Genomic DNA, 139380 nt, shown 5'->3' on the forward strand with positions numbered 1-139380 from the left:
TTATTAGATGCTCTTTTGTAATCCTTGTATTTCCTGTAAACATAAAGGTGAGCAAGACAGATCTGCCCTGCCTAGAATTTTTTCTGGCAGCAGCAGCAATGTGTCTTAACTTTTGTAGTTAAGTTAAATTACACACTTTTTCTGGAAAGGTAAAATTAATACCCAGAATTAATTTTCTAGGGGAGTGAGTCTAATTCAAATTCAAGTAATAGTTTCAGCCAAAACAAAAATGTGGTGAAAATTGCTTGGAAAATCTAAAAATATTTGTGTTTGAACATTTAAAAACAAAATTCATGGCTTTCTTTTCATCAATTGCTTAACAACTGATCAGCCTCAGGAAAATAAACCTACAAAATATTTTGTAAGAAATCCCAGAATGAGATGCAATATTTCATTTCATTTTAAACTCAATGATTTGTGTTTGTTCCAAACTACATCTTTTCTTTGTGTCTAAAAAAAAAAAAATATCTGCTTATTTTCCAGCATTTCAATCCACTTTTTCCAGTGTTCAATTTCACTGCTGACTCAGAAAGGTCATTATTAACTGTGCCTGAACTCCTTACTCTACTGTTCACACAGGTAAATGTGCAGCAGCTATTTTACTCAATTAATATGTTTTTCCTCAAGTGATATATCATACAAAGTTTCTTCTATCCCTGCACTATGGTCTGACTCGTCAATAAAATCCCACCTGAGCTCCCATTTCATATACAAGATGCAATACTTCTGAGACACGGGAAGGAGTTCCACATAGAAAGTGTGCAAAGCTCTCTTTGAATGTCCTCCTAAGCCTTCCTTTCAATGGGCATCATCTAAGCCACTGGTTTCTCCCTCTGATATTGGGTGAGATGCTTACAGTTCCGCTACCTCCGTCTTGTGAAGGGTGTAACGTGGTTGTGCGTTGCTTGACTGATCGCCTGACAAATCTTATGTGTACGAAGCCAAACACAAGGTAATGAAATGCCTGAAGAAAACTGCACTGCACCGACTCGGTTCGTTCTCTTGGGTTTCACCAACCGTGCGGAGGTGGAGATATCTTTGTTTGGGCTCTTCCTACTCATCCACGCCACCACTTTGGAGGTGAACACTGGCCTCGTTGTGCTCGTTCAGCTCAATGCCTGCCTTCATATGCCCATGTACTATTTCTTAAGCAATTTATCTTTCTTAGACCTTAGCTGTTCATCTGCCATTGTTCCCAAGATGCTGGTGAATCTGTTAGCACAGCAGAAGACCATTTCTTTAATTGGCTATGCAACACAGATGTTTCTCCTTGCCTTTGCTGATGCGAAGTGCCTCATTTTGGCTGTGATGGTCTATGACCGCTACGTGGCCATATGTCATCCTCTTCTCGACACTGTTGCCGTGTCCCACAGGGTCTGCACCTCCATGGTAGCTGGGGCTTATCTCAGTGGGGGTCTGACCTTGCTGGTGCACACGTCTTTCATGTTCACATTGTTGTTCTGGGGCACCAACGTGATCAACCATTTCTTCTGTGACGTTCCCCCACTGATGGAGCTCTCCTGCTCCAATACACACATCGGTGAGGTCCTCCTCTTCACCCTCTGTGGCTTTACACAAACCAGCACCTTCCTGACCATCGTTCTCTCCTATGCCCGCATCCTCAGCACCATCCTCCGGATCCAGGTGGCAGATAGCAGGTACAAAGGCTTCTACACCTGCACCTCCCATCTGACGGCCGTCAGGTTATTCTACGGCTCCCTCTTCTTCACATATTTACAGCCCAGCTCCAGCTACTCACTGGACGTAAAGTGATCTCTGCATTTTATACTGTCGTCTTTCCCGTGCTGAACCCCCTGCTTTACAGCCTGAGGAACAAACTGGTGAAGGCTGCCCTAAGGAGAACAGAAGAGTGTTTTCTCAGTTATTTTCTTAGAAGTGAAAAAGCTATAATGTGTTTCTGGTGCAACACACAATAGAAATACCAGCAATGGGATCCACCTGAGCAAATGTAGGTGACTTGTTAGGAATATCTGCATCTGAACTAGCATTTGGTAGTCACTGGAAAAAAGTAGTCAACTTAGAAAGCGATTCACCTTATCATAAAATAGAAGCCCAGGTTGGATGGATCCCATCCCAGAAGGATCTCTTTCTCCTCACTGTCTATAAAGGGAGTCTATCCCAAATGCAGAAGAAAGTTCTGTTTTTGCAGCTTACAATTATTGAGAGAACTCTCAACCGAGATGTTTTAAAGAAAAGTCCAATTTTGACAGCTACTACATATGGGTGTGATTGCATGTATTAAATTTGGAAAACTAAAAGCTTTTGTACAGTGGAAAAGACTTCCCTTATCGGCAGTGTCGTGGTTTAACCCCAGTTGGCAACTAAGCACCACACAGCTGCTTGCTCACCTCCTACCCCCCCAACCCCGGTGGGATGGGGGAGAGAACCTGAAAAAAACAGCAACAACAGCAGCAAACAACAAAAAACCAAACCAAAACCCGTGGGTTGAGATAAAGACAGTTTAATAGGACAGCAAAGGAAGAGAAAATAATAATAATGATAAAAGAATATACAAAACAAGTGACGCACAATGCAATTGCTCACCACCTGCTGACCGATGCCCAGCCCGTCCCCGAGCAGCGATCGCTGCCCTCCAGCCAACTCCCCCCAGTTTCTATACTGGGCATGACGTCCTATGGTATGGAATAGCCCTTGGGCCAGTTTGGCTGTGCCCCCTCCCAGCTTCTTGTGCACCCGGCAGAGCATGGGAAGCTGAAAAGTCCTTGACCAGTGTAAGCACTGCTGAGCAACAACTAAAACATCAGCGTGTTATCAACATTATTCTCACCCTAAATCCAAAACACAGCGCTATACCAGCTACTAGGAAGAAAATTAACTCTGTCCCAGCCGAAACCAGGAGAGGCAGCCAGCTCTGCCGTACCCTCTGTAGAGAGAGGAATCTCATCTGCTCACAATATAGTTTATCGTATTTTTAGGACTGGACTTGTTCAAGTTTCACCAGGTGTCCTTCCTGCCTGTTCTGCTCCCACCAGACATCTTTCACGCTTGTTCTCATCCTGTGTTCTTACCTTGAAGATTTTACTACTTGCATATAATTTTCCATAATCTGTTTCTGCCTCTATACCACAAGCTCTTGTCTCCCTTCTCGCGGCATAATTACTTTTTTGTTTCTGCTTAACTGTGTTACGAAATGCTTGTTGATGGTTATGGTATCGGCAGTGTCACAGTGTTACAAAAGACATACACCGATATCAAGATACGCTTTTGTAGTACACTGTGTCTGGATTCAATATAAACAAATATAAATTCTATCCTGCTTAATATACTGGTACAGCATAGGTGCAGTGGGCCCCTGCTTTGGCTCCTGTCATTTCACCACTCAACCCTTTTTTTATTGGCTTTCCACTTGCTGGTGTCTGTAGGAGCCCTTCTAGTTGCCCTTGCCCGTTCCTCGGCACTCTAACCTGCAGCTAAACTACTGAGTTCCTAATCCCATCCTTTACAAGCCCAAGAAATGCTCCTGTGTTCCCTCTCGGCCCCTGGGAGCCTGCTCCTGCAGAGTGGTGGTGAAGGAGATGGGGAGTGGCAGCTGCCCCCCGGCCAGGCAGGCAAGGTAAAGAGGAGGGGCAGGACCCTCCAGGTGAAAGTGCAGTAGTCAACAGCTTGAAGTGCAAGCGGCAGCCAACTATGGGTGGCATCACTCAAGGAACAACACTGGGGCCCATCCTGTTCAGCATCAGCATCATCAGCTACCAACACAAGGGGCAGAAGGCACCTCGGCAAGTCTGCAGGTAATGGTAAACTGGAGGGGGAAGCGGTTCCTAGCCATGAAGGCAGGAGTAGTCTTCAGAGGCACCCTTGATGAGCTGGAGAAATGGGCCAAGAGGAACCTCCTGAAGTTCAGCAAACACCCTGTGCTGTCCCTGAGCCAGAATACCCCCCAAGCATCAAGACAAGTTGTGGACCCACTGGTTGGAGCAGCTCAGCCGAAAAGCATTGGGATGCTGGCAGGCAAGACTAGATGACTCCCTCAGACCCCTCCCAATCCCAGTGATTCTATGATACCTAATAACTGTATCTCCTGAAGACCAACTTGACTTGGCCCTGGGTTTCTTCATCTTCTTTCGCATGTCCCCACCAAAAAATACGTAATCGTGGCTTTTTGTAAACAGTGCAAATGGTCATTTCTTAGGTTAGCAACCGCAGCGGAAGAAAATTTAGTGTGTGTGTGCCTGTTAGGTACAAACGTCAGCAACAGAAAATTGAAGATGCAACTTAACCCTGCTGTGAAGTTGCAAGATACTGTTGTATTTGGTGCAGTTTCTGTTAAGAAGATATGCCAAGTGTCCTCCTCTTTACCTTCCTCCTATAGATTGTAAACATCTCTCTGTAACCTTCTCCCTTCCACCTTCTCCCCAGCTTTCACCTCCCTCTGTGTCAAGAGTCCAAGGTCCAATTCTAAGACGGCCCAACTGTGTAACCTTGGCTCAGGCTGCTGAGAAAACCGAGTTGTGGAAAGAGCTGTGAGATGGTGCGTAGGAAGCTCCTACAATCAGAGGCAGAGCTCGACTGTTCAGTCTGGAGTTGCTAGTAGCTCACAGGATCAAAAGGACAAATACCAGCACAGAAATTATTATAATCACAAAAGAGAATGAAAATAGAGAAATAGTCACAGAATCACAGCATCATTTAGGTTGGAAAAGACCCTTAAGATCATCGAGTCCAACCATAAACCTAACTGCCAAGTCCACCACTACACCGTGTCCCTAAGCGCTGCGTCTTTTCAATACCCCCAGGGATGGTGACTCAACCACTTCCCTGGGCAGCCTGTTCCAATGCTCGACAACCCTTTTGGTGAAGAAATTTTTCCTAATATCTAATCTAAACCTCCCCTAGTGCAACTTGAGGCCATTTCCTCTTGTCCTGTCGCTTGTTACTCGTTACTGCCACTTATCCATGTACCAGTGTCATCAGTGGCCTGGTGTTGGATGCGGCGAACGATGGCGGCTTGGCAACGGTGACTTTCTGCTCTGGGGAGGAGGCAGAGGCCGAGGCCTGCCTGGCCAGCGGAGACTCCTCTGTGTCCTACCAGAGGAGTGGCCACACAAATGTTTACCCTGGAGCTTGTTAAATTCTGGCTGTCGTTTGTTTCTATGCACTACTGACAAACATCACCCAGGCCCTGCCATGCACAGGCCGCATCCCCCTCGCTGGGCCCCTCAGCACAGGGCAGCCCAGGCCTGGCTGTCTGCGAGCCAGCTGCTGAGGCCCCCCTCACCCCAGAGCACTGGGAGATCCCAGCCCAGGGGCTGGCGGCTGCCTGGCCTGCCCCCGGCCCTCTTTCCCCGGCCTCAGGCAGAGGTCTGTGGGGCACCAGCACACCCACAAGCCGCATTCGCCTCGGCGGGGCTCCCCGCGCCACGGCCGCCCCCGCCCCGGCCTACACTTCCCAGCATGCCGCGCGCCGCCTCGCCACTTGGCGGCGCCGTGGAGACGTCATCACTCCCCGAAGTGAGGCCTGATCTCCGCGGCGACACAGGGAGGCCTGCGGCAGCACTGGGGGATGCCGGAAAATACCCTGCCGGCCCCCAAGTAGAGACCGCAGAGGGCTCCCCGCAGGCCCCGGAAGCGGCTCCGCTGAGAGCGGTAGTGGAGGGCCACGGCTCCGCGCTCGCGCCATGCTGTCAGGGACTGCATTTCCCATCATGCTCCGCGGCGCATCCGCCGCGCCTGCCCCCCACGAAGCCCCCTGATTGGCTCAGCGGGGCGCTCCTCCGCCGGCAGCGCCCCCTGCGGCGTGGGCGGCGGCAGCGCAGGCCGCGGCTCCCCCGGGTGGCGGCTCGGCGCAGGCGCGGGACCCCGCAGGCTCCAGCGGCCCGGCTCGGCCTCGCCGCGGCCCCCGCTCGCCTTCCCCTCGGCCCCGCAGCGCCGTGTAAGCTCCGTCCCGGGCTCCGGGCCTGGCCTGAGCTACCCCGCTGTTGCCTGGAGGAAGACCGGGCCGGGCCGGACGTGGTGGCTGGGCTGGTAACGGGGCCAGGTGCTGCAGGGGTGGGACAAGGCCCGGTGCGGTTCCCGCTTGCCTCGCCCGGCTGTCCTGGCCCCTCTCGCTCCTGGGCCTGTTGGGTGAGGAGGTGCCTGCAGGGTGGGTGCTGGCTTCTGGTTCACATGTCCCTGCTGCTCCTGGGGGTGAGTGGGACGAGCAGCAGGGCTGGAAGGAGGGGAAGGGCAGTTCAGTGCTGTCCCCAGCCTGCCTCTCTCGCTTGGGATCGTTTCCTTCCTCCCCTGAGGTGCACCCACACGGACACCAGAGGCCTAGAGCTTGTATGAGTACTTATGTGGCTGCCTGGTTCTGACAGCTGAGTGCTTAGTGACGGGCTTTGGCCTTGCTGGCTGGCAGGGTGCGCTTGCTGGCTGTAACGGCAAGTTGAGGTCGCGCTGAGCTAGGGGAGCTCTGGGTCACGGGCTGGCGTAGGCTTGAGAGCAGGGAGATGCCTGGATGTTACAGGCAGCCTTAGGCAGTCAGGTGAGGTGGAAGTGTCACTCAGATTGGTTCTGCTAAGGGAAAGAAGACTCGGATGAGTTATGACACAGTTGTACAGCTTGAGGAAGCAGAGCTAATGTATATGAAGACCAACAAAGTGGAAAGTACTTATAGGAAAATGAGCTTTCTTGCTTTACGATGACAGGATTAGGCAGGTGTGTTAGCTCTGCAAATGGTAACGATACTGGAAGGCACCACTGGCAGTTGGCAGCTTTCTGTTGTCCTTCCTCCCTCCCCCCAGTTCTATTAAATTTCCGTGTTTTGGGGGGAAGGGGTTGAAATGGGAGGAGGAGGGGTGCTGGGAGCCCTGACCAACTTCTCAGTGTGCTAGCTGTTGACTGTAATCCTGGTGCTGTAAGCAAGATGGGAACGTTAACAAAGTTTCTGAAATCTTCCTAGAGAGGGTTGTAAAGGACAGCGTTCTTCGCAAGACCACTGAACTCTGAAATGGAAGCTAAGTGCTGTAACCTTTCACGTATCCTCTGACGTGTGGTATAACGCAGGGACAACCCGCTAGTTTTCAAAGGTGAAAAAAGATGCTTTTTAAAATCTGGTCTTGGCAAATGAATAGTGCCTTTCTTAGTTTGGTTATTGCAGATGTCAGACAAAACATGTTGCCTGAAAATTAAATGCTATCTCATTCTCAAGAAGGAAAATGAATAAAGGTCATGTGCTGGTCAGGAAGAGATTGTGTCTGCTTCCCAATTCCTAGCCCTTAGGGTCTGATTGCTTTTGTAGGTGCTGTTGCTCAATCCCGGTACTCCCACCTAAGAGGAAAGCAGAAACTGAAACAAAAACCTGTCTGATTGTGGTTGGGGCTGATACGGGGAAAGGGGTAGAACTGTCTCCTACCAATTGTTTCTGGAAGAAGGCACTTCTGAAGGACTAAGGACAAGAAGAAGAAGTTTCCAGTTGATCTAAAGTAATGATGGTGTCACTTGCTCTTCCCGTTCCTCAGTCTCTCCATGCATTGGTGCTTCTTACACTGGATGTGGCTGTAGAAACAGATAGATTCTCAGTCCCCTTTCTTCTTCCTTTTCAGCCCCCTCAATTTCCAGCTTTTTTCCTAGTTTGTCAGCTTTGTTATTGTAGGCCTCTGTGCGGTTGTGTTACTGTGATGTGACTATGGGCCAGTTAGGTTGAAGTAGTTTAGGAAGTACTCCTTTCTCCTGTGCTGAGCCACTTCTGGATCGAGCTGCTTTTCTGGCCTTTAGTGTAGAGCAACAAGGTATTGAACCCTTCCCACCTGAGGAAGTTTGTGATGACACAGGGCCTTGCAGGCAGGACTAAGCTAACAATGCAAGGGAGAAGGGTTTTCAGTAGAAAACGCTGGAAATGGGTGTTCTTCTTTCCTTTACTAGGCTGGCAACTACGGTTCACCCTGTTCTTCTCGAAATGTTCACAAAATGTACAGGGAGGGAGGTAGACCCTAGTGACTCCGAAGTATATGAAAAGATGAAGAAAGCAGAGAGTAAACACAGGCTTTCCTTAACAAGTGAGCTTCTGGGCAAATAACGAAGGTAGAGAAATAGTGGAGATCTTTTGCAGGAACTCGTGCTGCCCTAATGCTACTCTGTGGCTCAACAGCAGGATCAGCAAATACCACTTGTCTACTGTTTAGACCAGTCGTAATTGCTGGCAGAGTATATATGGGCAGTTCTGGCTCATTTGGTATCTTAAATCCAAAATTGTTTTTTAACAGGGCAGTGAGACAGCCTTTTCCTTGTCTGCGGATCTGAACTGACTGATCAGAGGTGCGTAATAAGAGTGGGAGTTAAATAAGCACGAGGTCTGATGGTAAACCCGTTTGACCCTTGCTTCCAGAAGTGAGGCACTCGGGATAATGAGTGAGCAAGGGCTGGAGTGCATACTCCTTGCTGGGCAAGGACCTGGACTTGACACAGCATCTTCTCCAGGGAAGCTCTGCTGTAGGGAAGCTATAGGGGCAGGGAAGGAAGTAGGAATTGCCTATGTCAGGCAGTCTTCAGTGCTAGCTAAGCCTTGCTGTGGCTAGGGATGCAGTCACTTATGAATTCCAGTAAAAAGCTGGTAGCTTTTTTGCGTGGTCATGGTGAGCCAGTTCACACAGCTGAACTGGATTGACGAAGTTTCCTGGATTAAGTAACAATGCTGCAATTCTGGCTTATTTTTCTTCCCAATCAGAAATTATGTTTTGCATGGTGTCCTAAGTAACATCCGCATGGTTTAGCATCTGAGCCACTCCCTCCACCGTCCTGTTATTTTAGCTGATGTCAGCCTGTTGCTCAATCTGCACCTCCTGACTGGAGAAATGCTTTGTAAGAGGACTCATTACAGCCGTTTCCCTTTTGGGCCTGATTTAACATCTTCACTGCTTAGTGTCCTGGCATCTTGGACAAATCCTAGGTGTTCAGCCTTTGCCGTTTCAGCACGAGTCCCTACCTGAGGAATGGCTGTCTGTGAGCTGTCTCCTCGGTGTGTCTCACCTCCGTCTGCCCTGCAGCACTAAAGGTCCTAACCCTGCTACCACAGTGTGCTCCGTGCCTCGCTGCCATCGGAGCGTATCACAGGCCTGCGCTGACTGACCCCTGTGAGCAAGGCTGTGGTTGCCTCCTGTTTCGTTGTTGCTTTTTTTTCTTTCTTGGCTTACACACACACACACACACACAGGAAACTTTAATTTCATTTGTGGAGGTGTTCTGGTGGGATCATGACAGCCAGCAGAAATTCAGAGGGCTTGTCTAAAGAGGAAGTCACATGAACCAAATTAGGCACAGGATTTATAGCCCATGCAGTTTTGGGAACAAATGTCTTGGCCACAGCAGGTGTCAGGAAGCACCTCTGCTTTCAGGGAGGATGTGTACTAGCTCTCAAGGATCTGGCTGTGGCATATGAAGCCGTTCACTTCTGTCTCCCTCCCCTTCTGCTTCCCATTGCTACTGAGCATGGCCAGCACCCCTCATCCACCTCAGCATGAAGGCATAACCTGAACACTTGAGCTGGTATAGCAACCTGCTGTCCTCCCACCCTGCGTCCGATTCTGGAGCTTGTCAGATCCATCCATTGGTCCAGACAACCCTGGAAACTTGCCAAAATTGGTTCATTTTACCTCTTCTGTTTTCTGCTAGGTTCATGAGGTGAACTGGCCTGTAGAGGCCCCGATGAACACTGCAGCTAGTGCAGGGTAAGCAGGGTGGCTGGAGACAGGGAAAAGAGGCAAATAAGGTTGGTGTGGGTGTGTGAGGAATGCAGTCTCCCCTTTCTGACAGCCTCAAGCTGCGTGAATGTTTCAGGTGCACAGTGTAGCTTTACTCTGAGCCTACTGCTGTCCTGTGGGTTTTGTCCCTTTCACAATGGCTATTAGAAGCAACCAAGAGCATCAAACAAAAGGCAAGGAGTCCAGCCTGTGCTAAATAAGTGTGGAGCGGAAATCCTTTTTTTTTTTTTTTTGTCAGACTGGAAAGTTCCTGATTTGACTGGTTTCAGTCTTGGTCATCACTGTCTATTTAGATTTTGGGCAGTGTGGCCATGCATGACTGAGCAGGACTACTCATAACATAGAGCAACTGAGGGGAGGGACTGATTCCTTAGACCAGGCAGAGCATTCCTCCGGCTGTCTTAAACCTGAAATGAAGCTGGCTGCTATCCTAGAAAAGTCTGAGTGCCTTGCAGACTGCCATCATTTGCTACCACACGAGACTGATCATAACAGCTTTTAGTGGGGGTATCTTTCCAGCATGCTGACCAAAACCACAGGGCAACGTTAGCTGATGGCCACAGTTTAAGAGGCTAGTGGTCTGCCTGGGTTTAACGACTCTTCCTAGTCTGCTCAGCAGAGCATCTGCCAACACAGCTAGTGCTACGCTCTGAAATAGCCAGATGTGATTGTATATACGCCTTGCTATAGCAGCGCATACTCCTGTAGCTGCCCTTCCGTGTTATCTAGCTGACTGCACGGAGTGGGTGGCCTGTTCTCTAACTGTTTTAGTGGTTGCTGAAATGTTGCTATCTGTGGGCATGGTCCAACATCTGCTGAGCTGAAGACGACGACTTATACATGGTCCTCATATCCGATCCTATGTATTAATATCAAGGTCAGGTCTTGTCCCAGTAGAGCCTGCTGACTATTTTCCCATTTTATTTCTCTCCCTGTCCAGTTTCATTGTTGTTTTTTTTCCCCTACAAATGCTGTGGTGGACTAACTTTGAAAAGGTGAACCAGGTTCTAATGTCTTGGCTCTCCTTTTGCCCAGTTTGTTCAGCATGTGGGGCAGAAGCGGTTATGGCACAGGGAAAGCAGCAGTGAATCGCTTCCCCACCAGCTGCCTTCTGGCTTGTGGAAGGAGCTGCGTCCAGCTCATCCCGAGGTGACTTTGTGGGGGCAAATACTCCACGCTTCAACACTAGCTGGCTGCTCCACAGGGAGCACATGTAGGAGCAGATCCAACTTGAGCCCCTTGAACTGCTTTTAAATATTTTTACCCTGATGGCAAGGGGCTGGACATGGCTTAGGAGGAAATAACACCCAGCAGGAAAGGTGTGCGAGTGGGGATGCGTGTGGAGCCTGCAGAGTTGTGGCTACATCTCAGCTGCATAAACCGCATGGGTGTTTTCAGTGTCCCTTTACAGCATAGCAGGAACCAGCTTTTTCCACAGACTCTCAAAAAAGTCCTTCTGCTTTCTACTTGCCCTCATCAACTATGCCTCACCTCAATAGAGAAAATGCCTCCAGTTCTTCTAAGCCACTAAGACGATCTAATCTCTTTACTTCCTCTAAATAAGCCATGAAATGACTTCCTGGAGAGACCTACTCCACAACAGCAGTTTGGAGGTGCCCCCCCCCATCAGCATGTCCTGCCTGAGAGAGATCGTGACATAGGCCGCTGCTTGTTTTTGTGGTGGAGCTGGTGCTTTATCGGGCTGGTGCATGTTCTTTAAGCTGGTGTTTAACTGCCAGTTCCCTGTAAAAGCTTGTTTCTTCTCATCATGCTTGAAAGCATTTGTCCGCCTGCCCCTTTTTGGGTGGCTAAATATAAAAGCAACCACCACCTACTTTAGAAGGCTTAATGCTGTATAATGTCTGTTCAAACTTGATGCTACACAAACTGCCAAAATGGTATCTCAGGGATGAGCAGTAATTACAAATAATGCCTTTGCAGATGGATAGCCTGATTTATAGGCACAGTCATGGGATAGGGAAGGTTTTAAAGGCTGCTGTACTGCTGCCTTACTTCCCCCACCAGCCTCTGTCTCTCGGTGATCAAGCACAGTGCCACCACTTATTTCTGCTTGATAACCCTACAACGCTCTATGGCACCGTGCTGGGAGCATGTGGGCTCCCTATGTCGCACATGAGGCCAGGCGTAGTGCTGTTAGCATGCCAACTCCGGCGTGTGTGCCTCAGACACGCTGTTGTGCATCCTCACAGAATTAACTGATGGCCTCAGCTGATAGCCTGAGGGATAGAGGGGAGATAGGCGTCTGTTTAAAGTTTGTCTCTTTGACAGATTCCCAAATGAAACCTCATCTTCAAAAAAACACATTTCGCCTGTGTATCCTACTCAGAATAAAAGCTGCCCAATCATTCATGAAGGCTTGAATACTTACCAGTGTTTTGCAGGGGAATTCATGATAGGAAGGAGGTGATTTTTGGTCTCTTGAGAAATTTCCCTATAGTTGTCGACTTTTGCTGCGTGGTTCTATTTGCAAGCATGGTTTTTTCCCCGCTTTTCAGTATTTGAGGAAAAAGTTAAGTACAACAGAAAGAGGGAATGAGAATGATACCCACTCCCCACCTCCTTGTTTTTAAGACTTTGTAAATCTGAGGGAGGGGGGGAAAGGGAATCACACTACAAGAGGATGATGACAGTATTGCAAATGCTGTGGCTTGTGGCCTGTGGTGGAATGTCAACATTAAACTAATTGTGGCTTTTGCAACTTGGCAAATCTGTCTTGTGAAAGCTACAGTATGTCCACCCAGTGCATAGGCTGTCATTGGGGTCAGAGCTAGAGCTTTTCAGTCACAGGTAGAGGAGTCAATCTTGAAATTATGTTAAATGGGGCTGATACATGCTAGTAAATTCACCAAATTCTGCTTCTGGCCGTGCCGGGCAGACAGAATTATTGTATTCTTAACATTGTTCTTCCTCACGCTCTTGCCTCTAACCACATTTTTAGAGGCATGTCAAAGAAGAAAAATTAAATTAAAAAGGTATTCTGAACAAATTAGAGAATTGTAATCTCCTGGGGTATTTCATTCAGACTGACTGTGTGCAGAAATGTTCCAAGAGAGAGAAAAAAAACCTGTAACACAACTTGGAAAATGTTTGTCTGTCTAAAAATGGGTTTTATATTACTTGTCTACAAAATCCTGTAGTACAGACTATTACATATTATTTTGTCTTTGGGACTTTTTTCCTATAGCAGAACAGCTTAGTGTTCAGTTGTCTCCTAAGCAAATTTCCTAGAGTAACTTCAAATATCCTTTGTCTTTCTGTCTTAGGACTGTGTTTCCAGGAACTAGCAGTTCTGCATAGCCCAGTCATTTGCATTCTGTGCTGTAAGTACTCAGTGAAAACCTGTTGCCTAAAACCTGGGTTTCCCACATGTAGAAATTTGGGCACCTAAAAGAAATGACTGAAAAATTTACGTAACGTTTTGCCCAAGAAGCCAGAGGAGGAGTTTGCAGTTAATGGCCATTCCATTTTTAGGATACCTTACAGAACAAGTGGAACCCAGATGTTTTTAGTAAACGGCTTTCAAAAGTCACAGTTGAGATCAGTGTCAAGTTTCCAGACACATGATCAACCTTGGAGCCAAGTTTAGGGTTGCTTTTGTTTTTACATGAAGTCTGTCAGCTGAATTACACTGAAGTTTGTGGGCAGAATGGAAGTTTTCCGTAACAAATATTTGACTGGATGCACAGTTTATCTTATTTACAGGACTTTGAGCTTTGAAAAAAGGTTACTGTATTTTTATTGATGTAATATTTGGGGCATATTCAGCTCTCTTGCTCACAGGATTTGGAACAGTTGTTGCTTTTTAACTCAGAACTGTTATTATTCTAGCCATTAAACTAGCATGGGAAAAAAGCAAGCATTTTAAAGCTAGAGGGGAAGCATTTCTACAGATGATAAATGAAACCTTGTGTATTCCTGAACATTCTGGCTTGTCCAACTACAGTGAGCTCTGTGCTCACACTGAGGGAGCCCTCTCGTTGAAGGTCTAGCTGGATGCCTAAGTCACATGCTAAGTTTTTGCTCTGGGACTATATCAGCAAAAATCTGGCTTCTGTTTGTACAAGCTCAGAATTTACTTTGTGCAAATATTGTCCAATGTCTGTTTAAAAGTCATGTTTTCAGCCCACAGTAAGATCACTGCCATCATTTGGAAAGATCAGGCACAAGAAGGGCACAGGTAGAGTTGGTATGAATGATACTAAAGTGGGTGTAGGAGTCATGGAAACTTTCCCTTTTTTTAATAGCATACCCTAGGCCTTACCCTATGAAAGTCTTTGCCGGTGTCAAACGCTCTCGCTGCATGGTGCTACACGTGGCCCTGTCTGTGCGAACTTGCTGTAACGGTGTGTCATGCCCTCTTAACACCCCACTCCGGCCTCCCAAACTACCAGCTATTTACCCTTGGCCCAGGCTGGGACTCCCTCAGACAGACAGACAGCATACGTGTGCATACACGCACACATGATGTGTGCCACTCTGCTGAGATAACTCTGAGGTGTGTGCAAACGGAGTCTTGGTGGATTTTTCTGCATCTAGGTCCACCAGTTCTCTGACTGAATCATCTTCTGTATATATATGGAAACATCCATCAGAGAAGCTTGGATTATTTTTGCACACTTAAATTGTCCTCTCCAGCTGTCATGAGGAAGCTAAGCATTACTGTCCCTAAATTGGCTGATGTTCGGGTCTGTGCTCTGTGTATTATAGCTAAGCTGTAAACAAGAGAGCTTGCTCCATTGTTTCTGATGGGATCTTGTCCAAGGGAAAACAGAGATGGTCTTGAACAATTTGAAGCTTGTGTAGGCAGACAATACATTGACTTTTGCCTGTGGGCAGCATGAAGCATGCCTCTGCTTCAGACCAACGAAGCAGCTGCGAGCCAACATGAATTCAACGTAACACTGTGCATGCACTCTGCTGAGAGAATGGATGTCCCTGGGCAGCTGTGATGTTTGTGTGTAAAGAAGTAATTTGGATTACTGAAAGAAGTAATTTGGATTACCAGACTCTTTTTCCTGCATACACCAACATCTTCAATCTACTGGATTTGAATGAGAAAGGCCAGGATCTCCCCTCTAATTTGAATAGTTTAATGAATAACGGTGAGGCGTGCAATTAAGTATTAGCTACTGAAAATAATATGATAGTCACAGGCAAAAAGGTTAGGTGGAAACAGAGCACGAACAACAAACATAACGTAAAAGAAATGGTTTAGCGTTTTGTAGGTTCAAGGTTAATCGTTCTGGAATACTGAAACATCCTCTGCAATGAACTGCCCATATAGAGTGCCAAGTTACACACGAGTCTGTGCTTCAGGAGGACAACTCCTAACTTTTGGCAAGCCTCTTCACCCAAATGCTGGTGAAAATACAGTATGAAAACAGTAATGCAAGTCTGCCCGGCAGTTAAAAGTTGTTGTTTTTTTTTTTTTTTTTTTTACATAAGCATTTGTGTGGGAGGGGAGCATGAGATTTCAAATGTACCTGGCAGCCTGCTGAAGCGATAGGTATGACCCACGTTAACTTATAGATCTTAATTACTTCTGACGGTTAACCGACAGAAGCAACAGAAAACAGTAAACCAAAGGAAGCCATAGGCTGCCTGTTTCCTTCAGGTGTTCAGAGTGCCTCTAAAAGTGCCGTTGTGCTGACACAGGCCTTACGGCTGCCCTTTATGCACAGACAGACAGCTATGCAGTCACACGTGGGAAATCACACATTACCGGGAAGGTTCAAAGACCAAATAAAACTTTGTAGAAAGAACTGGTTAGAGGAAAATAAATTTAATCTCAGTTTGCAGGCTCAGTAACTTGTAATATTTCTGATGAATTTCATCATTAACATTGGCTTAGTAAAAGCCAAGATTTTGGGAGCCCGATGTTACGGGATGATCTCAGTTTAAGTAGGACGTTTCTAGCCCTCAAGATGCACTTATCTGCTTAAAATTTTAGAAACCAGAAAGTAAAAGAATCCAGTGTTTATCAGAAATAAATGACCGCACAAACTGAATGCCTGTGGTAGTACTAAAAGCAGCTGAAATAATAATCTCATTACCAGGAGACTCAGGTTTTTTCTGTTTGACCTTTCATTTCTGAATTACCTCTTTATCATTCAGCATTATGTTTGAACTGACTATAGGCTCCTATCCTAAACCTCACTATCAAGCAAATTGAACGTCTGAGGACAAGAAATGTTAGTTTCTCACCGGCTTTCTTCTGTATGGTGCCTTTAGTCATCACTGGTGCTAACATCCAGCATGCTTCCTTCCCCCGGTCATCAGCAAACAGCAAGAGCTGCAAGTGCCTGTTAATAACTTGGAGCAGCTTTGAAGAGCGATGCTACCGTCCAGCTGTGTTTGTTCATTCTTGCTTGGTTGGCTCATCAGACTAACCAAGGATTTGCACCTCTATTTAATTGTTTCTTGCCTTTCTTAGGAGCATTTTTGAAGCAGTATCCCAAGGAGGGCCTGGTCACTGAAAGGAGCAAGGCTGAAAACTCACCAGGTCTCGCCACTGAGTCACCAACTGTTTTACTGGGGTGGTAAGACGGAGCTGGCAGCTGCCATTGACACCCAGCCGAGCTTTTATACTGGTTTCCAGTCCCAATTACCACTTTAAGTGAAAGGAGAAAAAAAACCATCCATAATGCCATGAATTTCTTCCTTCCCAACACTGTATTAAGCAGTTTGAACGTTTGCTGTTAAGGTTTAAATGCTCTACGCTGTTTTTCGTCAGCGAACAAACGCATTTCTGCCTCAGTGCTCGCTGGGCCTTTGCCTGAGGGCTGCGCACGGGGCTGCAGCGAGGCCTGCTCCCTCCCCGTGGGGTCGGGAGCCCTGCGCCCTGGTAGAGAGAGACCCCCGGCCTCCAGGTTTAGGCTGGGACGGGGGTCGGTTAGACCTGGACGGGGGAGGTTTGACAGTTTCGGGGTGGGAGCATGGCGCTGGGGGAGGCAGGCCTCCCTCCCCACGCGGCCCTGACCGGCGGCCGCGCTCAAAGCCGCCGCCTCACAGTCGCTCTGAGGAAAGGGGGCGCGCGCGCGTAGGCCCCGCCCACACACACCTCGCGGGGGGGAGGGTGGTATCGGGGCACGCGCTCTCGGGGGAGGTGCTGAGTCACGCTGGGCTAGCAGAAGGGCGGCGGGAGGCCCCGCCCCTCAGCGCTCGCGCGGCGGCGGGGGGGGTGGGGCGGTGCGCGGTGACGCTTGCGGCACTATAAAAGGGGCGGCGCGGGGCGGCTGTTGGTTAGAGCGCGTCGGGGAGGCTGAGCGGAGCGGGTTCCTGCGTCAACAGTGCTTGGACGGAACCGGCCGCGCTCGGGCCCGCCGCCACCACCACCACCACTACTACTATTACTACCCCCGCCGTCGTACCCACCGACTCACCCCTTAAGGCAGCATCATGGCAGCGCCTCCTTCCCAGGTGCGCCAGAACTACCACCAGGACTGCGAAGCCGCCATCAACCGCCAGATCAACCTGGAGCTTTACGCTTCCTACGTGTACCTCAGCATGGTGAGCGGCCCGGTGGGGGGCGGAATGGAGGGGCCTGTGCGTGGGCTTGTCGGGTGTGGGGCCTGTATGTGGGGATAAAGGGATGGGAGGCGTGGGGCCTGCCGGTGGGGAAGGGGGGGGGCGCTTCGGGCCTACCCGGGAACGCCGGTGTTCAGGTAGGGGCGGGGGGGGTTAGGCCAGCCGCGGGGGGAGGCGGGCCCGCACAGTGTGGCCTCTCCCCTGAGAGGGGTCCGGGCCCGCCCTGTGTTTGGGCCTTGCCGGGGCGGGGGGAGAAGCGTCGCACCTTTTTGTGTGAGGCCTGTCGGAGGAAGGGGGAGGGAAGGTATGGGGGCGGTAGTGGTATGAGCTTGCAAGGGATGAAGGCGTAGCCGGGGCTGTGGGGCTGGCTGACCCCTCAGCGCTGCCCGCTCTCCGGTACGAGCTCTGGGCCGAGGACCAGCCTGGGCTCTCCGCGCACGGTGCTGGGCTGCCTGGCCGGCTGGCGGGGAGGGGGCGCGGGCAGGCGGCGCGGCGGGGGGTTCCCGAGGGCCGGGCGCTGCCTGCGGGCGCAGCCGCGCTCCTTCTCCCCCGCCTCAGGGGCGTTCTCGGCCTTCCCCGGGGGTGGGGCGGCCGCTTGTTTTCTGTAGGTGAGGCATTTATCTCGGTGGCGAACTCAAGTTACACGTTAACCGGTCTCTGCTCGTCGCCCTTGGCGGACTCGTTATCAGCACAGCTCAGCAGCTTCCAAGCGGCTCTGCCCTTGGGGCTGGGCTGGATAGCAGGAGTTGACTAACGAAGTGATTGGCACCTTTCCCACAGGCGTTCTTGTCTCTGAGGCAAGGTTTTTCGGTCATGGTTTTTGAAGTGAATTGGTAGGAATCCGTGGTTTCCTTGGCGCTGTGTTTACACGTCTCGCTTGGCATGAGACTCCCATTTTAGCCATAGATGAGATGAGTAACTTTGGTCCCAACAGCAGCTCTGACCTCTGTGCAGCAATCTCGGTGCTTTAGATGTGCAGGTAACTTGAGACTTTCTAGTGACACTGTAGTATGTTGTGGCATGTAGGTGTAGAACTTCACAGCTTGCTTCTGTGTTACTATGAAGGTCTGAACCTCAGCTACAAGCTAAATGTAATAATGTTGGTGGATGATAGTGGTACACAAGCACCAGTGTCTTGCCTTGAATCTCCAAGCTTCTGGTTTAAGAGCAGAAAATTCTGTAGTAGTTTGTCTGGTAAATAACTGGCAGTTGAGACAAAGCTTTCTATTGAATCCTGCCTAGTGGCTCTGACCAAAGAACAAACAAGCTGTGTGATGGGTTCTAACTGCTGTTACAGTTTTTTTTGGCTTTCAAAAAAGATGATCTTGTATTTGCTGTTGAATATGTATTTTAGTTACATTTATTTTTTGTGTTTTAAATGTGATACTAATATTTATTTTTTCCAAAAGTAGAAAGTGTACTTGTTAGTCTAATCCCTGATAAGCCTAGGGAAACATGGGAGCTTTATTGCAGAAGTACTAAAAGTTTTTGGCCACCCTTAACTGGTATTGCAAGTCAGAACCTTGACTTGTGATCACTGTAAACAAACTCAGGCAAGCAAATTGAGCAGGGAAGATTTCTCCTTCTTGAAAAAGGCTGTTCAAGTCTGCTGTGTTTAAGGCATTTGAATGGTGCTCAGAAGAACAGGTATCTCTGTGGGGTTTTTTGTACCTTCAGAACTGAACCACAAATACCATTTATTTGTGTCCCTGGTGTTCATGGTAGGGATACAGGCTAAAACTTAATCCTAGTCAGGAAAATCTAACTGGCTAATGAGGGAAGTTTTGCCACACTGCCTTGTTGTTGTCAGTGCTACTGTTAGCCTTAGCTTGGACTCTGGCCATCTTGAAGTAGGGCTGATAGGAGACATATCTGAAGCCACAGTACGGACTTGGCTTTGTACGGCTGCTGGAGCGAGGCTTGGGGTTTTGAGCATATGAATTCTTATTTTTCAGTCCTACTATTTTGACCGGGATGATGTGGCTCTGAAAAACTTTGCCAAGTACTTCCTGCATCAGTCCCACGAAGAGCGTGAGCATGCTGAGAAACTGATGAAGCTACAGAATCAGAGGGGCGGACGCATCTTCTTGCAGGACATCAAGGTGAGGAGTGGAGCTATGGGTGTCCTATCTAATGCAGAACTAGACTTGTGGTCTGCCTCCAGGGGTGGCAGGGAGGGGAGGAATTTCCCTGTGGGTCCTTTCCCAGAAGGAGCAGCAGCTGACAGTAGATCAGCATACCGCATTGCTGTGATCTGCGCATGGCACTCAGCCCAGAATCTAGAGGTGCCTAGTGATTTTATTATTTGTGCCGATTGACTAATAACAAGCATTTCCTGCATAAGAAGAGGATGCCTAGCCCTAGGCGCTTTGCTGTGGGGTGAGAATAACTAGAACACAACTGATTCATCTACCTTAAATTTACTGGCAAGAGCCTTCTCTGTTCTCTACGCTGTTTTGTAGAGAACTCTTGACTCGCTTGCTGTGGGAATATGAAATCCCAAGTTTCCAGTTGCTTCTCATGACTCGCTGCAAGATCTCATAGCACTGTTTTCTTGAAGTCACTTTAATTAAATTCTTTGGAACAGCAGAAAGTAAGCAACGTCATAGGGCCAGTTTAATGCAAGACAGCTCTTCATGGGGAAAGCAGCAAACAAAGTGATTGGGACTTGAGAATAATTCTTGTGCTTACTAGTAAATCTGAGTACTTGTAAACACCAGACTCTATTCTAGGCAGTTCTGAGCTGAAGACTAGACTTGCCTGTACTGGCATCTTAACTGCTTTATTTCTGAGAAGCCCATTACCTGCTAGCGTAGGCAGATATTTAAGCTATTAGGTTATGACGGGAGGAAGAAGACAGTAGCTCTGTTAGCTGTCTTGCCTACAATAGCTCAGAGAACATAACATGAGGAGAATCTAGGGAATGGGGACAGGTCTGGAACTTAGAGAACGCATTCAGTTCTGTTCAGAGCATGCACTATGTGTCCACCAAACTTTTGAAGATGCCTGAATGCCTGAACTTGGCCTAAACGGGCTTTGAGACTGATCTAAAATGACTTTGCTCCCTAATGGTCTGCGGGTGCTTACAGAAAATATGGTCGTGTGCTTTCCCCTTTTAGAAGCCAGATCGTGATGACTGGGAGAATGGTCTGACTGCAATGGAGTGTGCCCTGCACTTGGAGAAGAACGTGAACCAGTCGCTGTTAGAACTGCACAAATTGGCAACTGAAAAGAATGACCCACACGTAAGTAGATGCTGAAGTTGAGAATGTGGCTATGCAATGAGGGGGCTTGTATGTGTCTAATGTGGGTTTGGGGTTGAGCTATGTGTCCCTGCCATTCCTAAAGGTGAAAAAAGGGTGTGAACTAGTGGTGCAGCCTTTCCAAAGGGAAGGGCCCATGTGTCAGCCTGGGCCTTAGCTGTTTGGTAGGGTTATTGTCATCTTTTTCTGGGCAGACCAGTTGCAGTGTGTTAGGGTGGCTGAGGCCTGCCTTACAGAACAGTGGGTGCATTGCTTTGTTCAAACCCTTCCATTGCTCTTGGAAACAGAGAGCACTTGTGAACAGCATTTTGAAGAGAAGAAATAAATGTATTAAGCTCTATGGAGAAGGCTTGTTTCTGTGGGGGATGAGTTCTTACTTTAAACCCATGGATGCCTGTAAGGCTTTTTGTCGTAAAATTTTGGAGTCACTTCTTCGGAATGTTAAAAGCCATGACACTTCAGAACAGAGTGTCTGAAAACACAGGTTTCTTCACAGATGGAAGTTACTGGCAAGGCTGGATTGAGGCCTCTTAGTATCAGGAGGAGATTGATATGTCTGAATCAAAGTACTCTTGGGAGTGTCCTGCATGAGTTAGAGGGACTTTTTTAAAAGAAACAACATAGCTGGACCATTCTACAGGTGTAAATCTTCATGGTCATGAATTCAAGTGCTGTGCAGTGAGTGGGGGCTTCTAAATATGTTCAGAAACTTGCCTGTTGCTTCTTGTAGTGAGGAAGAAGGGGGACTTTGAGCTGACATTGTACTGCAGTTCTGGAGCAAGTGTGCCTAGATAAGTCTGCCTCACTTTGGCCTTGTTCTGGCATTGCTGAGGCAAAACTAAAGGCTTCTTCCCCTCCGGTGTCTTCTGCAGCTTTAAAATTGTCATTCTGCATCCTCTCCTTTCCCTAGAGAGGACTGGTAGAATTCCAGATGCTGCTTCAGCAGGATAGGCTGTGTTCAGGCCTATGTTTAAACTCTTTTGTCTCCCTTTCAGTTGTGTGACTTCATTGAGACTCACTACCTGGATGAACAGGTGAAATCCATCAAAGAGCTGGGTGACCATGTGACCAACCTGCGGAAGATGGGGGCACCAAAATATGGCATGGCAGAGTACCTCTTTGACAAGCACACCCTAGGGGACAGTGACAATGAGAGCTGAAGTCTTGCCAAGAGCCACCCTGTGGGTTTCAGTGGGACTCCTACTTTACTGTCCAGCTGTGCATGCATCTTCAGCTATCTAGATAAACAGTTCTCATACTCTGTACCAAATATCACCCCTCTTTTCTCTTGTGTTTTGTGTATTGCCCTCCATCCAATAAAGTGACTTGGTTCAAGTTGTCTTTTTCTGTTTCTCTCGGGAGCGAGAGGCCTGTGTACTTGTAGGATTGTGCTCCATAGTCTCTGTTGTGGCACTCATCTTAAGTTGGGCATGGATGCAGGAATATATTAGAGGGATCAGATTGTACGTAGCGCTTTTATAAAAATGACTTTTTTCCAATCCAGTGGGATCCACTGCAGGAATTGCTCAGTGACTAAAGCTGTGTTTTAAATGCCTTTGCCACTGAAGTTGTTGCTGGAATGGATGTGCGAGGAAAGGAAGGCTTGAGTATCTGGGCTTCCTGAATTGGTCCCTGTGAATTTAGATGAGGCAACTGAAGCGAGGTGGGGGTTAGTGCCTCAGTAGGCATCATGCCTGTCTAACAAATGGCACTACGCTTGTGCATGGAGAAAATGTACTGTGAATCAAGACTTCAGAGCTGCGTACTGTAATCAGGCTAGACTGAAAGAGCAGTGCTGCAGGAACTGCTTCAATGGCACTGTGTCAGGAGTTGCAGCGGGCAATGGTGACATCTGCCTAGGTCTAGAAGCTGTATTTGGAAGGCAGAGAGGGTAGGCAGCTGTTGTGAAGGTACTGGAAGGGATGTGGGAGGTAAACTAAATTTGTCATGTACCCCCTGTGATATGGGAGTTTTGCAGCTGTTTTTGAAGACAGAAGTAGGAAAACTTCTGTGGTTTCTCTAAATTCCTATTCTTGCATGGAAACTAAAATGAGGAAACAAAACGGATGGTCCTGGACTTCAGCCTTGCTTTTATTTTCTTGGGGAAGACAGTAAAAACTCACAGCTGTATGGTGTCTGCTGCCATCCAGATGACTTCTTCTCTGAGCACTGTCAAATCAGTGGCAGATGTGGTGTGGAACTTCAAAAGGAAGCAATGTGCTGGGCAAATACTGTTGACTGCAGCCACCTGTTCTAGTGGACACTTGCCCTGCCTTATTCTGTTACTTTTCCAGTACTGGAAAACACCAGCCAGACATGACTTTGTGAAGCACTATGGGTCAGCATCACAAATGATGTGACTTGCTTCAGTCCCTTACTTTCCCTGGAGTATCTTGTCAGTAGTTGCGCATCCTGCCTGAGACTTGTAATGGGTCTTGTGACAAATGTTAGCATAAAGCTCAAGTTCCGATTCTTGCTGTGATGAGGAGGGGGGAGGTATCCTTATTAACCACGTTCCCCCTTCTGTTTTGGGCTACACCTGCACTCTGGGTTCTTCAGGCTGGTATGTGCTGAGCTATTGCTCTGCTGTCAGGTATCTACAATACCTAACACTCAGTCTTATTTGTCCTTTTGCTACAAACATAGAGGGGTTTTTTGTTTGTTTTGTTATTGTTGCAACACTGAAGTTGTGCATGCTACTGTGCCTGAGGCTAGTAGCAGTGTGTCATTAGTGCTGGCTTTAGCCTAGGCTGGGCTCTAGCTGCCTGTTCCAGCAGTAGGTGGTTTGGCTGCACTGCCCTTCTGTTTGGGCGAGTGCCAGTGTGGCCAGGTGTAAAGATACTGCGATATCACTAATATGGCAGGTATCTCAACAGAACTGTGTGTCTCGTGGTCTCCTCTAGCTGTACTGATCTATCTGTTCTTCACATGTGCTTTCACTGGTCTCTATGATCACCTCCATCAGCCCCACATAGTCACCTTCGGCTAGAGAGATGCCAGAGTCATTGGGGGATGGGCTCTCTGCTCGTCTTGCCTCTTTTGTAGGGGGAGTATTAGTGCTTCCATTTCCAGTATCTCTCGTGGTCCTGGAAACTTCTGCTGAATGCTGGTCTGGAGCGCTGGCTGTATCTTCTAAACTTAGGCTGCGAGCATCAGGGCCCACGTTCCCCATGTGGGATCTCTCCAGCACTGGAGATGTTACAGGAGTGAATGAGAAGCAGAGGGAGGCACTGCCTCCGGGGGTCTTGTTACTGGGGGTGTGAAAGGCACTTGAATGTTCAGAATTGGGAGTGGCTGATGCTGTGTTCTCCAGGGTTAGCCGGGGTGGGTGGGAACCTTTCAAGCTCTTTAGACTCTTGAAGCTACCCTGCTTCTCGTGGTCTGGGGACTCTGCCAAGAAGGGGAATTCAGGGCTGTCTGATGCTGTGGACTGAGCTCCTGGACTTCCTGTGGTGGCAGCTTCTCTGCTTTTACTGTTAGAGTTGTTCTTCTCTTCTACTGTTACAACCAGCGAGTCAGGACCTTTGCTCCGATCTGTTGGCCAAATAAACGTTTCCTTTGCACCTGAGCCAAGGGAGCTCTGGCTTTTGTACATGTCGCTGACTCTGGAAGGTGAGGAGTTGACAATGACGTCCCTAAGAGAAGTTGAGCATGCAGCGATGCTGGAGAGTGCGGGAGGCTTCTTGCGGCCTTGGCGTCTAGAAGGGAAAATCATGGGGATAGAGCTGATGGGTGTCTGTGGAGCACTGTAGAAACCAGGTCTCTCATAAAATGGGGTTGACATGAAGGCATCAAACTCCCTTAGTTTTCCATCTTCGCTGTCCCAGTGCTCCTGTGAGCTGGAGTCTCCCCTTGGCTGATTGATGCTGCAAGGGCTTCCAGACTTGCCCATGTCTTGGTACGTATAATGGGAGAAGGGGGATGTGGGGTCTCCTCGCCTGCGCAGCAGGTTCATCCGGGAAGAGGACCGGGAGAAGCTTGGTGACTGGACGCCGAGGAGGCGGCCCAGGTGTCCCAGTAATGGTGTGGAGTGGTTTGCCTCCTCATTCTCTTTAATTTGCTCCAGGGGCTGGAACTCCATCTCTTCTTTCTGCATGCTGGGGAAAAGCAAAATGGGCTGTTACACAGCCACAAAAGGAGGTGGTTTCTGGTGGAGAGGCTGGCAGCACAGGGGATGCTGCTGCCAGTGGCAAGCCTCTGTCTTCCTGTATTGCCATTAGATATGTGTTAGGCCTTCCACAGTAGGGATGCTTATAGGAGAGGGGAGGGGGGCAAGAGGTCAGAGGCATCCTTTTCCATGGAGGATGTTGGCTGGCATCTTTGCATGAGCCTAAAAGTATCTTAGAGCAAGATTTCACAAACTATGGAGGAAGATATTACTGCTTGCTCTTACTCCTCAAGCATAATATCCTGCATGAGACCTGATCCAAGGTGTAAATGACTGTTCTGATATCCCGTGGCTGCACTCACCTGATATCAAAAGTTGAGCCAAGGAACGATGGGCGCTTATACTCAGCAGTGGCTGCGGTGTAGGGTGGCTGGGGATCAGGCTCATTCCAGTATAGGTCCTTCTCCAGAATGGGTAAATCCTGATGCATCTCATCCACTGCCATAAGGGAGACCTGTAGGGGACAGCAGAAATGTCATATGGAGTGAGCAGCATTATGTGTGCCTGTTATCGGTGGACAAAGGAATGCAGGGCAGGAGGAAACAATGTTAGCAAGGAAGCGAGGCAAGTGGCTGGGTTTGCTATGTGGTTTCCTGTCACTTGGGTTGCTCCTCACGCGGAGAGATTTGATTAACTGGAAGGAAAGTGATGCTGAAGGGGACACGAAAGCGCTACGCTCGCTAGGACTAAGGGCTCAGTGTTAGGAAGGGCCGAAGGTGGAGAGTTACTGCACGGAAGAAAGCAGAGGAAGCAGTTTTAGATACAGGCACAGGGTGGAAAAGCTCGGGAGAGGCAGGAATGATGTGTCATTCAAAGGTAGCAAGGGCGTGAAACGAACAGTCTGGATCCATCATGTGTGCCAGAGCGTGGACTAAAGCTGCAGTCGGTCTCTGTGTACAAAGATATGCCAAAAGCCCTGGCTTCCCTGGTGTGGGGGGTCTTCCTGGCACAGGTCTTGCCCCACATTCTTCCTGGAGCCTGGGCTGTCTCCTTGGCTGCTGAGGGGGAACACCGAGCTGGCCACCCTCACCCTTGTATTTGTTGGGAAGCCTTATGCTCTCCTCCTGCTCTCCTAGCCATCTCCTTCTGGAGATCCTGGGCCTCTTAACATGCAGCCACCGACACCTCAGGAAAGTGCAAGGGTAAGAGGGACTGCTTCTCTGCCCCATTGCAGGCATGGGAGGTGGGTGGCGGAGGTGTTGCAGGAGAACTTTGTGACTGCACTGATAGGGCTTGCTCAGCCCTCAGATGCAGTCCTGCCTCAGTGTTCCTCTGCAGGTCAGGCTCATCTGGAAGACCCTGCCTTCACTTTACCTGCAGGTTCCTGTCGATGAGCCAGTTGGTTTCAAAGTCGTCATCGTCCTCCCCAAAAGGGTTGATGAGTTGCTCGGCCACCTGCATGTGGAGAGCGCATAGCAAACGTCATCATGGTCATACCTGCCACTTTCCCTGCAGGGAGAAGGCCTGTGGGGCAGAGTCAAGAGTGATGTTCCTTGAATTCGGAGTAATGCTGTTCCTCCCAAAAAGGGGTGGGTTAAAAATGGAGACTTGCCAGTGGCTGGGAGACATTGGTACATACAGATAACTGCCCCTTGCTCACATAGCCCTCCTGCAACTCCAGACCACCACTGCAGGTAAAGTGTAGCCTACTGCCTCTCTTTTTCCCCAAACTAGTCAGGACCAAAGCTTAGGAAAGGTGGAGCTGATCTCCAGGGTGAGACACCCAGAAACTGAGGTCTTGGCAATACCCTCAGCCCCTGTTGGCTTCCCATGTGTCTGCCAGCACCTGGCATGTTGCCCATAGACCTAAGAACGCGGCTGGGTCCCTGGTGAGCACACACTGGGAAGAACCCTTGGCTGGGTCAGATTCTAGCTCCAGACGTATTTTCTTGGACTTACCTTTAACCAGCCAGCATAGAAGAAGAACTGCAAAAATGTGAAGACGGGCACAAAGAGATCTAGTTCATGGCCAGGGTATGCTTTTTCTGGATCCAGGAACTGCCGCCCGATTAGACAGGCCAGGAAGAAGCTATAAACAGCCATGGTCACCACCTGGGAAAGATGCCAGGGGACACATCAGAGGAGCTTGAGTTCCCAGCTTGCTTTCCCAGCTTGCTTTCCCAGCATCTCTCTTCAGTTCCACCCCACACAACTCCGAAGAGCGGCAAGCTGCTGCAGAGCTGCTGGCTCTGTAGCCGTTTGATGAAAGCCTTGGATTCAGTTATGACAGGCTTCTCCTCTGCTTTTTGTAGGAAGATGCATTTCCATTGCAGAAAGCTTTAAATATGCCATTTAGCTGTTACCTACACTGTATTTCATTCCGTGCTGTCCCTGGAATGATGTGTGTAGGCATCACAGAAAGATAGTGTCAGAAGAAAGCACATGACAGCCTGGATGGAAAGACCTTAAACAACTGCCACATGGCTGCATGGTTGTTCTGATGCTGAAGTAAGGGGTGCTGTGAGCTCTTTTCATTCTTGCTCTTGCCTCTCCTGAAAGCTGTCTCAAGCCCCTCGTGGCTCAGTCCATGCTGGCAGGCCACTGGGAGGGGAACCCTGGCAGTGCTGCCAGCTCTGAACTAGCTCCTTCCTTCCTGGTCCTCACACTGGGCCTTTTTTATATTTGCCTGCTTGTTTGTCTGGATTTCAGGCTACAATGAGCTTTGTGCTTTTCTCTGTAATCATGGGACTGGAAACTTCCCCTTTTCAAATTAAAAGCAGCTGAGAGTCTTGCGTGGTCTTTTGACGCAACAAGCAAGGGGGTTCAAAACAAACGCCCAGCATCACAAGACTAGCCACGCAGCTCCTTGCGGTGAACAGCGCAGGGCTGTTTCATGATGGGCAGGATACAGAGTGCCTGGAATGACAGACTTTGCATTATGGATGGGCACCTATAAAAAGTGGGTTGTGTACTGCAGAGGGGGCAAAGACATGCTATGATATTGCTGTTGCTCCTAGCGTGCAGGACACTGGTCTGTGTAGGAATATAGTTTCCCAATGTGTTCCCCATTAACCTGCACCACTGCGGGAATGGAAGCAGTTCCCGTTTCACGGTGGAGTGCATTAGTGTTATCTGAGCAGCTGGATTGTACGAGACAAAGGAGAAAGATGGTGCCGAAGTGTCTGCCTGGGTTTGCATGGAGAGAGCTATTAAACAGCTGAGTACGCGCACACAGCTCTCTCACACACGTGGCACGACTCCATCGGAGCTGCCCTGCCCGCTGGAGCAGCTTTGCTGGCAGACAGATCTCAGCTCTGCTGAGTAGGAAGAAACTGTTTCAGGGACATGCTCCCTGCAAGGCGGTGCAGGGATTGGATCCACATATCCCTGTGTTTTCTGTGTACTCATGTGGCACGCATCACGGTTAGTTATCCCTGGACAGCATCTGTTTCTGTAAAGGGGGCTGTGTCTGAGTTACGGAAGTAAAGCTGGGCTGGGTGTGTGCTGTTGAGCTACATATGTGAGAGCTGACACGCGTAGGTATGGATGAGGTGTCCAAGCGTATCTCGCGTCAGCACGGTCCGTGTGTGGGTCAGGTATGGGTGTAAATGGAGCTGCCCCTTGTCGCATGGGGCAGTGTGCACAGGCAGGCAGCGGAGCGGTAGATGTGGGGGATCCCTTCTCACCTGAGTGTAGACCAGGGGGATGCTGATCCAGTCGTACCCATAGAGTCGCCCGCACTGGCTGCGCAAGGTGTTGAGCTCCTGCGGCGGGGAAAAGGAATGGCCTGTCAGCGTAACTTTGCACCTCCTTGCTGGGCAAACCGAGCCTCTCCGGCCCCATTGCCGTTCATTGCTCCAGCCCATTCCCTCCTGCTCACACCTCCTCTGGAAGGGGGGGCTCAGCCAGGATTCCTGCTCAGCCTCAGGTGCCCAGCCTCACCCCAGCAGACCACCAGCAAGGTCTCACGCTTGCCCTGGAGGAACTGCTTGCTGCCTGGGTGTCTCCATCTGAGCCCAAGATCCCTTCCTAGCTCACTTCATAGCAGAGTTTATCTCCTCACAAAATGAGCAGCCAACAGTTTAGGCAAAGAATGTCTCAGGAGCATCCATTTCTCTCTCCTGACTATATCATGAGTCTAAATAAATAGCCCAGAGGGAGATCTCTCTCTCTGGGCAGATGAATCTCACTCCAGGCAACAAAAACAATGTGACTTTCTCTGCACATGAATACCAGGAAGGATGAGCTGCTCTGGACCTTTTTTCTCTGCAGCTGGGCAGGGATCGTTGCCAGGTCTTGCGTGTGGAGTGTGGCCTGCTTGCCAGTACTATCTAAGAGTTTTCAATAGTGAAGTTTTGTATGGGGACCTTGGTTGTTGGGGATGCTTTTGACCTCTCCTGGTCTCTTCCAGATACATGTTTCCTTGTGCTTCCTTGCCGCTTTCCATCTGTGTCCTAGAGACCTCCACTGGCCACTGTCGTTGGCTGCGCTGGAGTGTGTGAAGGTTGGACGAAGGCTCCAGCCTTCCTGCTGCATGGGTGTCTGCCACTGGTATGCCTAGATATGAGTCCCGTGGTTCCTTCCAGTCCCACATTTGAGAAAGATATCACATTCCCCTCGCCTCTACTGTATGTGACATTGCTACCATGTCAGCAGGCCAGGAAAAACTCTGTTCTGTCACAACCTGGAGAGTGGCAGTGGAGGCATTTCCCATCAAAGTGAATGTAATATCCTATCCCCAGAGACAGGCTTGGCTCATTGTCCTACCTCACCATTCCTGTTCCTTGCCTGACCTCTGGAAATCCCTGTAGTTCTGCCCAGAGGACTGGACGACGATCTCAAACAGTTGCCTATCGCCTCTGTCACTCACATTCAGGATGCCTTGGAGCAGGACGCTGTCCCGGATCCTCCCCTCGTTCCTGGCCTTCACAGCCAGATTGGAGAACCACACACATGGGATCCAAAACTTGTTGTGGGGGGAACTCAAGCTCTCAAACTTCTTGTGCTCTTCTGGTGTCATGAGGCCTAGGCGGAAAAGAGTAGATGGGAGAGGGATGGCCATAGAGGGCAGAAAGAAACTGATGTGGTCTGAAATGAAAACATCTAAATCTCAGGTGGTCACCTTAGCTCTCCTTAAAAATCACAGGAAAGACTCAGGCACTCAGCCTTTGGAAGACACATAGAAGGAGGGCAAGTCTTCTTGTTAAAACGTTGAGTTATAGAAGTGTGAGAGGCAGGCTTTATCTCATTTCACTTTGGATGTCTGCAGCATATCTGATCAGATCACAGCCAGCAGGGAGATAAAGTACTGCTGAGGGTGCAGTTGCCTTTGTTGAGAATGGGATAACTTGTGTCCTAGAAGTGCCTGTTTCTCTCTCTGGATTGCAAAGAGAACCCAGCTGACTAGGGCAGGTGCAGACATCTCCCTTTGGGCAGACTGGGAAATGTTGTACCTTGAGGAGCATTTTCAGGAAGGATTCAGGGAGCCCAGCGGTTAAAGTCAGGAGTCTGAGGCTCCAATTCCCACCTGCCCAATGGAAAACTGTCGCCCTGATGGAGGACAAACATACCACTTGGCAGGGGTCTGCTCATGCTCTGCTATAGATCCGTGCACAGGGTCATTTACTACAGAGAGTTTTTCTCTTCCCATGCACACTTTCAGTGCAGGGCAAGCAGCTCCGAGTGAAGTCGCTGCACCACAGTTACCCTAATCTGATCAGCCAGGGCTGCCCTGTGACCTGCAGCATATCTGCATTCACAAACTGGATCTCGACACTCTCCTTATGTAAAAAATTTGGGCAGAGACCCTGCATCTTTCAAACCAGCCTTCCAGCCACTAGCAGGAACAAGAATGCTGTGCAATAGGAAAACATAAACAGGTGATTATTTCAGAAGAGCAGAGCTAGGGCATGAGCAGATGCTTAGCACCCGCTGCAGACATCAGCTGAGCACATTGCAGCACTATCCCATCTCCAGCCTGGAGGTCACGTGGCCATTTCCAGGGCTCTTTGCCCCAAAAACAGCAGCAAGGTGCTGCTGTCTGCTTGGTGCCAGAGCTGTGCAGAAGGCGGTACTGGTACTGACCTGCCCTCACGACATGCTCCATGCTGGGGAAGCGCTTGTAGACAGCAGTGCTGACTGAGCGCAAGATCAGCACACTGCACAGGTTGCTGTAGCGCATGAGGGTGCGACGCAGGAGCCGCCCGTACTCGTCCTCGCCATCCACGTTGCAGGAGACCAAGTTCATGATGCGGTCAGGCCATGGGATGCTCTCATACTGAGCCCACCAGCGGGACACCACCAGAGCCACGTAGAAACCTAGAGGTGAGCTGAGCAAATTAGCCGTCCTAAAGGAGTAGGAGATGTAAATGCTCATGTGTAGGTAGGAAGGCTGGTACTGCTCATACAGGGATGGGTGCAGACATGCCTGGAGGGCAATTCAGATCTCCATGCTAAAGTTAGAATCTGGGTTTCGTGGTTCATTTGGTGCCTGCCCTCCTGGCAGAACCCAGAACACGCTAGTACATCTGGCCAGTGCAAGCTGTGCGCTGGGGGTGTACCTCACAGCTGCAACATGGAATGATGTATTCTGCTTGAGGAATTATACAAAGGCAGAGGGAGGGATCTGCTCAGCGAATCTTGCCTGCCTGCAGAGCTATATCAAACCAGGAAGAAGAAATGCTGTCCCTTTCCCCTCCCTGTGTGTTCCCAGACAGAGCTCCTTACCCAGCACGAAGGACACGGGGATTAGCTCAGCATAGCTGTTGCAGTAGAGCGCCAGCTTCTCAAACATCAGCCTTTGGCTCTCACTCAGGATCAGCCTAAAAGGGAGAATCAGAGGCATCAGTCTCAAAGAAGAGTCTGTGCCTTGTTGGGCTTGCTGGGATGGGAGTCTGGCAAGGGAAGCCAAGGATGGGTAGTCACGACACTGCCACGCCATGAGTCTGGGGATGATGTGAGTGAACAGGCCTCGCGAGCCTGGGACATCAGCCCACCTCTCCAGAATACCCTGCTGACCAGTCCAAAGGAGCCAGAAGCGGTCACTGACAGAGCGTGTGGTACATGATGCAGTCTGATGTCAGGGACCACCCCTATTTTTCTCACTCGGGAGAGTGCTGTGTGGTATCAAGGGTTTGCCACAGAGCTTGGATGTGCACTACAGTTCACTTAATATCCTGAAAAATGTCAGTCCAAGCTCTGCTCTTACGTGAATTCCTGCCTCTTTCTTAGAGCTGCTTTCCTACCTCCGTGCTGCATCTGTGATTGAACCGGCTAGGGGAGCTCCCTGTCTTTCCTCACCAAAACCAGACCAGCCACAGAGTACAGTTGCCTTATCAAAGATCTGTGGTCCCAGAGCTGACGTCTGCTCTCAAAAATGTACCCAAGGTATCGCCTGTTGTATAACAAGGGAAAGTCCTAAAGCTCCCCACTGTGGGACATCTCCAGTACTAGTTCAGCCTTGGTCTCCACTGATCTACACATTATTCTTCTGTAGGTAGTCATCAAATGCAACTCTTCATCCCAGGAAAGAGAAACTGTGTTACTTCCCAGGACAGAAAAATGAGATTTATCAGCTGCTAAGCCATATTGGAGCAGTGAGGAAGGACCTTTCCTTTCCTCCTGGGAACAGAGGCTGGTGAGTGTCTGGCCAGCTCCTCTTCGCCAGGATCACTGTCCCAGTCCTGTGTTACTCATTTGCTCTGCTCCAGGACAGGCTGAGAGTGAGGGGCTGTGTTAGTGTCGGGTGTAAGGATGCTTACCTGTAGACAAGACTGATGGTGAAGTAGAGAGAGATGAAAATAAGGAACTCGGAGTAGAGAAGTTTGTAGATACTTCCTTTCCATTGGAGCAGGAGCTGTGAGAAGGTGCCTAGGCGGGCGTCAGCCACACGGTTGGTGTACGTCACTGTCATCACAGATCCTAGTGGAGACACAAAATGAGCAGATGTTGAAGCTGCCAGCAAGCTTGCACAGAGGGAGGAGACAGGGACACCGCAAGTGTCCCAGGAAGCAAGCAAGACGGAAGGAAGAGAGAAAGAGAGAAAGAAACAATGAGTTGAGATCAAAAGACAGGTAAGATGAAGTCAGTGACAGAGACAACCAGGAGGAAATTTATGGTAGGCAATTAATTTGATGAGCTTGCCATCTTTTTCCTGTCTTTGAGCTGCATGTGAGCTGGTTACAATGATAGAGAATATACTTTCTGGTGGAGCCCTTGGTTTCTAGTGTTTGATTGTCAGCATTCAAGTGGGGCTGGTTGGTCGGAGTGGACAGAACCCACGTGCCACTCCCTCCCACAAAACAGTTGTTCAAGATTAATTCTCAGGGTCACAAACTCCAAAGTGGCTTACCCTCCTTTTTTTTTTTTTGTAGTATTTGCTTGAAATATGTTGTTTCTGTAAATCTGCTTGTCGGGAAGTGTCTTCCTGAAATACTGATAGCAAAAAAAAAAAAAAACCCAAAGGAAAGCAAAAACCCCAGAAAGGAGAGATTTCTTGGTACTGATCCAAATGAAGGTATCCTTGGAGATTTGACAGTTTTGGTAGCACTTGCCCAACAAGTATAGCTGTCTTTAAATTTGGGCTGAGGGCCATATCTGGACTATGCTGGTCGTAGTCTCGCAGGCAGAACAGCCCTCCCTGTTAGAGAACTGAGGGAATGGAGTTTGGCCAGGCTCACAGAGCACAAATTCCAGCAACTCCACCTCCCCTCTCCTTCAACCATACGTTGCACAATAAATCATGCTGGGTGAAAAAAGACATTCAGACTCATGAAAAGCTTCCCAATCATGCAGCATCCCCATTGCACTTCTTCTAGTCTAACCCTGGATAAATAATTCTTTATCATCAATTAATAATCAGACTCACATTCATATAAACCTGAATTTGTGGAAAAAAAAACACAACAGACCAGTGTAATCCATGCCAGGCAGATAGGTGAGTGATCCCTTGATTTATAGTTATCCAATGTGAAACTATTGGTATTTCTAAATCTTAACATGTTATCAGGATGTTATACTGACATTTCTATCTAACAGAGGCAATCATGTTAATAGTTATGGGGCCTTGGGCTCTTCCCTGAATGATGGAGACAAAGAAGCAGCACTTCAAGGGACAATTCAGACCTTACTGCTCTGTAGCAGCACTGAAGGCAGGTAAGTTTGTGTCCATGCTCCTCATTTAAGCATCTCAGTGAAAGAGCTACAGTTAGGTGGGGACAACTCAGGTCCCAGTGAGCTGGTGCTGTAAAGAAAAACAGCAAAGTCTGTTTTGTTGGCTACTTCAACCAAATAGCATCTTTGTCCTGGCTTTGGCTTTTCGGTGCTGCTCCTCCTTTGGGTTTCCCTGTCATAACTCTCCCAGAGTCCCTTCTCACAGGTCGTATCGGAGGAACAGAGCTGGCACCTGCCCTGCCAAGGGCTCCCCAGCTGCACAACTGCACCTTTCACTTGAGCCTCATGTACATTCATGCTGTTTCCATATGTATTTCTGGCCCATGCATAGGATTAGACGAGTGGTTTTTAACTGCCCACACACATGGATTATACAGATGAGAAATGTATGCAAACACCCATAAATTTGTTGGGAGCTGCTTACAGAAAGCTGGCTGTTTTCTCTATGCTTTGGGTCTTGAAAGTGCTCAGGGAGATTCTTCGTTGCGTAATTCAAATACAGATTCACTTTTTACCAAACATGGAAAACTTCGGCTCTTCTCCATGTAAATAATGGATGTCACCCACGTCTATGCAGTTCTGCTCCAGCATGGGACATGGGGCTTTTCCCAGTGCTTTTTCCTCCAGCCCTGAATGGTTAAGGCACTTCCCTGCCTGCCTGCCAGCCTGTGCGGGACTGCCCCGGGGTGTCACTCGGCAGCTGGCACACTCAAAGTACCGTTTGGGGTTGAGGTACGTGGTGGGAGGTGACTCACCGCAGCACCGGCACTGGCACACCAGAGTCGGTATGGGGAGGAAGAGCCATCCCCTGTGCGGTGCCCGCACAGCCCGCTCCCCAGGGAGCCGCTGCCTGCTGCTGCCTGCATCTGCCTGCCTGATCCGTCTGGACTAACCATTGCACCTGCAGGTCGACTGACACTAATCAGACTGTGGGAGTCCACAGCAACCAAGATCCCGCAACAGCAAGCCTGCGTTGGGTGCGTTTTACCCGCCGCGTGAGACGGCAAACAGCCATGAGCAGCTATCGCAAAGACGGAGAAGCAGCAGAGAGAGTGGATGGACAGAGTGAGAGGAGGTCACAGATAGGCAGGAAGATAGATCTTTGAAGGAATTGATCTGCTCTTGGGAGGACTAGATACTTACAGTCATGGGCTCCTGAGCTGCGCTGGAGGCTGTGGAGGTTTGGTCCCGCACGTGTCCTTGCTGGGTCCTTTGTGGCCCATGCCACGGCCCGCCTCCTTGTGCCCCCTTGGCTCATGGGGGGATTGAACCTGACAGACACGGTGTGTTAAGGAGCCTGAAACCCACTTGGGAGCTGCAGCCGGTCACTTGATGCCATAATCCTTCCTCATTACAAAAGAGACTCTGTTGTCTTTTGCCCTGTTCCCTTCTAATCTTCTGAGTAAGCCCTGCGTGTTTATAGAGGCGGCCGGAGGAGGGGGAGGCAGGGCTGGCTGCTCTGCAGCTGCTGCTGCTAACTCCTGGCACAGCCGTGGTGGCTGCCAGAAGAGAGGCATTTTTCCTCTAATTCTTTCCTGTTTGGTCCCTTTCTCTGTGGCACAATCTTACAGGAGCCCCAGGAGATTAAGTAGGGCTGGAATTTTCCACAAAGGCTATAAAATGTGTCACCTTGGGGCTGCACAGCCCTCTCTTCCCTGGGGAAGCTCCTAGCTCCTTAGGTCAGTGAAACACCTGGCCCATGCTTCTCTCTAACTCCTCACTGTCTCTGCTGTCCCTGGATGAAGTTGCCATCTCTTCCAGCTGTGGTTTGGATGCTGGGGACTTCCCTTCTGCCACTGGCTCCCCAAGACTCTTTCCATGTGTTCACTTTCTTTTCCGCTCGCTTCTCCAGCAGCACTTGGGGGCTGTCACTGCTCTTTCTTGCATGCCACCCTGGGAAAAACAGCTCCTTGCCTTTGTCCTCAAGCCTCCACCAAGCCAGAGAACTCCTTGCCTCTGTCTCTCCAGGGTCTTCAGTCCCTTTTCTGCTCCCAAGCTCTCCCTTACAATTGTGACCATCCTTCTCTTCCACCATCTCCTGCAATCTCCCCTGTCAAGTCTTTAAGACATTCCCCTTCCAAGAGCCTCTGAATCCGGATCCTTTCTTACCAAATTAGTCTTGCTGTGACGTGCAGCCTTCACTGTCAGCAGGCTCCTGGGCAGCAACCCCGTGCCCATAGGCACAGGACTTTGGATAGCCCACAGCTCTTCACGAGACCTCCGTCTTTCCATCCCCTTTCTGCTCACTCCTTTGGAAAGTTGTCTCTGTTGTCCAAGGTAGTAGCATCTGTCCCCTAGACACCAATATTTCCTCCAGTCAGCTTTTGCTGAGCTGCTACAACATTCAGTGTCCTGGAGACCTGGAGCTGCTCTGAGCCTTAAGCCAAGCCATGGCCCTGTCTCAGTACCTGGGCCCAACTTTGTAAGTGTGCTCTGACCCTCCTGGCCTCCATCATTTAGCCAGATGTGGGCCACTGTGGAGAGGGAACATAGGTCTGATCCCTGCAGGTAAGAGCAGCTGGAGACCCAGGCTCTGCACCGAGGCTCTGTGGGGTTGCCATGTGTGTTTTTTCACCGCTCTTTCCAAGCAATGAGACAGCAAAGTCTCCAGTGAAATTAAATTAAGAGCTAGTTCTTGTAATAACCATCTTTCTCTTGTGCTGGTCTATGTGCCTGTGTCTTTGACACTTGTTTAGCATCACCAGCGGGGATTAATTTGTTCAAACTGTAGGTCTCTCCTTTCTGTGTGGCTGAGCCTAGGCAAGGGGAGGACGTTGTGCCACTGCTTCTCTGAATCAGGTGCTGCCTGGCATCTGTATAATGTGAGGTTGCTGGCGCAGCCCTGGGAATTGCGGCCAAAGGTGAGGAGATGATGGTTTAAAGCATGGGACTCAGTGCCAGCATCTGAGGTTTTAATTCTGGTGTGGGCTGTAGTGTGTTGGATTACCTCTGGTCCTGATTCCTTTTCAACAAAAATGGAGGGAACAATCTTTGCTTCTTCTACCTGGCACCAAAACCATGGAGATCTCCTGACTTCTGCTAGTCTCTGGGTGGAAGCTGCTCTGTATTGGATCGCATGATAGCAGACATGGGCACACATCTGGTGGGACTAAGTTACCACATCTGGCCATGCGACTGGGAGGCTGCCACACTACGCGTTAGGAGAAGGTGTATAATTGCAGAGGGAAGGGATGGACCTGGAGCACTTGGCCTTACCAGGGTCCTTCCTGCATGAACACTCCGCATCCCTGGGTGTGCTGAAGCTCCCTGGCCCCAGAGCGCTCCAGCCAGGGATGACTTGCTCTGGGTAGGTGGGAGGGCCATGCAGAAGAGGAAAGGCAGCATGATGCTTCTGCAGTGTGAGATACAGACCTGGCAGGAGAAGCAGGGGCACGTGGAGGGCCACTGGGAGAGCCTCACATTCAAGGTGTGGAACTAGATAAGGGCTCTTATCAGCGGTCAGAGGCTAGTGAGTACGGGGTTGCCTCACTGGCCCAACGACGATGAGCAAACTCATCATACTGACTGAAGGAGCACGTAGCTTTGCGCCTACTGTCATGAGCAGCACCTGCCCGCTCAGGGGGAAAGAGAAGCGTCCACCAGGACCAAACCACCCCAGCTGTCCTCCCTTTCTGAAGCCTTGCCCTGGGCGAGCAGCGAGGCAGGGGTGCTGTTTCAGACCCTGATGTGGCTACCCCTGTGTGAGTGGCATCTGTCTGGGACAGGACCTGGGGTGCCCTGGTTTTGCCGAGGCTCCGGGACAGTCTTGTCCCTCAGAGGTGTACTTACTGTGTCATCTGCTCTGTTATGGGGCTGGGCTGGCTATGAGGTCCCTGAAACTTTGTTCCTAGGTTGCAGCTGCTCCCAAAGGGCCCTTTTATGGCCAGGATCACAGGGTTGGGACAGGGTTTCCAAGTGACTCAGGATCATGACAATGTCTCGAAACACCAAAGAGCTCCGTGAATGGGAGTAAGAGCTGGGACAGCAGAGGGGTGGACCCTCTCTGAAGGCAAAGTGGTCCACGCAAGGGCCCTGCTCCATGGTTTGGTCCTCCCCTTTGGGGAGGTGTCCAGAGAGAAGGAATTAGTGGATAGGCAGGCTGAGACAGTTCTTGAGGGTCTCAGTGCCTGAGCCCTCATCCTTGTACATGGCAGGGGGACAAAAATGGTTCGGGTGAGACATTTGCTGGAGCTGTTCAGGTGTCCCTGGGGACTAACACTAAACAGCAAAACCTCAAGTGTCCTGCTCTTTGTGGAGGGATGTGCTGGCATCTGGGGGACTCTGCTGCCCTCCTCTGAGAGCAGCTCAGCTGGCAGCTCGTGTGGTTCGGAGCTGCGGTTAGGACAGCATGAAATATTTGTGGAATTTAATATGAAAGTAAATAACTCAGGGACTACCAGCGTGGCAGCGCTACTTGGATCTCTTTTCACGTCCCCTGTGGCCTCAGTCCTTGCAGGCCCTGAGGAAGATGCCAGTTTGAAAGCCTGCCTGGCACAGAAGCAGAGGAGGACACAGGGAGGTGCTGACATCCATCTTCAGTCTCACAGCCCTGGAATCATTCTCATTTTCTCCATTTTACAGATGCAGAGATTGAGTTACTGTGATGGGAAGTGAATCCGCGCTTTGGGAACCCCAAAGGGCCACTCTCTGTACTGAGTTAGCTGGAACTGTCTGGGAAAGGCACGGTGCCCTCCTTGCTGTCTCCCAGAGAATAACAAATGCTTTTCTCAGAAGGACGCCGTGGGTCCCAAAGCTTGGTGAAATCCCTTTCCCTTCTCCGGTTTCAGTGCTGAGATAGACACAGAGGCAGCTGGTATTAGGAGTGTCTCCCAAACTGACATTCTTCCCTGGAATCTGATGTAATAAATAATAATTTAAAAAAAAGTGGAAAATATCTGAGGAGGTGCTGTTTTGCACAGACAGGATTTACGCTGAAGTTTGAGCTGGCCATGAATGTTCGAAGGGGATGCAGTGACCATCAGTGCTTTTGTGAGGACCCCCAGACTTCTTCCCCTTATGTTGTAGAATTCATCCCTAATTCTGCACCATCTTGGGGGGGGCCCTGAGAGCTGGGGGCACGCTAAGGGTGCTGCCTGCCCCCCCCACAGCACTCGACTCAGTGTGGTAGTTTCTTTCCTTGTGGACTATGTGCTGTTCTAACATAGGGAGGGGGTAACTTGCTGCTCTAATGGAAGAAGCCATGTCCCTGCCAGCTCTCCTGCTTTTTACAAGTGTCTTTGTATTTTTTTCCAGCTCTGTGGCAAATTAAGAGCCATCTGGTAGCACTAGGCTCCCTAATCCTGTGAGGCGGAGTTGGCATGTGTGTGTAAAGCAGCCATTTGGGATGGCATGGATGAAGCTGCAGGATGCCTGGCAATCCTGGACAAACAGCTCAGTACACGGACAGACTGACTGTACCTCATAGCCTTTTTTTGGCCATCACTCCCTCACACTTCTAGAGATGTCTTTGCCCAGGAGAGATCAGCAGTGTATGAGCATGACATCTCTCTATTGCTTTGAGGTTTCAGTGCCAAGCTCTGTATCTCCCTGCAAATCCGAGTGCCAATCTCTGTCTGACCCTCTGCATTTTATTTTTCAGGGGCCCGGAGGATGACAAATCTCTCCCTCTTCATCTGATATTGCATAGTTCAGTTTGTACAGACATAAAAAGGAGGGAAGAGTCCTTAGCAAGGTCCCCCTTTTCTTGCCTTAGCCACCATGATGGGGATTAAGTTCCAAAGGGAGGACCAAATGTGTTGGTCCTGGACGTGACTTCTAGGCACTGCCTGCTACCTCCTTGCAGACGTTGTGGGAAGGATGCAGGATTGAGAAGTTTCTAGTTGGATAAACAGTGACCAAATCAGCCAGCGGAAAGGAATACCTTCCTAAAAAGCTGAGGGACAGTCCTCCTTTTGCTCTGAGTTTCTCAGCTGCTCTTCTTCCTTTTCCATCAGGTGTCTCTTTCCCCTGGGTTCAGGCTGAACCCTTCCTTCAAAGGATGCTGCTGAGCATGAGGTTGCTCTCTGTCAGCTGTCTACAGCTGAGAACCAGCAGGAACAGCAGTGGCTTTGGTCGGTCTCTGCTCAGTGCCACGATGCGACTGCTCTTAGCAGCATCTGTCTGAGCAGTACAGCACTGCTGTCCCAGGCTAGCCGCCCCCACCGCCCCGGCTCTTCTGGCTCTCAGGAGCTGAGCATTACGCTTTTTCAGCCTTTTCTTTTCACCCTGTTGCCCTGGAACAGGGGCTGCACTTTGGTGGGTGATCAAGGCAGATCCCCTTCATGAAATCGGAGATCTTAGACCCAGAGATCGCAGAGGACCCTTGCTGAAGCCCCTACAGCCAGCTGAGCAAACATGCTGCACCACTGGCCGAGACAGGCGAGAGGGAGGGGAGTGAGTGGGTGGATGAAGCCTGGAGTTTTAGGCCATTTGTTTTCATTTTCATTTTCATGGCAATAGCATCCAGTCTGGGTTTGCTGGGGCAGGGGTGTAGTCCTTCTTTCCAAGCTGTAAGATAATCCCTGTTTCTCCTTCCATTCCCAGCCTGTGTCTGTTTTTTTCTTTTTTTTTTTAAAAATTGTATTAGGATCTGAATCTATGAGCAGAGAAGGCAACCCAGAGGAGGCTCGAGCCCGCTCCCATGACTGGGAAGCATCTATGCTGGGCAGGGTGTCCTAGCTGAGAGCTGCTTTTGCTTTGCAGGTCGATCTTGCACCTTGTTTGAACCAAACTCAGGATTTTGAGTCCTGCTCTTCATTCATGACCCATTCAGAGGAAGATGTGGGCACTCTGGGAGGGAATATGAAGGTAGCTGCATAGCCTGGGCTGAGAGGAGATCACTGGGGAATGGTGTGGAGGGGCCCCAGAAGTGACAGGAGTCTGCTTGGGGTGCTGGAGGAGGTGTTCAGGCTGGAGATGCAGCGCTGGGTCAGAGGATTGCCTCTGCAGGGGCCCGGTGGGGTGCCACAAGCGTATCCCTGCGTCCGAGAAACCCAGAGGAAGGATTGAGGAGGTCCTTTCCTTTGTGAAAGAGCTGTGGGGAGCGAGGGACCTGACTGGACCTGACTCTCAAGAAGACATAGAAAGCATTAGCAAGATGCTTCTTTGCCTGGAGGAGGTGGGAGGATGAGAAACATAAGATGAAGAGTCAGGGAGGTCAGTAGCTTGGCAAGGTGGATCTGCGGGAGGGATGCGAGAGGAGTGGGGGCGAGTGGGTACAAGTGAGGGAGCAGAGGCAGCGGAAGTGGGGAAGGTATGAGGGAAAACAAGGGTGACTAAAAATGCCTGTGGCAGTGGGGAGGTACCATGTCAGGGCCTTCACAACAGGTATGTGCCTTGCTGGGAGACTTGCAGGAGGCTGAGTGGATTTTATGACACTTCAATAACCAGCGGTCAGTGATTTCCATGAAATGTAAATGGGAAGTAATGTGGGAGAAGGCAAAGTACCTCCATGGTGTGAGACGAGGGTGCTGGGTTAGAGCTTCCAACTGCACTGAGACTTTAAGGTTGCCTGGTGGTTTGTTGGCTTCTCTTTAAACCAGAGGCGAGAGCTGTGTCTCACCAGCTGCTGGGTTGGACGCTTTTGGACACTTCACAACATGACCTGGGGGACAGCTAGCCTTGTGCAGAGGGCACGGAGAAGGCAGCAGCTTTTCCTGCCTCAAGGCAGCTTGCATGATAACCCTCAGCCTGGGAGTGATATGTGCTGAGTTTTGCTCTGCTGGGCCAGCCCATTCATCTGGTTATGGAGAAATCTCAGGGTCTGTCCAGGCTTCCTCAATAGCTCTGCCTGTCCTTTGGGGCTGGGAGTGAGGGGGAGCACAGGCCACTGTCACCTTGGGACAAGTTATTTTTGCAAGTGGCTGGGATTCAGCATCTCCAGCACACCCCCTCTTAATGCTTCCTGTCTGCACTATCAGTTCTCGTTCCTCCTGCCTTTGTTGGATCCTGGAAGCAGTTCTACCTTTCTACTCTGAGGACCCTCCGTCCCTGCCAGCCAGGCCTTGGGAGTTAATAATTACAAAGACTAATTACTTCTGGTCCTGCCTTGCAAAGCTGAAGATCTTTCCCCTCCTCCCAAAAGTTCCCTGAAGATAACAAAGGTTACAGCCATCGACACAAACCTCTCAGACACTTCGCTCCGAGACTTCGGAGCATGGGGTTGGCCTCTGTTGTCACCGTGGATCCTGGCCATGAGGCAGGGCAGGGCTGTAGATGACATGGACACCCAGGAGAAGCTGGGACAGGGAATTGCTCCCCGTGTAGTATCTACAGCGGCGCTCTGCAGTGGATACAAGGATCACCATGTCTAACTTGCCTGTCTTTGGCGTTGTGTCTGGCAGCGAGGCAGAGGATGGGGCAGCTGAGACCAGGGCGGGAGCTGCCCCTGTGTGCAAAGCCTTGGAGAGGAGACCACTGCCTGGAGGAAAGCCCAGGGCAACGGCAAGGTAAGGCGCAATGGGAAACGTGGGGGAAGGACTGATCTGGAAAACATACTCTGAGGGTGGCCTGTGAGGGCAGGGGCAGTTTTTTGTCCAACGGAGCCACTGTCACCAAAATTACAGTGCTGTCAATCCAGAGGTGGTTGTGGGATCCGCTGTGGGACTGGGGTAACAGCAGGAGTGTTTTGCCTTTTTTGTCCCAGCGGGCAGACGTGCCCCAGGGACAGGGACAATGGGCTGTGCATTCCCTGGAGCACTTTTTGGGGAGGTGGGAACCCCACAGTGCTGCGAGTGGCAGTTGTCTCTGTGCCTGTAGGTAATGCCCCAGTGAGAGGATGAACTCCCTAGAACCGTAGCTCCTCTTGATTTCAGTGGCGGGCTGTGGAGTGGATCGGTCATTTCCAAATGCCCCAGGAATCGCCTGGGGCTGACCCTTTTTGCCCCTCTGTGCTAGCAGAGCAGAGCAAGCGAGGAAAACGTTTTCAGGATGAATATGCCCTGGGCAAAGGGGCTCCTCTATGCACAGGTGGTGATGCAGGGGGGAGGAGAAGGGGTGGACAGAGAAGGGTGTGTTCCCACCGCTTTGCAGAGAGGGTGTAAATCAGTGCTGCCACATGACTGCTCTCATCTACTGGGAGAGCTGCCCTGCTCCCTCAGCCTCCTGGAGACAGCGAGTGCAAGGATGAGCTAGCTAAAAATTGGAGCCACAGCATCCAAAGTCCAAAGCTCAATAACAACGAGACTGACTTGCCTCATTCATGTCAGGCTATGGAAAGCTCCATGCTTTTCCCTGAATGTCGAGTTTAAAAACGCTGGTCCAGTCTCACTGGTGCCCACCACTAACAAGCACAGTCATTTCTCCCACTGGCCAGATTTCCCCCATCCTTTCACTTTTCTGTATAATACCACTTCCTCATGTCCCAGGCTTCCCACAGAGCTGTTTCAGCAGGAGCCCGAGGGCATGCTCCATGCCAGGGAGGGCTGGTGTGTTTAACAGGGAGCGTAAGGCTGGTACCAGTTGCTGGTACCAGTTTGAATCCCTGGCTGAGCACACGCCTTCTCCCACGTCCCCTCCAGCTGTGCAGGCTGTAAATCGTAGTGACATTTACTTGCGTACAACCGCATCCCCTGTACCAGCATCACGGCAGGGGTTGTCTCTCTGCAACCTCAACTTCGTAGGACAGCTTTTCGCTCACCCCAGCAGCGCGCATCTCGGGCATCGTGAGTCAGGAGCCCCAAATCAGGACGCTGGCAGCAATTCTGAGGGTTGCGTTTCTAATGCCTATGCCCTAGGCCTTTCACAGGGCTGGCGAACCCTTCCATGGAATCACAGGTCCTGTTTTTATCGCTGAGGGGTGAGACTGGTGTGATTGCCAGCTCGGGCGGCCGCAGCTCTGAGGAAAACACAAAGTACCGTGAGGCTGATAAGACCATTACACCTGCCGACGCGCTGAGGGGACGGGACGCCGGCCCCAGCTCAGCACCGCCCGCCGGAGCGGAGCCGGGGGTCCCCGGCCGCGCCGCGGCTACGGCCCCTTCCGTCAGCCTCCCAGCGCGGGGCTGCCGGAGAGGCCTGCTTCGCAAGGCCGCGAAGGGGCCGGGCTTGGCTCCACGCCCCGGGACACGGCAGTGGCAGGCGACACGCGTGGCAGTGCGTCCCTGCCTCCCTCCCGGCGCCGCCCGCCGCCCCCCGCCCCGCTCCCTCCCGGCCGGGACTCGGCGGGGCGGCAGGGCGCAGGCGCGCCCCCTGCCGCGCGAGCCGCGCCGGGATCACGTGGTGCCCCCGCCGTTCCCCCCCTCCCACCCGCGGGCGGCGGGAGCGCGTCCTTCAGGCGGGGCCGCAGCGCCGGGCACGGCTCCGGCTCCGGCTCCGGCTCCGGGCATGGGGACGGCGGCGGGTGCTCCTCTGCCTCCGCCGTGAGCAGCAGCAGCAGCAGCGGCGGCGGCGGCGTCAGCGGGACCCAGCATGCGGCGGGGGTAGGTCCGGGAGCCCGGCCCGGCGGGCTGGGAGGCTCTGGGCGGCGGGGCGGCCGTTGGCGGCGGGGCCGGGACGCGGGGCCTGTCCGGTGGCGGGGGGAGGCGGCCGGGCTCTGCCGGCCCGCGGCGTCTGGCGCCCGGACCTGCACCCCGAGCAGGCGGGGGTGGGAGCCGGCGGCTCCGCGGGGGCCGGGCCGCCCCCGAGCCTCGCCGCCTGCGGGTGCTGGGAGAAGGGCGTCCCGCCGGGAGAAGCCGGGCAGAGTTTCCCCTTGGACTTCCGTTGGGTTTGCTTGCTTTGTTGTTAACACCTTGCGTCCTTGGAGCTGAAAGCCTCAGGGCTCAGCCTGGTCTCAGGGCTCTGCAGGCGTGTGTTTGTGCAGGCAGCTGTATGGCAGTCAGGTAAGGAGAGAGGGTAGGAGACACCGTGTCCACCAGCGGCCCGCAGGCGACAGGACACAGTGGGCGATTGCTGTCTGCTGAGGCAAATAGAAGAAATACAAATTGCGTGGCACGCTCTAATAAAACGCTACCATATGCCTTGCCAAAGGGTTTTGAGAGGCACGTTACCGCGCGCCTGGTGGGGCGGTGAACGGGCTGTGGAGCGATGCCGGTTCGTGGTGGTGCAGTATGGCAGCCGTCTGGCTTCGGTCCTGATCGGGATGGAAAAGTCAGGTCTTCTTCGCAAGCCTGAGGGCAGGAGTTTAACCTGGAGACAGCCACAGGCTGTTGGTAGGGGAAATAACCCTGTCAGATCAGCACTGCAGGAAACATGTGGGGCCCGCTGGAAAAAGTGCAGATCCTGCACATTTTTTTGCTTTTTCTACAGAATCCAACTTTAGAAGGTTGTGGGGTGTTGGGATTTTTTTTTTTGTATACGTTTGCATTTTTTGTGTCAGCGTGGGACCTTTAGGATATGATACATTTTTCCTAGAAAGACAGCCACCAGTCAGACCAGCAATAGCAAGAGAGTGCGAGTGTACGTGGGGGTCCTTTGGTCTCTGGGGGGGGTGTATTTTAAAGGCCAAGCTGGACAGTGGAGTTTGGGGCTTGGCTGGTCAGAAGCCAGCACAGCCAAGGCTTTTGTGGGGATTCTGTTTGCACAGCGTGGAGAATGCGCTATTCCGTCATAGAAGATGGGATGATTTTTCAGGATAGGTTTTTAGGTTCCTTGGTGTGACGGAGTGTGGGTGGCACTGTTCCATTCCTCCGTGTCCTCCAGTTTTCTTCCATAGCATGTGGAAATACACTGGAATACCTGTCTCCCAAGACAAACAATTTTCATCAGAGAACTTGAGTCATAAAGAAACAATTTTTTTTTTTCTTCCTGTTATGTGTGGGTTAGATTGGCTTAGTAGTTTAGTGGACTGTTGAAATGTCCCTTTTCCTTAGTGCTTATTTTTTTTGCTAGCTGCTTGGTTTTGAATCTAGCTTTTCCTCTATGCTCTGTTTTTTTTTTTTTCCTTCTGATCACAGAAGCTGGAGGTGCTCGGACTGGCTGGGCCCCTTCTGGTGTGTTTCCTCTCTAATGCAGGTGAACCTGGAGACATGTGTTCTCTGCAACTTACCCTGTCTAATCTCAAAAGTCCACAGCAGAGAGGGATTCCACTATGCCACCTGAGAAATTGTTTCACTGTTGAACAGACCTCTCTGTTTGGCATGCTTCCCCTGCTTGCTCCGTGGCAAATCCATTGCAGAGACCCTCCCCTGATCTCTGGGATGAATTGGTCTCATTAAGTCCCCACCTTCCTGTAATGGATTTAATTCCTTCCTTTGGGTCGTTCTCTTGCTCAATCCCTCCCCTTCCTTAGTGTTTGGAGCCTTTGGAGACCTCCCTGTCCCATTAGTGATGTCATTGTTTAGGTAAGTGACCCGCGTTAGCTAATCTTGACCTTTCTAAACCATTTTATTTCTCCTGTGCAGTTCTGCCTTTCCTCTGATTGACCAAATGTGCCAGCAGAGCAGCCTAACGGGATGGAGCAGGCACTGCACGCTCTGGATACCATGCAGTTTGCGCTTGTGCACTCTCTTGCACCTCGGGCTGTACATACCTGCCCAGTCTGGGAGTTCCCGTTGGTTGTGGCTCACTCAGTGAGGCGTATCCCTCCATGTTTGTGCATATTGCTTTTTATCAAGCAGTCCCAGCATGCTGAATAGCTCAAGATGAATTATCTTTGCTTGGAGGCACTGTCTGTCCTTTTTCCTCTGGCCAAAACTAATTTTATTTTCTTGCCCTTTCCCCAAGGCACCCTTTTATGTTACTTTCCACACTTCCAAATTTAGTAGTATCACCAGGATGAGCCTCCTTTTCTAGATCTTTCCAGTGAATGTTCAGTAACATCAGGTGAAGTCAAAAGGATGCTAGTTAGTTTCTGTCCTTTCCTACCTTCTTAGCACTGCTGTGTGACCGTCTTTCTGGTGCTTTCACTTGTTCTTGCTCAACAGAGAGGTCAGCAAAATCTATGATACCGACTGCATATCCCTCTCCCCTGGTTCTGTAGTCAAAATGCTGTCCAGTTGGCATGGCATGGCAGCAGGGATGATCCTGTGCTCTTTGTCTGCCAAGGGTTCAGAGAGTTTTCCATGTGTGCTTTTCCATGTGCTTTCCTGTGGTACCTGAGCTGAATTAGCTGGTAGCTCTTTCCGTCTTTGGAAGATGACTGTGGACAGCTGTTGCTCACGGACAGCTTTGTGGGGGGCAGAAAGGGAGCGGTTTGAGTAGAAAAAAGGTGGTAGCACCACGCATGTCAGGCGGCATGGCTAGGATAAAAAAAGCCTGTCAGTAGTTGGGCCTCATGGTTTGACTGCCTTTTGTGTTTGGGTGAGATGAGGGAGAACAAGGCTCTTTTGAGCTGCACGTGGCTGAGGAGATAAGCCCAGTCTGTGCTCTGTCATGCAGTATGGGGCTGGAGTCAGAGCGAGGGCGAAGAGTGTGGCCTGTCTGGAAGACAGGAGGTAGGGCAAATTCAGGAGAGGAAAATACAGTGAGTGGGAAAAGGGAAGAAGAGAAAGTGACGCTAACCAAAAGAAGGTGATAGCTTCTCTGCGGGAGAAGGTAGTGGGCAAGAAGCAGTAGCCAGAAGGAGTGTGCGGGAGGAGGGATCGGTGCTGTGCATGGAAGAGGATAACACCACCCTTCAGCTAAGGCTTGTGACCCGGAGATAACTGGCAGCAGGTTAATCTGTAGTGCAGCGTGTGTGTCCTGCTTAGTGGCTGGACATGATAGAAAGCTTCCATGTGTGCAAGGCTTGATCGTGCTCCCGCTGACTTCAAACGGCAAGTCACCACGGGAGGACAGCTCAATGCATGAAGAAGGGATGATGCATGTGCTTTAGGCAACACTGATTGCAGTACCCTATCATGCAGACACTCAAGCCTACATTTTCCTCTTGCAAGATGCCAGCAGCTGCAAAGCCTGCTAAATTCATCGGCCTCTTCCAGGGTCTGCGTTAGTCCGTTCACAGTTGACAAAGTCCTAATGAGCACTGGGGAACAGTGTCCTGGGTGACTCTCCTGGTTTCCTCTCTTACATCTTTACTTGACAGCCATTGAAACTAAGGGATAGGGCTTCACCTCAGCTCAATGGGAATACAGTGTTTTAGACAGCTCTGTCTTTGGGCTTTGGTGGGAAACCAGTAGGTTAAAAATGGAGTTTTCCCCTCTGAAGCAGGGGTGAGGGGGAGAGGAAGGCTGGGTTTGCAGTGGAGGGGATTAGGGCCTGTATATTGCTAGGGAATGAGAGTGCTGTACTGTCTTTTTCTTGCTACTCCCCTTCAGTTGGGGAAGCAGTGTCTCTGAACTTAGGTTTACCGGAGTCCTGAACAAGCCAGCTGCAGTCTGTTTCTCTCTGAAAGCAGGCGAGAATGGGATTCCTGGAGCAGCTGTCTTTAGTTCTCCTGCTTTATCCTGAGTTAACAGTATCTGGGACATGCTGGTTGAGAAGGGCAAAACCAGGAGTTACTAATAGCTTTGCTTTGCCTACTAAGTTTTGTGTGTCCAGAATTAGCTAACTGAGGGAGCACTCACTGTTGAGTAACCAGCCCTTCTTAAAAGGAATGCAAGCTGGGCATCTCAAACTAGACTTGGTGTGTCTTAAAGATCCCAGGATAGGAGTGGAGATTTTCCCCAAAGTCTTTATTTTAGACCATCATCTCCTCCATCTTCCATCTGCTGGTCTGGAAGCAATCCATGCCAAAAGGGTGAAGCACTTCAATAGGGAGGCAGTGCCTGTATGCAGGGTGGTGCTGGTGGGCACAAAGCAGATCCTCTAAGTCAATCCTGCCCTCTTCATAACCATCACCCTCCCAGCCTCACTTCAGCGCCTGTGAGAGGCTGGAGGTGGATGTGTTGTGAGTGTTAGAGGAAGGCTGTGAATTGCCCCCATATAAAGTTTCATTGTGCTGGTATCCCACAGCCAGGCCAGTTTTGAGGAAGACAGCCAGAAGCAACCAGCTGTGGGACACTGGAAGCCACTAATGCCATCCAAAGGCAGCAAGGAGGAGCCAGAGACTGGATGCCAGGATGCTGGAGGTGTGGATGAGACCCAGTCCACTGAGCAGCTCGATGTGTCACGTCTACGCAGCTCTTCAGTGGAGATCCGTGAAAAGGGGTCTGAATTCCTGAAGGAAGAGCTGCATAAAGCACAAAAGGTAAGGCCCAGAGTTTGTGAGAACACCTGAGGATGGCGGCACAGATTTGAGCAGCGGGGTTTTTCCTAGAGGTGATGCTGAGGGGAGCAGGGTCTGAACGTGGCTGTGCCACAGTCTGGAGCAGGCAGAAGAGGAGAGAGATTGAGCTGAGGTGGCCATAAAGTGCTTTGGAGCAGGACATCAGTTGCTAGGTTGATCCAAAGCCTCCATGCCAACATCCAAATTAGTCCTGGAAACCTGCTGCAGAAAGCAGCTTGAGGCAGGCAATGCTTACTATGGAGCCTCCTTGCTAATGGCAAATGAGCAATTCCAGCCTGAAAAGCCTGCTACAACTTGTGGAGGGATGCCTTTGGTGAGACGGAACGTGGTATAGAGTTTAGCGACAGGAGTCTTGGGCTGGGGATCCATGCCGTGGTGGGGAGGAAAGGTTGTGATTGACAGGTGGGGGCCAGCAGGCATCAGCACCACTGGGGCCTGCTGTGAGCTCACGCGTCCCTCTCCATTTCCACAACAGGAGCTGAAGCTGAAGGACAAAGAATGTGAGAGATTGTCAAAAGTCAGAGAACAACTGGAGCAGGAACTAGAGGAGTTAACAGCTAGCCTATTTGAGGTACCACCCTCTTCCTTTTCCCATCATTTCTTAAGCTAAGCTTACATCCCACTGCTTTAAGACAGGCTTTCCCTGAACTTCCAGCCATCTCCTCCCACAGTTTCCTCCTTTCCCCTGTTGTTCTTTCCCACTTGGAGAATCAGTGCTGGGCAGTGCTGCAGGCAGAGCCTCAGAGCAGGGACTCGTACCTGCTCTTGGGGAGCATTTGCATGCATTTCTTTCCCCTTCTAGCAGCTGTGGGGTGGCCTAAAGAGCACAGTAGTTACGGGTCTGTACATCTGGTAGCAAAAACGGATGTGAGAATGCCTGTAGCTGGAGCTAAGCGTAGTTCCCTGTCCCTCTCCTGTGCCTGCTCTGTAGTCTGGACAGCAGCTGCTGTGTAATAGAGATGATTCCCTGGCTTGTGTCAGCCCTTGCTTGGGGCGGGAACAAGCTGGATGTCCTCATATACTCTGCTCCACTGAGTGTTCAGAAGGCCTGTTGGTTGTTTTTTTTGTAACATGATTCTTGCCAAGCTCTATCCTGGCAAAATCCCATTTACCAGCAGCTCTAATGTCTGGATCTGACTGGGCAGTGAGGAAAGCCAAAGCCTATCTGTTTCTACCTTTGAAACACAGGCTGGTGCTGAGCGTGAGGGCCAAGAGAGCATCTCCCTCCTGGAGATTTGGCTGCCTGGGCTCAGGGTGAACTTAGAGGTAATGTAGCTGAGGGCTGTCCCCTTCCTTTGGTGGCCTTGGACAGACTGCTTCCAGACAGCACTGCGGGGAGGCCCCAGCTGGGACTTACACCTTTCCCCTCTTCCTGTGGGAGATGCTTTTAAGCTAGCCTCTACCATTTGGCCCCCACCAGCTACAGCTCCTGCTGTGTTGCAGCCATGCCCAGAGCAGCGAGGGCTGGCCGCTCCGCAAGGGAAGTGGGAGTAAAGTGTAATGACGAGTCAGGCAAGAGCAGTGACCTCACCGGTGAGGAGCCAAGACGTGGAGCAGCAAGTCTGGATCAGAATCTGTGCCACAGACAGCAGTGAGGGTCAGAAAACAGTGTAGTGGTCAACCAGCAAGTCTGCAGTGACAACACAGGCCTGAGATCAAGTCAGGAAACCAAGCTAGTGAGTCTGAGTCAAGGTCAGAGTCGCAGAGGTGTTGGACTGGGTGCAGACACAGCTGCTGCACAGCTGTGATGTAGCACAGGTGGGTGCTAATGTTAAAGCCTCAGCTTTAAAGCAATTCCCAAGGGCAAGGAGGGCAGGCCCTTGCTTCTAGCTGTCTTCACAGCAGCCCATATCAGTGAAAGAGATGACCTTGGACTCAGCCAGCCAAACTCTTTGATTTAGCCAACTACACTCCTAGAAGGGCAATGCACTCCATGCTCTGGCACTGAGAGCCTTCTCTGGGAAATTCTGGGGGAAGGCTTTTCACAGCTGACAGAGTAAAACCCTTGGATGTGGCAGTGATATCTGTCCCCCTGCTTGCTTGCCCAGAGCATGCGATATGGCAGGGCTTTGGTCTGCCCTGGTGGCTTTATGACTTGGGGCTGCAACAGACAGACTAAAATTCTCTCTGGTCCAGGAAGCACACAAGATGGTGAGAGAAGCAAACACTAAACAGGCGGCGTCAGAGAAACAGCTGAGGGAGGCACGGGGGAAGGTGAGAACTGCACTCTCTGTGACTTGATATCAGTGCTAGGCTGGTGCCATGCCTGCCTAGCCTGCCATGGTGCTGTTTGTTGGCTGGAGGAGAGTAAAGTGCCTGCAGCTCGGTCTCTCTGAGATGCTGCATTTGCTCTGTTCCTTCTCCAGCAGACAGTGAGGGGGAAAAGGCATCCTTGCAATCTGCTGCTGGTCCAGCTCCCCTTTGAGAAATGGATGCCAGGGGAACCACAGAGAAGTGATATGCTGTTTAATTGCCACAGCTGTGGGGATGGATAGAGCAGGGGAGCTGTGGAGTTGGGATTTCCTGACAAGGCTGCATCACAGGGCTGCTCAACTGGTTCCTTCTTGAGGAAAGAGAAATCTCTTCTGGGTTATTGGGTCTAAAAAGAGCCTGGGGCAAAATGTACTCAGACTAAGGAGCAGAGGGATGGGTTCCCGAATAGCTGCTGTTTAGCCCTGTTTAAAATTCTGGGTGATGGTGGGAATTTGGGGGAACGGGGAGAAGGCTTCATGACTGGACTTGTAGCTGGTTCCCTGTGGCTGTAGTGTTTGGTGGGGTGCAGCAAGCTCGAGCTCAGCAGGTGCTGAAGGTGCTGTTGACCCTTGCCTTGTCTCTTCAGATCGACATGCTGCAGGCAGAGGTAACAGCTCTGAAGACGCTGGTGATCACATCCACACCTTCCTCTCCGAACCGGGAGCTGCACCCTCAGCTCCAGAGCCCTTCTAAAGCTGTCTTCAGGAAGGGCCATGGGCGAAACAAGAGCACCAGCAGCGCAATGTTCTCAGCTGCCAGCCAAAATGTGACTCCAGAGCCAGTCAGTCATGAGTGCAAAGAGGTGGGTGAGGACCGTTTGCTGCATCGGCCTTGGAGCCACTGCTGTCACTGTGCTCAGGGAGCTGTGCGGCTTCTGACTTGGGCTTCCTGGAGAGCTCTGTGGTTTCAGTGTTGGGAGAAGCTGTTTGTGCAGTAATGTGGCTTGTTCCCTAAATTTGTGCTGAGGCAGGCTCTGGAGAGTTTCCATTTGTGGAGATTTCCTCTTCTGGGAAGCACGTTGAAGGCTGCGTCAGGACAACTGCTAGAGGAAGCAGTTGAGGGATCCCTGGAGGGCATGGACAGATCCAGGAGTTACCAGTGCTGAGAGTGGGTATGTCAGGAGCTGCTGAGCAGAAGCCAGTTGTTTGCTGCGTCTTGGCAGTTGAGTCCACTGCTTGTTCTGGCGTGATTTGCTGTTGTTTCTTCTCTCTACCTAGTTTGGCTTGGACACTAGGACACGTCCATCAACTTGTAGTCTCTGTCACTTGTTCTATGTTCTTGGGCATGTCACTGTTCTTCCTCTTCTTTGCAGAGCATATATTTAATTATATTTAATTCCTTCCTCACTGGAAGGAACTGAGCAGAGAAGCGTACAAAGCATTTGTGAATATGTTTCAAACAAACCCTGTTTAATTCCCTTCGGTGATCCTTTGCTAGTCCCCTGCCTGCTGTGACCATGGGTGTAAGTAACACTTCTTCCTGCGTGCAGGACCTTTCTGTCTGGGAACTTTCCACTAGCCAGATGTGTACACAGCTGTCCTGGGGAGCAAAAAGGAGGCAGCTTATGGCACTTGGTCAGGAAGAATGAAAATGAGTGAGAATGTGGTGGGGGAATATGTCTCCCTAGTGATTTTTTGGGAGATGCAGCCTCTGTCATGAAGAATTGTTGAGGGAACACGAAGGCACCTGGTCTCTTGGCTTGTGTGAGAATGTATGCAGAAGGGCCACTTGTGAAATTAATACTCTCACCAAACAGGACTGTGCTGGCAACACTGGTAGTGCCTGCTTGTGGCAGTGGATTCAATGCATGTGCCTTGTCAGCTTCTGCGCAGTGCTCTTGTTGCTAGAGTTTGGATGAAATGCTTCAGGCGACATTGGCTATAGCCATTGTCCTGAGACAGCAATAGCAACGAGAGATGAAGATCTTTAACTCTGTTCTCAGGCAGAAAGGAGCAAAGGCTATGTTGGAAAGAAAGCCAAAGGATAAAATCCGTTCAGTAACTGTGAAGGCCTGATGCACTGGTTTCTCTTGGTCAAGCGGGAAACAGTCCAGATATGGTGGAAATTGGAGTCAAATGCAGTCAGCTAGAAGCTGCTTTAAGGGCCAGGAAGAAAAAGGTTTTAATCTTTTTTAAGGTCCTGTGACTTCTCCCAATGCTAACCATTCCTCCAGTCAGAAGAGAGGAGTGCCAAACTGAGAGCCCAGTTCGGTGAACCACTGACTACCCTGTAGAAGTTGCCCTCTGCCTACAGTAAGCAGAGACAGATTTTGCCTACTGGGTAGTTAATTTTGACGGTTTTGGCTCAGTCTCAGCAAAGCTCGTGTTGACGATCTTTAGAGAAATGCTAGCTCTTGTAAGTGACTTGCTTGTTAAAGAGTTGGACGTGTCATTTCTTTGTGTAGGTAACTTCCATGTGGTGTAGATAGCCTAGGGCTTAAAATCCCAGGGCTACAGCTTCCAAAGTGACTAATAATTTTATATATCAAGGGTGGGGTGTTTTTTTGTTAACTTGTTAATTTGTGTTTGTCAAATTCCTTGGTGGCCTATGTGAGAGGTGATAAAAGAGAACCTGGCGTTCAGAGAGTTGGTGCTCTATGGAAAAAATGTGCCCCATCTTAAATTGAGCCTAAAATGACAGAATTTCTGTTCCCTTTTTGCACCTCAAGCTGAAGTCAAAAGGTGTGACTTGTGGCCCTGTGATGTCTTGAGCAGCACGTTTAGTTCCCTGGAAGGGAGGACTTGAGCCTTTCTTTGTATCTTCTGTTTTGTCTCATGTTTTTTTACCTCCCTTTCTTGCTTGTCTCTCTAAACCTTTTCCTTCACTGTCTCTTCCTCTGCCCTCAAAGTCTGGGTTACCTGCTCTCCTCTCTCTGCTCCTTTGTATCATCCCTGGGAAGGCTATCCACATCACCTATGAACCAGGCTGGCAGGCCTTGGGGGCAGATGCTTCCTCATCCTTGCGGCAGGTAACCTTTCTGGACAGCATTGGGGAGGGGTGGGACCCATCTGCCTCTCTCGCTTCCAGCCTTTCAGTTCTAGCTTCCTTTTATGCTAACCTCCATTTTTTGTTTTGTTTTTGGTTTTTTTCCCAATTTGTTTTTCCATCTTGTGGCTCTGAAGCTGTCTCGTGGTACCAGGTGAGCAGTCTCCGTAGCATAGAGCGAGTGTGCTAGAACCCAGACCTTTTTCAGCTTCGTTCACTTATGTTCTTTGTGTTGCTCAGCAGGGTTTCTTTAGTTCTGTTTTTCCTTTCAGCAGCTTTAACAGGATTTGCTGGCCTTTTAAGGAGGTGCCCTGTCAGTCAGGGTGGTGGTTCCGCTAATGATCCATCTGGGGTCTAAATGTCAGGTCCCAGAGAGTCTCCAGGACTGAAGTAATTTCAGCCAGACAGGGATGGAGGGGGCAACCTTCCTGCTGGCTCAAGGGATGAGAGCAAGCTCTGTCCTGGGTCCCTTTCTGCTGAGCAGTTAATGCTTGTGGGCCCACCTGTAAAAGGCAATGAGCAGACATCAGAATGGGGACAGCTGTTCCTACTCTTTGAGGTCCCTTTGAGAGACCTCCTTTCCTACAATCAGCTCGCCTCTGCAAGCCTGTGTGACTGCCCAATGTTCCCATTACTTCTGTGACTCCCCAAACACCAGAGTTTTGGGCTTGGAGTGGTCTTTAAAGGGCTGGCATACCCTGTGAGCTCATAGGTGGGCTCACTGAATGTAGTCCTGCTGATGGCTGTTTATTAATAGCTTTTTTCCAATTCATCCTTGTCTGTAGCAATCCTTTCCTTACAGAAGGGTTCTACCTCCTGTGTCCTGGGTGCCATTGCCACTGTGCTTTGCCATTCAGCTGCTCTCGTCATTCCTGCCATGGGCTGAGTGGGCACTTGGTCTGTTCGGTGGTTGTGTGGTGGCTTTCCTGCAGCGGAGGTGCTGCCCTGTCCAGGAGGAAGATGGGATAGAGAGGTGTCTGCAGGTTTCTGGCAGAGTAAGCCCAGTATGGCTGTGTCAGTCTGGCACAGAACTGCTGATGGGTGGGAGATGAAAGATCCTTGGAGCAAGCCAGCTTCCTTCAGACACTTCTGTGATGTCTGAGCCTTCCTAGATGCCAAAGCAGGTGTTTCGTAGTTAGGTTACCTGCATAGTAACAGATAACTTCTGATACGGTATCTCTCCCTCCACCCACCTTCCCTTTTCCTGCTCCTCTTGGACACTTGCTGCAGGTCGACTCCATTTTATTTGCTGAGTTCCAGGCCTGGAAGGAATCTCCAACTTTGGATAAATCCTGCTCCTTCCTAGACAGAATTTATCGAGAAGATGTAGGACCTTGTCTGGACTTCACTAAGCAGGAGGTGAGTGCTGGAAAAGGAGGACAAAAACTGCGCAGTCTGGCAGCACCAAAGTTGCACCTTTTTGGAGGTGACATTTGCGCGTTCATATCTGAACTCATTTCTCTTTGCTGCAGCTGTCGGAGCTGGTGCGAGTGGCTGTGGAGCAGAATACACTCACCATTGAGCCGGTTGCTTCCCAGACACTGCCTGTGATTAAGGTGTCAGCAGAAGAGTGTGGTGGGCCAAAGTAAGGAACCATGCTTACGCTCTCTTATCTTCTCCTTGCTACTGGTCTTTTTGTACCATCTAGTGGAGTTTGGCCAGGCTTTGCTCAGTCAGTTGAGTTGAACAGTTCAAAGGGCTCAGCTCAGTGTTCTCATAGTCTATGACCAGTGGTAGTTCAGCTCAACTCTTTACGTGAGAAGGGGAATTAGTTCAGCTCAGCTGATGTGCTGTAGTTAACTGTTTTGGGGGTAACCTAGTGATGTGTTAGTGCCCTTGGCTTGGGAGAGGGTTGGGTCCGCCCCCCCCCCCCTTAAGGTAGCAACTTATTTAATGTTCTCTGAAGGTGTGTTTGTGCATAACCTAGGGTGAAAGGATTAAGTCAGAGCTGCATTATCTCATGTTCTTGTATCTTGTGAGGTTTGAACTCACCTTGCACTCCTGACCTTGCTGGTGCAGCAGGTGGGTTTGACCCTTGGTCAGAAGAGATATCCTCTTGCTGCATATCATCTTCTCCACCTGATGCTGTCACCTTGCCATCAGAACTGGGGCTATGGCTGCTCCAGAGCTTGTGTGACCATATCTGATGTGACAGACAACTTGAGATTGCCTCAAAGAAGAGGAGCAGTAGCAGGAGTGACATGATATTCCAGACGAAGATAGGGGATTTCATTCAGCTATTGAATTTAAGTTCAGTCAGGGCTCTTTCTCTTTGTTCTTCCCTCCCTTACCTTCAAGCAGAGCACCTTCTAAGTGAAGGTGTTCCCGTAACAGTAAATGCTGCTCACATGCAGGTTTTCTACCACTCTCTTCTGCGTTTTCTGTCATCTCTCAGCAAATTGTTCCATGAGTATGTGTCAGGCCTGTTCCAAGAACAATCCAGTCTGTGTTTATCCTTATTGGTTTCCTTTTGATTTTTTTTTTGTGTCTTCACAGTGGGTTCCGGTCACAAATTGTAACGTAAGTATTTGGTTTTTAGTCAGCGATCAAAGATCTCTAATCCATTAACAAGTTATTAACTTAGTGCAATTTAGCAGCTTTGAGGCTAGAGCTGAACTAAGCTAACTTTTTAACCCTGTTTAATTTCCACCCAGACAGGATGGTAAGGAATCTTGCTATTGGCAATGAAGGACCCAAAAGGAATTTCACAGAATCACAGAATCGTATAGGTTGGAAAAGACCTTTAAGATCATCAAGTCCGACCATAAACCTAACACTACCAAGCCCACCACTGCACCATGTCCCTACGCACCTCATCCAAACCCCCAGGTTTTAAATACCCCCAGGGATGGTGACTCAACCCCTTCCCTGGGCAGCCTGTTCCAATGCTGGACAACCCTTTCAGTGAAGTAAAATTTCCTAATATCCAGTCTAAACCTCCCCTGGCGCAACTTGAGGCCATTTCCTCTCATCCTATCACTTGTTACCTGGGAGAAGAGACTGCCCCCCACCTCTCTACAACAAAATTTGTTCCCCTTTGCTTCCCAGATACAAACCACTGATTTTTGTGGCAACTTCGGACATGCTGTGGACCAGAAAGGAGAAAGCTGGGGTCCCTGCCCAAGCTGGGACCTACCAGACCTACTTGTCTACCGTGCTCTACAGACCTCGTGCAACAGTTTGAGGAGTCTAGACAGGCAGGGACTGAGTTGTCTGCTATGTGACATTGCCAGACATGCCATCATGAATGTCAGTTGTCCTCAGCACCTCCTGGCCAGCATTTTGCTATATAGGCAAAGCGCCCTGGGGTGTGTAGAATGCTGAAGGGCAGGTGTCCAAATGCTGTGGCTTCGGTTACTTCTGGCTACAGTTGTGATAGCTGGGGCTACATCAAGTAGTATCAACCAAGCCAAGAGTGACCAGCAGGAGTCTTTTTTTTTTTTTTTTTTCCCAGTGCGCTGCAATGCTCAAATTTAGGACCTCTTAAAGGTATCTCATTTACAAGGGTATCGGTCATCCTGCACTTCGTGAGCATTTGATCCCCATAAGTTGTGTTAATATTTGGGAAATTATTTACTTTTCATTGCATCTGAACACTTACAGCCCATGTTTCCACTCTTAGCTAGTATTTGCCTTGATAGCAGTGGAAAGCAAGCACAGGGACATCCTCAGAAGCTCTCTGAAACATCTGCTCCTGTGTGTTGTCATCTTCCATGGCCCACAGAGCAATTTTTTGCAGCTGGGGAGTGATGCCCCTCTTCCCACCATGCCAGCACTAAGTGTCTGGGGAATGTGGTGATGACTATGCAGCAGAAAATTCTGCATTACTGCTTTAAGTGGTGATGAAGATGGCTGGTGCTGGGAACCATTCATCTTGCAAATAACAGAAGGAAATGGCAAGAAAATACAGGCATGCTGGAGGCTTGCTGACTATGTCTTTCAGTGGTCTCCCTGGGAGCTGAGCTGTCTTGAAAAGACTCTTTTCTTCACTCTGTCTGAAATCTCCTTACGATTGTGAAGCCAAGCTTCTTCCCTGTCTGCACAAGAAAGGGTTGGCTTGTTCTTAGGAACTGCAAGCCTTAACCAAAGCCCCCTGAAGTCAGTACGAAGTCACTCCATGTGGCTTCAACTAGAGTAGCTTCGAATCAGGCCCAAATTAATTAATAGGAGCCCAGCATATAAAGGCTGCAGTGTGGCTTGTTTTGAGTTCTCAGCATGAGCAAATTTTGCTCAAATGCTGGATTTACCTGTTTTGAGACCAGGTTTGGTCCCCAGTCAGCATGTTTGTATCTCATCAGGAAAGCTGATACACCTGAGCAGAACTTCTTCAGCAAAAGCCTTGCCTGGAACATGGAGGAGATGTACAGAGACCAGATGACATTTGTTATAATTTGCTCCAGCCTCACCTCGTTAATATTTTCTGTGGTTTTGTCTTGGGCTGTCTGCCAGGGAAAGGGTACAGCCTTGGTTTGCTTGGGCATGGAATAATTCATGGTTCCAGATATTTAGCCTAAGGTCTCCTAAACTTGCCACTTCCGGAATCTTTCAAGGAGCAAAAGCCTCATATCAGCCAAGGTTTTTTCTTCTTCATGCTGAACTGACACAGTGTCTGGCTTCTGAGCTCCCACTTCCATCTCTTGGGGATAGTCCTGAGGTTGTTGAATTGTTGTGCTCTGCTGTGCCACTAGATTGCTGAAGGCTGAAGTGTTTTTTCTTTGTCTGCAGGAAATGTGCTCTGAGTGGCCTCCCCAGGACCTGCAAGCACCGCATCATGCTGGGGGATTCTGGAAATTACTACTACATTTCACCATCCTGCAGGGCCAGGGTGAGTCTTCCACCTTCCCAGGGTGCTTCAACCCTCCAAAATTGTTCCAAGCCCTGAGATGGAGGAGTTCTTGGGTCAGCCCTCAAACTGAGAGACCCCTGTAGGGCTTGAGTTTGTTCCTGAAGTCGAGGTGGCTCTTGGTCGATGACTAGGGTGCAGGTCTCCAGCCCTGCCTCGTGCTCTGGTGCTCTGCCTTACGTTCCTTCAGGCAGCCTGCCTTCAGTGTGTTTGCTTTTCCATGGTTTGATTCAGTACAGGGCTTTGATTGTTTTGCTTTATTATTATATTTTAATTCTCCTTTGTAAAACACAGTAATTTTCTGCTCTTTAAATGCTGGCTCTTGTTACTGTTCCAGTACAGATCAGTGACTCAAATGGTTATGAGAACAAGCTGTCCTTTCTTTGGAGGGAAGGGAGAAGGTGAATGATTTGTTAATGTTGCTGTCGGAGCTTTGATTCAATGGAGCGTTTTAGAAGTTTATTCCTTCCTGAGTTCCACATCAGAAGAGCTAATCCTGCAACATGTGACTATTTCTGAGACAAAAAGTTGGTTTTGTGCATGGAGTTAAGTGACTAATTTTTGTCACTTGCACCAAAGTACTCTAATGCGTCATGAACACCCTTACCTCCCCGCACACACGCTTTCTGTGCAAACCTTTAACTCCAAAGATTTTCATTCAGTCGGGGAACAGTGCTCCTTAAAGTCCATTATGGACTTTGCTGCTACATTAAGTAGTGATTACTTATGTCTCAAATCTGCAGTAGATTGGAGTTCTTCCACAGTGTGTCTCATGGATAGTGTAATATCTTGGGATGGGATTGCAGATGCCCAGAATTTTGATGATTTTTTTTTTCTTTTAACCAGCTTTCTTCCTATCTCTTTCCATCTGGTGGTATGTGGTACTATTCCTCAGGTGCTGAACACTAAGAGCTCTCTTGCTGGGTGCTGTGCAAGCCTGTTGACAGGCAAAGCAGTTCTGTAGCTGACTTTTTTTTTTTCCCCTCCCTCAGATCACGGCGGTGTGCAACTTTTTCACATACATTCGCTATATCCAGCAGGGCTTGGTGAGGCAGGATGGTAAGAGGGGATAGTGGCTGGCTGCGGTGGGGATGTCTTCTGTGGGCCATTGGGAGGAATTAAGAGGTCCTATTCAGTGTGACAGGAGTGGGGCCAGCTTGGGGTACCCTGAACTCCCTGTGTCTTTGAGAAACAGTTAAACGACAAAAGAAAGGTATGAGCGGGAGGAATAGATGCACCTATTCCTTGCTCATCAGCTTGTTGGGAGCTTTGCCCTGGGGTGGAGCTGGGAAGGGGTGACCTGATGGGCCTGTCCTTCTGGACCCTCCAGCATGTCTGCTTCCCTCACTCTGGGGATGAGCCTGGCTGGGCTGCACTGAGAGCACAACATAACATGAGGTGGTGCCCAGCTGTGCCTTGCTTACTGATTTTTGGTGGTTTTTTTTCCTTCTCTTCCCCACACCCATTTTGCTTTGCAGTGGAGCTGATGTACTGGGAGGTCATGCGGCTCCGGAGGGAGATGTCTCTGGCCAAACTTGGGTTTTATCCCAATGACATGTAAGCAGAGACCTGAGCATGGAAGGAAGCTGCTCCTGTATGAACATATGGCTTGTCAAACGTAGTCTGCCAAACAGATGAATGCAGTGCCTCTCCTGCAGTGGGCCTTACTCTCTCCCCACCCTCCCTCTGCCTGAAGCTGATCAAGGAGCAAGAAGCACAAGTTCCACCTTCAGCTGTCCCACTTCTCCAACTGTGACTGGAATGCAGCTGCCAAGCTACCCCCTCGGAGCTGGGCTGGCCCTGGCTGCTCTGGGGTGGCCGTCTACAGACTGTCCTCTTCGGAGTCTCCTATATGCAGTGTATATCCATTTTTTTTAAACTTTTGTTTTTATATGCAGTCTGCTTTGGCATAGTCTGAGGCCAGCCCTGTACAAAGCAGGAGTCCTGGACCTTCTTTGTAAGCAAGTCTTTCAGGACAGATGCTGGCTGTCTGTCCATCTGTTCCACTCGTTCTTTGGGGTGGAGGGTGCTGTGTCCAGCCATACACTTAGGTCCTGCTGACCACTTACTCCCCTAACTGCCCTGTAAATGCCAGCAGCACACAATAATCTTACGGAGAGCCATGAACAGCCTGTTTCCAAGTACTTCCTTGCTCCTTTTAAAGGAGCCTGCAAGAGAAGCTTTCTGCCAACTGAGTCACAAAGAGGGATTTGTGTTTGTGCTTGCGATTTGGCACTGGGTAATCCAGGCTGGGGGAACAGCTGGAGCAGAGGCCAGAGCTGTGCACCTGGGGCGTTTGGCAGAAGAAGAAGAGCAGGGAAATTGCATAACTCACAGCTGGCCGCAGCTTGGCTGCGGTCTGTAGGATGTTTTCTCCTGGTCTAGAGAATCTGCTGCAGTTGTCACAGGCAGATGCGGACCTTGACGGGTGGTGCCCTGTGACAATACTTGGTGCAGAAGTCCCCCATGGTGCTCTTAGGTACGAACCTCACCCCCAGACAGATGCCTTTGAGCTGTTTCTGTTCTCAGGGTAGATTTGGGCAGTACTGGCCCTACTGTTTAGATAGAAACCATGGTCCCAGGCTGGGTTCTTTATGTCTCCAGAAGGAGCATGCCCAGGCTGGGTACAGTCTTAAGGCCCTGAGATTTCCTCCCCAGTGTTGTATCAGACCTAGAGATGCATATCCACTGGGAAACCCGGCTTCTTCTGGGCTGCCATCCCCAGTGAGGAGATTTGAGACATCTTTGTGTGCACAAGGGATGTGGCTGTGGTTCCTGTATGCCTCAAATGTGCTGGGAAGGATGTCCCTAAAGCTGTTGTAAAGCGGAGGTGCTCTACAGCCTGAGCTCAGGCCCAGGTTTGTCTGTACAGAACTGTGTTAAAGCCATGACAGTGTTTTGTAGCCAGCTTAGCCTTTTTTTCAGTGACTGTGGAATCGGCTCAGCCAGCACCCACCCGGGGGGTTTCGTCTCACGTGGCATTTCTGCGCTCTTGACTGGCATGTCAGCCTGTCCCTCTGCCATCATAACAACGCCCATCTTAGCAAGTTAGTCCCTGGAACTGGATCACCATCCTCAGCTCCATTTTCATCCTCTCCTGAGAGATGCTACAGTAGGAACTCTGTATCTTCAGTGGAAGAAAACTAACTGAGCTGCTGTGTTTTTGTCCAGGGGAGGGAGGAATAGACAGGGAAGGCAAAAGTTTTGGTTTGGAACCTAATACAAGGACAGCTTCACAGCAGATCTGAGAAAACCTTCCTGTAGAAGACCCCTATGAACACAAGCTTTCCCGTCACTCAGCACACTCAGTGTGCTGCTGAGTTGCTCCTCAGGGGACTCCTTTCCTTATAGCTACACTGGCGTATGATATTGTTTGCCAAGCTTTAGTAGCTACGTGAAACTTGAGTCGTCATCCCCAGAGCTGGGAGAACACATTCCTGACAATACATACTAGCTTTGAATCCACCTCCTTCCGCTCGGAAAGGGCTGACCTCCAAGTCCGAGTTAACACCCCAGTTCTGCTTTTGCTTCCCACAGCTGAGTGCCCCAACTCATGCTGCTCACCCTGGCTAGATGAGGGTGTACATCTGCTACTCTTCACCAACGGAATATGTTTCAAATGTGGAGTAAAAGCCTGGAAAATACATTTTTGGGTAAGAGTCTGGCTGGGTCTTGAGCTAGTGATAAACCTGCATCTCTTGGTGGTGTCTGCAGACTTACGGCAATTTGACATCAGCTTTTTCTAGAGGAGAAAATAGAAATGTCTTTTCCCAGCTGCAGATTTCAGCTCAGGTAAATTCTATCCCTGGCAGTTCCTCCTTGTATCTGTTCCCCCTGACCTTTGATCTCTACATGTCATCCTGTGCCATTAGCTGCTACATTGCACAGCAGACGTGGCTGCATTGCAGCACTGGGAATGAGATGATCTCTCTACGTAGGAGATGTTTTGGTTTGTGGGATCCCCCCCTCCCCCCCCCCCCAGGTGTCACTTTGTAAAGCACTTTGAGATGAAAGGAATTAGAGAAATGCATTGTATAAGGTCTTGCATTTAAAACAAAGCAGAGAGAACAATTTGTAAATGACTATGAAGTCACTCCGTTAACAGCGGGATGGTTGCACCCTGCTCTTTAATAAAGGAAAATAAACCTTTGCTATTAACCTCTTTAAAGGTCTGGTTGCAGTTCCAGGGTTGGGTTGGGTTGGGTTGGTTGGGGCACGTGTGCTTGGCAGCCAAGAGAAAAATTGAGTTTGGCTGGCATTATGCTCTCTGCTGCTCTTGCCACTGTGTGTCCTAAGGGACTGGGATTTTGATGCTTTTCTTCATCAGTCTGCCCCTCCCGTAGCTGGCTGCTCCCCGACTTCTCCAGGGGACTAAGTGACGGTGTTTTGGTAGCAGACAGAGTTTTATCACAGGTATTTCTTGTGACAAGGCAGGCCTGTGTGGTTCTTGCTGAGCAAGGCTGAGGTCTCTTCCAGCTCAGCTGTGGTCTGGTTCAGTTTACTGGCTTGAAGCATTGCGTGCGATATGCTGGCTGTCCCAAAGGCTGGTTAATTCAAGATGGTTCTTCCTTCTTATTTCCTTGCAGGGCTGAGCAGTCTCCTGCTTTTCCTGTCAGCAGGTAGAGGCAGAACTGTGGTGGGAACCTCTCAGAAGCTGCCATTACCAATGGTCCCTTAGTGGTGTAGAGTGAAAGTTTCTCTTCTCTGGGGACTTTTGGATCATGGACTCTTCTTTGGCAGGTCTTCCCTTGGCTGCACGGGGGCCTGGGGCTTTGGATGCAAAGGCAGGAGCTGGCAAGCATGAGCTGTAGCAGCACTGGGGACTGAACTTGCTCCTGCTGTTCAGGTAATTCACCCTGCTTTTAGCTGCAACTTGATTTGAAAAAGGCTGCTTTTTCTTATCAAAAGGTAGATCCAGCTCGTGCAGGCCCTTTCTCGCCCTTTATAGAAGGAGAAAGGGGGACCGTGGCTGCGTTCCCCTGGCCACAGCCCATGTGCAGCTCTCCATGCCGCAGCAGAGGCAAGCACAAGCGAGAGATGCCGGCTGGTGGTGGGTGCAGTGCGTGCCTGCCCTGCAGCAGCAGCAGCTCTCGGACTCCTCAGGTTGGGAGGTTGGGTTGCTCTGGCTTCACTAAAATCATTTGCTCTCCTCCTGTGTTTAGTCGTGGACATTAACATGGAAGATCTCCCGTCATCATCTCTTGGTGATGGCAGCGGAGGGAAAAAGCAAAACATCAAAGGCTTTTGGGAAATGAAACAGAGGTACAGCCAGAGCAGAAAACAGCATTAGACCTCATGGTAGTAGTGGTTCTGGGGCTGCTCTTTAAAAACTTGCATGAGGATGAGTAAGAGAAAGACTGGCCCCAGGGAACTTTGTCTCTGGGTGAGGCAGGGTGAGTGCGCAGTGCTGAGGTTCTCCCCAGCATGGGGCAATGAACCACTGAACCCCATGGGCTTCCTCTGGATTTCTGCTTGATGCAAGGGTGGTCAGGCCTTTGCCATTTTTCCAGTTTGCATGCAACCCTGAGACCCAGTCACTGGTGCTCGCTGTGACGGCGTGACAGAAACATCACCATGACCTTCGCCATGCTGTGTTTAAAGCCAGGAGCTGTGGTCCTGGGTCCTCCTCCCTCTCCAGAGTGCCTTGAGACACTCTTAGCCAGGCCCTTAAGTCTCCCTGTCATCCTTTTCCCTTTCTGGTGTAAATGTGGGCATTGCCTCCCTCTGATGGGATGAGCGGTCCCTCGCTGCTGCTCTCCCATTTCCCTGGCCTGTTCAGGTCAGTGAGGGTGTGTAAGATTTTCCCCGCCTGCATTCGCACTCGTTGGCATCTGACATTGCGGGAGGGAGAGAAGGGCGCTGGAGGCATCTCGGTTTCAACAAGTGCCCAGAGGAAGGGGCTGCCGCCTCTGGGATGTGGAGAACCCCAACAGATAGCAGCGATGCTTACCCAAAAGTCCTCTGCCTTTTTCTAAAATGTTGTTACCATTTTTCAAATGGTGTTACTATTTTATAGGACACGTCAACCGGGCGTGGAGAATGAAACCAAGTGCCTGTCGCAAGGCAGGAACAGAGCTGGTGGTGTCGTCCCGTCCTGCTTGTGCCCTCGCTGCCAGCGCTGGAGTAGAGCCGGGGTGTGAGCGGAGGGGAGCTGCCAGGAGAGCCAGAACAAATTCCCCTGGGTGGACGGGGGCTTCGGGGAGGAGATGGCAGGCAGCCACCAGGGCCAACAGCAGATAGATGGAGTAATTAGAAGGGCTGTCCTCCTGCCAGACTCAAAGCTGTGTCTGCATATCCCTTTCCTGGTGGGTCTGGCGTGGGCTGTTGTCTGTGCTCAGATGACTGTAAAGTTGCTTCGTGCTTTTCAGCTCCTCAGCTTTCCTTCGTTAAGCAGCTAAATTTTGAATTGAGAGCTGTCTCCAGAGTGGGATTTTTTTTTTTTAAGGATCCTACAGAGACTGTATTAAAAAGTAATACAAGAATCTTCGTTCTTTGCAAGGGAGGGAGTAGCCTCTCCTCTGGAGGTTTGGTCCTACCCTGTGCAGCATGGTCAGGCAGCCACAAGAGGGCACAGGCAGACCAGGCAGGGACTGTCCTCCTTTGCTGTCCACCCTGCGAGAATGGAGCATCTCCAGGGTCCTACCTCGCTTCTGCTCCTGCCTCCGTGAAGGCATCACACCTGGCTGGCCTGTCTTCTGCAGCCTCTTGGCAGGTGTATTTCTGCAGCCTTCCTCCCCTGCTGGCAATGGGAATTGGTGTTAGATGGGTGCCGCTCTCCTTAGGCAACTGGAGAGTAAGTCTGTGATGTGGAAAAGAAAGGAAGGATTTGGATTTCTTGAAGAGATTCTTGGTTAAGCCTGAGGAATTGCAAAGCAATGAGGATGGCCAGGTGAGAGACTGCGAATGTTTTGCTATGTCTGGGTCTTTAGGTGTAATGTCCTCACTAGAGTCAGTAGGGATTGCTGTTCAGAAGCTCTCCTGTGGCTTGGAGCTGAACCATGAGGTTGGCTCCTAAGCTTCCATGGTCTGAGAAGACATTAGCCCTGTCCCTTATCCCCATCTGCCCACCTCTTCCATTGGAGCTTTCCTGCTGTTTTCCCTCTCAGAAATAAACCATGGTCCAGTTGCCAGACCCTCTCCATGTTCTTTGAACAGAGTCTCCGGGTCCTCTTGCACATGCTACTGTATGAATAGCATTTCTCCTTGCACCCATTTGTCCCACGACGTAGGGCCTGCTAGCCTGTCCCGGGCAAAAAAAGAGCTTCAAAGGGATGGTAGTTCAAACATCTGCCTTCGTAGATGTGTTTGAGTTGCTTGAAGGACAATGAGCAAAACCATCGGAGAGGATTTTGATTTCCTTCCTCTCTCCTTCCTAAATCCTTTTTCCCTGCCATAAAGCATAAAGGTGGTTCTATAGCACGCCTGGAGTTCCGTGTCCATAAATAAGCCTTTGTGCAACTCCCCTTGCATTCTCATGCTCTGTAAGCAGAAAAGCGTCCGTGTGTGACCTTGATCTCTTCTTGAAGCTGATGAAGAAAAGGGCAAGTGGGAGTGGACTGCCTGTTCGCCCTGGAGATGCCCTGGTAACTGTAGGACCAGAGAAGGGTGTGCTGTGAAGGACGGTGGTCCTGTCGTCCCTGTAACAATTCATGCAGAGGGGCTTGGCCAACTTGAGTAATGATGTTTTGTAGTAGTACTATAGGTATATAGATGCACCAGGACAAATGTACACATAGCTTCATGGTATATCTGTTGTGCCGCCAGCATCTTCATCAGCAGCTTCTGATGTTTGTTAGTATTGTCAATAACCAAACTGGCAGGATGTGAGGCATTTTGGCATGGCACCAAAACACCAATAGTCTGGCAGTTACAGCAAAAGGGACCAGAGATCTCCCTGTGGTTTTGGGTTTTTTCCTACACCAGTTCTAGTGTAGATTATCCTGGGTGGTATCAGTTCAGCCATCTGTCTCGGAGCTTCACTTTCCCCATCTGTCAAACTGGGAGATGATTAGTTTCCACCATGAGGTGGATATTTAGGGCACACCTTTTAGGATGGCTTCTATCTAGAGCCCCAGTAGGAGTGATAAGGTGTGTATGTATGCTTGATATATTTGGTCTACTTGTATGCAGGGCTCTGAGCATTTGTGCCTGTATTCATGGCTGGGAGGGATAAGGGTCTGCAGGTCCAAAATGAGGCATCTTAACCTGGACTGCAAAGGAGCTTGGGTTTGGAACAGAACAGGGATATCTTGCATCTCTCATGGAGGTTAGCATTGTGCACAATGAGGTGCTTTTAGGTACTTAAATGTTAATACATGTTGAAGTGCAGAATCTAGCAGACTTCGAATGGCAAGGAGAGAGAAACCAGGATGAAGGACCTAGAGATGTGGTTGCTCATGGCAATTCCCTGGGTCTGCTGGTCCTGTCCTTTACCCTGCCTTCAAAGTTACCCAGGGTTTGCACAGGGCTGTAAATCAGGCTGTCTCTGCACAGTCGGTCAGGCTGTCCCCACATGCACAGAGATGTATGTTTCCAGGAACCAACAAATGAAAGGGGTTTTTTTGTTTGTTTGTTTTGCTTCAGGTGCAGACAAGAAGGGAGGAGGTAAGCCAATGGCATCAAAAAAGCCAGCTATTTCAAAGCTTTCGTGATGACTAGTAATCTTCTTTTATGATAAATGTATCAAACCAGTGAGGGTTACTGGAGAATAGACACCACTGTTATCAGCCGTGGGGAAATTCCAGTAATTTCAGAAATTCGGGAAGTGTGGCCCTGACAGGAAGAAGTCAATGTCCTGGCACAACTCTCAATGTGCATGTGGCACTGAGGGCTGGGGCTGGCCAGCTCTGCCAAGGCAACGAGTTCCTTATAGGAGCAGTCCCTGTGGTGCCACTTCTGCTGGAAGCCAAGAGGTCGGTTTTGCTATTTATCGTGTCAATATTTCCGTGTTTGTGCAAGGGTTATTGGGCTGACCTGAAAGGAGCTGCAAGGTTGACTGTAGCCAGCCTGTTAAGGCAGACGGACTTTGTGCTGGTTTATATAACATTTGCAGGGTTGTCAGAAGCCAGAACAGGCCCCCAGTGGGGTAATTCCTGTTTGCAAGAGATAAATTGGATAGCAAGATGCCTTCTAGCCCTGCTTGCTCTGTGGCTGTAATGATTTGAAATTTGTTCATCAGCAAAATAGAATCATAGAATCATTTAAGTTGGAAAAGACCCTTGAGATCATTGAGTCCAACCATAAACCTAACACTGCCACGTCCACCACTAAACCATGTCCCTAAGTGCTGTGTCTACACATCTTTTCAATACCTCCAGGGATGGGGACTCAACCACTGCCCTGGGCAGCCTGGTCCAGTGCTTGGTAACCAATGCTACGGTTGCATGCCTGTTGCTGGAGGGGCTAGGTCAAGCAGAAGGCTCAAGTGTGCCATTATCTATGTTGTGGTGAGGTCAAGCGGACAGGGCTCAGTGGACAGTGAGGTCCCTTCCAGAAGGGCTGATGTGTGCCATGGGGAACTGCAGTAAAGCAGCTGCAAAGCCTGTGCACCATGGAGCTTGACTAAGCAGCAAAGGATCTTCAGCATCCTCTTCGCAGCAGCTGTCCAAAGAGACCAGCTCCTCCCTACGTATCAAGTAATAGTATATTCTGCGGGTCCCTCCATCACAGGGGATCTGGGCACACTGTGGCAAGAAGGCATTGAGGTGAAGAACAGGGAAAGCTTTAAATAGTGTATTTAGTGGGCAGTGTCAGGAGGCAAGAGAGGGAACGTGAAAGGAGACAAAGTCAGAGAGAAGCAGCAAGACCGAGTGGCATATACCCTTGGAGGGGAACTCGTGCTGGATCACTGGTGGCAATGGGAGAATTCGCAGCTCGGTATGATTTCACTGGTGAGATGGCAGGTATGCAGTGCGCAATCTGAAGAAGAGAGAAGTGAAAGAACTCATTTGGTGGTGCATTAGAAAGGAAAGAGAATGTAGAGAAAATGAGACTAGGTCTAGTTGTGGGCTGGATGCGGAGGGAAGAAGGGCAGATCTGAGTTGACAGTGATGCCTTGGCTCAGGAGATGTGTTAGTGCCAGCTAGCACGATGGAGAGAGAGAGACAGCAGAGGAAGCTTGGGAAGGAAAAGGTAATTCTTAGCTTTCTTTTGGCCAGGTTGAACTTGAAATGAATCCCCTTGTAGGAGAAGATATCAGGCTGGGTGAGCTGAACAGGAGCAGCTGAGTCATTGGTACATGTCTGGTTACTTACAAGTAACTTCAGTGATGGGAAAGCGGTTCACAGCACTTTGTGCAGGAGTAGCAGTAAGCCTCAAAACAGCTCCCCATGGCACCGTCTCAGGGAGGGGAGCTGTGAAAAGGAAGCTGAAAGAGAAGTTGGAGATGGTTCCTAGAAACCTTTGCAGTGAAAGCTCTAGCACTCTTTCCTGTGCTACTTGGAGAGCTCTCAGTGATACTCACATGGGCACACAGAACCTCATCAGCTTTTTAACTCAATGTACAATACCAGAGACTTCGTTACTGTTTCCTATTTATGCTTCCAATTGAGTTCTGGAACTGCACGTTTTCCTCTGGCAGATGTAGACATGGTATTGGTTCACGGACAGTTCTTTGCCCTTAATTCCCCTGGCTCATTCTGCTAATTCTGCTCTGTTAATCACCTTAGAGTCAATTTAAGATGCCTCGTGCTAATGGACATGTACATCAGTCAGGGTTGAAAGACGCCTTTGCTCTTTCTCCATCAGAACTGCAGCTGGGGCTGGAAGAGGTGTCTTGTCCATTGCCTTTGAAGACCTTCCCCTTTGTCAGGCCACCCGCTGAATGCCAGCTGGCGAAAATGGTAAGGAATGAAGCACTAATCCAGCTTTCAGTCAAACTGCCTGCAGTGCAGTGCGCTTGACAAATAATGTTTCAGTGGGAATTGCAGCAGTGTCTAACGGTCCCATGAGTGGATGACAAGAGCACTTTTGGGCAGGTGAAGTGTTGGGACCACCCAAAAAGCCTGACAGCTCTGGCTTGCATTGAGACTAAAGACTCTTCTACACTAGGAACACTAACAGAGGGGATGTGAGGACCAAATCTTGTTCATCTAGCACTGGAATGATATGCATGTGCCAAGAGAAGACCTCAAGTTTAACCACCAGTTTAGGTTGGCTTTGCAGCTCCCCGTTCTTCTGACCAGACCATTGCATATCCGTGGGTTTAGTGACACTTCTGGTTTGCAAAGGGACTCCTGGTGTGACAACTAATTTAGACACATCAGACACTACAACAAGCTCTGTAAAATCCTCAGTGACTCTGAGAAGATTTGAGTTTCCCCGTGGCTCGTAGTCCTCCAGTTGTTTTGGCCTGGGCTGGTACTACTGGGTCCATGACTGAGTGATGGGATAAAACTTACCTCCTTTGCAGCAGATGGTTCTTTCATTTCACATGCAATGCAAATATCACAGGATATTTGCACAGAGGGAAGAAAACTCCGGAGTTAATTTAGTCCTACTCCCTGCTCGTAGCTGGGCTACATTTGCGTTAGGTCAGGCCGGTCAGTGCTTTATCCAACTGAGTTTTGAAAACCCAGAAGTAATTTTGCTGTTGTCAGCAGTAGTGTCACTAGCTTCTCTTCATTATGCTGATTTTAAAAGCCTGGCTTTACACATTCAAAATGCACAAACATCTTAAACCCTCTTACTGCAGCACGTGTGCTGCCACGCTGTGACTTGTCACTGTCTTAACAACACATCTGTGAAAGTCTTCCTGAAACTCGGGTGCATTTACAAAATATTTCAATAGAGACCTTGAAAATTGTCCCTTTCTGTTTAGAGGTGGTTACAGAGACATTGCGGAAAGGAAATTGCTTCTTAATCTCTATCCCCCGTTTTGTGTGTGATCCATTTGCGCATCCCAGAGCAGACTGATGCAACATCTCTTTGTTTTTTATTGATGGATTTTCAATTATGCAGACAGAAATGTTCATAGAGTCATAGAATGGTTTGGGTTGGAAGGGACCTTGAAATATCATCTAGTTCCTGACTTGCCCAAGGTGAGAGACGGAATCTCATGCTGCAACATTCAAGCCCAGACATTTTGTTATTAGGGAAATTGTTGATTTTTTGCAGGGATGTGAAAGGAGTCATGATGCTGGAATGCTGCAATGAACACTGTAGTTCTGAAGTCATCCTGATGATGCCTTGCCCTCTAGTGATGTTGGATTGCATTTCAGTTACATACCTTTACCAAATCAGATGTTTAATTTTAGCATTTTGTGAGCTTCAGCATGATCGGGAGACAAGAGTGAGCAAGGGATTGGAATTGGTATTGGCAGCAGCGCTTTCATTTATGTTCACACTTTCACACTTTATTTCCCTGCCGCCCCGGGTGATGGTGTAGAATAGGCTTTGCTGCTTAGGTCCATTTGGCGTCATGAGTACAGCCTAAAGGTCTGTTGACTTGCAAAGGGCGATAATTTCAACTCAGAATGATTTCTCTGGAGATGCTTATAGGACCAGGCAGAAGGAGGAACTGGCTCCAGCTGAGAAACCAACAGCATCTGCTGCAGATTTAGAAAACAAATTTTCAGGTTTTATCAGGCATCTATAAGCAAGGATTATTTTTTGTTTTAAATACAGTTTTTCTGGACTAATTCTAATGATAATATCATCGGTCTAATTACTCTGCTAAGCATGTTCTTCTTGTCTCAGCTGACACTTTTACATCTCCATGAGCAGTGACTCCCAAAATCGCTCACAGAGCTCTTCACCAGAGGTTCTTTCCTGATCCGGGATGTTGTTTGGCACAGAAGGGACCTAAAACAATTTCAGAAGCTCCTATATAGACTTCTGGTAGAAGGGCAGTAAAATGGCACAGACAAGGGCTGATATGAAACCCATGAAGAATCCCAGTGAAGTAGGCTGATTTGGGCTGGACCCAAAGACTGTCAGGTATTCTTTGAATTAGACCCATGCACGTGGGCTCCGGCTTTGTGCTGGTCACTACGAAAATAAGGGAAAAATCACAGAAGAGAAAATGCAGTATGGTTACTATGTTTTATATAAAACAGATCACTGCTTAATGAAACAAGGTGCAGATCTGAGTGCAAGCTAATTGAATTAAATGAATCAGACAAGTCAACCAGCCATACCCATTTCAGCTAGGATGTGTGCAATCACAAGCAATTACTGTGATTAATCTTCTCATTGTCATACACAAATTCAGCACCTGGCCAAGAAGTTGCATAGTTGTCTAACCGTGCTAAGAACGATGCTTCGGGCAAGGGTGGTGCTTCTATGTGAGGATCCTTCTCATTGACCTCTTTCCCACTCTTCTCCTGAGAGTCTTGGGTTTCTGCTGAGCTTCCCTTGGCTGCTTTGGCTTGACCCGGGTAGCCTGTGCTTGAGATGGAAACAGTTGTTCGGAGTGGGTGGTAGAGCTCTGTTACAAAAACCTAGGGTATTTAAGAACACGGTCATCCTTCACACCAGTGGAGCTCCTCATATTTGCAACCAAGCAACCTCCACAGGGGTTAGATAGCACCTTTATTTATAACACAGCTTGCTGACTTGTGTGGAGTCCCCAAGTATAGGTACAGCCTAAAAATAATGTCTTTGTCTCAGGATCAGCACTATGTGTAGTTGTAGCAGGATATTGTCATTCGTGTTAGCATCTTGAGTACTGGATACCCTTATCTTTTGGTAGCTCACAATTAACCCCAGGCTAAAAAAACTCCCTTTCCTCCAAACTGACTGGCTAATTCTGACCAAGAAATGCAACAGAAGTTATTGTAGCTCCTGTGAGTATTTCCCCAACAAAACTGGGCTTCTCACCAGACATCTGGAACTGGATACACATGCTGTCTAATTCCGCAGCAGGCTGATGGGCAGTTTGTCTCCCTGGGGTGCTAGGAAAGGCATTTCAATACAGAGCAAAGCTGTAAACCAGGACTTGTTCAGCGACTAGAGAAGGCTTTGAATCTAATACCTGATTGACAGGGAGTCCGTTCTCTCCCTTAGTCTAGAAAAAACATTGACTGAAGGTAAAAAATTGGAACATCTTAATTTTATGGTTCAATTTTATATATGTCAACACACAGCACTCATTACTGTGAAGTCAATTTATCATCAGTAATCCATAATCCACAACCCATAATCATCAGACTTGCACCAAGATATTTCAGGAAACAACTTCAACTTTCCATATACATCATGAGTTGGCCTGCATATCATAGAATAGGATCCCAGATAGGAGGATTTTTCTGCTTTTCATCTTGCTGGTCACGGCTGGGTGTTTGTGGTTTGTTTTTGCTGGAATGCATTTTAGTAGTTGTTTCCCTTGCCAACAGGCTTTCCGCCTCTGTTCCCATTTCCAGTAGTTAATTTTACTGTTCAGCGCCAGTATTTCTAACGCTGGTTCTTAGCAGAGGGCTGAATGTGCTTCTGTGAGGAGCTGGAGTGACTTTGTCAAAAAAAAAAAAGTCATTTCAAAAAATGCACTGTTTGATAATGTGCTGCTCACAGATAGATTTGTGTGTTTGTTAATGTAACTGATATGCTATAGTAATAATTGGACTGACACTTTGGTCATTTTGCATCATGTTTATAGGGAAGAGAGAAGTATATGGTAAATATATTGAAGCTGTTCTTCTGGATCTTGTGAACTTCTGGACTACTATCACTGTATTTTCCTATAAACCCACATCGAAATGGGTGTCTGCTACATGTCTTTATTCAGGATTATGGAAGACTGTTTTTAAATTAAACCTTTTGTATGACTCAGATTCTCAGCTTGAGTACACTGCTGTTGCTCAAAGAAACGAGGTGAATGTAGATAATTCATGGACCAGTCCATAATCCATGTAGAAAAGATTCCTTTGTAGAAAAGATAAATCATCTACGCTGCAACCTCGGAGACATATTTATGTTCAGACTCAGTAGATTTCTCAGTCTAAAATGGGAAATAAATGAGCTTATCCTGTAGCTCTTATTGGAGTAATTGTTTTCATGTTGTTTCTGGTCAGTCTTTAGGAAACAAAGTCCACACCTGGCCTAATTCTGTCAGCAAGTGAAACCTGAAAATAATAATTTCTGTACACAAATGAGACCTTTTCATAATTATCTCCTCCTCCCCATCTCATTCATCAGCAAGAGGCTGAGCAGCATCATAAACTCCATCCTCTTTGAAAGGCTTCTTACCACCTTTCTGAAAGGACGCTGTAATGACTTGTCTTCTCTTTTCTTCTCTGTCTAGTCAGAATTCTGCAAAATGCTCTTCGTGTGTCTTGCTTGATCTTCCTGGCTAAGCTCCTGGCGTAGACGGTGACTCCCTCCAGCTGAATCACTGGATTCCTGTGGTGGCTGGGGATAGTGGTGCTTCTAAAAACACAGACAGGAGAAAGTGATTTCAGATATTGTTAAACAACTGATGTGTCTGGGGATCATGGAGGATCTTAACGTCTTCCTGAAGAAGAGGAATGACATCTCGATTCAGACCTTAGTATGCTTGAATGGCGAAATTTCTGGGATGCTGGAAGCGTTGTGCACCGTGCTATGCAAAGCCAAATCGTGTTGTGTTGAATAGATCCCAGGATAGCGTTAGGGTTGCCGAGGGGGAGTGATTCATCTCCTGGCTTGCTTTTGAGTTCTGGTATTCTGTATTATTTCCTTAATACTATTTATAACATGGTTTTCAAACAAATGATGATTCTCTGTCTGGAAATGTGAAGGAAATATTTGCCTTACAAGAAGCTAGCAACTTCACCTATACCCTATTCTGTAGAAACTGCAGAACAGCCAGGAGACAGGGACAGTGTAAGTAGGATGCACTATGGAAATGTTTCTGTATTATATTTGAGGAACTCAGCCAGATTTTTCAAGCTGCCCAATGAAATATATGATAATGTGTTCTAACACCAGCACAAATGCTGAACTAAAAATTGAGTTTCTTCAGAGGCTGAACGTGCCATTGACTTTTCTGAACAGAATTTAAAAAACCTGTTGCAAGAAGGGAGCTATGTGACAACGTACTTTCTTGCACTACCTGGGGAAAAACTGTATGTATGAGCCCCATGAACGCCTTTCTTATCACATTGATGCCACATACTAGGTATGTTGTGAAACATTCCTGAGACATCTGGAATTGGGCCGTTGCAGAGTAAGTAAACCAGATTTTTTTTAAAGCAATGTTTCTCATGGATGAAGGGTTTTTTTCCAGGTCTTGCCAATCATAAATCTCTATTTTTTAGGCCATTAAGTAGCTTAAAATAGAGTTGGAACTGATGAGCTTGATGCCTGGCATGTGAGTATTTAACATAAGAATATTAGGCGCATTTTATGTTGATTTCATGTCTTAGATTCTTTACCGTCCATGTGCTAATTTCAAGGGCAGGAGGGAATTGAAAAGGCTTAATTTCAACTAGCCCATGGAAAATTTAGTCTGTCACAACTTACTGACACCTGAAGTCAGATAAATTTAAAAAAAAAAGACAACCCAGTCACTTGTACTACTGGGTTCACAGGGGCAGTATGTTCCCCAAGTTCCCAGCTGAGGGATGAGCTGAACTTTGGATAAGCTGAGCCTAAGCTTGTGGAAGATAAAACTTGGAAAACTGGCTAGCTTGCCGCATTTCAACTAATGCCTGTGGATTCCCAGCAGAGGTACAAGCCCTGTGTAAAAGCAGAGGGTCTTTAGGTATGGCTGAGATGTGGCTGGAGTGTAGGCATCTTAACCCAGAACGTGAACTCAGAACTATCAGGTCTACGCTCAGAGGTTCAAGCCACGTTGCCTTGGGATGCTCAGAGGTTCTGGGAAGAGTCGTACTCCTGGGGAAGAAAGCCAGGTGATACATCAGTTTGTAACAGTTTATTTTTGTGTAAGAGCTCCCTGTGTTTGTATTAGGGGAATGTGTTTATTCTAGGATCAGATAAATGGCCTAATAATGGGGCAAGGTAGGGTCATTTTCTGTTTTGAGTTCTGTGACTTCTCATAGAGTGCTTTCTGTGCAGAATGAGTTTACCTATGAAGCAATTAATGTGTACTCTGGAAAACTGTAGTATTGATTTAAGGTAACAGATAAGCATAGACTGGCCTTCCCCGACTATCGTTTTGTCACCTAACCTAGGACAGCCTATGCGCTTCCTAGTCACGGCCTCTGTCCATTGTTGTGTGCTCCTCTATCTGGCGATACGGTTCAAATGGGTTTATTTGCAAGAACTTCACGGTCCCACAGTTCTGTTAAAGCCTCGGGGCTGACCTAAAGCCCACTGAAGCATTGGATGAAGTTGTCGGTTAGAAAAGCTGCTGCAAGCTGCTTACCATACCTCTGGATGAGCCACGGATGGGCAGAAAATTGAGTTTTAGACAAACTGTAAGAAGCTTCTATGGAAGTTTTCATATCAGTTTTGTTCTCGGCTGCCTCCCCGAATGACCTGGAGACTGAGTTTGAATGGCCAGGCAAATCTTTTACAGGAAGATATCCTTTTCTTTGGTGCTTTTTCCCAAGATGAGGGTAAGCAGCACCATTGTTCCTGGGCTGTGTGAAGGCTGATAAAGAAATCTATCTATGCTATAAAAGTCAATGCTATAAAAGTAATTTCACTAATTGCACCCTGTGAAGTGGAAAAAGGACTTTCCACAATCACGAGCTAACAGCTCCAATATAAAAAAGCATAGCTAGGAAAAACATGGGAGGCCATAATCAGCAAGTCTGATCCCAAATCCTTTCCTAGAGTTGGCTTCCACAGCGTTCTTGTAGTTCTTGGTCTGGGATCAGATTTTGAACTGATAAGAGCAGCAATTACAAGACTAAAGCTGAAATTCAGAGTTGAATCACCCTTTACGCCAAATCCTACCCTGACCCTTTAAGAATTCTGAATTTGAACATATGTTCTTGATCTCAGAGCCTGACCTGGATGGTGACATTCCCGCCCTAGAAATGTCCTAGCTAGCTCAGTTGGCTTCTTCATGCTACCTGTTAGTGGGTTTGTATTGCAGAAGGTGCTCTGAGAGGAAACAGATTCTTTGAGCACTGAGGTGACTCTGGATGTGACTGGAAAAAAACACAGAAAGCATTTTTATGGTCAACAAATAGTTATGGTTTTATTGAGCAGTAGAATACACAAGAGAAAAATTGTTGGTTTTGAGTTACTGAATTTTTTTTTCTTTTAAGAGCGAAATAATCAGGAGCTGTCCTATAAGGAATGTGGTTTTGATGTTTTAACAGCTAGAAAACATTTGGAATGTTAGGAAGGCTTTCTTAGGAAAGCATCTACTAGAAGAGGCCATGGCTAGGACATGGCAGCTTGTTACAGAAAGAAAAGGATGTCTTTGTCCTAATGAAGACCTAAAATCCAGCCAGTGTGATCAGCCCCCGTAGCAAGGCGTGATGGTGCCTGGAGATATGTCCTGATGAGGCTCTGCTGGGGCTCTGAGCCTCCTAAGCCCTATTTCAGTAAGCAGCTGGGATCTTAGACTCCTCAAATCCATGCTTAAAGGAAAAAAATCTCAGTGCAAATCCCCTAATTCCCATTGTGCCTCTGCCTGGAAACATGGGGCTAGATTTCACGTTAGTTCACAAAGCTGGCAAAGACCCATGGCCTTCAGTGGCGTTAATTTTTGTTGCTGAAGGTCTAGGCTACAGCGTTAACCTGCTTTAGCCAGGGTGCAGGAGAAGCGTGTGCTTTGCAGGGGGCTGAAACGCACGATCGAAGGGCCCTGTGTGTGTTCCCCTGCACCGTCCCTGCTGTGGGAGCTGGAGGAGGGCGAGCTCAATGCGAGATCCAGCTCACCACGAGATGTCTAGTGAGGTTGCCAGCCTCCGCCATCTCCTCTGAGCCTCTGCTCTGCCCTTTCTTGCCTTGTGTCTCCAGCATAAGCTGTTGTCCAGGCAGATACTAGCCATGAATGGGAGAATATGGGACACCTGATTTCAAGTTGCCTTTTCTTCTCTCTCCACCCCCTTGGTATTTTTTCTCCCAGTCTGTCACACATCCCTCCTCAGCCGGTTCCCTTCCCACATTTCTCCCACCTCTGTACTTCTCCTCCCAAAACACATGCCCATCTCTCTCCTGCCCAGAGGCTTCTCTTGCCTTTGCTGCACTTGCTTCAGCTAATGCCTTTCTCTGCCAAGGCATTATGCCTGTCTTTGGCCATCCTGGTCCTCCAGCTTCTACTCCAGTCCCTGCTAACAAGTGACTGAAGAGAAGCAAAGCCAGTCCTTTCCCGCCTATTGTTTTATTATCTGCCCTGAAACAAACTCTGTGTTTCCAACTCGTGGCCTCTCTCCGTTGCCAAGTGCTCATGTAGCCAATGATGTGATTTAGCTGGGTTAAATAAACCCTGGCAGGCTCCCAGCATGTTTTACAGATTTTTTTGTGTGTGTTTGTGTCTCATTACAGTGCAACTGAATGACCTTTATGAAGAGAGAAAGTGTACAAGATTTCACCTCATTATTTTCAGAGAAACTAGTTAGTTACGGTCCTCAGAAAGCTGGGCAAAACTGTACTTAAATTTCTGTATTTGAAGCATTTTGATGGCTGATTGTAACCCGCAAAGGGACGCTCATCTGTGAGTGATTGCTGCATTTTGCCCAGGCTGGAGACAAAGCCAAGCAAGGTCACGTGAACTTTATGTCCACCTAAGTTTGCAGTTTTACTGAAACTTCTAGAACATCTCCTGTAAACCTGGTTACACTTTGGTGCTACTTATAATTATAACAAAGCAGATCGCTCCGGACTTCCAGGGCTCTTTGTCAGGGATCTGCTTGACCTGCTCCAGTTAAAGGATGGAGAACTTACACATCAAGGCACATATGAAACAGCTTGAATTCCAAGATAGAGGGCTGGGATTTTTGGGAGGAAGGGGAAGAAGCTGTATGAGCCAGAGAGGCTTTGCCTGAAAAAGTAACCAGCATCTTACATTTTTGCCAGACAAACTTTTTGCACATGTAAGTACAATGAATAAGAAAAATACACTGCTAGTTACAACGGGTTGGTGACCTGTTCTTTGCAGAACAGACCTTTTTCTCTTGCAACAGCAAGGACAATGCATGACACTTGGAAATCAGTTCTGACTGTAACATTGCACAGTTTTTATTTCTGGATTTGAGGAACTGAACATTTTTCATGAAAAGGTAATTTTTCAAGAGTCTGAAAGAAGCAAGTAGCTGGGGAAGAGTTAATATCAAGATCTCTCCTGTTCCCCCCTTTCTTCCCTTTGGTATCTTCTGCTAAGGTGTTGGGAAAAAAATTGCCCATTTGCCTAAGAGCTGGTCTGGTCTTCTGCAGATCGGTGCAGCATGGTTGCTCTCCTTCAGTGTTTCAAGTTCTTTCAGCCATCATCAGTAGCAGCTGCTGTCTCCTAGGCACTTTTAGGCCAGGCTGTTGTGTTGGCAGTACTTTGGGTTTTTAGCAGAAAAACAGTCCTTCCAGTAGACTGGTCAGTGGCAAGAAGGAAGCCAAGCTGCTAAAGCAGCACTATTTACCTAGGCTGAGCTACCAGTTTTCTGCAGTTTCTCTAGGTGTTGAAAAGCAAACAGTTTCCCAAGAAGAAAGGTAAGAGAGAGAAGAGGGGACAGTGCTAAGGAGGATAAGGCATCTGTATTGAGAAAACATTTGCTCTGGAAATAAGAGCAGGAGGGGTGAAAAAATATGAACTGTCAGAAAAATAAGCTGAATATTGAAAAGATTGCACTGCTGATGCTACTGTGTGCTTGTGGTCGTCCTTGCTGGAGCAGAGACAGTGAGATACATTCAAGGAGTCAGAAAGAGATGCACATATTAAGGCAGTCTTAACAATGTTAGCCACACTCCCGGGCTAGCCCACTACTACCTGTCTGGGAAATTACAGCATCCAGAAGGACATTATTGTTTACGCTATTAAAAATCAACTATAAAAATTGCTCAAAGTCTGTTCAAGCCTCAGACACCCCAGAGGCAGTAGCTTTTCATCCTGAACATTCCTAGTGCTATTCAGGTATTGCCAGCTTAGGGGTGGGCAAGAACACCAAAATGAGCCCTTTACAAACCTTAAGTATTAGTAGCTAGGTTAAGTTGCAGTCCTGCCTATAAGTTTCCCATCTGTAAGCAAAGAAATAATCTCATCTTATTCTCCAAAGAGGGGGGCGGGAATACGTTTGTTTTTTAAGTGGCTGGCCACAGTCCTGGAGTTCTTTGTTCACAAAGAACCTTGCTGATTTTGTAGGACTCTGTTAGCATTCAAGGATTTGATAGAGAGGATCCAGTTTGAGAGATGAGCAAAGTAATGAGGCATGCAAAGTCCTTGCCGAAGAACTAGAGTACCCCTATTGAGTGAGCAACGAGACAGCTGTTGGCACTGGAGACTGCTTTTGAAACCGTGGCCCTTTACCGTAAACCAAAGACGATGTCTCTTCTACTGTATTACAACTGAATCTGAAGCCCTTGATTTATTTGGGATCAGGTTGCCTGTTAGAGAAGCACCTGGAAGCTGTTCAACCATATCTCCTGATAAGCTATTCATGGATTTTGGTAATTAGGTGTTGGCCAGAAAAGAGTTTTAGACAACTGGTAAGAGGGTTCTACAGAAGGTTTCGTATCACCAGCACAGCCTGGTCAATTCTGCTTTCAGCTGCCTCCCTGAAGGACCTGGGCCAGGTCGAACGGTTGGGCAGCTCCTTCTTTTGCAGGGAGGACTCACTTTCTTTGCTGGTTGTTCCCAAGAGAAGGGCAAACAGTGCCATCGCTCCTGGCCTCTGGCAAGCAGAAAGAGGCTTGGTTTCTGCCAGGCATGTGCAGACAGGCAGAGCCATGCGTTTCTGCAGCACGCTGCCTAACTGCTCTGCCGAAAAGACCTTTTGTGGTTACACCGGAGCACTCACAAGCAATTAGTAAGTTTTGCTTATGTGACTTATTTTGGTCTTTTGTGTAAGTTACTGACAACCATAATGCTGTGCCAGATCTGTTGCTCGTTAAAGAGAAGATGGACCCTCTCCTAAAGGAGACATTTTGCTGTTTAAGCCCAAAGATCTTCTACGGACCCCTGGAAACAGGGGCTGGTTATAAAAATACGGCTATATTAACCCTGCTGAGAGGTGGTTAGACATTAGTTGTGCAGGGTCAGTATCACAGCTTTTACTAAAGTGATGCTATGATTAGAGAAAGAAAGAAGGGAGAGAAAGGAGGGAGTCCAAGACAGCCAGGCTCTGGGCAGGGCTGAAAGCCCCATCACGGTACGGCAGCTGGACCGCATTATTTTTTTCCTTGATAACAAAATGAAACTCTGTGCTGAGCTCCTCTTTTACACAAACATGGGAAAGAGGAAAGAGGCATAAGCTGACTGGGGTGTCCTTGGATTGTAAATACTCACTGAAGCCTGACAAGTCTTATGTGTCTGGGAATCAGGGGCTTGTGTGGTTTAGGCAGAACTAGAATGAATCTTGTAAAGAGAAGGTCAAGGTCGGATATTAATGCCTCTTTTTTTAAACACTCCTTCTCTCCATCCTCTCCCAGCCTTCTGTTTTGTGCAATACTGGCATTGCTTTTCATCCTCTGAAGCACATTTTAAATCTGTCTGGATTAAAGAGGTTGCCTGAGCCCGTACCAGTAGCAGTTCACAAGACAGGAAACTCGCCTCCAGCTGTGCACGTAGATATAGACTGAAATCTGAGAGTAAAAGACACACACGTGATTTCCCCCCCGCGCACCTCCCCATCCCTCCCTGTCACTCACACCTCCCCGTTAAGATTCATGTTCACTTATGGAGGTAAGCATCCAGCCATAGGTCTCCAGATTTCTTTAGGGACCTGTGGAAAGAAAATGAAGAGAAGTTTGTTTGGCATGTGAATCTTCCCTCTGTCGGTTTTTTCCTACAAAGAAGCATGTTACTGAATTTGAATATGAATCCTTAGGACACTGAATGTCTTTTCCCCAGTATAGCAGATACAGCAAGAAGAGCTACCTATTTTGTTCTTTAGACCCCCAAAGTGACCAGTGTGAGACTCCATGGGCAAGAACTTCACCTGATGCTCACTGTGTTATCTGTAATCCCTCTGGCCCTAAATAAACAGCAGAGCAGCCTTGCCTGGGCTCTCCACTTTGCACCTCTGAAGGAGTTTCCCCACATCCCCCCAGGAAAGTCCGCAGAATTCCCCATTTGCATAAGCTCCGTAAATATTGTGTGAGAGATCTGAGCTGGTTTGGGCCCAGAAGTCCTCTGACAAACAGAATGCAGTCTGGAGGCTGGAAATGTAGCTTTATATGGTTTACAGAAGATGATTCTTCTATTGGGAGGGCAAGTAATTGCTGAGATGGTTTCTGAGAACTTGTGTGGGGACGTGGGCTCTGTACGGTGGGATGCTGGCATCACCCCCCTCCGGGTCTCAGTGTTGCATGCATTTTCCTGGGCCAGTTGGATAAGAGAACCAAAGGAGGTTTTGAAACAGTTTTCAGCCCTTCTGCATGTTGGGGTCAATCTGCTTTAATTTGCATGTGCTTCGAATGGTTTGAGAGTGGAGATCCCTGGCCTGCAGAATACTTTCTCATGTTCCCTGTCATGAATTATTCTCCTTGGAGTAACTGAGACAGAAATGTTAACCTAGAGTCTGCCTGACAAGGACTATTAGACTAGGCTTCAACTACGTCTATAGGGAATAGCCCTTTGCTGCTGGCAGGACTCAAATGGGAAACAGCACGGGCAGTAACCTGACTCATTCCCCTTTGATTCATCTCAATTTGCAGCCTGAAGACATGCTGCCAGCTCCCGAAAGCAAGAATCATCAGCTGTCAGAATAGCATTTAAAAAGGTATTATAAAAAAGGTGCCTATCAGAGCAGGTTAGTACCCATCTAAAGCTAAGTATTTGGTACTTTGATAGCAGTACTCTGGTTGCAGAAGCTGCTCTGGGGGACAGTTGCTTCTTCCCCCATGGTGGAGTGAAGCAGCTTCCCATCTGTTGTGACCTGGCGTTAGTCCACTAAATCAGTGGAGCTGTGTCATTTCTGCTGTGGGTCAACGTTGCTGCAGGTGTTCCCTGGACTGCGATATGAAGATTATTAACCTAATGACACCAGATTACAACATATCGACATGGTGTTTCTGAAGGGTCTATAGTGTCCTGAATTCTCAGCACTAGAAAATATAGGCTGTTCATGTAACAATGAATTGCAAGCTGCAGATGGTACTAGAAGGACCTTACCCAACGATGTCTACGAATGCTTTTCCAAGAGGCTTCTCTTCATATTGGACTCCATACTTGGCACATAATGACTTCACCAAAGGTTTCACCTTCCAGAAGTTGTGCCGTGGCATTGTTGGAAACAGGCTTGAATAGAGAAAGAGAAAACAAACCTGAGAAAACTCTATGGAGACTAACCCCAAGGGACGGGCATCTCTGTCTGCCTCTCTTTGGGGCTAATTATGAATGCCTTCTCCTCAAGCTGTACAAGCAGACAAAAGAAAGAGAGGCACAGAGAGTTACCCATGCTTTACAGTCCTCTGTTTCAAGGAGGCTTGTGAAAACTGAACACATTGATTTCCCACCTCTGGAAGCTCATGGAACAGAGAAGCAGGTAAAGAAGAACTTGGGATCACCTTGCCCTGTGCTGTTCAATGGAGATTTCCTAAGCTGACTTCCAAACCAGTCAGCCTTACCCTAAATGCCGTCTCTTTTACATTTTGTGTTGTCACTGGCAATAGACTATCCATATGGCCCTGGTTTTAATGTCTTTCCTGGAACCTGGTACCCAGCAGTGTACACAGTCCCACACAGCTGTCCCATGCTATAAAACTCTGAAGTGCTTTTAGTCAGGGAGAGGAAATTTCTGAAATGGATACTCAAGTTCAAGTAGTTAGCTTAGGATATGAGTCCATAGCCATTGTAACTGGTAGATTCGTACCACTGACTCCTAATTAAATCCCAAATTAAAATTGTGAAAGATTAAGTATTTGGTAGCAAGAGAGAAAGATGCTGTGCCTGTTGTAGAAGCAGACTATGACCCCCAGTAGTCTGGGACCCTCTCTCCTTGGCATATGGTAGTGCTCCGAAGATCCTGCCCCATCCCACACATGTGCCTTTAGCAGACTTTCCCTCGCCTCAAGTCCAGTGTTGTGACAACCCCGTAATGGCCAAATGATTTGGTGCCCATACTCACTGGTGCTCGATTTGAAAATTCAGGTGCCCGGTGAACCAGTCATTGAAAAAGGACTGCTCGATATTGCAAGTGGCTGCCACCTGTGAAGGTAAGAAAGCAGCTGTGAAGATTAGTGAAGTCTCACCCTAAAATCAGAACGAAGCTCCTCTTGCCTGTGGCAGGGGCTGATATGTGTCTGACTGCATGACGGAGCCGTCGGAGTGCAGAAGACTGCCGTGCTGAGATAGCTGGGTGCAGCAAGGGGAGTTTTAATTCTCCTTCAGGGCTTACTGTCAACTGTTGTGCTGACCGTGCCTCCACGGGTTTGACCGGTGGTAAAGGGGACAATATAAGGAGGCAGTGTGTGGACATTTGGTGACGAGTCACATAGCAGTCCAAGTTTAGACTCCTAAATCTCAGCCTTTCCCATTGAAGATCAGATGGTTAACAACGGTACCAAGGTGGAAAACAGGGGAGGAAAAATGCATGAACACAGAAAGCCTGCTTTCCCCATCCCATCTAGTTATTGCCCAGTTTGCCTGAAGTGCAAGATCTGAATATTCTGGAAATATTTCTTAGCTACTCTTGCTATTCATGATTGTAAAATTAGGTAGTCTTAAAATCCTCTTACACTCTGAACTGGCTAAGCTGTGATTTCTACGTGGTAGCCGTAGGAGATACTCTCCTCATCCCCCCAAGATGCATCGTAAAACCACATCGGTGGCAAGAGGCTTATCTCCCTCTATCGTACACACATTTTCTCTCTCTCCCCCCCATCTCTGTCTCTCTTATAATCCCCCTCCCCAAATCTCTCACTCTCACAACCTCTCTCTGTTTACAAACTCCAGTTGCATAAAGCGCTTAAGCAAAAACTTAAGGTGAACATCTGAACACTCCCATCACTTCAGTGAATCTCTTCACATGCCTAATTTAAAACAAATGCTTAGGCGCTTTCCTGAATGTGCTTTTAGCGCTTTTATTTTTAATGCTTTAGTGTTTTTAGCACAAGGGAGAGAAATGGACTGTCAGACTTTGAAAGCTCACCTTCAAGGCCTCATTAACAACTGCAAATACTAATTATACTAATTAACACATGAGATGATTTCTTCTCTCAGCTCAGGTATACCAAACTCATATGCCCAGTGTCAAAGTTGCTCTCTTTATCCTCTAGGTCTGAATAGGACTTGGACCACTGTAAATAAGAAGTAACCTTTCAGCAGGGTGGATGTGTCTGACCAGGCATTAAAAAGATGTAGAAAGCAGCTGCTTTTCATTTCAGTCCTTATTGGTGAATTAGAAACTTTAGAAATATATTCAGCTCTCTCTTCAGCTTTGATTTTCATTGGGGCTCTTCTATTTACTCATATGTGTATGGCAAAATACACCACACAGGAAAGCCAAATCATGCTTCTTGAACCTGATACTCCCTCAAATCTGAAAGAACAAAATATAACCTTTTGATTCGCAAATTAATTACAGAAGTTTGGACTTCCCTGTCTTGACTCAGCGCTACTGGCTCTGGGGAGAACGTCTTTATGGGAGGGATCATGGGCAGAGACCGTACACTCGTACCTAGGGACAGAGGTAACCCATCTGCTCTTTGAGTAAATTTCTAATCCGTTTTGGGGTAAATCAGGAGTATTCTTTCCCCTCCCGGTTACCTGAGAGCTAAGCCAGTCTCTGTGCTTCTCACAATCTATTTCCATTGGAATGTGATTCATCTGGGTGACCCACACAAACCAGTGGCTCTCCAGAAACCTTCAAAAACAAACCAGCAAAAAAGCATGACAATTGATATTGCAGCTCAGGACTTGAGGTGAAGACAGTGGGGTTTACAGGGAGCAGAAGGAGACACGACGTGCAAAGAGAGTATTTCTCCGAGGTAGGGAAGTAAACACCTCTCTTTCTATGGAAACCAGAGAGAATCACTTCTGTGATGAATTTCCCTTCCCCTCTTTATACCTCTGGGGCTAAGGCAATTACGATTTAACACAAGGAGGACATCCTACTGGGCTATCCCTCTCCCTCTTCTGCAGAAGTGGATTGATCTCTCATGCTACTTTTGCCTTTCAGTAAATAAAGATGATCCAACTCCCTGAAAAAAAAGAAAGCCCCAATTTAGAAATTCTCAGAACTGTTTTCATCTTTCCCATTGCTTGCTGGATATGCATTAATTTCAAAATCCACCTGCCCATTGGCGTTAGCTTTCTGCGTGTCAAGCTTAGCACACTGGAGCTCCCAGCTTCTCTCTGCTCTCTCAGTACCTTTACCATAAGTCTCAACTCTGCACTGGCCTGGGTATTGCTTTCGAGCAGTTTGTTTATTGCTTACGGTATATAACAGCATTTTTAGTGCCTGTACAATAGTCTACAGACATGCACTTTCTTCTCTTCATTTACCCAAAGTAGTTTCTCTAGGCTGAGACTTAGATGTATGTTGACAAGGTAGCTGTCCAGAAGCATCCTTGTTCTAGTCTTTAGGCTTGTTTTCTGAAAGAGCAGATGATCTGAATTTGCAATTTTTCTTCTTGCACTTTTAGCTTAATCAAAATATAGAAGCTTTGGAAATAATAGGTCGGTTGTCATAAGTTTTTCAGCTTGATTTCAGACCGAAAAGGTTGGCTAGGCACTTAGACAAAGGTATGTCTTTTGAATCTCCTGTTTTCCTTAGGTCCAAAGTGTTTTGAAACTATGAAAACTTAAGTCATGAAGTTTGTTCTACATCTGTTGCCATTTCTTTTTACTCAAGAAATGAAATTTTTTTAGAAAATGTTTTTCACTGTGATGAAATGTTTTCCTTAAACTAATGCTGACTGTGGGATTAAATGCCACCCTTTGGTACTAGCCAGAAGAATTGCAGCTATTGCATGCGGGCTAGAAATTCACAAATTTCTATTGTGAATAGAAATTCCTGATAGAAAGCACAAATTCAGTGCTGCCATCTGGAATACTGTAGCCATTCAGTGTGTAAGCATCGCAAGCCCTGCCATGCCCAATTAATTTTGGCAGCTTATGCTTGTTGTTCGTGTTTTTAGGTCTCTCACTGAACTCTCCATGCATCAGTCAAACAGCAGTTGGCTGATTAATACTGTTCCTGTACTAAGAGCAGCACATCATGAAGCCTGGTAAGGATAAGGGGCCAGGAGACAAGTCAAAATGAAGAGACACAAGAAGCACTTCTCCATAGACTGAAGGAGGTGGCTTTGGAGGGGTCAGACTGGAGCGGAGGGGTAGGAACACTTTGATTTGTGGTGTGAAACAGCTTTCTGAGGTCCAAACCTCTGTGTAGAAGGAATGACGTGTGCGTGTAGTGTACAGGCCATGCATCTTCCACACTGGGAGAAGTGGTGAGCATTTCACTTGCAGGGGAAGCACGTACAGTGCTCAGGAGGGCTCATGGATTACCTTCCCAGTAAGCTGGGAAGAGGGTGGCCTGGGGCACTCCGGAAGGGTCCAGCCTTGACCAAAGCGGAAAAAAATTGCATAAATGTGTTGGGATTGGGCAGCGTGTGAGAACAGGGAACGAGAAAAGAAAGGAGAATCCTGGCTGGACCATCACAAGGGCAGGGGAAGATGCTGAGCACCAGAACCATCTCTGCTGAGGGGAGGTAGAACTGGGAGATGATAAGAGGTAAGTGAAGCAGTGGGAATACCCAAGATAACACACAGTGAGGTCAATGACTGCAGAGAACCTAAATAGGGAAGGCCTGTGGGGCACAGCAGAGCTGAGACTTGGTTTGTCTGGCACTGGAGGGAGGGGAGAGCAGCAGGGAGACCCTTTACCTCCTACCTGACAAAAGTGAGGAGAGACAGGGATCCCAGAACGCCATAGAATGGGATGTATGTGATGAAGTAGCGCATGTAGTAGCTGATGGCCCAGGCTAGGTCCTAGGGGAAGAGAGAAGACATTAGGCATCACTTTGCCTATCTCATATAACGTGTCCTTGCTCGTGATGTTAGGGGCGCTGGGTAATTAATACAGCCAAGCGCGATCCGTGCCCACAGGCCTCCCTCCCTACGCAAGTGTGATTTCTCACGAGCCAGCCGGACACCATATAGACTGAGGGAACGTTTCACTCACCGCCCAGAACCTGCGCCTGATCATGGTCGAGATGATTTGGATTTGGAAATACACAGGGATGAGCAGAGGCGGGAAGACTGCAAAGCAAAGGGAAATGTTTTTGCCATCAGAGGGGTGGAAAGGCGTGTGACGTGAGAGCGAGCCTGTGATTTAGGACTGTTTCTAGGGCAAGTCTGCCTAGCACTGGTGAGAGAGGTGAGGTGCTGGTGATGGGGAGTGGTTGCCTTTCTGTGAAGAAAGAAGGCTCTGCTTCACACCCCTTCATCTTGACTTATCAAAGAGCATTGACTGGCAACATGCATTTTTTCCATGGAGCCTCTCACACAGAAGTTATTTCCCAGTCTCAGGTGTTTGCCTTGCTTTACACGACCATGCTGGCAATGTTCAAGATGCTTGGGTATCATTGAGAGTATACTGAACTGATTTTGGGACCTGCACAGGGGATGGTGGTCCTGGGGAAGGGAAGGATGAGTTGAGATTTAAGGAGTTGCTCTGCTAACACAGTAGGGGCTGGAAAGGTCAACTGGCCTTCAGGGAAAAAGGAAGAGTGCAGGGGAGATACTCACTGAGGAAGAAGTACTCATGCTGGTGGTTGTAAGGCAGGTACTTCAGCTTCTTCTTGCCATACTGCAGGACACAGAGGAGAAAGCTCAGGCTTGGATTATGACACTCACATGTAAGAGAAGATTCTCTGCAATACTTTATTTATTGACTGGGGAGTTTTGACTCAATTCCCACACCAGTAAAGGTAAAAAGTGTTTTGGTATGGTTAAATATCTTGACTTTGTAATTGTGCTAGGTGTAAATTCCTTTTTGAAGTCTTCTGGCTTGATACTCAGATAATGTCTTTTTACTTGAGAGCCTGATGGCATTTTAATGCATTTCTCCACCTTCTGCCATGCCTGTGGCTGTGCTAAGAGCTGCTATCATCTTTTTGCTAGCTATCATGCTATCATCATTACCGATACAAAAGTGATAGGCATAAAGTCTGACCTTCGGTAAGTCACTACATGGGATGCCAGTGCAAGACAATGATCCTTGGGTAGTCTTCCATGCAAGACGTCCCAACCATTGATCCTTTCTGACTTCTGCAGCCATCAGCCCCCATGAACTCCTGCCATTAGCCAGGTCTTGTAAAAGCTTACTTTACCAACAGTGGGAAAACTAGCGTGGTCCTTAGCTGTTACTACAGGAAGTCACACAGACATGTTTAAATCTATAATGTCATGTCACTAGTTTGACATGTAAGTGATAGAAAATAGAGTGCTGTAATTGAGAGCTATTCTGCACCGATTCCTGTGTTACTGTGGTCCACCTACAAAGAGCAGATGCAGAGAAGTTTCTCCAAACACAGGTTCGGACCTTGGGTTGTTGCATTTTTGCAGGTGCCCATTTCTTTTCAGTGAAAAGAGGAGCCAAGAGCACATGGTCTCCTAACCTTATCTCCGTACTGAAATATCTGGAGCTACACAGAAGTGTCTTTTTTGAGCTCCAGGAGTGTCCACACAAGGAGCTAATGCATGGAGAATCTGGATTGCTGTGAGCCTGGCTTTTTGCTTCCAGCATAGCAACTTCCCAATGAAGGTAAGTCTTGTAGCACCAATAAATCAGCCACATCATTCACTCTGGTCTGAGCTCTGAAAGGCTGGTGCTTAGCATCATTGGAAAAGGATTCTATACAAGTGTGAAAGAGTATTGGGATAGACTGATGCTGGCCTAACATTTCAGATGTTTTGTAGGATGGACATCCAGTTTTCCTTGTCATAAATGTTCACATTCTTACTTTTCCCTTTAAGTGGTAGAACCACGGTCTGCTTTTAAACCCAGTTATCAGGCACAAGATTTTCCAGTGGGTGGCACCCACACATTTAAAAGCGTGATACTGATTTACATCTTCAAGATACTGGCTTTTTTATACCCCAGGAGAAGGCTTTCATTTTAGTCATGTATAAGAGCCCTTCTGCCTCTTCAAAATTCTGTGTGTGCAAGACATTCTCTATACATGTCCATATACCGGCATGTATGTCCCCTACATGTGTCTGGAGTTACTTTCTCAATAGTATAAAAGCTGCTTGAGGAACCATTAACTTTTTAATGTTGCATTCCCCTGTGTTGTACTTGCTGCAGATGTTTCTTTGTTTTCTTTGGTTTGTTTTTTGTTTTTAAAACTAGAAATCCTTGTTCCATTGTAAAACAGACCAAGGACGGTACATGGTTTATGTCCTTTGTGTAGGTTTTTATACAATAGACAGTAAATATTTTGGCTCTAGAAGGACTGATTGAATTAAAATACCTTAACATAGCCTGCTATTTCACCTGCAGCATGACAGTACATAGTTAAGGTAAGAAAGTAAGAAAATATTGCTTATGCAAGCAGCATCCCGTCAACTGCATGGCAAAGGCTCCAGTGGAGAGGACCTTGACCACGTTGTCTGGAGCACAGCTGGACTAATATTGGAAGATATTTTCTGTGGAAATGGAAGATCAGTTTTGAAATGTTCTTGATGAAGTACTGAGGAACACCATATTTTCCCCTCATGTTGATATTTCAAGCCAGCAGGATGAAGTTGTCTTTAACGGCTTTCTACTTTCTTTCCTGTCCCATCTTCATTGCTTTTCCCAAGCTACCCCCAAACATTTTCTCCTGTGGTCAGTCTAGGAAAGGGATAGGGAATTATACAGTCAATCTCGCTCTTCAGCCCAAGGTTTGGGAGGCTGTGAGAGCCAAACTCCTGTCAGACAACATAGACAGATGAAATCCCTGGATGAAGCATTTCCTTTTTTACCATTCCTGGAAGACTTGACTGTGTAAGTCATGTCTACCAATACTAGCCAACTCCTGTTTTTTCACAAGCATTCTCTGAAGCTCTTTAGGACAATGCTTTTCCACATTTTACCCACTTTGCCTTACCTCAACAGGCTGTGTATCTCCGAGGACAAAAATATGCAGCATGTTCACATCTGGGTCCTTCTTGAATATGTTGGGCTTGGCATGGTGTTGGAAGTGACGATGGTTCCACCAGTTTGCAGAGGCACCCTGGGCAGATGCAAGAATAAGGAGTTAATCCATGGAAAAGTACACTTCCTCTAATGGTAGGATTACCCATTCATTTATATAAACTAGAACAGTGCAACTGTGATTATGGCCAAACTGTTATTTGCTTTTGAAATAGCACTAAGGGTAAGTGGCTAAGCTGTCAGTTGCTATGAGGCTGCTGGTTTCAGAGGGCTGGTTTTCCCTTGCTAAGGATCATCTGTATTGAAAGAACAGGGAATAAAAACACTTTGAGCGAGTTGCATGTCATCATGTCTTCCCACATGTGAAGTTGTTATTAGTAGCTGAATCATAGAATCACAGCATCATTTAGGTTGGAAAAGACCCTTAGATCATCGAGTCCAACCATTAACCTAACACTACCAAGTCCACCACTAAACCCCCTTGCTGCCTTCCTGATTATTATACTGGTTTCCCTCTATTGCCTGTGCCTGTGAGGAACCAGACAAGACAAAGTGGGTTTGGGAGAATGGGCAAAGCTATGTCCCGTACTGCACCCTGCTGCAGGTGGATGCCTGGACTGCACTGGGCCTTGCCCAGGGTAGAAGTTCTCAAGGCATCTTGAATGGATGGGATGTGGCAGGGTGGGACATTTGAAAAATACTATACCTTAGTGTGAAGGAGGTGGAGGGCATGGCAAAAATACGATGTTAAAATAGGGTTTTATGCAATTTAATGAGCTTTGTCCTCAGCTGCTATAAATTGGTGCAGTTGCACTGGAGCTTGTGGAACTACTGTGTTCTCTAACAGCTATGGTTATGCTCTCTTCTCTTTTCTGGACAACAGCTCCATGTGCAATGGTCACTAACTTCTCCTCTGTGCATCTGCTCACTGTGGAAAGGCTTAGAGCTGTAGTTTCCTACTTTGACATAGTCAAAGTGACTGCGGCTGTTCCCACGGTGCCCTGGGTCCATAATGTCCTTTACCTTCAGGTGTCCAATGACAAACTTGTGGACGATGTGGTTCCAGGAAGACTTCTTAAAGACAGAGAGGTGTCCAAAATCATGTTGCAGCCACCCTGCCTGGGCCTGGGATGAAGGGAAATAAAGCAGTTAGGAAGCTGTTTGAAATCAGAGTTAAGCACAAAAAGAAATGGAGACAGAAGGCAAGTTGTGAGTGTGAGAAAGAGAGGGAATTAATTGAAGGGAGAAGGTGAAGATCTCTGTTTTCCTTCTGGAGGGGAACACAGAATCATAGAATCATTTAGGTTGGAAAAGACCCTTGAGATCATCAAGTCCAACCGTAAACCTAACACTGCCAAGTCCACCAACATGTGGAAGGAAAGGCCAAAGAGGTGAGAAAAATATGTGAGCCACAATCAGCAGTGGGTAGGGGTGGCCAGAAGGCACCACAATGGCAGGTATGTTGTGAATATTTTTTACTGGTATGAATGTTTTGCACTGGTAATTAATCTGAAAAGTTTGGCGCACACTGGCCTTCTCTTGAGTGATTTGCGTAGCCAGTATACTCTGTGCCTATTACTTCTCACCTGGGAAGTTGTAAGGATGCAGGCGAGGATGAGAGTTGTGATCCAGCCAGTACCGAAGTACGAAACCATTAACCAAGCCAAAACTTCCATTGCAATAATATGGCCCAAGTAAAGCGAGAAGAACAAAGGATTTGCTCTGAACAAGTTCATGTCCTCTGCTGTCTTTCTCAGGGTCCGGAAATCCTCCACCAGCTGGGACTGCAAAACAGACATGCAAGACACGGTATGCAGCTTATAAGTAAGTCTGAATGAGTCTAAGGAGGGAAGGCTAAGTTCCATACTAAGGACCCTGGCTGTTTCTTGCATTGGTTGGCTACTCCTGAAGTAAGGAAGGACCTGCCTCCATATTCACCCTGTATTCTAGCTTTTCATAGCACTTTCCTATGAATAAACATCCTGGCTGCTCTGAGCCCACGTCCTGACCTTTTGCACCTTGAGCTAGGAGAGTAATTCAAGCCTGCTGCTGTGAATCAGCAGCACTACCTGGCTCTGTTGAGAGTTACATCAGCTGATGGACTCGGGTCTGAATGAGCTTTACAAGTATTAAAGAGGCAGCTGGAGAAGGAGATAATTCAGTCCTATTACTTATGCATAATTCCAGAGCTCTGATGAGCACCCAGTATCAGAGCACCCGTTGTCTATTCAATATGTGGGTCAGCTACCGTGCAATCATTCATGAAGAGCATTCCCGGGTTAATGCGGGTTAGCATCGTCTCTTCTATTGTGAGTGATACAGATGTATCATAATCGTGGCCGGTCACAAACAACGGGACGGGATTGAGTTTCGTGGCAAGAGCTAGTCATGCCATGCACTGTGCCTGCATAATGAATGAACGGACTGCCTGGGAGGGATACAGAGCTGCCCTGAGGATGCAGAGTGGGTGGAAAAGGTACTTGCTGGGTTGCTGCTCCTTAAGCACAGCCACCAAAATGAGGCATCTGGTTCACCTCACCCGTAGGTGCCTATTGCTCGTGCCACGCATGGCACAAATATGGCTGCTCTCCAGAGCTTTGCCAGTACTGGGCTCTGCAGGATAAGCCAGTCTGGGTCTCAAAGAGGTATTTCCCTGGGAGTTAATCTGTCAAAGGGAGCTGCAGAGCAAAGAGTGAAAGAGATTCAAGTCTTGTTGAGGTGGTGAGCAACTTGTTTGGAAGTCTTTGCAGAGTTCTTTGCCCACTCCTCTCCTTCCCCTGTAACAGGCAAGCAATGACATGTGTTTTAGAGCTTGGTCACCAGAGAAGGAATAGCAGAAGGGACATCAGTCACAAAGGCTGGTGCACATTTCCCAGTCCCCATGTCTCAGTTCACATTTCCCTTCAGCGTGGGATCAGTCCAGCCTGGGCACCTGGAATGGGCTGCTAGGAATGGGACATGATTACTATAGGCAGAGCTGTTGGTGGCTCTGTGGGAAAGACAAGGCTTGTACAGCCAGTCTGAATGTGTCGTCTTCCTCCCACACACATTTTAATCTATACTGGGATGTGCACATTGCTACATGGAGGTGTTCAGCTACTGAGTATTCTCCCTCTCTGGAGCTGCCTGTAGTGAAGAGACCTTTATAATCTGCCTGCCTCTGACCTGGAGGACATCCCGAGGAGAAAAAAATGGTGGAACATACCCATCATAAACCCCAGCTCAGAAACAAATACTCACGTTTTTATCTCGGTCCTGGCTAGGTTCCCCTGGAGCAAGCTCTCCAATAAGTAATGGCTTGAGAAACTTTTGCACCAAGGTAGGATTGATATGGAAGGCCTGGAATGCATCCTGGAGTGGAAATACGAGTAACTGTGTGAGATTCAGGAGTAAGCCGTTGCTTCCTGCTCATTGCGTCATTCCCGTCCATCTCCAGCCCTGTCCTTCTCTGCAGTCGTCCCCCCATGTTACTGTGAAAGAGCACTGCCGGACTGACTTCCACCTTTGTGATTGCTGTTCAGTGCAGCACTTCTACTAGAGGCTGATGAATTTGCCTATCTAGTAGGAAGCGAAGGTATTTTAAATACCTAAATCCTGTTAATTCCCTTAGAAGGTAGGCAGAGGGGAATTTGTGCAAATCCCCACTAGGATATAAATACCCTTTGAAAGTCTGCTGCCTGCAGGCAATTCAAGACAGGGAGTGACTCTGGTGACTGAACCTGGACATGACTGCAGATACAGAAAATATTACTGGATGTTTTGGCCAGACCTGTAGCTCCCAGCACTAACACAGCTGCGCAAAAAGTGGTGACTTCATTTTGGAGATTGCGTTTCTCTTTTTGTTCTGTAAGATGAGTAACTGAATGCTACCTTAACTCTTCTTTATTCTAGAACCATGTTCTAGATCTATAGGCAATTCTGTCTCCATGCCAAGTCCAAGCAACATGTCTTAGGAAGGAACCAAACCAAAAACTTGGTTGCATACCAGAACTTTAAGCAATTGCTTTAAAGTGCTTGCTATCAAACTTTGCAGTGGCTAGGACCCCATTCAAAAAAGCACTTACACCAAAAAGCAACTTTATTCATTACTCTGAAATATGCTAAGGAGTTTAACAGTCTTGAAGAGCTGATAGTTATCAATATATGTCATAAGACTTCTTGTCATTTCTACTGTGCTGTGGTATACAGCTGCTTGTCCCTATAAGAGGCCCATTAATCTTTTGCGAGACTGCTTGCATATTTTCTATTCAGTACATGCCTTGAACATTGGGTACATTTTACTGAAGTCTCTCAAACATGTGATAATAGACAAAAATAGCTTGTTAAGTTTCAGCAGCAGAGGCTAATTGAGGGATGAAACTTGTGAAATAAATCCTATCCCATATACTCCTGAGGCTGGGTAAGCAGGAAACCCAGCTGGAATAATATTTTTCTTACATATTTTCAAGACTTCTTCTAATATGGAGGGACAATGCCTTGTTTGTAGAGTCTTTTTGGTCCTGGCATTCTGGAGTTTGGCTGGCTCTTCTTTTTCTGTACTCCTTCCCCCTTCCACATGTTTTTGTCTACCTACGTCCTACAGATGCCTGATGGGAGCATATACTTGATGCATCTGCTGCTAGTAGTGAGATCTTGCACACCCCTCCTCTCACATGGCATGGCTTGAATTTTAACCCCAAAGATACTGGTAGGGACAGAAAGTTGACGAAGGTCAGAAACTCTTACTCTGTCCTTGCCCTTTCCTTACTGCGCAGACCTGGAGTTAACTCTTGAAAATCACCTAGGAGAGCTGTAAAGATGTAATTACATGAAGTGCTAAGACTGGTACAGAAAAAACAGTCAAAAATATAAGTTGGGAGTACCATGCTTCAGCCTTTCCACCTTTGTCCCATTGCCTAACAATAGTAGGGACCAACTAAAATCTCACTTCTGGCTCTAAACAGAAAGGGCAGGCTGGAAAGTGCTCACTGTGTCCAGCTGACCCTTCTGGGAGTTGACCTCCATCAAAAGTCTAGCTCTGGTGTTCAAAAATACCAGCCAACAACCTTGGTCCCAAAGTCCACCAAAATCAACAGAAACTTTCACCTAATTCCAAGACTTTGGATTGAGCTTTAAAATAATACCCTGACCATAGAAGTTTTGCTGTGGGAGGCATAGAAGGAGGGAGAGTGAAAGCTGACCTGAGCCATTTAACTTGAAGTTAAAGAAATGATACATGAGAAGTTAGAGATGCAGCATTGGCGGCGGGGGGGAGACGAGCTAGCTACAGGTGCAGGAGAGAAATAAAACTCTGTGGAATGACTTAAAGATTATAAAAGCCATAAAATGCCAGAGGCTACGGGGGAAGATGTAAGGGGGGGCGGGGGGGGAAGCTGTTTCAACGGAGGAGGCAAACCAAAGTGCCATAAATGAAACTGAGATGCACTTCTGTAAAGCACCAGAATTTCCTAGCTCAGCTCTCATGCCCATACCGAAGTGCCCAAGCTATCCCCTTTTGTAACCAGTTTCAGGGACAAAGTGATCCCTGTTACCACAGGGGGAAGTTTGGAGCAATTTGTCCAGGTCCGCTCATGAAGACTGCATCACTGGCAAAACTTGTCCCAGCGTGAGTGAGACGAGTGCTTGTTGACTGCACTGGGTTAGCTGCCGGTGTTACTTTTTTGGTGCCAAAATGAAGGTAAAACTCTAAGGCCAGCAAAGCTGTTTCTACAGCCCCGTGCTGCAGACAGTTTGGAGCTTCCCATGCAAAGAAATACTTGTCCTGAATCATCAGCTTCCTTCTCTACTTTGAGGAACTTAATTTGCTTTACCATAATCTATGCAACCTTCACCCTCTCCGGTGTTATCCTCACAGCCCATCTGAGGTTAAGAAATACTGTCCTCTCCCTTCTACAGAGGGGATGATACACTACAGGACTGACTGCCCCAAGGTTACAACTGGTAGCAGACCAGCCTTAAGCCTTTTTTACTACTGCTTCAGTTATTGTAGCATTTTCAGCTCTTGGACCCATAAATGTGTCACTGAAATGTTAAGTCTGGTTGCTAGTTTCCTTCCTTGGTACAATCTGCAGATGACGTGAAAGTGGAGGGAAGAAGAGAATGAGTGGGGCAGTGAATAGCTGACTGCCTGCTGCAAGGGTCTGCAATTTGGGGCGAAAAAAGGGGAAGAAAGGGAAAGAGGGAGAGGGTGAACACATAAGAAGCATTAAAAGATGTTGACTCAGTATTATTTAAACTAATCGGGGAAAAAAAAGTCTTTGGAGGGCTGACGGGGATCACCGTGCTGGGGATCTCGCTGATTTGTGTTGTATTAATTGGGGGGTGACTCAGAACAGCAGCTTCTGCCTGACCACCTAGAAGGTATTTTTGGCTACCTGGGGCTTCCCTGCCAGTGGCCTATCTGTTTTCTAAACATGCTTACAAATGCGCTGTCATGACTTTTCCAGGTAGAGTTCTCCTCTGCCTCTGAACTTAATAGCCTCACTTCTTTCTGGATGGGATGAAAAGTAAAGGTTGGAACTGGTCAGAAATGCAATTGTGCATGTCAAAACATGGTTGTTATTCAAAACTACACTACCTATCTTCCACTTCACTGCTATCACAAGCCTATGCCATGAAGGAAATACTGGCAGCAGGGAAGTTTTATCTTCACTGAGAAGTAATACGCATATATGTCATTGGCATATGTAGAGAATGGGCTTTTTCAGTATAGCCTCCAAGCAGGAGAGAGAATAACATCTCCTGGATACTCTTACCATCATCAGACAGAAAGCTACAGTGATGGAAGGATTGCTTTTTTATTAGCTGTATCTCATGCATCTCCTTTACTAATAGGTCCCGAATGTAAGATACTACCTGAATTTTGGAATTGTCCTCAGTTCTGTACTAGAGGAGATAAAAAGCAAAAGGCAAAAGATCGTCTCTGGGAAGTGCCATGTGATGTTTACACCTGACCTCCCAACTTGGTGGTCTACTGGCCAAATAAGCTGAAGTGTCTTATGGGAAGTGGGCAAGTGGGAATTATTCCAGCTGCTTTTGGTGAAAAAAGCTCCGTATTATTGAGGTATGAAGCGTACCTGAGCATTTGAAGTGCTTAGTGCAGTCAGTGCAAGGATGTTCTTTCACATCCTTGAACATCTCTGAAACAGAGAGACTGCAAGGTGCCCTTGCATACTCTTGCCTTCATTTTCTGAAGGCAACTGTGCATGATGTGATACCAGAACAGGTTGTCCCACACTAGTATGCCGTCTCAACACGTTAAAGTATGGCCTAAAATGAATTAATGCTCAGCGTTGTTAGTACCTGGAGGGGAAATTTGTGCATGAGCTAGCCTGGGCACTCCTAACCTGCCTGGCATGAGCTGAGCATGCTGAACATAGCAGCTCTCATAGAAGCTTCTCAGTTAGCTGTCTTGTGAGCATCCCGAGATGAATTACCTCACACATCACCAAGCAGGGTATCTTTAGAGTGGCCCGGCACAGTGGGCAGCTTGTGGTAGATGGCTACACATGATCCTCTAGAGGACTGGTCCAAGACAAATGGACAAGATGCTGAGGTTCCTTTGGTGCATGTTTGCTGGACTGGAGGTCCTAACTACATGTGGTGCTAAGGAGAACCTGAGAAAGATGGGAGCCATGTAAGAACTAGGAGCGTAAGCATGTTAAACTGAATTTTTATCATTGCTTTTTCCTCCTCCTAAACTCTTCCAGTTGTGATATCTTGCAACACTGAATGAAACTTCTTAGTTAAGCCTTGACAGGGTCAAGGCCAAGGCTTTTCTCACCCTGAATGAGAGAGAGATTTTTTGGCAGTAAACTTATTCACCACAAGGAAGCTGGAAACAAGATGCCAATTCTGTTTTAGTGCTCAGAGCGGTGATGAACAAGTTCAGAGCCTTCGTAAGACCGTGCCTTCAGGGAGCGTGCTCTGCGTATAGTGGGATGCAGCGTACCCTGGGGAGATGGGTGGAGAGGTGGGAGGAGGACCAGCAGTAGTAGAATCACAAACCTGTGTTTCAGCCTCCCCTGCAAAGATTCCAATTGCAATAGCAGATGCTTTTTGGTTTCTAGTGGAGATACTGGAGTTAAATTCTTGGGGATAGGAGTCAAACTCCTCCTCCGGTTTCAGCCGGCCTGCCTTTAAACAGCTGAAAGTAAAACCTGGCCCATCTTTTTGATGGAGAAAGCTATTCATTCAGAGGATTTATTGGAAGGGGACAGGAACACCAAAACACATCTCAGTGCCTCAAGGAAAAGAATGGAAAATAACCACAGACCGCAGGCAGATGGAGACTGGTGGAAAGGAAAGTGTTAGTAATTCTGGCCAATTAATTCTGCCACACACACAGCCTCCTTCTCGCTAAGGTGTTAAGAGCCGTGGGAGACGAACAGTTAATGTTACAGCTTGGTCTCTCCTGCCGCTTACCATGCACATATTCAGAAAAGCTCTGAGGCAGTTTAAATTTTATTAACTATGGGCTAATGCCCCGGGGAGAGAACATGCTCTCTGGGTGTCCTTCTGAAGAAGGTGGCGTTGAGGGTAACTGCAGACAACAATCTCTGAGGCATTTTGTTCCTTTTTCAAGGCTTTTTTTTTGGTTTGTTTTTGTTTGTTTGCTTTTTTTTTTTAAGTTGCTGAAACATGAGAGGTAGCTGAAACCAGCTATGAAGTGCAGGAGCAACTGTAGCAGCAGCAAATGGGTTTCTTTTTTTTTTTTTTTTTTACTTTTCTGTAGAAACCTGTAACTAAATTCTCTAGAGAATTCTCTCCTGGGGAAAAAGCTAAAAAGCTCCTTGTTTTAAAGCCTCAAGCTCACCCTCCTCACAGAAGCAACTTTGAAACACAGACCGGCCTCTCGTTAACCCTTTCTTGGCCTGGGCTGCTGTGACTCCGCATGCCACAAGCTACACACTGAAGAGGGGAAGACTTGGGATGCTTTGCTCATGAATCCAGAGCTCCAGGCAGAGCACAAACAAGAGACAAAGACAAAACAGCAGGACTGAAGCCGAGCCCAGCAATCTCTCCCAACCAATCTTCCAGATGCCGCGAATCGCCACGGCTCGAGGGAGTGGATGGCCAAGGAGCTGGCATCGATTCGGCCCAACCTTTTGGCTGCTAGAAGCGGCGAGGGAGATGAGCTGGGCGGACAGCAGGTGCCAGGGAGATGGGGAGGGAGAGGCAGGCAGCCGGCTGCACAAAAGCTGGCTCCCTTCTCAGTAACCACCAGGAAAGCAAGGACCTGTCAGAGGTTGCTGATGGGAGCTGGGAGGCAGCCCCGGGGCCGGCCGTGCGTGGGTCCTTACCGTGGCATCTTCGCCGGCGCAGTGGCTGATCACTCGTTGACCCCCCGGGTGTCTGTTTGCCCACTTGGTGACATTATACACCTTTCGCTCTATCACCAGCCACTTGTCCGTCCTCAGGTTGTGCTTCTGGATCTCCTCCCAGGTGTAGAAGCGGACCTGCGCCTCCGGCTCCCCCGGCTCCCCTCCCTTCTCACCCCCCTTCCCCATGGGGCCACTCGCTCCTTTGTCTTCTTGCCAAAAGGGGGGAAACCTCTCCCCGCGCTCCCTGGGGATGTGCCGGAGGGGAAGAGCTTCTCTTGCCTGATGCACCTCAGCTGATCCCCTGCTCTCTCCCTTTCCCTTCGCTCATGTCCTTCCCTTCTCTTTGTCTCCCGCTGCCCGGCCCTTGCAATCTCTCCGCTCCCTCGCTTGCTCGGAAGTGCCCCCTAGGCTGCTCTTCCCCGGACTGATGCACTTTCTCCTCGCACATAGCCCTGTTTTGTGGCAAGCTCGGCCCCTTCCCCCCCCCTTCCCCCCCCAGCACCCCCTCCCCCCAGCATCCTCCCCCCAGCATCCTCCCCCCTCCAGCGTCCTCCTCCCCCCAGCATCCTCCTCCATTCAGCTCCGGTGAGGTTTCCAGAGGGATCAGCAGAGCTCCTGCACCAATCCCGGCTCTCCCGCCGCCGGGCCGGTCCCTGCCATTGGCCCTGCCCGATCTTTCGAAGCGCAAAGCCGGCTGCCGGCCAGGCCGGCCCGGGGCTGCCGCCGCCCGCTCCCCCTCGCCGCGGGGGCCGGGGGCCGGGAGCCGCGGGCATCCCCCTCTCCTCCTCCTCTTTCTTAGTTTCTTTGCCTCGGGATTTTAGCTTTAAAAAGCGACCCCCCCCCTTTTTTTCCCCTCCCCCCCCCCGGCATTTTCACCTTACTTCTTAGTGGTGGGCTTAGAAAGGAGATTTTGGGTATTCTGCCTGAAATTAGCACTGCTTTGCTCTATTTTGTCAAGCTGAATTACCGACTCCACGGCTGTCAGACTGAACAGTTTTCTTTTGCCACAGGAGAGCCCTTTGACAGCAGGCTCAGCTAGAGATCTCCTGCTTAGGGCGATGCTTTCCTGAGCAGGTGGGACGGTGCCATCTTTTCTTTGCTGTGGGGCACTTTATAATCAAATACTCCCTGTCATTAGGTTATGCAAGGCGTTGCGGTGGCAAAAACAAGGGAAGAGCGTTTTCACTGCTGCTTTTCTCACGTCTGAAGGTGTCTGGCCGCTCTCCAGGGATCCCACAGCTTTCCTGGTGATAGATATCTTTTCTTGTGACCATTTGGCATTAATAAGTGGAAGGCTTATTAATCCTTTCTGTAGAGGCACTGGCCGATTCTAAGCAGATTTCATATACAAACGTTTTAGGGTACAGCCTGCACGCCCTAAGTTACTGCGTTCTGTTGCACGATCAAATCTTAGGCTTGGAGCAACGCTGGCTTCCAGGAGCTCAGACCCTTCTTTGCCTCGTCTTTCAATAGCACTGTGTTCTGACCTGGTCTGGAAAAGCAGGGGAAGCAACCCACACAGTTAACCATCACATGTTTTAATTCACAATGCTTATTTGCTCTCTAGCCGACTATCGTATCTTGTTGCTGAAGGATAGCGTAGAATAAGAGACCACCTCCTTCAGTGAAAGTAAGAAATGCCTCCAGTCCTGGTGCTGTTGTACTTCTCTCCAGCCCCAGCCATAGTTTAGAGGAGGCACAGACAAGGGTGCTCTGTTTTTGCCTGCTGCCATTAGCCTGAAGGAGCTGACAACAGTGAATATCTAAAAAAGTCTTGCGCCTCTCCTTTTCTCTACCCATGCTCCCTACACAGGCGATAGGAACGGAGACTGAAGTGAAAGGACGTGCATCACTTCTGTACCAGTGAGAATCACTTTGTGCTGCCTTTAGGCATGCTATAGGTTTCCTCTCTTTCTGCCTGGTCTTACTGCTGCACAAGGACTTCAGCCTATGAAACAGTCTTTGCCTGTGGTGTGGGGTGACGAAAGTCAGAAATGAACGGAATGTTTTCCTAAGACTTGCTAGTTTTATTTAGTTTGGTTCAAAATAGACCTCTGACAAGGATAATAATAAATGTTAGCAAGACACTGCGTTAAGGTGGACCTGAAGCTCATTGCTTGTGATGTGGGAAAAGTCTACCATGACACTTTCCGTGCTGAGTTCTTTGAATTTCAGGATTTTAATCCTGTAGGCGTGTCTGCATGGCACGTTGGATGCTTTAACCTTTGTAATGCTAAGGGTGTTCCCTCTGTAGCCTGCCTGTCCCTTGTCACCACACACCTGGAGGCTGCTGTCCTGGTGCTTTTACTGTGGTATCCACCTGCCCTGATCCTCAGGGCCTTGCACAGATGCATTCTGATGAGTTTTTCTGTCTGTTATGTCTGATTTCTCCTAAAAATTGATTACCATGGGTAAGTGAATCATCCTTTCTTACCCTATTTTTTTACCCTTTGCCTTGTAGCTTTTAGTTTATAACTTTAGGACCTACTGGATAAGAAAGTAGATAAAAAATTCACATATCCAATAAATATTACTTGGAGGTTACATGCGCATGGAGCATGCAATTCTTGCATCTCATCAAGGGTGCTCCACTCAGTGCTAACATCATCTCGGGCAGGAGCAAGCAGTAATGAGTTTAAGTGGGTTTTGATGAAAACTGTATTGTTACTGTTGGAAAACCGCTCTGTGGACTCCCTGCTCCACTGGAGAGGACATCCAGAAGAGGACAATTGTCTGGAAGACTCCATTGCTTCTGTTCCTGGGCTGGTCCCAGGAAGATGGTTTTCCTTCTCTCTTTTTTCCTCTCTTTCTCGCCTTGTTTTGCTTGTGGTGTTTTTTTTTGTTTGTTTTGTTTTTATTTGTTTGGGATTTTTGCTTTGGGTTGGGTTTTTTGGTTGGTTTTTCCCCCCTAAAATAGCTTTGAGGTCCCTGTATGCCATAAATTGTGGATTCAGCTAAAAAAAAAATAAATAATTGTGCATAGAAGCCTGTCTCAGCTTTCTTTGTGCACCATCCTTTGCAAAATCATCCTATAAGCAAAATGAATCCATGCAGGTTCATAGGAAGAAACCTCGCCAGCAAATCAGTTATCTGTTCAGCCTGGGGGGTTTGGGGCTTGGTGATGTGAAATGTTGAGCAGCCTCATTGACTGAGCGGCGCAGTAATGACTTCTACACCAATTACTGCATCCTGAAAGGGAAACGTACATAAGACCACCTGGTAGAAAGAGTATACAGGAATTTAGTGTTAAAATTGTACTTAGAGAATTCCGAACGCAATGAAGTGAGAAATTATATCTAAAGAAACATAAACTCTTAGCATCAGTGAAAGTCACGGACCCTTGTCAGGAACATACATCCCTGCCTTTTTTTTTTTTCAGCTCATCACTTCCCCACCTTTTCCATCCTGTACATCTTTCGATAAGAAAGCACAATCAAGAAGGTGAACAGAAGGAGATAGGGTAGATAACATGGCAAAATATGTTTAATTTAGGTACAATTCTAAGACACCTCTAATTTATTTCTTCTTCGATGCTGTTGCATGATGTATCTATTGATACTCTGCTTTTCTGCTGGTAAATATAGTGTCATTTTGCTATGCATTACTTGAATTTTCAGGCTACAGCTCTGAAGCAAGGGCTCTAACTATGAAAGTCAGGCTCTTCTAAGCTTTATTTGTTAAGAAATACTGTAGTACTGTCCCCACACCAGATCTTGGCTCGTGCCAGTCATTGTGCTGGTCTGGTGGACGAGAAAGAGGAGAGAGCTGCTTTCAGCTCTGCGATTCCATGTGTAGACGAAAATCCCAAGGGAAATCAGGCTGGCTGTCAAATCTGTATTGACTAGCTCTGCATGGCAATAAATTGCTGCTTTGATTTGTTATCCCCTAAAGATTTCCCAGTGAGAGGTCCACGTTTAGTGAATGTCAACTTCTGCACTACAGATCTTTCCCAGTCATCTTTGTGGAACCTCTACGCAGTGGTTCATGGACTCCAAGCAGCCTGCAGACCTCGGTTTGAAAATCATTGCATATAAAGATCTATTACTGCTTTTCAGCTGTAATTTATAGCATATCTGTTGGATTATGTGAATTACTTCAACATTTCCACTTCTGGTAGCAGTTCAGAACAATGACCCAGCAGCATCTCTTGCTCTGTTGCTTCTGCAGCATCAAATCGTGTACAACTGTAAATTGGTGAATCCTAATGATTTTCCTGTTCGTAGCAGCTGAAGATCTGGTTCTTTAGATTCATTGACTGTGCTGAGAGGGATGGTAGCTCTCCTTTGAGTCAGGAGGTTGTACTGTAACCCTCCAGAGGTCCTTCGCAAACTGTATTACTTTATAATTCTATGTAGAAGAAGATTGCAAAGCTGAAGAACAGAGAGATGTCTAAGAAGATGGAGAGGGCCACTGGGCAACACAGAGAAAGGAATAAGAAAACATACTACAAATGATTATTTTAGGATGCATTTCTTCAAGCTTCACTAATGATATTTTACTGTTAGAAAGTAGGGGGGATCCACTGCAAAGCCAGTTTTGTTGAAAGGAAATTAATTTGCAAATTCGTGAAATATTTTTACTTGTTCAGTGTCCTCATTGAAGGTTGCGTCCTCTCTGTCCACAGCTAGATTCAAAGCCATGACTTCTTTGGATTTGTAGAGATAAAGATATGTATTATGGGTAACTCACAGTATTGTCTGATGGTCATAGTCCATCAGGTGACTGCTCCACAAAAGGAATGTACTAGTGTTACCGAAATTGGCGGTTATTTTATATACAACAAGCTTTATCAGTCAGTCCATGGAAGTTCATACTTCAGAGCTGATGACTTTAAGCAGTGGATAATCTACACAGGGCTGGCTACATATGCAAACGCTGGGCTTGGATGGTATATTTGCCTGAGCATGCCCTCCCTCCTGCGAAATGAACTGGTAAGGAGGTGGGTACGTTTTGGAATCGGCTCTTGTACCTGTTAGATAGACATAGACGTAAAGTCTGCACACAGAACTCCTCACCTGGATATTTCACATAGATACTTGTGTAATAACGTAATGACAAGTCATTGAAAGGTGCCTATCAAAAAAAACCCCAGCGCTATCATCTTCTTGCAGCGCAGCCTGTAACGCTGCTAAGGCTTTATGCGGCACTTGTTCTAGGTTTTGTTTGGATCCTGCGGCCCAAACCAGCCACGGCAATGAGAGGAGAACAGACTCTCTTCTGTGGCCAAGTAGGTGAAAGGCTGCATTTGTTGCATGGTGTGGCTTTAACGGCACAAAGAGCTTGTGTAAGGGACATAAAAGCCCTGAGTTTGATCAGGTAGTCACGAGATGGGGGGGAAAAGTGAGAAACACGACAGGAAAGAAAGCGTGGAAAAGGAGATGTAGAGAAGTGCAAAGCGGAAGAGTTTTTGTAGGGGGAACACATAGAAAGGGTATGTCTGCTCTTCAGGGTAACGTAGAAATATGTGAGCTAATGAGTAAGTGAAGGACATCTTGCTGGGTTAGTCTGGAATGGGGAAAAAGCAGGGCAAATTGGTAGTTCAGGTATCTTTACGCTGTGTCATGCATTGATTTGTTAATGTAAAAGAAACTGAGACCCTGAGGAAAGAGTTTTAAAGATGTAGTAGAAATCACGATTTTTGTGTTTGACGTCTCATCCCTTTCTTGAGTTTTATGTAGAAGTCGGTAGGATCAGATAAGATTCTTTTAATCTGCCTTTTAGAAAGGATTAGAGTCTCCAGTAATACCTGGAGGATGACTTTGATAGCAGCACCCAGCCTGGCACCAGCACATGGAAATGCACTGCAGCTGCACAGTAGTCCTCACGGATGTGGGGAAAATCCTCCTTTTTCCCCAGTTTGAAAAGCATGAGATGCATCACTGGCCATTTGGTAAGGCCGGATGGCTCCGTGGCAGGTGGTGGGAAAAGGAGGCGGCAGGAGAGAGCAGCGAGCAAGGGGTGCATAGGAGGGAGACGGAGCAGGGATGTGAAGGGGAAAAAGGGGATGGGCTAAGACAGAAAGTGGAAATTGAGGATATTAGGAGAAAAATAGAGTGAAGATCAGATTTAGCTGCATCTTTATAGACTTTTAGCTACCTTTAGTTACTCTGCCAAGGAAAAATACATGTAAGGAGAGAAAGGATGCCAGGCTTTCCCTCCCTTTCACTAGAAGGAAAGGCTGAGGAGCTCTGAACTTGGGTTGAGATGGGTGAATAATAAATTCAAACACAGTGGGAAACAACTAAATGACATCCTGACTGGGCTGGGGAAAGGGGTTCTGGAGCATGGAGCCTGAGGTGAGGGAACCCAACGGTTAGGTAGGGATGCTGTGGCAGCACCACTTTAATTACAAAAGTGAAGTTCTCCATCCCTTCTTTCTGTCTCTCCGCAGAAACAAATTTCTAGTGCTTGGGAAGCATCAGCTAATGGCTCTGAGGAGGAAACATCCTTGCCCATCACTGTATAGAACAGATGGGTGCATGAAGGATGATGTGGTTCGGTGTATCGTCAAGATTTATGATTCTGCATATCATCAAGATATATGATTCTGCACCAGAGGAAGCTGATTTGAGCAGAAAGACACCCAAGACGCTGAAGTAACGAGCAGTAATTTATCCAAAGGTAAGCAATAACTACTGTGTATTTCACTGGATGAAGACTGGATCCTTGGCTTGGGCTTTCAGGAGGGAGCATTCTTCCCCTGAAGAAAGAAAAAACAATCATCAGTTCCATGAGGATATCACGGCTCTTCAAAAGAAGAAGAAACTGCATCTTCTTTGAGCATCTGAAAACTTATGTGTACCCACAAGGAAAACTCCATTTGCCTTTTTCAAGAAAAGGGAAAAACCTTTTTCCTCACGTTAATAGTTAAAAATGGCATCCCAGGCTACAATAAAATATCTTGACCTCATTTCTATCTGGAAAGTAGCTTGGGAATAGTGCTTCCATTTTCAAAATGATTTAGGCATCTTAAACTATGTTGTTCTCAGGCCAATACGAAGCCCTCAGGAAGGTTGGCTTGTTAATAATACTGTTTCTGAGCTCCCAGTGCTCCCAGTTCAGAGTTTAAATGTTCCTTACTGATACATCTGGCTGCTGTTGTCTCCTCATTGCCTTTTGTTCTTCTGCCAGCCACCAAGAAAGCTTTTTAAGAGCAGATATTTATACAGCGCTTTGTAAAACAGGGCTGTGACAAAGGCTTTTAGGTATTAAAATATGAAACGAATAAATAATAATTATGAAGGAGAGTGATAGTTTCATACCAAACTTAACAGTCTCTTACCACCTTTGGAGTCCTGCTGTGTTTCCACATCGGTCCTGGTAGAACCATTTTATTGCCATCCGGGTCCGTGAGATTCCTTAGTGGACAAAATGTTGTTTGTGTAAATGTATTTGTTAACTTGGATGTTTAGTTACAGTTGCATGAAGACTGGGGATGTGGGAGTTTCAGGATGAAACATGGGTATAGAATATGCAACGTTAAAGTGCAAGGAACCCCCCAGAAATATTTCCAGTGTTGATTAACATGTTCTGAGTCTATCTGCAATTTTTTAGGATACAAAAAGAAAAAAAATAAAAATCAGGAAATTACTTGCTTATGGAGTGGAAGTATCCCTGTAGAGAGGAAATACCAGAACCAATTGATTTTTAGTCTAGGAGAGACCTGTAAAACAAAACCCAATAAATATTTTGTAAATCAAAACCAGACAAATTAAACTTTTAAGGCTCAAAATTTTAATAGTTGAGCAGAATATATGCTAAGAATGCATTATCTTCAAGTCAAGGCTACATGCTTTTCTGAAGCACGTTTTAATCCAATGCTGCTTATCGTGGTAAATAAATTATTTTCTCTTCCTTATCATATAGAACATTAGACCATTAAAAGCCCCCTGACCTTTAAAAATCTGTGAAAAGGAAGAAACGTGAATGTCTTAGAGTCACTGTTAAATCTTCTTTCTATTTCCATTGCATTTGAGTGTAACTTTAATCAGAAAAATGCCTATTGAAACACATAGTTTTTGATATAATTTTTTTCAGATATTCTGTATAGTATTGGTCATTTTGCTTCCTCTGCTCTGTTACATAGCTCATGATCACATGCTACTAGAGTTGGCTAATTAAGTTGATATACTTAAAACGAAGACAAAACGCTATCAAAGATGTGTTTGATAAATTTTATGCTGACATATTGTAGCGTCTTGAGTTGGCGACACTTTTTCTAGTCATGGGACAGTGGCTGAGAGCTGACTAACTTTACACAGCAACCGACCAACAACGAAACAGAAATTCCCATTGTGCTGCCATCGTTGGCATGAATTTCACATTCTGCAGCGGATCTTGGGTTGGCCGTGTGGGATTATCAGGGTCAAGGCACAAACTGGTCTGGATGCCAAGGAAGCGGAGTACATAATCGCACTTGTTGAGTAGAGAAAGCAGCAGATGTTGCAATTACCCGTCGGGACAAGAATAAGGAGAGAAATGCTCTGTTCTTAACGCTGCCTTGTCAGTATAATCTCATTTGTAATAATTTGTAATGAAAAGTCCATCCCACTGATGTTCTCCTGTTATCATCAGATTCTTTCTGTTTCTCTTTACTCAGATTTTGCTTTCAAATGTGAAAAACTCGAAACAATTACTGCCTTCCTCCCTCAGTTACGAATCCTAATTTACCTCTTCTGGAGGACAAAAAATATGCTTATTTTTAGCTCAGCAACCCCATCCCTTATGTATAGTGATTCCTGGTTGCTTTTTCTGGCGAGATGTAAACTCCTTCCAAATCACAATCTTCCTCCGGTAGTCCGCACTATGATATATTCATTCCTTCCCTCTGTCATGTATATTTTTGCATCTAAATTTTAACAGTCAGTTGTTAGGGCAGAGTACCAGAGCAAATACTCCATGCAGTTAATACGGGCTGAAGAAACAGCCCGTATTATATGCAAAACCCAAGAATTCATTGTCGGTATAAAGTGTTAGCAATCCAAAAAAATAGTTGCAGGTACAATACTAACTCATTTAGTCCAAATTATTCAACTAGTACAGCTCATTCCCAGTAATGCAACAGCTGACAAGAATAAAGGAAATATTTCTAGCATCTACCCCTTTTTCTGGTGTTACGCTAACCCTTCCAATGCACCCGTGGATCCTAAGCCTGGTGCGGGAGTGGTGTTACAGTGAGCTCTCAGGAGTTTCAAGCTCTTCCCTGCGAGGAGTATGATGCTAAAATCAGTGGTTTCCTCCTCCATTTGCTTCATCAGCGTAGCTGTTTTAATTGCACTGGCGACAGCCTATATCTTGTAAATCTTCACGCCGCAATTCCCATGCACGCTGCATCTTAAGCTTTTCTTCAGCTGAACAAAAGCTAAGAACTGATTCTTCTTTTAGACTTTGCTATTTTAAACTGATTTTCAGCATTTGTTAGTTTTCCTTTAAAATCTCCTATTTTCTATGTGTTCAGAGCCCACCATCCATTGTTCTAACTCATTTTCCCCTGCTTCAAGCTGGTAAAATAAAGGCTGCCATCCTTTCAGTCCATCTCCTCTATTTATCTGTATTACCGGTTTGGTCGTCAGATGCCTGGGTACGTCGTCATCCCTCATCACCCAGGTCACTTAGTTATTTGAAAGTATGTTACAGCCAAATCACAGTAGTGACATAAGGAGTTTTAATATATTTTCTCTGACTTTTGGTGATCTCCAGTCATCTAGGCTGTTAAGAATGAATTGCAGCCAGATCACAAGACTTGAATCAAAGAGCGTCACCTACCTCCCTTCGGATTTTCAGCGATCCTTGATAGCCTAGGAAGCTGGGTCACAGCTAGATCTTGATGGTAAGGAGAAATGGAGATGGGAGTAGTGGAGGTAAAACAAGGAGTCAGAACACTGAAAAGAAGAAATGCTGTTGGAAGAGCAGAGTGGCCAGGTCTGCTTTTACCTAGCTAATTGTCTTCCAGCAAAGACTGACTCTCTGTTAATGCCAACAGTCGCATTAACTGGATGCAGGATGCTAGTGAGCATATAATGGCAGCTGGTTTTCCCTTGCAGTCTTTATTACAAAGATCTCATTCTTGCCTCTCTGAGACCCATTGAGATCCTGAGTATGGCAACCATACTCAGGAGAACCAACCGCTGTTGACAACAGGCAGCTTGTAGCAGGGCACGCAAACCTTCGCTGCTTAGAGTTGGATGCTTCGAGTAGCCTCCATGATGTCTTATCCTGGGCTGAATCATCTAGTGAGGGGAAAAGAAACGGAGCCACAGATTTTTATGTCAGCAAAAGCTCTGAAGGTGATTCCAAGGACTGCTATATGATTTGTCTTGGAAAATCTGTTAATAAGGTGTTAACATCCCTTATAGCTTTTGGTCCTGCTGAAATCAGAGGAGGCATATGAGGGGAAGAAGACTGCAGTTTATCAAGCTCAGTGGTGCTTTTTGGCTATTGTTAAGGTCCCTTAAAACAAGTTTCCAAAGGTTTAACTTGTGTAGGAAGATAGACTTTTTTTTAAATGTGGTGTACAGAAAAAGAAAACTGACCAGTACCCCCCCCCATATTCATGACAAAAGAGTCAAACTCAAAATATCAACTAAATTTAGGGTAATTATTCTTTTGTGCAATAGATAATCAGAAAAAATAGAAATAGAAATAATTACTGCACCGTTCTGAATATAACAGTTAAATTTAAAAAGATGCTAAACATTTATTAATGTCTTTTATGGTTATGTTTGTGAGACGGTCAGCAGCCAACATACAAAACAACTTAATTTTTGCTCAGATCAGGAGAGAACCTTTTCTTTCACGGATGGCAAACGGATGGCAAATGCGTAGAAGCAGGGATGCCTTACTCGATGCATTAGCTGTGGCATTGCTGAAGGGAGGGAACTAAAAGATGTTCGATCCAGTGTTTTGCAGGCATAGAATTCCAAGCTAGAAAGACGTGATGTAGCAATCAGGTGATGTTCGGAACAAGAAGGGATGCAGTCTGGTGGGTCTTTGTTTCTATGGTTACATTCAACCGGAATTGCTGTAACTAGGTCAGATTGGAAGGTGTGAATGAAAACAAAGAGATTCGGAATTGGTAATGAGAGTTCAGAGAGAAGACTCTTGCTACTAGGGGAAGCAAGAAGGGAGCTGAATGTGGAACCAGGCATTTTAATGAACATTTGTAATGGGTATGTATGAAGTCCCACACAGACGGATGTGTCTGTTTTAGCATCATTCGCTCTTCTATCGTTCTTCAGTAGTCTGCTGTATGAAGGATCATCCGCAGACCACCACCAAGCAGGCGTGTTCTGTGCTATACCTGCGGTGGGTGACACCTCTCCTCCCTCTGGCTGCATATCCAGGCAGCAGCAGCCAAATGTAGCCATAGGAAGGGAAGAAGCCCTGGCAGCTGGAAGGGAGAGGCAGGACAGACGGGAGAGTGGCAGAGATTTGCTGGAAAGGGGAAACAAAACCAAGGCCAGGGAAGATGAGGCATCCTCAGCCCAGAAGTGAGGAGAACCAGGTTGTAAAAGTGGTCTCCTCTGTGGATGGCTTGGGTCCTTGGCCTTTTCTGCTTTCTCCAAATCCTGTATCTGGCTCATGATATAATTTTCCAGGCTGTGTCTTCACCTGGCACGTAACATTGACCACCAAGCCTCTGCCCTTTCCACCTAGCAAGTCATCGAGGACCGGCCATTTGGTATGTCGACCCCTTTCCCACCTTTCTTACCTCCTCAGTGCAGGACTTGGCATTTGCTCAGGCTGAACGACTTCAGGTTCTTGTCAGCCTGCCCATCTTCCCTGCCCTCCAGCATATCAACTGTGCCCCCCAGTTTGATACGATCAGCAAATCTATATGAAGGGGCATTTATCCTGTTTTCCCGGTCGGAAGTGAAGGCATTTAAATAGCCCTGGCACCAGCTTCAACACCTTTTGGAACGCAGCTTGTAACCAGCTACATTTTGAGCAAGCCAAGATGATGAGGTCTACAGGCTGCCCTCAAATATGTTCAAAATAATTTCGTCCTGTGCCTACGGCTGCACCAGCGGTATATTACAGCCTGTAATTTATTACGGTCTGGACAGCTGAAGATGCCAGGCAGCTGCCTGTTGCGGGGGCCCGAAGTTTCCTCCTCTTCCGTGCTTTCCATCACCAAACCCCGCCGTATCTCCGGGCGCTGCAGCCTCGCAGCACGGCGGGGCTGCCCGGGGCCCGCCCGCACCCGCTGCCGCCACGGCCCCGCCGCCAGCTCGGCCCGCCGGCCATGGCGCCTCCCTCCAAGGGGCGGGCGCAAGGCGAGCGGGGCCCAATGGGCGTGGGGGAATGGAGGGGAGGCGGGGCCTGAGGGCGCGGGGAGCCAATGGGGGACGGGTCAGCGGGCCGGTTTTCGAGAGGGAGGAGCGCGGAGGGGGGGGCTCGGGCGGCGCTGGCGGGGAGGGTCCGGCCGGCGCGGAGCCGAGCCGAGCCGAGCCGAGCCGAGCCGAGCCGAGCCGAGCCGAGCCGAGCCGAGCCGAACCGAACAGAGCCGAGCCGAGCCAAGCCGGGCCGGGCCGGGCCGAGCCGAGCCCAAGCATGGAGGACCCCGAGGGTCGCCGGGCGCTGCGGCTCTTCACCTGGGAGGAGATCGGGCAGCGCAGCGGCCGGGGCCCGCCGCCGCAGGAGCGCTGGCTGGTGATCGAGAGGAAGGTGTACGACATCAGCCGCTTCTGCCGGAGGCACCCGGGAGGCTCCCGGGTCATCAGCCACTACGCCGGGCAGGACGCCACGGTGAGCGGCGGCGGGGGGGTCCGTCCCCGGCTCTCGCAGGGCGTCCCGGGGAGGGATGGAAGGGGGTGCTCGGGGCAGGGGGTCACTCGGGACAGAAACACGGCGGCGGAGCCGGGGCGAGCGGCAGCCGGAGAGGGGCCAGGCGCTGCGCAGTGAAGAGACGGGTACTCGGGCGTGTTATACGCGTGTAAGGTGTTCGCTCGGGTGTGCAAAGACCGGTGCCGAATGCAAGCTCTTTCTGGGTCCTGGATGGCTGTTTTTACGAAGTAACTTTGTTGAAAGAATAGCTAAAACGTGGGCAAACAGGGCGTCCGCAACTGGCCGTAAATCTAGGGAAAAACCCCAATGATTTCTGCACACATGCAGCAAATAAGAATGCTCTTTTTATACTAGAATACTATTCTAGTATAAAATACTATCTTATATAAGCATATAAGAATGCTATCTTATATAAAAATTCTAGTATAAAATGCTATCTCTAGTATATCTCTATGAATCTAGTATATGAATCTAGATCTAGATTCTAGATCTATGAATCTAGATTCTATCTCTATGAATCTAGTATAAAATGCTAGTATAGAACAGCATTTTTATACCTGGCTAGCCACAGGCCAGAACTGAGCAGAAACACCCAAGGTATTGATAGTGACACTGCTGTGTGCCCAGATAGACTTATTTTTTGCAGGTATACGAACGCGTTCAGCCTCCTCGAACTTTAAAAACCCAGCACAATGTTTCCAAGAGATGGCACTAGTGCAAAATACTACTGAAAGTCATATTTCAGTCTTTTTTAAAAAGAAAAAAATCATACATGTCTGAATGCCAGTGACTTGCAAAGCAGAGTAAACGTTGTTCGAATTGGCAGCAGGATGTGGGGTAATTTTGTCAGCGTATTATTTCCTTCTTTTGTCGGCTTATGTCTTTCACGAAAGAAAATGCATTTCTCCAAATGTCAGTATTTAGACCCAAAGGCAGGTATGGGATGTTGAAGCTACCTCAGGAGTGGTTTTGATGGACTATGTTTCAGTCCAGTTTAGTCCCTGACCAGAAAGGATGGAACTTGAGATCTAATGCTTTCCTTAACTTCATCATATGCATATAACGTAAAGCTGAAGATAATACGTGAATGTACACATGCTTCATGAGGTCAGGAAGCACACGTGCATTTTGGAAGCCCCGTTGGCGTTGTGTGCTCAGAAGCGGGTCGGTCACGGTGGCCAGCACGTAGGGCTGAGCACAGTCAGATGGTCAGATTGCAGCCGACTGCATTCTGTAGGCGTTATCGTCTGTGTCGCTGCTGGGTGCAATTGAACTGCTGACCGCTCGGGAACTCGAGCCAAGTAAATTCCAATTTTTCTAGTAGTTTTGTCCTGGAAATGAAAAGCATCAGGCTCCTCAAAACCAGAAAACAGTGGAAAGTAAAGAAAGAGCACTCATTTGCTGAATGCCGCTAGAGTGTTCTGATTTCTAGAAGGTGCAATCAGCGATCCCTTAACCTCCTGTTAGGATTGCACCGCCAGGTTTTACAGCCTCCATGGAAAGGATTGGTCTAAATGCGTGGTACCATCCTCCTCTGATCTGCCCACATACTCCTCCCTATTTTTTCTCCTCTTCCAATGAGAAAAAGCGAATTAACATTCCCCTCTTCTCTTTCCCTCCTTTATTCACATAAGCCTGAGCAGAGAGGATGCTACATCTGAAGCACAACAGGGCTGACCCAGAGCTGCCAACATCAGCTGGTTTTTTTTAACCCCTTTCTTGACTAGAGATCTTTTAAAAGGATAATTTATTTTAAAAGCATGCAAATATGAGCTAGTAATTATAGTGCTGACCAGTGCATGGTGCAGGATGCTTCCTGATGCATCAGTGGGCAAATATTGTCTCAGAAAAGAAAAAGCATCCTTAGGCTGAGGGAGATTGTAAAGTCTATGCTAATTTGGACCCAGGGAGAGAAATATGCAAAAGGAGGTAAATGGGAGATCTTCAGTAGGAAGTAGGTGTCAAAATGCCATGTGTGCTCAGGGGATTTGTAATCTAAATATAGGGATAGAATCTACAGCGATGTGGTTTTTTCACCTGGCTTCCTGGTTGTCATGGAGATTGACATTATATTTAAATGATAAAAATAACTGATTTCCCTAACAGGGATCTTTTGAATGGTAAAGAGAAAAAAAAAAGGCCTTTTCATGGGACTCTCAGAAATGTGGAGGGGAACCAGGTGAGGACAGGAGACAGGTAGCAAGAAAACAAAACTCTTCTAGGAAGATGTGGCAGGGTGGGCATTGGAGATTGCCGAGGAAGCATGTCTGGAACAACGTGGGGCTTTTGAGAGGTTGGTGTGGGTCACCAGGAGCTGCCATCACCTGTCTGTGTCCTGCTTGTCCCATTATTTTTCCCAGTTCAGCTAGCTGATTCAGTTTTTGTGCTAACATCTTGCCCTTCTCCTTAGTCAGACTTTCATTTCAGGATATGGGGCCTGAGGGAAAGTAAGATGGAAGCTAAAGACAAAATAGAGACAGAGGAGTATGTGGTGGAGATGATATATCTTGAGGTTCAACAGGATATGAAATTTTCAGATTCAGCAGTAAGAGAGCAGTGAGCCCATATTTCTTGGTGACCTGCACTTAACAGCATCCAGGTAGAAAACGATACAGAGAATTCACCTTCAAATGATCGTTTATGGTGTGAAGAAAGCAGTAAGATTTGTGGCAGTAAAATCTGGTTCAGCCAGCTCAATTAGTTGGGTTGCTTTCTGCTGAGTCCAGGATATCATGAAATACATTTCTTTTGCTGCCACCTGAAGGGTCATTTTTCTCATCCTGTTCCTATATCTGTATTTCAGGATCCTTTCATAGCATTTCATCTTGACAAGGCACTAGTGAGAAAGTACATGACCCCACTCTTAATTGGGGAACTGGCACCAGATCAACCCAGCTTTGAGCCCAGCAAGAACGTAAGTATCTTAAAAACTTGGTATTTGGGTGGAAATTGTGCTATTTAACATCTCTTACTGGCAGCCAGAATTCCCTGTACATAAAATGATTGTATCTCCTAGAATCACTGCATCAGTCTGAAGCTTCCCCTTGACTTCATGTCATTATTAGTAGTCTTAGTGGAGATTTGTCTCCAGGTGACCCTCAGCTTTTCCCCATTGCCACAGTAGCTCCTTGAGAGGGGAAACTGAGCTCCTCTTAGAGTTCCTGAGGCATTTTCAGACCAGCAGATACTCTTGGGTCTCCCCACAGAAAAAGCTGGTAGAAGATTTCCGTGAACTCCGTGCAACCGTCGAGAAGATGGGGCTTCTCAACCCCAACCACACCTTTTTCATCCTGTATCTCTGTCACATCTTGGTGTTGGATGTTGCAGCCTGGCTCACCATCTGGTATTTTGGAGCATCGACAGTGCCTTTCCTCTTCTCTGCAGTGCTTCTAGGCACTGTCCAGGTAAGCAGCTAGGCAAAAAGAAGCCCCAGAAACACCAAAAGCCAGCTCTTTGAGACTTAGGTTCTCATTGCTATAAGCACAGGAGAAATCTTATCTTTGTGGACTTCCCAAAATCCTGCTTCTCCCTGGGTTCCACCGAAAGGGCAAAATTACAGTGCCACGGCATGCTTCTTTGGTAGAGCAGGCTTTGCCCTGCTTTTTCCTTCCCGTAGTCCGTCAAAGCCCTCCTTATTCCCAGCCTTCTTCATACAGTGAAAGCCATGCTGCACTTCTGAGGTCCCTTGTGCCAGAACTCCAAGGCACTGTGCAGGGGCCAAGCCACCGTGTTCCCATGGGAACTTGCAGCGAGTTAGAGGAGAGGGCAGAGCAGCTCTCAAAGCCCCAGCTATTTCTCCTGTGGCCAGCTGATCCCTTTGGAATTACAAGTACTCAGAGGAGGCAGCAGCAAGCTGCTCCTTAAAGGAGACTTTGTTGCCGATTTCAGTGCAGTTTTGGAAGAGAATAAATGCTGTTTCTGAGCTCCATGACTTTTTTTTTTCATGATTTTTTCCTGCCTCATGAAAACAAGTATCTGAGACTAAAAGTCATTAGGGAAAGTCTGGACTGCATTGGTATATAGTAAAAGAGAAGTGTTTGGCTTGGGTCTTAGTAGTGGAAATGCTCTCGCTATCCAAGGGTATGTTGCGAGGAGCATGGGAGTGGGAGAAGAGAAGGCCCTTTTCCGACGCAGAGACTCCTGACTCTTCTTTTTCCCCAGCAGCACTGTTTTCTTTTTTTAATTCCAGGCCCAGGCTGGCTGGCTCCAGCATGATTTTGGACACCTTTCAGTCTTTAGCAAGTCCAGATGGAACCACTGGGTGCACAAGTTTGTGATCGGCCATCTGAAGGTGGGCATTCAGTGCTGAGAGGGACTGCTAGAGCCTTGCCCGGGATGCTCTGCAGTCAAAACCAATCTCAGTATAAGGAGAAAGCAAATGCAAGGAACTACTGGGGAGGGAGGACTAAGGGCAGAAGATTTAACTTCTTTACAGCACTCTCTTCTCATCCCTTCCTGCAGGGAGCACCAGCCAGCTGGTGGAATCACCTCCACTTCCAACACCACGCTAAACCCAACTGCTTCCGAAAGGACCCCGATGTTAACATGCACCCCTTATTTTTTGCTTTGGGAAAAACACTCTCTGTAGAGGTGAGACCTGGTGAAGGCTGGGAGGTTACAGCGTTGGGATTCAAATTTGGAAAGCTGCAGAGAGCTTGGAGACTAGTGACCAGCTGGTTTGGTCAATGAGCTGTCTCAGTATTTCAGAACTTTGGAGAAGCTGCAGCTTGGCATTAATGGCCTTTGAAAAACAAGAAGAAGAAAAGATCCTGACGCATCACTAGCTTCTATATACTTAATGTTGCAACTGGTTTTTTTAATGTTTTTTTGCCCTAATACAACCTTGCCATGGGTTGAAATTTCCTAAATTTATGCTGAAGGTTTAAAAAAACCCACCAAAACTGCTTCTGTAAAACGAGAAGTATGGCCAGAAAATGGTTTGAGTTGACCCACTATTTTATATAGTGCTACTTTGCCTTCCGCTAGTCCCTAATATACCTTCGTAATACTTCAATACGTCTGAGATTTTTATGTTCTTAAAATCTCAATAGAAGTTATTTTTGCTATGTTTTAAAATAAGAATGCAATATTTGTCACGATTACAAGTTCATATTTCAAAGATGAGAGACTTGCAGTTGTATGAAGGTAAGATTGCAAGTCGTTCTCTTTACCAAGATCAGCTTTGACTAATTGTAGTGTTTTGGGAAATGAAGCAGTGGATCACAAGCAAGGGCTACCTGGAACTTTTACAATTACTGATCAAAGAAGCTAGTTCAGTGGTCTCAGTCTGACAGTGGCTGTCAGACTGGGTCCCGTCTGGAGTCCAACTTTATTTCTGGTACAACTCTGAAATTAATTGAATGGCTTTAGCATTTGTTATTGCTTTAGCATTTGTTATGTTATGTAACCTTAAAAAAATAGTTACATAAATTCATAGTGTCACCTGGCTTAAATGCTCTGATTTGCTTTGAAATTAAGGGAGGGCTGCTATTCGGAATTGGTTTGTACATGTACAGGGATATAATGGAGTTCCTCAAGGAAGTCAGTGACGTGATCTGTTATGTTTATACAGTGAAAAATGAAAAATTAGCAGTCTTGGAGGGAGGATAATCTGTTCATCCATGTTCCTGTGGACACAGTTTAATGTCTAGATGCTCCTTTCTCTGCTTGGGAGACTAATTGCAAGTAGGTGGGAGTTCTACACGCTGTCATCTTTATTAATAGTATCATAGGTTTTTCCTTTTTTCTGAAGCTCTGTATTGGCAGCGAACTGTCCTCATTGCCTCATGTGGTTTTTGGTTTAAGTGTTGTTAGGCAGCTGTGCCCTCTGTAGGGAAAGAGCTTCCAGTGCACTTTGCTGTCTGTGGTGCAAGGGACTATCCAGCCTCTTGTGCGTCCAAGGCAGGGATGAAAACTTATCATAGCAGTCACAGACTGAAGTTCCAGGGGATGATGAAGCCAGTGGCATGGTGGATGCTGGCACGGTTTGATAGGACATCTCTTTCAAAGGTTAGGAGGTATCTAAGTATGCATTTCTTTGAAAGCATAGGTAGGAGCGTACGCACAGATGTCTTTAGCTGTCTTCACGGCCTGAGTAATTTGCTTATTTTAACAGCTTGGTGTACAAAAGAAGAAATTCATGCCTTATAACCACCAGCACAAGTACTTCTTCATCAGTGAGTAACCCTACCCTGTTGCAGTTGTATGGACAGCATTCACTCAGCCCCTTCCTTTTCCAGTCCATCTCACTGGGATAAAAGGGCACAGTTAATGTCTCTGCAATCTGTTTCTCCACTCTAGTCGGTCCCCCAGCTCTGGTGCCTCTTTACTTCCAGTGGTACATATTCTACTTTGTGGTCCAGCGGAAACAGTGGGTGGTAAGTCAGCTCCGCTTTGCTAATGGTGACTTCTTGTTTTACGGATACATTTCAGTGCAAGAAATTACTGGGAGGAACTCTGAGCTCTGTATCTCTGTGGCGAGGGGTGTGGGTATACGATCTGGGACATAACGTTTGCTGGGGGAGAGAGGGTACCTTCCACGCAGCCCTTCTTCTCTGTAAAAGATCTGTTCACAGTTGGGTATCCAAAGATGTTCTCTGATGTTCTGGGTCCGTCCGGGGTGTGTGAGTGTCTGGAAGCATTCCTTCTTCTGCAGAGTTGATGTTCATACAGAACTTGTCCTTCAGGTAGCATGAGAGTCTAGTTTAAAGTAGAAAGGGTCATTCTGACCACTCTTTTTTGTTTTCCCAACCCAATACATAAAAACTTACGGGCACAGAAAAAGGGGAAAAGTAGCAGAAATCGGAGGGGTTGGAGGAGGATTCAGTGCACCTCCATTTTGCAAAATGATATATTAAAAATCAAGTAGCTTTCAGGTAGCCTAAAAGGGAATCCTCACAGTTCAGTGTGAAGCAGAATAGGAGATGTATAGTAGACTTTCAGAGTTGTTAGGAAGATAGTTTGTTAGGGGAAAATGTAGGACTTTGAGGAACAGCATGTTTTTTAGAGACTTTAGGAAAAAATGCAGGAAAAAGATGTCTCTTCTCTGAGATGTGGGGGTTAGAGACAAGGCATCTTGCTGTTTTATTCTTGCCTGGGAGGTGGGACAGTCAGGAGAAAATGAACATGAGGGAAATAAGAGTTTGCAAGAAATGTGAAGAAGAACAAAAAAGGATGAGGTGGAGGTAAACCAGAGGTCTTTATTCTTTTAATTTGCTAGGGTTTTGGTTTTCTCACTTCTTGCTTTCTCTTTAGATCCAGAGGAAAATGTGATGCTTTAGAGCGTATCCTCTCTAGTGTTTGCTCTGTGCTGGGCTCATGAGACCAGGGTAATTCCTGAGCACAGGAATGGCTGGGGAGTGGCTGTGTGTCAGACTGCTTTGTGCTGGGGCCGGGGACAAAAAATCTGTCAGTAGAAGGTATTATGGAAGGTTTTAAAGGGAGTGCCACATAGAGTGGATGGTAAATTCAGAAGCCAGTAATTCTTCCTCTTAATGAAGTTTTATCTGTTCCGTATACTACAGGACCTGGCCTGGATGCTGACCTTCTACATCCGATTCTTTCTCACCTACTTGCCCTTGCTGGGGGTGAAGGGTATCCTGGGGCTTCATCTGTTAGTCAGGTATCATTCGACTTACAATTCCTCCATTTTCTTTACCCAGTTCCTCTTGATCCTTCTCGTCCGCTTTTCTTCAGCCTCCTGCTTATCTTTCTCATCGGCTCCCTGTTCTTCTGTCTCCTTATGCCTTTTCAGCAAGACAGAGGTTGTTGTCTGTCAGGCATGTGTCTTTAGAAGGTGGAAAGTGTCCGTGTAGAAGGTGTGTGTAGGTCTGATCTGCTGACCAGATGTTGGGGTTCCTGGTGTTCATTTTACCAAGCAACGACTAGCTTGTACGTGCACAAGTGTTTTGTACTGACTCGTTATGGCATAGGTGTGAGATCGGTAATGGTTTTGTGTGTGTTCGTATGCGCAGGTTTATAGAGAGTAACTGGTTTGTCTGGATTACACAAATGAATCACATCCCGATGCACATCGATTATGATAAGAATGTGGACTGGTTCTCTACCCAGGTAAGACCTTCTTTCCAGAGACCTGTGACTTCAAAGGTGAGAAGTTATATTTCTGGGTATGTCATGCCCAAGAGAGCTGGTCACAGAAGTGATGGGAACTGTGAGAGGAAAAGGTAAGCAGCTTGTCCTCACTGGGTGAAGTGAGCGATTAGTGCAAAGAAAGAAGGTGCAGAAGTAGGATGGAGGCTTCAAATGCTGAGCACAGATGCAAGGAGAATAATAAGAGATGCTACAATGCTCTTCAGATAGAGAGCTTTCTGTGCATGAAGGATGCAGATCTCTCGTGTGCTCTGTCTTATTTTAGTTCTGAAGCCATTACACAGTTTTTTAAGTGAGGGAGGTGAAAGTCATGGTTGCTATGGCTTATCTCACTGGGGAAGTCAAGTCTGTTCTCCTAAATTATGTCCCTAACAATCGTATATCACAGCATGGCCGTCTTGTGTTGACTGGAGATAGCCCTTGAAGTTGCTGTATTCAGCCGGAAGGCATGTGATGATAAGGAACTTGTACCTGCTTACTGTTGTGTTTGGCACATGTAAGAGAAGGGGCATTCCTAAAACAACACTTAAATGTTACTGTTTTTTCTCTCAGCTCCAGGCAACCTGTAATGTTCAACAGTCCTTATTCAATGACTGGTTTAGTGGACACCTGAACTTCCAAATCGAGCACCAGTGAGTTGAAGCATGGGTCGGGGATGTGGGGGAATTTCAAGGAGTGCTAGTTACACTAGGTCTGAAGAGCCTACAAGGTCCCTGTCTCTCTATCAGCTAGTACAAGAACAAAAGATAATGTGAGTAAATGTTGTGCTTTTTATATGGGGATGGAATGGGAACTCCAAGAAACTTTTTGGAGCACCGGTGGGCACCAACACCACATATGAGTAGCATGGCACAGGAGTGAGAATTACCAGCCTCCTGGTTAGTACAGATACTGACTGAAGTGAAATAAGAGGGACCACTACAGAGCACTAATGGTTATGGGCACAAGGGGAGGCTGAGGCACTCCCAGGCTTAGGCACAGAAGAGGGGCAGGAATTCTGTGGGGTGATGATGGATGCCGTTGAATCACCATATTCTTTTTCCACAGCCTTTTTCCTACAATGCCTCGACACAACTACTGGAAGGTGGCCCCTTTGGTGAAGTCTCTGTGTGCCAAACATGGTATTGAGTACCAGTGCAAGCCATTGCTCACTGCCTTTGCAGACATAGTGCAGTATGTATCAACCTGCTGCATTCCCTAAGGGAAAGGTTTTCCAATATTATGGAGTGAACAAGCGAGGGACGTGGGAAGGGGAGGGGCAGCCAGTTTGGATCACAGAAGTTCTGTGAATAGCTGCAGATAGTATAGATGACTATGAAAGGGTTTGGAAAACTTCAGCCATGGCACTGGTTTCAGAAGCAGCAGACAGAAGGTGTCAGTAGGAATGACCTAATGGAGAGCTCCTTTTCTTCAGCTCTGAAGAGTCAGAGGTCAGTAGGATGCCAGGTCTGGTGCCTCTGTCTCCCAGCTATGTCCCAGGGAAAGAGGTGTTTTCATAAAGATGAGTTTGAACCGTCATTCATTCCTTCTTTTTTCTTCCTTTCTTCCCCTCCTTGCCCCCCAGATATTTCTTATTTCATTGAAAATCATGTGGCTCTCTTCTGACATGCTTGCTCCTTTTGTTGTCATTCTAATTAAGTTGTTTGCTTTAGCCTTCCAGTCTTTGAGGTAGCCCCAGTGGTTTGGTTCTTCTTCATCTTTCCAAGGAGCTGTAGTCTACATTGCCTTGCCTCTGAAGATCTCTGAGCAACCTGATCGAGTTGAAGATGTCCCTGCTCATTGCAGGGGAGTTGGACTAGATGACCTTTAAAGGTCCCTTCCAACCCAATCTATGATTCTATGATCTCCTTTGCTTAATCTATAGATGGGAATTCTTCCCACAAGGCTCTGTTCACTGGATGCTGTATTTCCTTACCTTGTTTCTAAGGAAATCTGGTTCTCTCTTGGCAGCTCTTTGAAAGATTCGGGGGAGCTCTGGCTTGATGCCTATCTACATAAATAAGCAGCAGTGGATCCTTACAGAGGAATTCCCCACCCTTGTTGCCTCCTGTGGTGGTCACCATGAAGATACTGCACAGAGGAGAGAGAGCTGCCTAAGCCAGAGGTGGGGAGATGGCGCAGCTGAATTCCATTGATGAATGTGATTAATATGATTTTTTAAAAGAGGTGTTCTTAATTCGTCTTGTGCTTCTTTCATTCCTCTTTTCTGGTGCTGAGTAATGGGGAAAAGCTGACTGGAGGAGGTTCTGTTCCACCAAGCTGGAGGCAGCTTTGGGACTGGGAACAGATTCCTTTCTGTCTGCTGATACTTCGTTTGCTGAGTATATAGGAGGGAAGTCTCTTATCTAACATAGGCTTTTGTGAGGTGGCTCTCATTATGAATGTAGTAAGAAAGTTGAGACAGTATGAAATCAAAGAACATGGGAGTTAGTGAAACGTGGAAGCAATAAGGAATTGTGTAGGTACAGTATTTTCAAATACCTATATGTAATTAACAGTGGCAACAGAAGTGCCCAAACTAAGGGGCAGTGGGGAGCATGTGAGAGCCCAAACCAATTCATATGCATATGGGTGAGGTGGAGAAGGTGCAGGCAGCGGTTCTGTTGGAATAAGCATGCGGAAAAAGATCTAATTGGAGTCCTAAATTGAGGCAGAGAAACAGGAGAGTGGGGGTTATTCCCCAAGCATGTAGATGTGAGAGCTCAGCATGCTATATTCTGTGGGAATGCTGCCCTCCACATCTCTTCTATGGTGAAGGCCTCTGGGTTTTTTGCCCATTTGTAACCTCTCGTGGAATCTCTGCAAGTGGCTTCCCCAGTGCCATACTTCTGAGTGTTACTGAACCCCTTACTGAAAGTCAGAAGGGACAGAAGTATGGCACGTCCGTACTCGGGATCCCTGCAAGGGTGACTAAGGAAGCAAAAGGGTAATCAGTCTGTGGGCACCTGAAACTTTGCTCTTTTTTGAACCTCTGAACTGATGAGTGATTTGTTAAGCGGAGAGAACTCATGACTTCTGGCCCATGGAGCACGAGGTGTTCCTGCCTGAGCTGCAGACAAATTTAATGAAGTTGTAAAAGTGTTAGGGGTTGGGGTACTGTTTAAATGCATTTAACTTTTCCATCGGCAGAAGTCAGCAGGCTGCATACCCGTAGGCACACATCAGCCAATACATTGCTGGTCTTTCTCTATTGGATGATGTGCCTTCAAAACACACCCCGAGAGGGCATGTCCTGTGTGATTTATTGGAATACCAGTCAGCCTTACTGCATTTCCTGGTGTCTTTTCATTTACTACACCAACACTACGGATGCCAAACCAGGATATAGCACCTGGCATAGCACTAATGAAGATGGCTCCGTCACCCTGGTACCTCGGTGATAGGTGGCTTAGTCTCCAGAAGGAATGGGTTGATTTTGAGGAAGATATGGTGCTTTTTCTGATCAACATCCAAAAAGAGGATGGCTTGTGAGGGAATGGAAGAAATGCATCTTCCCAGGCCAAGGGCGTTGTTAAGCACAGAATAAAATTGTAATGGAAATAATAAAATAATCATTAAATCATTGATACTTGTTGGTAAAGACCATAAAGAAAATGGGCCTTAGTTACTCTTTTACCTTGTTTTTTCCTGCTCGGTTTCTTTCCCTCTTATTATTAGAACTGTTGGTGGAGGAAAGTCTAGTAATAAAATTCCTTGTCTTACCAATTATTGCTGTCATCAGAGTAAAATATGTCTATGCAAGAGTCTGCGCTCTCTAAAACATGGAACCAATGCCTGTCCATAACTCTCATAAAACTCAGCACTTGTATTTTGGAGGAAGGGAATCAGCTTGTGTGAAGTATGCAGTATAAACAATTAACCGAAATTAATCCTACCAAAACAAAACCATACAGCAGTTCTTCCTCCAGAATGAGGAGGAAAGGAAAAAAATAAGATCTACCCCTGACTTCTGGAAGTTGCATTACTTTATATGTAGGAAGGTACACATTTGATGAAATCAAGAGCTGTTCTGTAAGGACTTAAATTCAACAGGCAATCAGCTCTTAGATAGAACTTCAGTGGCATTGCCAGAAGTTCCCCCTGACCTTGGAGTGTTGACCCTAAACCACAAAGGGCCAGAAGTCTTCCTGTGCTAGTCAGGAGAGCTATTTAACATCTCGGCTCCATAAGGAGCTCCAGTCCCCAGGCTAGGCTCTTCATATGCACGGAGAAAGCTGGACAAGTGGGGAGCTGCCTAGGCTAGGCAAGAGAGAACACTGAAGGCAAGGAAGTCTTCAAAAATCCTCTAGAGACATTCCATCTCCTTAACTCAAGTTTGACAACTGTGAATTTTGTCCATTGGATAAAACTACACAGACTGTCCTGGTAGCAAGAATGCTTCCATCTCACGTTTTGGCCCTAATTGCCAGGTGTGAGAATAAAGTTCACTCCTCTCTTTCTGTGGCCCGGTGAACCTTTAATTCGGACATGCAAGTAGAATGGTTTCAACAGGCAAGAAAAGTACTCTTCCTCTTTTGTCAGGGCAGGTTTTCAATCATCTCTGATAAAAGAGGGAACAGCCTAAGCTTCTCTGGTTGCTGGATACTAGTGCTCTAGTCATGAAGATACTATAAAAGTACAAGTAGTTCCAACATGTTTTGAAGGAAGACAGCTAGAGTTCAGCTCAGTTCATGAAGCTTTGAAAGGACTTACCAGATGGATTGTGGCAAATGAGGTAAGTAGAAGAAATGCTGCTTGTAGGTCAAGTGGGCCATAAGTCTTCAGCAATGTTGAAGTGCTTGGTTTTGCCCAGCAAGTGGCTTTTTTTTTGAACGTCCAGAGTCAGAACATTCATTATTTGCATGTTTAATTTTGAAAACTCAAATAAATTTGAGCTACCCCCTGGGCTAGGATGCTTTAGGAGTTAACAGTTTTGAAGAGCATATTGTGTCTAAGTTCCACTCTAGTGCCTAAGACTTTGGAGGCTCTTGTGTTTTCTCTGCCGCAAAAAAGAGGAAACATCCACAATACAATTGCCTGACTAACCAGGAAAAATCACACGTATGAACTGATTCACAGTCCTAAAGGGTAAGACTGGAAGGGGACCTGAATCAACATAAGCAGATCGGCGTATGCTGAGTTTGCTAGAAGTTCTCCATGCGCACGACAGCTCAAGAGGAGAAATAAGCTGTATGACAACATCTTCCGTTTCTGTGATTACTCTGGGCTGTTTATAGTCCACACTGGCAGATTACCCTGAGACTTGTAATATTGAAATTTTACAACAATATTCAAATGCAAGTCCAAAACCCCTTTTAGGTTCTCTGAATGTGCATTGAGATACACCTGTTTTGAGCAACACCGGCCCCAAATTTGCCATTTAGTGGAAGCCCTTTGGCTTCACAGTTCAGCCTTAAAACATGGAACCTGGACATTATGAAATAGCCACAGGGTGGCAGTCAGGCATCAGAAGGGAAGGAGGACAGCCACCTCCCTGGGAACTGAAGGATGAGTGTTTAAATACTCCGGTCTTGCTATTATCCTACTTTTCTGTTCACTTAAAGGAAGTAAATATGAAATGAATGCACAGCTCAAAGCAACTTTTGGCTGATGTAAGAATGGAACTCCTAAAACTCACTAACCAAAGCATTATATCCCCATCTCACCCTCTGTAATAGGTAAGACTGGGTTGAAATAACCTTTGCCTGTAAGCAGGAATAGCTTGTTGGGCTTTTTTGCTTTTGGGTCTTTACTTTAGTTCAGCCTAAACACTAGGAAATGAAAGGTATGCTAAATATTTAGTACAGATGTAATAAACATAAAAATTCCTTCTCTCTGAAGATCTCTGCGGTGGATCAGATCATGAGGTAGGGGAGACTCATTAATCTTCTGCTGCGGGTAATTGTTCAAAGCCGAGTGACCACTAAGATGGTAGTTCTGAAGTTTTGTTTGTTGCATTCACGTACCCTGCACTTCCATGCTCTTTTTCTGCCACAGTTGTGGCACGTTAGGCAGTGACATATTTGAATTACATGGCGTAAGGAGAGATTTAATGAATAGGGTAATTGTTAAACCCCCCACCGGCACTGTAGCAAAGCTTATTTAGGGGATGAAGGCAGAGCATTGACACCCAAGGTGAAGCCTATTAGTCTTCAGCCTTTCCATGGGATTTGGATGTTGGGAGAGGATATAGTCCCCAAAGACGTTCAAAGGAGAACAAATTCATCAGGCGTGTGCATGGGGCCTTAAAAACTGCAGTCTGAGGTTCATAAGGCTTTGAAGATTATCCAGTTAAGTGGAGTATCATTGGACAAAGAGGTGGCTCCAGCCCAGAATAAATTGCTTTTTTCAAATCAGGTAGGACCATTTTCAGCAATGGAGTAGCTGGAATTATAAAAATGTTAAAACAGTTAAGGGTGATGGGGCAACTGGAAGAGGAAAATGCTGTAGTTTTCCCCTTCCCAACACCCACTCATTTTGACTTGTTCATGATCTGGATTTGCAATCCTTGCCCGCCCCATGTGTGTTTCCTTCCATTATCCTGAATTCCTGAAGAGGTGAACTGTGTTGTTTATAGAATTTCCTCCATCTTTAGAAAAGAAGGAGAAATGAAGACAATTGTAGATCCGTACAGGATAGATAATGGATGCAGCTGAGCTGCTCAGAAACAGGATTATTTGTTGCTTCCCAAGATAGGTTCTTTTATAAGGAATATAAAGGGATTTCTTAATAGGTCAGGTGTAGAAGACTAATGTATTAATGCAACACTACTCATGGGTGGGGAAAGAGAGAGGATTACATTACACTGGAAGAGAGTTCATTGGCATGAATGTGGTTTCTGTGCAATTTACATCTGCTACAGAGACTAATATTAAGTGTTCAGAAAATGGTGAGGAATTTCTACGAAGAAAATTTTGAAACAGCAATAAAAAATAATCCACCGATGAGTGCTTGTATGAAAGGCTGATGATGATGGTGTCCTTCAGGCAAAATAGTTTGCTTCTGCAAGAGAGAAGCAGCAGTTTTGTAGAGTTGGAGGATCAAATGGCACAATGCTTTTTTTTCAGGAAAATTAGCATGTAAATATACCACAATAAATAAAATATCATCTAACAGTGCAATTTTAATCACTGGAATGCTTGTCTAAGAACAAAAGAGTCTTTAGAACACCAAGTTTACACGTGTCTGAGACCTCCAGGAGATGTTCTAGGAATATGGTGGAGACATACTCAGTCATGGTGAAAATTGCCCTTCCATTTTGGTTGCTGGAGGCTTTGTTTCACAGGTTCTGAAATACAACGGTAGCAAATGCGTGATGCTTGCCAGTCAGCAACAAAGTCTTTCAGGTCCTGTTGAGATGGGAAAACTGGGAAATGTCTTGCGTGTTGAATGCAAAACAACATTTGATCCCCAGAGGCAAAGAAAGATGAAGTGGAATCACTAATATAGAGGAAGCTGTTAGGCCATTTCCAAAGGTCTGACTGATCCATAGTAGTCTACCTTGTCTTTGGTCACAAGAACTACCTTGGCTTTTTGATTTTTGCAGCTAATCATTTGGCCTCTTGCCAGTTTGGTGATGTTTAAAAATATATGTATATACACATTTATTTTTTATTTTTTTGGAGGGGCAGTCCTGCATGCTTACAAAGAGTGCGCGGGCAATTCAGTTTTCTAGAACAAATTAAGCTTCCTTGCTTGTTTGCAAGTAGATTTCTTCACTGAGTCATCCACCCCAAGAAACCTCGTCTCTGCATCCTCTGAACCATGGTCACCATGTCTTGAATGACAGCTTATTGCTGTTACTGCATAAAAAGGAGGTCGAATGTTTGTGCCATTAAAAATAGAAAGAAAAGTGCTTCACACAGTTCTAGTTGGTTTTAAGTAGATTTGTAACTTGTGCAGTGCTCAAAAACCTACCTGATAGCCGAGCATGTGAGCAGAAGCACATAGCCTGATGCTTCCCCTGTAAAAACAGGAGGCTCTTAGCAAAATATTTTTCATGATGCCATTTTTGTGATGGAAGGACCATTTTGGAACTCCTTTCTGGGTCTGCTAGGAGCCAGGTTTCTTACTGTTTCGCCTCTACTGCCAAACCTGTCCTTTTTCCCATCTCCTTGTTCCCCTTCTACTAAGGCTTTGGAGGGTGGAGGTGGAATCACGTAAGGCTAATCTAGCAGCTTCTGGGAACATTGTAAAGGTTGTTCTATGCTTAGGTTAAGATTAATCTCTTCAAAGTTATAACTATCTAAACAATGAAGCATTTTGGCTCCCTCTGCAGCCATTGGAGGTAAAGGGGGCTGTTCCAGATGCTCTTCTAATTAAAAATCTAAGAGAAATACAGTGAATTGCCTCTGGAGATGCTTGCTGCTCCTCAGGCTCTATAGGAAGAACACACATGACTAGTTCAGATTAGATGCCTCACTTCATATTAAACTGCTAAGTTTAGATGACCATTACTGTCAGAACTCAGTTCTCTGGGAAGAAGATGGTTTTCACTGAGATATGTTTCTTGGTGTATAAGAGGTGTTGCTAACTCCTACAGCTACTGAAGGTGATCTCTGGACAGCCCAAATATGTCCTGTATGGTTGCCAAAGGCAGTGTCTTTCTGGGCAGACAACAGGGCCTCAGCACCTCTGAATCATAGAATTGTTCAGGTTAAAAAGGACATCATATATTTATACATCATATATCATATCAGGGTCATGTATTCCGATCTCATGCTCAAAACAGTGTAAATACTGAATTCAGGCAAGGTTGCTTTGGGCTTTGTTCAATTGAGTCCTGAAAACCTGCAGGGGCAGAGGTCCTGTGGGCTTTCTGGGCAATGTCTTCCAAAGCTTAATTATCTTTGTAGAGAAAACTTTTGTCAGCACCTCTCTTGTTTCATTTTATTACTTGCTGCTTTCCTCACACTGGCTCAAGCTGCAGAAAAGGGAGCAAGATTTTGCCCTCAGTGACAGACACAGGCTCTGGTAAAAAGCACATGGAGGTAAATGAAGTGACCCTGCCTACTTGGAGTGTTCTCACGCAGAATCTTGTCTGCATGGCTCACTACTGAAATACAAAGTTCTACTTCTCCTAAAAGATAGAATAGTAAGAACAAACCCATTCCAATGGGTATCTTAAACTCAATTCAAGGAGAACCAGCCACTGGTGAGAAATTTAATCCATTTTGCTTTTCTGGCCCTTCCTAATTATCTCTGAGATTATTGGGAGAAGAGAACAGAAAAAGACATGGAAGTCATTGTACGTTGTCTGTTGCACATGAGCTCCCAGCTGAATGATGCTTTCTGAAACACCTAAAAAAAGACTCGTATGTACAAAGGCTAAAAAGGGACAGGAATAGAGAAGCGTTCCTACGTTCTATATGGATATGTCTGCTATCAGGATATTTTATTCAGCTGTGGTGTCTGCAATACAAAAACACCGTTGAAGAGCTAAAAGAGGATATAGGGCAGAGATGCAGGAAAAACTAAAGCCTTAGGAAAGTTCCTTATTGTAGGAGAATAAAATTGTCAGAGCTCCCTGAACCCAATAAAAGAAGAGGCAGAGACTTGATCATAAAATGAGAAATTTTATAGCAGAGAGTACTTCAATCTGTCAGTGATAAAGAAATACTCAGTAGCTGACATGTGAATCAATGCCAGTTCAAGCTATAGAGAAGGTGCAAATTCTTAGTACCAAGGTTAATTAGCCAAATGTTCAATATAGCAGGAGCAGTGATAGATTGTCCACTAAGGGAAATACCAAAATTCAAGAATAACTTAATTTTCTAGGAGATGATTCCTTGTAAACTGTAGCTGTTGTTTGCTTCGACTCAGAAAGAGATCAGGGCAGTCCTGTGGGCAGTATTATCATAATCAGGTCACCTCCTACATAATAGACCTTTTGTGCTTCTATGAGCACAATGGGTGCTTCTAAAACAATAATTTAGATACATAGCCAGACAGAATGATAGCTTCTTCTGGCAAGAAAAGATGCAAATGTCCTAACAAGTGAGCCTGAATTCCTTTCCAGGATCATCTCACAATCAGTTATGAAAAAGGAACAAGATGAAGTAAGAAATGCTGGATGTTGCCCAAGTAAAAGAAAAGGCAAATGAAGATGCTGCCAATGAGCTTGGGTTATGTCTTGGTCATTTTGAGGTTCTCTTTATTCCCTCTTCTCCCCTCATCCAAGAGGAAGGTCAGAAACACGTGACTTCATTTGAAACTAGAAAGCTACAAATATTTCTGTCTTGAGCAAATATCCCAAAGTTACTGAAATAGAGGAATAAATAAGGGGAAAAGGCCTGCTGGAGTCTAATTCAGATTCCAGAACAGACATTCTGAGTAGCTGGTTCATGTTATGGTCTATGTCTTATAGAAAACTTCTAATTCTTGAAGAAAACTTTCCTTCTGAGAGAACAACAACATCACTTTAACAAAGATAGTCACCACCCATAACTGCTGTGAGGCAGAACATGTCAAGGCAGGGACTGACTGGCCTAGATTCCTAACCTTTGTGTCATCAGATGCAAGACTAGAGGCAGAACATGTGGAAATTTTTTTCTGAAAATAAAAAAGAGAATTTGCAAAATTGCCGAAGTCATACCAGAGCAATAGGACTCATCAGGATTCTCTTCTGTCTTAGTTTGTTCAAGATTTTTGTACTGGAGGAACTGAAGCCATGGGGTACTCCAGCCTGTTGTACCTGTCAATGAAGAACTTGTCAGAGGGAACCAGAATGACATCTAGCCCAGGAGTAGAAGGAGTTGGGACTTCCTGTAATATGGGAGGAAAGCAGGATTGCCTTGGCAATGCCTCAGTCCTCAAAGGCTATCTTAGGGGGGTAAAATTCTTACTTACATTTTTGAAGCATGAATAAGACTCATGCTGGCTCAGACCATTTGCTGTAGAATTAACCATACTTGGGAAGTTGACTACCTGACAGATGGATGTTCTAGTCTCAGAGTTAAAATGGGATCTAGCATGATGCCTTCTTGATTAAAATGGATAGCGGCTGAACTTCTTGTCATAAGACAGACCTACACATTGCATATATGAATCTAAAAAGCCACACACCTACTCCATGCTGCCTCAAATTTTAGGGTAGCAATGAAGCTTTAGTTTCTCCAGTGTTAAAGAGGTCTGCGCAGTCATGTTTATTGAACGTGGCTTGCTCCCCCAGGAGACTACATACTTTATGAGAAATGTGGATGGACAAAGTGGAAATAGATTGACATTGGACAGACCCTGCTCCTGCAAAAGGGAGCACCTGATGGTCTGAAGCATGGTCACTAGATTGCCTAGACAATGCCTGTCCAATAATACATTTGATTGCCCACATATGAAAGCTCCTGATACTCATTCTAGGAGGAAGTGTCACACAGAGGTAGGGTGCCATATGGTTTTCAAAATTTAAAGAGAATTTCACCACAGTTGTTGGAGACATGCCCAGAACTATAATCAACTTGACATTGCCTAAAAACTATCTCACCAGAGAAAAGCTATAGTCAACCAGAACTCAGGAACAAACACAAAGAACTCTAGAAATAGGACAGGGATGGGGTGTAACTTCCATGTATTAACTCCAAACTGGAGAGTTACAAGGTTGCTTACAAGGATTGTGGGTATTTGCCTGATGCTTGAACATTTTTCTGCTGCTTGACCACTTTCCCTTATCAACCAGACATTCATGTACAGATCTGGAGTATCCTTTGTCCCTTGAAATGAGCCACTGTCAAGACTAGCTTGATACTGAAGACCTGTGAGGCCATGCAGGGATCAGATGAAAACACTCTGTATTGGCAATTCCTTCTCTTAAATATTCTTGTGCTTTTAACAAAGAACGGCATATGTTCTTGTTCTTGGAACCAAACTCCATCTGGCGTCTTCTTGCAGGCAACTCTTGACCTGTGCTGAGCTATATGTCAGCCCTCTTAGGCACATAAACACACCGTTCACCTGCATCTGAAAGCAATTCTGCGTGCTTCCCTTGTTTTCAGAGAGATGCAGCTGATTTCCCTCATTAGACAATGATAGTTCTTACCAAAAAAATTAAAAGTAAACCAAATGCAACAGAAAAATACCAAGCAGTTCATACTGCTGCAGCCTAGGGTCCCTGGGTCCTGAACATGCTAGACCTCTGCCCTTGCACATTTGCCATGTACCATGGCATATCTGGAAATGGGTCCAAAACTCATTCAATTTTTGTCTGAAGTGGTAGAGTAGCTTGTGGCTAAAAGTTATGATCTTCCACCAGAGATAAAAGAACTGGCAGTTAGGAGTATATGTGCACCCACATCAGAGCTACGTGCCCCAGCTTAGCTACACTGGTCTTGAGCCTTTGCTGCTTTTATTTAAGAGCAAAGTTTGAAAAATGAAAGGAACTCATCATTACAGTCAGCAAGAGTAAGGAGCTCTGGCATGAGTATGAAGGAGTCTTAGAGTATAAAAACTTTATGGGACTTAGGTCCCTATCAAGGAGGGGAGAAACAAACTCGGGAGAGCATTTTGGATTGATAAGGAACTATCTCTGAGGCAGATTAGGAATGCAAAGAATAGGGAAAAGGTCATGGAAGTGCGAGTAGGAATTGCTGAAGTGTCAAAGAAAATTAAACTTTGCAAAAGGAATAAAAGCAAGTAGCAAAAGCTTCTTCAGCCATATAAATGAAAAATCCGTCTGACCTCCTTGTGGAGAGGGTAGGATGTAGAAGTTTAAGGTTGATGCACATCTCTGAGTCAAAATGCATATGTTGCCCTGCTAAGAATATACACCGCAAGATGTGTCTGAGGAAGGATGGTGTAGGAGGCAGATGGTGAAGGCCAGACAATTGAATTATGGTCGAACAGTGCAGGAGGCAAGTTGTTGCAGGATCGCTGCCTCATATGTTGCAGAAGTTGGAAGGTGGCCCAAGACCCACAGGAAGGACAGAAGGAACAAGGTACTCTGCGTGTAGGCTGTGGAACCACTGTGGGTGTTTTAATCCTTGCTTATGCCATGTTGTTCCTAATTGGTGTTGCACAAGTCAGCTATTAAAAAAACTTTCAAGCATGGTCACCTTTCGTAGAGTTTTTCTTTTGTGTATGCACAATTTTAGGTAGCCGGAGCATTCAGAAGTGTTTCTGTAGTCAGTGGGTGCTCTGCACTGAACACAGAAAATGCTATAAAAATGCTGCCTAGTCTGAAAAAAACAACCCCAAATACATGACAGTGGGAAAACAAAATGAGTTTGTTACAGACATTTAACAATTTTAGCTTGAATCATGCTGTGCCTTATTTCTTCGTTGTAACAATATATAATGCTACCCGTGTGCTTGAGAGATGGGCTTTTTAACAGCTGTTAAATTTAGAATTTATAATTTTAGATCATCTGAATTTAGATCTTAAAGCCACACAAGAACCCCTGGGGTTCTGACTTCCATGAAGTTGGAGGATGTGAAGGGTATATTTTGTAGGAATTGCAGGTTCAATGAGATACACAAAACAGAAAAGTACATGGTGCTTGTTGAAGAGATTAATATCGGCCCTGTTTAAAAAGAATTTGGGCTGTGTAATTACAGGTTATGTGTGTATGAGAAGGTCACATCAGGATTGCAGTAGCAACTCGTGTCAAGTTTTACAGCTTCATTGTGCAGCATTGCAGCATCTTCTGCATAGGGGTTTTAGTAACTTACTCAGAAGTACAAAAACTTTATATAATATAGTTCAATGTCTTAATGCAACTTATTGTTCCGTGGGGAGTTTTAGATGAGAAGGTTCACAGCGCTTATTATAGAACCTAATTTAACACCTCATTACAATTAACGTGGCATCCATCTTGGTTTTTTATTGTTTACAACAATGAAATGCCACCCAAAGCTAGAAGTGAAAGCAAAGTTTGCCACCACCCAAATGGTAGTATTTCACAGGTGTTGTTTTCTCCTTTGCAAAGGATATAAAGATTGCTTTCACAGAGGAAAAAAAACCCCCATGTGTTAGCTTACTACTAATATCTGGATTATGGAATGAAACAAAGTTAATCAAGACTTTGAATATCTGAGCAAACTAAACCCTTCAAGGCAGTGAAGAGAAGAGGGCCTCCATTGCAAACTTGATGCTGTGCCCTACAAAGAAAAGCTTGGTTTTGCTTTTGGTTTCTCTTCCCATTTCTGAAAGTACATGATGTTCCTGAAAAGTAGCCCCATCTGAGATACAGGGTGGTGTCTCATTAATTCAGAATATACTAAAAAAAGGAAAACCCGGTCCTTTTCTCCTCCTGACTGATATGGTGTCTTTTAATGTTCTTATCAAGAAAGTAATTACTGGATTTGTTTTTTCCTCCAAAGCATTTCTTCAAAACAAAATTCTACAGTCTGCAAAAGTTATTGTCTCTTGAAAAGATCGAGGAGATGTTTCAGAATGTAGCCTTGTCCTGAATTATGGATTCCCAATTAAGTTTTGTGCCAGAGAGAAAATAATTTTAACGATTTCTGTTTCCTTGCTGTGTTTGGAAAGAGACGTGTCATAGTCACAGAAGAAAGTCTTGAATGAGGGTCGATGAAATCCATGAAGGAACACAAGCTCTGTCTACAGGAGTGGGAGCAGACGGATGCAGGTCAGGTCCCTGCCAGAGGTCAGAGTCATTTTAGGGCAGAGCATCCCCGAGCCCTCCACAAAGGCAAGGTACAGTTCCAGCACGGCTTCAGACCAGCCAGGGCAGGGCAGAGAGACTCAGGTCTCCCTGCATAGGTAAGTGCAGCTGTAATTGTAGATGCTTGCCTCCAAGGTCATGCTTCTCAAACTCTCTGTACTGTTGACATCTCACCCTGGAGACATGTACAACTCATAGCTGTCTGTCTTATATCTAATTTCTCCTTCTGGGTGAGACTGTACAGCTTGTCAAGTAGGCGTTCTTCATCCATTCTTGCCCAGGAGCCTCACTTGGTAGGTATCCTCACAGCACGTGTGACAGGCTCCATGCAAAATTTAGTTTTTCATAGAAAAGGTGGTCAAAAGAACCATAGGTGGCATCCTGTATGACAAAATTACTCAGAACTTAGAGGACTTCTCTGGAACAAGAGATTTTCTTAGAAACAAGATGCTTCAGTGTGTCTTAGTACTAGATTCTTTTCTGGACTACTCTGTGCCAGTTTATCTCCGGGGGATGAAGTGTAAATGGCAAACATTTACATGATACTGGATAAAAATGTTGGTGCAATAACTACTGGTTCAGCAGTCATGTACTGGCTTTCTGGAAATCTGGAAAACTATGTCAAGTGCCTGTGCAAGGAGACTCTTAGTCACAAAAGCAGCGATGTAGAATAGCTCTGTGCACGTGTACTAGCTCCCAGATGCATATGACATAGATTTTTGGCAGGTGTGTGGGTAGTTGTTGCAGAACACCGAGTATGGTGCAAATTCACTTTAACTGATTGCTCAATAGTTTCTCTGGGTGAGCATGACTGTGGTGGTTTTCACTGTCTGTTTGGGCTTTTCCATGCAACTCTGAAATTTGTTTGGCAACCTGGATAATATAGACAGAGACAGCTTCTGCTTTCCGATTGGGAAAGGACTTGTTTGAGGCTTTTTAATATAATGTAATATCAATAGGCATTGCAGGACCCTCTGGATGGGATCTGATGCTCAATAAATTCAGACATAAAATACTATGCACACTGTTAATATGGAGGACAATTATCTTAGAGTCCCCAAACTTAATTCGTCTAAGTAACAACGGTGGTTTGGTGGTTATTGGCACCCGCAGTGTGTGTTAACTGTGGAAGTCATGATTACTGACTGTGTGTGTATAGGCAGAGACATCCTCTATTTGCTCACTCCAATCTGTTCCTGGCTCTGTATTCTCCAGCTCCTTGTAGACCAGAATCGAAACCCACATTTTTATCTACTTCTTTTCAGGTAGCTGCTACATTTACAAGTCTGAGTATAAGACAAGGGGAAGGGTTTTTTTGTACTTTCAACCAGCTATGGAGTCACCTGAATTTTTTTGCATGTATATAAAAAAAACACATATGCAGAAATTTGCGACAACTATTGTATATTTATTACCACCACCTCAAGTACTGAACACAATTTATGGAAGACTCTACACATATTCTATGCTAGAACATGAACACATCACTAGTGTCGACACTTAACTTTTATTTAGAGGAAGATAAAGGGTTACAAAATGCAACATGACACCACAGGAGAAATTATTCCTCCATTCTTTTATCACTGCCTTCTAATGAATACCAATAGTCACATTTCTCTTTTACTTAGGGTGGTTCAACCATTGCCACATGTCAGGAACTTTAAACCGTTGGTTTTGGCTTGACTCATTAATTTGCAAGCTGCTACACAATTTAAAGAATTAGAATTGCATAATTTACAGTTCTGTGGCAGCCAGAAAGACTGCCCACTCCATGCAGGGCTGAGGGCAAGGCAGGTGTCTCTGCTATGTGCGATTTCAGCTGTCTCTATCCAACTGTTTTTGGGCTACTGTTAATTCCCTGGGAAACACAAGGAAGACAAACCCAAGACTTCACATTTTCCACTGTGTATGCAGCCTGAGACTTGAACAGAGTTTGCTAAGAAAGATAATCGTAAGCTGAGAAGCTTCGTGGTCACTTATATCACAAATACCATGTAAACTCCATTCCAGAGTCCCTTAAGGACAAACTCTTCAAAATAAAGTTATTCTATATAGTTTAAATGGTGCCTTTCTCCTGATGCAGAGGCCTCTCAGATCATCTCTGCTTTGATCAGCTCTCGGTTAGGCTTCCTGCATGCCGTCTGCTTGGGAGACAGGGAATGCAGCTATAATTTCAACTCACCCTGCTGAGGTACCTTGGCCAAGAGCATAGTTTGACTTTCTTATCTTTCCGTCCTTTCTGAAATCTGCAGCTTCAGCGGAGTTTTTCCAGTCCTTCGCAGAACTGGGAGCTCATCACAACAACCACTTTTCGTTGAATCACAGTATGTGACTTGTCTGTGAAACTCACTGTCACTAGAGCTAGTTGAGAACTGGAACTTGTTAGGTTTCAGCAGGGACTGGGCATTGCTGTAGATAATATGTGTGGTTATAAACATAATACACTTATAAACATAAATAAAAAGTTTGGGGTAAGGTAGAAAACTTAGGATTCGGGATTTAACTCAGTATTGCATTATAAAGGGATAGGATGGAAACCTAATGAGGACAGACTGTACCATATCTGCCTACTGCTTGTACCTTCTCCAAAAGCACTCAAGGCTAGTAATTTTGGATTTAAAAAAAATACAAGATTAAGAGAATCCTACATGTCAAGTAGGGCAATATTTCATATATGTGGGCTTAGTTTTTTCTGGGTCACCTGCAAAATTGATGTGACTTCATAGGAAACATGGCATTGCCTTCTGTTTGCTATTTATTACAACTGAGAACTCTTACCTCTTTACTGCATAGCAGATCCTCTCTGAACATCAGAGATATTTAGACTTTGGCTCTACAAGACTAATATTTAAGTAAGGTTAATTATGTGAACAGTGCCGTTAAACATAGGTTTAGAAACTCCTAATCTACAGCCAAACTTGGTGTTAACAGTTATTATTATTATTATTATTATTATTGTTATTGTTATTGTCAACCCCAAAATCTTTTAATGTCTGTTGTTGACTTATGAATGAATTACTTGAACAATGAGATGATTGAATGACTGGAGTATACACAGGAAACTCTGAAAACAACTGTATGCAAAGTATCGTCAATGTGCAAGCTAAATTCACAGGAGATAAATAACGTTTTCTTAACGTGTTCTTTCTTTACTCTGATCTGGTGGTATTTTGATCAGCAATGCTTTTAGTTAAGAAAGACACATGAATTTAGTATACCCGGGTCAACATGGAAAATTTCAAAGACCAAGGACAATGTGAAGTTGTTGTGTAGTGACGAGACCGTTAAGAGATGCCTTGTGGAGAGATTGCAGACCTTGGAGCATTCTGCCGTTTTCACTACGCTAGTGTACGAGTTGGCTCCATGCCTCGAAGGCAGGAATTACAGTTGAATGGGAGATGTTAGCAAACGTATTTAACAGCAGCTTTTGGCTTTCCACACAAGCT

General features: G+C 47.0%; 6 protein-coding genes and 3 long non-coding RNA genes across 20 annotated transcripts; 6 read left to right on the top strand and 3 right to left on the bottom strand.

Annotated features, from left to right (window-relative positions):
- The first annotated feature begins 960 nt into the window (after positions 1–960).
- LOC140653168 (olfactory receptor 5AS1-like) lies at positions 961–1894 on the top strand. Its single transcript, XM_072864906.1, is given in 3 exon segments — positions 961–1762; positions 1765–1860; positions 1863–1894. Coding segments are annotated over 3 exon segments (930 nt in total).
- Positions 1895–5969: 4075 nt separating this feature from the next.
- Positions 5970–16312, top strand: LOC140653152 (uncharacterized). Of its 8 annotated transcripts, none has more exons than XR_012043029.1 (6): positions 5975–6105; positions 6923–7049; positions 7262–7445; positions 8226–8277; positions 13004–13060; positions 16174–16312. It is a non-coding gene; the product is annotated as an uncharacterized lncRNA (long non-coding RNA). The 8 variants fall into 8 exon arrangements; XR_012043030.1 differs by having other exon boundaries at positions 5983–6124; XR_012043033.1 differs by lacking the exon at positions 6923–7049 and having other exon boundaries at positions 5970–6105.
- On the bottom strand, positions 6122–16174 carry LOC140653154 (uncharacterized). Its single transcript, XR_012043037.1, has 3 exons — positions 15945–16174; positions 7376–7518; positions 6122–6537 (listed from the first exon to the last, which is right to left on the bottom strand). It is a non-coding gene; the product is annotated as an uncharacterized lncRNA (long non-coding RNA).
- A 664-nt stretch (positions 16313–16976) lies between the features above and the next one.
- Positions 16977–21865, top strand: FTH1 (ferritin heavy chain 1). Its single transcript, XM_072864722.1, has 4 exons — positions 16977–17249; positions 19223–19369; positions 20387–20512; positions 21526–21865. Exons 1-4 carry the CDS (start codon positions 17139–17141, stop codon positions 21688–21690), a joined length of 549 nt encoding a protein of 182 aa, XP_072720823.1. The 5' UTR covers positions 16977–17138; the 3' UTR covers positions 21691–21865.
- LOC140653072 (bestrophin-1-like) lies at positions 21865–35340 on the bottom strand. The gene is made up of 10 exons (XM_072864721.1): positions 34953–35340; positions 32399–32558; positions 31365–31459; positions 30723–30956; positions 29509–29663; positions 28325–28402; positions 26598–26750; positions 26013–26093; positions 25001–25152; positions 21865–24627 (listed from the first exon to the last, which is right to left on the bottom strand). Exons 2-10 carry the CDS (start codon positions 32548–32550, stop codon positions 23430–23432), a joined length of 2298 nt encoding a protein of 765 aa, XP_072720822.1. The 5' UTR covers positions 32551–32558; positions 34953–35340; the 3' UTR covers positions 21865–23429.
- An 8584-nt stretch (positions 35341–43924) lies between these two features.
- RAB3IL1 (RAB3A interacting protein like 1) lies at positions 43925–63155 on the top strand. 3 transcript variants are annotated; one of them, XM_072866097.1, is made up of 11 exons: positions 43928–44227; positions 48639–48873; positions 49388–49483; positions 51049–51126; positions 51752–51967; positions 55381–55509; positions 55623–55735; positions 56647–56670; positions 58876–58975; positions 59986–60052; positions 60472–63155. In XM_072866097.1, the coding sequence occupies exons 1-11, from the start codon at positions 44217–44219 to the stop codon at positions 60552–60554; spliced, it is 1152 nt and encodes a 383-aa protein (XP_072722198.1). In that variant the 5' UTR covers positions 43928–44216; the 3' UTR covers positions 60555–63155. The 3 variants fall into 3 exon arrangements, with proteins under 3 accessions (XP_072722200.1, XP_072722198.1, XP_072722199.1); XM_072866099.1 differs by lacking the exon at positions 51049–51126 and having other exon boundaries at positions 43925–44227; XM_072866098.1 differs by lacking the exon at positions 56647–56670 and having other exon boundaries at positions 43929–44227.
- A 2164-nt stretch (positions 63156–65319) lies between these two features.
- LOC140653715 (uncharacterized) lies at positions 65320–109959 on the top strand. Of its 3 annotated transcripts, XR_012043196.1 has the most exons (7): positions 65320–69834; positions 74232–75134; positions 89550–89748; positions 91084–91257; positions 92880–92946; positions 103825–104457; positions 106837–109959. It is a non-coding gene; the product is annotated as an uncharacterized lncRNA (long non-coding RNA). The 3 variants fall into 3 exon arrangements; XR_012043195.1 differs by lacking the exons at positions 65320–69834; positions 74232–75134; positions 103825–104457 and adding exons at positions 85731–87313; positions 88798–88912; XR_012043194.1 differs by lacking the exons at positions 65320–69834; positions 74232–75134; positions 103825–104457 and adding an exon at positions 86734–88912.
- On the bottom strand, positions 77054–100631 carry LOC140653712 (acyl-CoA 6-desaturase-like). Its single transcript, XM_072866094.1, has 12 exons — positions 100425–100631; positions 94363–94473; positions 92709–92906; positions 92146–92247; positions 91076–91201; positions 88731–88791; positions 88165–88241; positions 87874–87971; positions 85746–85842; positions 84106–84185; positions 83151–83276; positions 77054–81759 (listed from the first exon to the last, which is right to left on the bottom strand). Exons 1-12 carry the CDS (start codon positions 100629–100631, stop codon positions 81708–81710), a joined length of 1335 nt encoding a protein of 444 aa, XP_072722195.1. The 3' UTR covers positions 77054–81707.
- Positions 109960–112895: 2936 nt separating the features above from the next.
- On the top strand, positions 112896–123521 carry LOC140653713 (acyl-CoA (8-3)-desaturase-like). Its single transcript, XM_072866095.1, has 12 exons — positions 112896–113192; positions 116035–116145; positions 116438–116635; positions 117421–117522; positions 117693–117821; positions 119347–119407; positions 119532–119608; positions 120755–120852; positions 121205–121301; positions 121893–121972; positions 122388–122513; positions 123291–123521. The coding sequence occupies exons 1-12, from the start codon at positions 112998–113000 to the stop codon at positions 123340–123342; spliced, it is 1326 nt and encodes a 441-aa protein (XP_072722196.1). The 5' UTR covers positions 112896–112997; the 3' UTR covers positions 123343–123521.
- Positions 123522–139380: the final 15859 nt, after the last annotated feature.

Source organism: Ciconia boyciana, chromosome 6 (assembly GCF_034638445.1).
Source record: "Ciconia boyciana chromosome 6, ASM3463844v1, whole genome shotgun sequence".
Taxonomy (NCBI): domain Eukaryota; kingdom Metazoa; phylum Chordata; class Aves; order Ciconiiformes; family Ciconiidae; genus Ciconia; species Ciconia boyciana.

Bases quoted from the DNA above. Each gene is read 5' to 3' on its own strand.
- LOC140653072 (XM_072864721.1), bottom strand. From the start codon at position 32,550: ATGACAGTGACGTACACCAACCGTGTGGCTGACGCCCGCCTAGGCACC. The intron at 30,957-31,364 runs GTAAGGAGCTCT...GCTCACCTCTAG, and splicing joins CCCCGTGTCCTTCGTGCTGG to GTTTCTACGTGGCTCTGGTG. The intron at 24,628-25,000 runs GTGAGTGCAGCC...GCTTTTCCCCAG, and splicing joins GGCTCAACTTTTGATATCAG to CATGCAGAAAGAAGAGATGG.
- LOC140653713 (XM_072866095.1), top strand. From the start codon at position 112,998: ATGGAGGACCCCGAGGGTCGCCGGGCGCTGCGGCTCTTCACCTGGGAG. The intron at 119,609-120,754 runs GTAAGTCAGCTC...CGTATACTACAG, and splicing joins TCCAGCGGAAACAGTGGGTG to GACCTGGCCTGGATGCTGAC. The intron at 121,973-122,387 runs GTGAGTTGAAGC...CTTTTTCCACAG, and splicing joins AACTTCCAAATCGAGCACCA to CCTTTTTCCTACAATGCCTC.
- FTH1 (XM_072864722.1), top strand. From the start codon at position 17,139: ATGGCAGCGCCTCCTTCCCAGGTGCGCCAGAACTACCACCAGGACTGC. The intron at 17,250-19,222 runs GTGAGCGGCCCG...CTTATTTTTCAG, and splicing joins CCTACGTGTACCTCAGCATG to TCCTACTATTTTGACCGGGA. The intron at 20,513-21,525 runs GTAAGTAGATGC...TCTCCCTTTCAG, and splicing joins CTGAAAAGAATGACCCACAC to TTGTGTGACTTCATTGAGAC.
- RAB3IL1 (XM_072866097.1), top strand. The intron at 55,510-55,622 runs GTGAGTGCTGGA...TCTTTGCTGCAG, and splicing joins TGGACTTCACTAAGCAGGAG to CTGTCGGAGCTGGTGCGAGT. The intron at 56,671-58,875 runs GTAAGTATTTGG...CTTTGTCTGCAG, and splicing joins TTCCGGTCACAAATTGTAAC to GAAATGTGCTCTGAGTGGCC.
- LOC140653712 (XM_072866094.1), bottom strand. From the start codon at position 100,631: ATGGGGAAGGGGGGTGAGAAGGGAGGGGAGCCGGGGGAGCCGGAGGCG. The intron at 94,474-100,424 runs GTAAGGACCCAC...TTTCCACTCCAG, and splicing joins GCGCCGGCGAAGATGCCACG to GATGCATTCCAGGCCTTCCA. The intron at 92,907-94,362 runs GTGAGTATTTGT...TCTGTTTTGCAG, and splicing joins GCCAGGACCGAGATAAAAAC to TCCCAGCTGGTGGAGGATTT.